Genomic DNA, 144,179 nt, shown 5'->3' with positions numbered 1-144,179 from the left:
CGCAGAAGACCCGGTCGCAGTTGCTTCGTCACTGATGACTGCTCTGCTGACGTCACCGGTCTCTGAAGGGTATGGCGCCGGTCACAGATGACCCCTTCAGCGACCGACGAGATCCATCACTGATGCTATACGCTGACGTGACTAGAGACCTATCAGAGACCGATTGGGCGGTCACAGAAGAGTCCCAAATCGGTCGCAGAAGGTTTTTTTTGTATTTTTTGTTATTTTTATTTTCCCAATTGGGACAAAATGTACCAAACAAATATAACATTAAACACATTTTGTTATATATTTTTCTCCCGCCTCAATTGGTATGAAACATAATTTACAAGCATTTAACATCCAATATTAAACAATTCACAAGCAATTTAATTGATACATACCAAGCAATTCACAAAACGACATAAACATTAAATCTAAAATACTACATAAACATTAAATACAAAATATCTAAAGTACGAATAGGTTGCTGATCAAAATTAGTATGCAACATATCTAAAGTACGAACAGGTCATTTAGACTAAGGTTCTAAATAGCGCGCTATAGCATTTTTGGACCATAAAAGCTATCAACGCTATCAGCGCTGTTTATAGATCTATTGTTACTGTGATGATTAGTTTACCAAGTTAACCGGTAAATAAACTTTTGGCAACTTATTTGTTCGTTGGAACACATTTGTGATTATTCTGTGTACGTACACCCTATTGTGATTATAACGACCTGCTTGCAAACTTTCTCAACTTGCAAGGTTTATTTTACAGGGGAGTATGTTATGTGGACTTTTCTCATTCTACTGATTCATCTATTTTACTTTTTACCTTTTTTTTTTTTTTATAGAAATTCATCTATTTTACTTCATTCAAGGTAGATTGGGGAAAATCGCACGGTGGAGCCGGCTCCGTCACGGAATGACACGTCACGCGTGTCTATTGTGATTCTCGTGTCCCGTGTCATGACCATTCGCATGCCGTGACCATCTTTAGAAAATTTAGCACGGCACGTCATGCAAAAGATCTAATTACAACATACCACAACACGTGGTCACGCGAGTCACGTGTAATTATGACCGTTAGATCTTGATCAAATAGTGAATCTTAAATAAACTAATCTAAATTATGATCAAATGGCCACGCAAGTCACGTTAGGTCACGACACTTTTGAAAACGGCGTGACCATTCGCATGCCGTAACCATTCTTTGACATTTAAATCATGATAGGACATGAAAAATTAACTTGATCACGACACGGCACAACACCAAACCAAAGTCAAGACACGGTATAGCACGAAATCAAAATCACAGCGCGACACGTTTTTTCCAATCTAATTTCAGGTTCTTGATTAAAAAAGTCTTATACTCGGTACCAGTTTCTTTTTTACACTATAAAGCTCAAAATGTATTGGCCTTATAAAGGTTTTAAGTGAGATGAATGCTGTCAATTTTCTTCGGGAAAAAAAAACGTTACAGTGTGAAACATCTTTTTGTTTTTAACTTTGTTTGGTAATGTGCATGCATACTAATATGTACCTATATATTCAATAAGTATTCTAATTTTTTAGCAAAATAAAGTCTTCATTTTGACAACTAAATATGTAACTATACTTATAAGGTGTATAAATCAAAATATATATGACATTATTTCTGTTTTAGCATTGGAAAGGAAAAAGTGGAGGCGAGGATATATATATTCACTGCATTGAAAGCCGATCGAAATTGAAGAGTATCATAACACCTTTAAGAAATTAAAGTCAATTAGCATGCAATCATGGGCAAATCACCTACAAACTTTTAAAAAGCAAGTCAATTAATGTGCAATCATGCATAGGCCAATTACATTGCTCATCTTTTTGCATGCTCTGATCTATCTTCTTCAGCAATAAATGCATCATATTTGTCAACCAATAATTATTGAATGAATTTTGACTTTTGAAAGAATAGAAAGAAAATGATAATAATATATAAGGGTAAGTGATAGGCGTATTTTTATTATGTTTTAATTATAGTTACTTTATAAAATATTTATAGCTAATGATATAAATGGCGGCCATTTTTATTAATACCCAAAAAAAAAGTTAATTTTAAAAATGCCCTGACCGCCAGGCCCACGGGCGGCCCAAAAAACCCAGCAGACCGCCCTCTGCAGAGGCGGGCCAAACCCCTACCAGACCGCCCCCTGCAGGGGCGGGCCACACCTCTAGCAGACCGCCCGGACCAGGAGCGGTTCTCTTTTTTTTGTTTTTTTAGAGAAGAGATCATATTTTTTATTTAAATAATTTTGTGAAGAAAAAGTTTTCTTGTTTAGAGTGTACGCCAAAAAAATAAGACATTTGATATATTTATGAAGTGATATCGTAACTCTTTATAAATTTGATTTGATTTGTCAGTTGGATATCACAAGTCTAAAGATAACACTAATTAATGACTTGACCTTGATTCTTAATAAAAAAATTTATTCAAATATACACAAGGAAATATGGTTAGCCTCAATGATGTCAACTTTTTTTTTTTTTTTTTAGAGAATAATTGAATTATTTGATTATCATCTACATATATCATTTGCTCAGAGATAGATAAATGAACACAATAAATAGTAAATGCATTTTAAAATAATTATATGAATAATTATTGAATAATCTTTTAGGCTTTTGACTAAACAAAATACCGATCGTTATGCGTCTACCGTCGAACGAAAACTTAAACTGAGTTTTTGAGACACTAAATGACTTTTTTTTTAATTCTAATGCTTCGGGTACCCAGGGATGACCCCCGGGGTGATATTTGGATCCGTCTCGTCCCCTCCTTTTCGAAAAGTGGTCATACGCGCAAATCCGACTTTCATAGACAAAGTTATCACTGTTTAAAGTTTTTTCGAAAGCTAAACTTTGGAAATTCATAACTAACTGTAGAAAAATCTAAATAAATTGAAATTTATGTCAATTCTGTGAATTTTTTAATGCTCTACATGCTGGTATAATCACTTTTACAATTTGGTCCCTGTATCAGTCCAGATTTGCTGATTTATCAGAAGAAATCAAATTTGATATACATATACATATATTCAGTGTTTTAAAATGCGGCCGCATGCGCCGCATGGGCAATGTATATATGTATATATGTATAATATATGTATATATAATATAATATATGTATAATATAATGAGGAGGGATCAAGTTACAACAAGCATTTTCTATATTTTGAAAGTCCAAATCGTCGATCCAAACCGTTAGATGTGATCTCTACAATAAAATGTGCTTGGAGACCAAATTTTACATTTTTTTGGAATTTTTTTACTATTTATTAAGATGGGTACAAAAACTAGTCAAATTCAGACCATTGAATATTGTACCCTTTTTAATAAATAGTAAAAAAATTCCAAAAAATGTAAAATTTGGTCTCCAAGCACATTTTATTGTACATATCACATCTAACAGTTTGGATCGACGATTTGGACTTTCAAAATGTAGAAAATGCTTGTTGTAATTTGTTGTAACTCAAAAAATGTTGTAACTTGATCCCTCCTCTAATATAATATATGTATAATACATGTATATGTATATATAATATAATATAATATATGTATATATAATATAATATAATACATGTATATATGTGTATATGTATCTTTTGAATCAAGGCCAAGTCCTTAATTAGTGTTATCTTTAGGCTTGTGATATTCAACTGACAAATCAAATCAAAGTTATAAAGAGTTACGACATCAATTCATAAATATATCAAATGTCTTTTTTTTTTACGTACACTCTAAACAATAAAACTTTTTCTTCACAAAATTATTTAAATCAAAAATATGATCTCTTCTCTAAAAAAAATAAAAAAAAAAGGATCGCCCCTGGCCCGAGCGGACTGCTAGAGGTGTGGCCCGCCCCTGCAGGGGGCGGTCTGGTAAGGGTTTGGCCCGCCTCTGTAGAGGGCAGTCTGCTGGGTTTTTTGGGCCGTACGTGGACCTGGCGGTCAGGGCATTTTTCAATTGCATGTAGGATTATGACTGTTCTTTAGAACTTGACTAGTTGAGAGACCAGCCCTCGTCTCTTGAGCTAAGACTTGCTTACGAACAAGCAAGAACTAAGCTTGGGGGATTTTGATAAGCCTAAATTTTATATACATTTTTGGTAGGATTTGGTCTTTAAAACTATCCCCTTTTATTAGTTTAAAGCCATTTTGTTTAGATATCGCACCAAGTTCGAGATACTGCTATATTTTGATGTGTTTTCAGGTATTAGAAGCGAAGGGGAACAATTTGGAGCAAGTCCAGACGCAATCGAAACCTAGACGGCACGTAGAGGCAAGAATCAGAGGAAAATTTCGACCTGCAATTTTTGGTATTGCGACCTACAATTCCAGAACTACTTGGAGCAGCTCACTGTCACAATTTTGCACCGAAATTGCGACCCGTAATTTCTTCACAGTTTATGATTTATGGGCTGCTAGAGGCCCAGAACGACAGGTATAGATGGGGGCTCTTGGAGAGAGGGAAGGGCGCGGCCATTTTCACACTTCACCACAGCTGGAAACGATCTCAAGAGCTAGGGTTTCATATCTAGGGCGATTTGGAGAAGGAGAAGCTTGAGGGAGAAGATATTTGTGCTTAGATTTGTATTCTCTACTCTATTTTCCTTTTTCTAGACTTTGGTAACGAATTATTTATCTCATTTGTAACTATTTGTGCCCATATGAGAGGCTAATCTCCTGTCTAGGGGCGATGACATGTAAAACTCGAAACTAGGTGCACTCTATCTTACTCGATTTGTGGTTTTTATTGACTATTAGTGATTTACTCTTTTAATGCTTGATTTATACATGGATTGGGTGGTTTAACCTTACTCCGATACATGGATTTAGGGATTTATCCAATGAGTGAAGAATAGGTAATTAGGACGAAGTACTTAACCGAGAAGTCCGAAGTAACCTAAAGGTACGATATTAGCCCGCGAAGTACTTAACCGTGAAATGTACGCTATTAACAATGACTAAAAATCACTTGTGTTAACTCCCTAAACAAAAAGAGTAAATAATAGGTTATTAGGACGAAGTACTTAACCGAGAAGTTCGAAGTAACCTAAAAGTAAGATAATAGCCCGCGAAGTACTCAATCGTGAAGTGTACGCTATTATCACCTTAGACAGGACGCCCACGTATGCTTTAGAAACACCAAAATCCCTGGAACTCCTACACTTGAATCAGACCCAAGACATTTATTATTTGCTCCTTTCAATTTAATTAGATTTAGAAACCAACCCAAACTCCGGTAGTCTAACTTAGTGAATTGGTGAGAACCAATAATTTACGAGTTGTCCCTGTGGATTCGACACCCGAACTACTACTAGACAATGTTGTATGCTTGCAACCAAGTTAGATGTATTAGGGTTCATAATTAGCTATAGAAAAACACGAACACAATTGCCATAATTAATAAGGTAATGCGCAGGTATCTTTGGAGAAAATTGGGCTCGGAGAATAGGGATATGCCACTGCTAAACTGGTATGATGTATGCATGCCAATGTGTTGGGGGGACTGGGGGTGGCCAATCTGCTTGTCATAAATTATGCGTTGTTGTTGAGGTGGCTTTGGAAGCTGTATACGGATCCTGGATCACTATGGACAATGACAGCTCTTACTGTCAGAGGAATTGCGGTTGCACAGCCGGGACCTCTGATTTTCACGTCTGGAGGTTCCAGCTCAACAAACTTAGACCATTATTCCACTGGTCTACGAGGTGGGAAATTGGAGATGAAGCTTCCATCGCCTTTTGGCATGACAACTGGAATGGTCCACCGCTTTACATGACCGGAAGAGGACAACTCAGTACGTACCAGTAGCTGCAGGCTTGTCGTTTTTTAGCATATGCACTCTTGTCGTTTCTGTGTTAATGTACTGTACGTACCAGTAGCTGCAGGCTGCAGCACAACTCATATAGAAATTAAAATAGGTCAATTTGGTTACGAATGCATGCAGTTTAAAACATGGAGTCTATGCATGTTGTATGTAGCTAAAGAATTTTGATTCATTGCTAACGTCGATCCGAACCGTTTATCTTGTTCTTCATATTAATATGTGTTTGGAGACCAAATTTTACATTTTTTGAAATTTTTTTACTATTTTTTTAGATTTATTGAATATCGCTGTTTTTATGGTCTAGATTTGTGTAAAAAACAATGATTTTCAATAAATCTAAAAAAATAGTAAAAAATTTCCAAAAAATGTAAAATTTGATCTCCAAACACATTAATATAGAGAACAAGATGAACGGTTTGGATCGACCGTTAGGATTTTGAAAAATTGAATATTGAGCCGTAGCACGTACGGGAGGCCTCTATGCAACTCATAGCACCGTAACTAAGTCCTATATATATATAATAAGGCTACGCTACTTCGCGAATTAAACGAGCTATTTTAATTCGCGCTCATCTCATATCTCTAGTTTCAAAGTCCAAATAGCTGATCCAAACCGTTAGATATTTAATCTATATTAAAATGTGCTTGGAGACCAAATTTTATATTTTTTGGAATTTTTTTTACTATTTATTAAGATGGTTTGAAAATCGCTGTTTTTATTAAAATTCTACACCATTAAAAAACAGTGATTTTCAAACCATCTTAATAAATAGTAAAAAAATGTAGCGTAGCCTTACTCTATATATATATATATATATAGAGTAAGGCTACGCTACTTCGCGAATTAAACATGTTGTTTTAATTCGCACTCATATCTCTAGTTTCGAAGTCCAAATAGCCGATCCAAACCATTAGATGTTTAATCTATATTAAAATGTGCTTGGAGACCAAATTTTATATTTTTTGGAATTTTTTTACTATTTATTAAGATGGTTTGACAATCGCTGTTTTTTAATGGTGCAAAATTTTAATAAAAACAGCGATTTTCAAACCATCTTAATAAATAGTAAAAAAATTCCAAAAAATGTAAAATTTGGTCTCCAAGCACATTTTAATATAGATTAAATATCTAATGGTTTACATCAGCTATTTGGACTTTGAAACTAGATATATGAGCGCGAATTAAAACAACCCGTTTAATTCGCGAAGTAGCATAGGTTTACATATATATATATAGATAGATAGATAGAGTACGGCTAACGCGCTTCCTCTAGCATATGGGCCGAAATGCTTCCGGTGGAAATTTGAAATTTCAAAATCCAAAAAGTCGATCTGAACCGTTCATCTTCTTCTCCATATTAATATCTGCTTGGAGACCAAATTTTACATTTTTCTGAAATTTTTTACTATTTATTAAGCCACTTTGAAAATCGCTGATCCAATGGTTTTACTGTTTTGTTAAGCCACCGTTGGATCAGCGATTTTCAAAGTGGCTTAATAAATAGTAAAAAAATTCAGAAAAATGTAAAATTTGGTCTCCAAGCAGATATTAATATGAAGAAGGAGATGAACGGTTCAGATCGACTTTTTAGATTTTGAAATTTCAAATTTCCACCGGAAGTATTTCGGCCCATATGCTAGAGGAAGCGCGTTACCCGTACTCTATATATATATATATATATATATATATATAGAGTGGCTAATATGCTTTCGGTAGCATATGGACCGAAGTGCTACCGATCCAAATTCGATTTTTCAAAATCCAAACGGTCGATCTGAACTGTTCATCTTGTTGTCCATATTAATATGTGCTTGGAGACCAAATTTTACATTTTTCTGAATTTTTTTACTATTTATTAAGTATTTTACAAAATTGTTGATCCAACGGTGACTTAACAAAACAGTAAAATCAGCAGTCACCGTTGGATCAACAATTTTGTAAAATACTTAATAAATAGTAAAAAAATTCAGAAAAATGTAAAATTTGGTCTCCAAGCACATATTAATATGGAGAACAAGATGAACGGTCCAGATCGACCGTTTGGATTTTGAAAAATCAAATTTGGACTGGTAGCACTTCGGTCCATATGCTACCAAAAGCATATTAGCCCCTCTCTCTCTCTCTATATATATATATATAAACACAAACTGCATATATAACATTTCGACTGCACCAATGGTTAATTAATTATTTTATTTCAGATCACCCATCAAATGAAAATTATTCTTTGGTCTCTATATAAAAAGGCCCACAATCTATTATGTTTGGTTGTGGCCTAAAGGGTGGAATAAAGAGTTTAGGCCTCGTTATTCCACCAAACGAGCATTAATTGAGCCAGACTAAGATGGCATAAGTCGATCTTTAGGTCGGCCTAAATTAAACCACCTCACATGGTGGTTTAATTTTATTCCACCTTGTGGCCTAACTTTAATGATTATAATAATATTTTATTTGTATATAATTAGTATATTAATATTAATAATTATTATTAGTATATAATTATATAATTAACATCTTATATTGTTAATATATTAAATAATTATTATAATAATATTATATAATTAATATCCTTTTATTAATAATTATTAATTATTATTAATAAATAATTATATAATTATTATGTGATATTGTTAATATATTAAATAATTATTATATAATATTGTAATATATTATAGTTATTATTAATATATTAATATTATGTAATTAGTATCTTATTAACGATATATAACTATATAATTAATATGTTATATTGTTAATATATTAAATAATTATTACAATAATATAATAATATTTTATAGTTATTATTAATATATTAATATTATATAATTAGTATCTTATTATTAATATTTATTATTAATATATAATTATATAATTAATATCCTATATTGTTAATATATTAAATAATTATTATAATAATATTATATAATTAGTATTTTCTTTCATAATTATTATTAATATGTAATTATATAATTAATATGTTATGTTATTAATATATTAAATAATCATTATAATAATATTAGAATATATTATAGTTGTTATTAATATATTAATATTCTATAATTAGTATCTTATTATTAATAATTATTATTAATTTATAATTATATAATTAATAATTAATATTGTTAATATAGTAAATCAATATTATAATAATATTATAATATATTATAGCTGTCATTAATATATTAATATTATATAAATAGTATCTTATTATTAATAATTATTATTAATATATAATTATATAAATAATATTTTATATTGTTAAATAAGATTATATAATTACTATCTTTTTATTAATAATTATTATTAATTTATAATTATATGATTAGTATTTTATTATTAATAATTATTATTAATATATTAATATTATATAATTAGTATTTTATTATAAATAATTAACCAATTTAGGCTTTCAAAACTGTAGTCCTCCACTAACTTCAATCAAACAACGAATACTTTAAACTATGATTTAACTTTAGGCCTCAACCAAACATGAATAATTTAGACCAGCCTAAGTTGGAATAACCAATTTAGGCCTCCTTAGTTTTAGGCCACAACCAAACATGGTAAGTTCCTCTAAAATCTCATTGGATCAGTTTGAATTCGGAAACACACACATATATATATGATATGATATTATTTAACTGTTTGTGTTACAAATTATGTATATGTGAGTCTAATGTTGGATGGAGAATATAACATCACAAAACAAATCTTCTGCCATCTTTTGAACGATTTTAACAAAATATTAATTGATGTTTATCTGTGTTTTATCTCCGTTTATTGCTGTCTTGAAAATTAACCTAATTAATAAGCCATCATGGCAAAAAAAAGGAATTATATATATACGGTGATCAAACAATTGTACCAGATCTTGCCGCTACATGCCTAAGATTGACAGTGCTGGAGATGAACGGTTTCTAGATTTTACTGGAGAGCATTGTAATTAATGCATGAACAACATCACATTCATACCTAGCTATTTCTCTATTACAGGTTGACCAACACCAACCATGCATCCAAGGTTATATTACCAATTTACCAACTAGATATTAATTCATGTGTTATGGATTCTGAATTTAAAGCAGCTTCATCTTCATGTGTGTGCTGGAGATTTGGTTGACACAAAATCCATTTATTAGTTACAAATAACTCTGCTTCGGATATGTTGAAGATTTGATTTGTACCAATTAAAATCATATTTTTCATACAAGATAACATATCTTCTTTTCCTTAGTACATGATATATTCTACCTAGATATTACTCCAGCTTCATAATGTGTGTGCTTGAGATTTAGTTGACAAAATCTAATTATTAGTTACTCTGCTTCGATCGGATATGTTCAAAATCACCTTCTCATGTAGAACTACGGTGTTGTCCAATTATTAATTAATTAGTTACGCCGCTTTGGATATGTTGAAGATTTGATTTAATTTGTACCAAAACCAATTGTCCAATTATTAATCCAATTATTACTTACTCTGCTTCGGATATGTTCAATATATGATTTGTACCAAAATCATGTTCTCTATACATGATAAACATGTATAACATTAAATTAAGATATCTGCTCATCCTTAGTACATGGATAAAAAAAAATAAACATGCTTAACATTAAATATGATGAATCGGATCTGGAAATGAGATCCAATAATGTATTTTGGGCTGACATTTGTTGCTCTGTGGGCTTTACGTACGCAAAGTCCCATCATGGGGTCCAGTAAGGATGATTCCTATCCTGCGCCTCATGATCTTAATTTATTTCTTTATCTTTTGGATTGGAATTTTCGTATAAAGATGTTCATGAATAAGTATATATAAATGCTAAGACAAAACCAACAAATGGTAATGCTAAGTATGAACACAATAACACTAAGCATAAACATGTCACAGCTAATATTTAATGTACCTATATTATATATCTTTGTATCATCACATTCAGAATAACACATCATGATAAGAATTTCAAACAACTGAATGGAAATTATGAAATTTTAGAACAGAATGAATCCTTTTGTATTAATCAGGATCAATATCACGCTCATCCAACCTGTTTAATTGATTCCTATTAATTGAAATCAGAGGACGTGGTTGACTTGTAACGAATAAAGCCAATTTAATTTTATTGGATATATGTTTGCAAATTAATTAGCATTTGATTAATAATAGTACAAATGGAGCATACTTTCATGCAAGTAGCGCATTAATTTTACTGTACTACTACAATATATAGTAGGAGGAGGGATTGGATGACATCGGATGACACCGTGCATTTTCAAAGTTCAAACAGTCGATCCAAACCATTCAACTTGATGGATATGTTAAAATGTGCTTGCAGATCAAATTTTACATTTTTTCTGAATTTTTTTACTATTTGTTAATATGGGTACAAAAATTCAACGGTCTGAATATAGCGATTTTATTAAATACTTAATAAATAGTAAACAAATTCCAAAAAATGTAAAATTTGATCTATAAACACATTAAGATATTCATTATGTTGAATGGTTTGGATCGACTGTTTAGACTTTGAAAACTTTGAAAATGCACGATATCATCCGATGTCACCAAAAAAAGGTGTCATCCGATCCCTCTCATATAGTAGTATATAGTAGTAGTACAGTAAAATTAATGCGCTACTTGCATAAAAGTATGCTCCATTTGTACTATTAATTAATCAAATGCTACTACTATATATAGTAGTAGTACAGTAAAATTAATGCGCTACTCACATGAAAGTATGCTTCATTTGTACTATTAATTATTAATCCTACTATATATAGTAGTAGTACACTAAAATTAATGTGCTACTCACATGAAAGTCTGCTCCATTTGTACTATTAATTAATCAAATGCTAATTAATTTGCAAACATATATCCAACAAAATTAAATTGACTTTATTCGTTACAAGTCAACCACGTCCTCTGATTTCAATTAATAGGAATCAATTAAACAGGTTGGATGAGCGTGATCACTACAGCAGGTCGGATCACTGATAACTAAGGCACCGGTCGCTGAATTTTTTGCTCCATATGACTTTCTCGCTGCTCCCTTGACCTTGTTCAACATGTCTTGCAACCGTTTGTCTGCTATCTTTCTAAAAGTATCCCAGGCCTCATTTTCATTTTCCTCCTCGACATACTGGTAGTGCTTCTGCAATGTATAGTTAAAAATATCGTTGGTTACCTTTAAAAAAAAATAAACAGGTAATTATTAGAGATTTTGTAAAAGAATTTTTTTTCTCACCAAAAAATCTGCCTTGATAGATGTCTAAGTCTTCTCAGGAAAATCAGTGTATCCGAAAAACGGGACCATGACAATTGAGACGTACAATCTGTGAAATAACTTTGTTAATCTTCTCGGTATGTTCTGGTCATGCATCAAAAGTTCTGCAAATTAACAGCGGTCCAATCGCAAGGATAAAAAATGCTTCTATTTTTCATATATGTGGTTACACGTCATCCCTCATTAATGAATGGCAACAACATTTTTTTGTTTATTTAAGATAGTTTGAAGATTTGCGTCATTAATTTATGCCCCGTAAACCCTAATAAATGCACACGTTTGCATGCATGCATGGATTATTGCCTACTATATTAATTGAAGGTAACCCATGTCCCCGACTATATATTATATATAAATTTTGTTTAAAAAAAATACAGAGTTAACTTCTAAGATTATAAATTATAATACATTATTAATTTAATTATATATTTATTTATTATTATAAGAGGCCTCGTATTTTTTTATCATTCATTCAATTTTATTATTTAATACTATTTAATTATTCATATTTTTTTTTCTTGGTCTCTCTTCGAACATATATTTGATTTTCTGTATTAATTTCTATATAACTAATCATATTATTTTCCTATTATATAAATTTTCAGAGTTATAAAAAGTTTAAAACTAATTATTTATTTATATGAAATTAATTTACGTCACCATAGATTTATTTTATAGAATATATCATTGTAAAATTCAACATTAAAATAGATATTATTATTCTTTAATTTTGGACAGAAGATCAAGAGAGGATTCTAATTTCAATAAAATTAAAAGGACATAGAAGCTTCATATAAAACAAGAAAATCCTATGCAGCCTTGAAATTACACAAAATTTGCCTCCATGGTGATGAGGTCTATGAAGCAGATTGTTGTGGGGGAGTATTGTTAGAGCTAATCAAAAGTGATTTTGAGATTGTATATTTAGTATCGATTTTTTTTATTAATACTCTTCCCAAAAAAAAAAAACCCCCACTAATTCTGGACAATTAAAAAAATATCCAGATGGCATTGACAATTGGCGGCACTATTTTTGAAAGCCGCCATTTGTCGTTGCAGCTCCTCACTTTGTTTTATTAACATAATTATATTATTTGTTTGTTTATTTGCTTTTTTATATAGTTTAGTTATTATTTTTAATTGTTATTTTTGTTTTAAATGTTGTTTATTGCATATGTCATTTATTTTTAAAATATTGTTTGTTTGTTGGATCAAAAATTTTAATCTGTCATTTATTTGTGAAATATTGTTTGTTTGAAATGTTGTTTGTATACAAAAAATAACGATATAATCAACAAAATAAATAAATAACCAACAAAATAAATAACCTGAGTATGTCTAGATAAAATAAAAACATCTAATGTCCGATAAAAATAAATAAGTCACATTATCTGATAAAACACCTAACAAACTAAATCAAAACCTACGGGTATGGACTAAATATTATCGTTGGTTTCTTCTTCCTGAATCTATAGGGGCCACAATGACAAATGGCAGTCCCCAAGAATGAGGCCTGCCAATTATCATTGCGGCCCGAGTATTTTTAGAATTTTCCAGAATTAATAATTTTTTTTGTTTATTTTTTTAGAAGAATATTAATAAAAATTTCGGGAGGTACAGAAATTTTTGGATGGTAGCGCCAAAAAATATATGCATTTAATTAATTGGAATTTTTATAAAAAAAAAAATACATACAATGTCAGAAATTGTGAAAATATTGGCAACTTTATCATATTGAGGTTTTACTTGTTAAGACTATTTTTCTAATCTAAATTTTAATAATCATGATCTAAAACACTAAATGAAGTTAGATTACATCGTGTTTCACTCTACATAATGTGTTTCTCAATTAGACCACCAAAAATTATTTTGGGTTTTGTGTATTTGGATTCACCAATAAAAATCAAAACCTAGCATCCTAAATCTTAAGCTTTTAGACCCCGGAAGTATTTCATAATACGATCGAAATTTAAGAAATTATAAAAAAAAAACTTAAATTTAGGCCAATGATTAAACATAATTTACAAAAATAACAAGTAGCGTAATTAAAAATAACTATATGTTGTGCAAGTCGATTGTAACACCCCGGTATACATTTTTAATTATTTTGAACTTATTTGCAATATTTAAAAAAAGTGTAGGTTTAAATGTAAATTGTAAAACTTAAAAAAAAAAAAAAATGGAGAAGGACCAACGTGGCACCATGCCACGAGGCCTTTGCATATGTTGCCACAATTTTTTTTTACTACCGTTAAAAAGTTTCCTTTATATTAGTCATTATCTCTTCAATTGAATTAGCATAAAAAAAAACTATAGTAAAATAAAAGTGAAAGGAGTGAACCGAAGAAACATAGAGAAAAATGAGAGGAAAAGATTTTGATTAGTATCGTGATATGATATTGAGTCCTGTCTGATTGGTGTTCCGACTACGTTGTATTGATTGTGAATTGTCATTGCAATTCGAATTGGATTCTGAATTAATCACTATCAGGTAATCGGACTTTTTTTATAATCTGTGTTTTCGTTTTGTTTGGTTGAATTGAATTTTGAATTGGATGATTGAATTGGGTATTGAATTATGATGCATATTTAACGGGATAGTATGTCTGTGGTTCGAATTTGATTTGTAAAATGATATGATCGTGTGTTCTGAGAATTTGAGAAATGATATGATTGTGTTAAAGGAAATGATATGGATATTGTGTGACTTGTTTTATTGATAACCCAGACCCAGGTGCTATTACCAGTTAAATATGTATTCATAATTTGTTTTGAATTTGTGTGGATTAATCCAGTCTGTTTGAATTGTTGTTTGATTAAGCCAGTTATAGAGAAGCGCGTCGTTAAATAACCGGTTATTGAGCTTTGTAGCTGACTTTGTATTGTTTATGCTTGTTATTTTTGTTGCGACGTAGGTTGACGGGACAATGGATGGATGTCTGGGTGCCTCTCTTGTCTCGACTCCAGGCTTGGCAGCGGGGTCGTGACATCGATATATAATTAAGATGATAGGTTGTGCAAGTCGATATATAATAGGCTGCCCAGGCTCGAAATTTTTAAAAATACCATACTTAAAAAAAAAAATCAAATAACCATATTTTTTGAAAAATTCGAAAAATACCATGGCTGCATCTACACATCTTGTAGATGCGGCCACTTTTCTAGAGGTCACATTTAGAGAATGTGGACCATCAAGATGCAGCCACTTTTCTAGAGGTCACATTTAGAGAATGCGGACCATTAATAGAGGCCGCATCCCTGCAGTAATTTTTTTTTTTTTTTCCTTGTTTCTTTTTTCTTCTCCCAAGATGCAGCCCAATGATCTGATAATATTATTTTTTAAACATAGATGCGGCAGATACAGAGGGTTAGAATTGATTATATATTATTTTATGTTTTAGTTGTTTTTTATCAAAGATCTTAGAAGTTTATTCGCCGATAGTCTTAAATTAATTTTTATTACAAAGAAGTTCAATTAGATATATATTATTTTATTTTGTAATTATTTTTCACCAAAGACCCTAGAAGTTTAATCGCCGATGGTCCTAATTTAATTTTTATTACAAAGAAGTCCAACTAAAATTCGGTGAAAAATAATCACAAAATAAAATAAAATATATCTAATTGAACTTCTTTGTAATTAAAATTAATTTAGAACCATCGAAAATTAAACTTTATCAAAATACATACGATTGAAATTTATCAAAATTATCTGATATAAAATAGACTGTTTAAATTTATCTAGAACTTTCTGATGAAATTTGCAATTGGAGCACAGGCCAATTCCAGGAATTGTGGAGTGAATTATAATTCAAGCCAAAATTTTATTTAAAAGGAAGGGCTTGCATCTATTGAGATAAATTAATAAATTTGACAATATTAAAAAATAACTCTAAACTTTGAAATACAACGATTAAAAATTTATACTTCATACATATCATATATAACATACATAAGTAAAATAATAAAATATGTTACAAGTTTAATTGTATATCGCATGGCTTGGAATTTATAACAATTATATTTAACAACATTAAATTTTATACTCTTTTAATATGCAAGGCTAACAACATTACTATGATTTTTTTCATTTAAAAAAAATCAATTTAATTTGAAAACAATTGTCAAAATCTTTTAAGTTGATCTCAAGTTCTCAAGTACAATAATATAACAAAGGAGGTCATTAATCTTTTAATGAACTTCTGTGTCAGAGGAATAGAGCTCAGACTAAAATGAGCTCACACCAATTCCAAATTATATCAGAATTAGTCAAATATTTCGGCTGCCATTTTGGAGAAGAAAAAAGAGGCAAAAAAATAATAATAAAGGGGTGGCCGCATCTAGGGAATGCGGCCTCTATTAATGGTCCACATTCTCTAGATGCGGTCCCCAGAAAACTGGCCGTATTTAGGAGATGCGGCTGAGTCAAAATTTGAATTTTTCAAAAAATGTGGTTATTTGGTTTTTTTTTTTGAGGTATGGTATATTTAAAAATTTCAGTGCCTGGGCTATTCTGATGAATCATATTTAATAATTAAGAGTATTTTATATAATTAAGATGATTGCAAGTGATTCCTACTCATGTGAGGTGCATTAATGGCATCTTTGTTCTGACTTAATTATGATTAAGCGACCTCAAAAGTGACTTTGACACAATTAATATAATCTTAATTATATTTAATTTTGAGTATGCAAACAAGCAAGCAAGCAGAGGATCTCAAGATCCCAATGCATTTGTCCCTAAAACAAGCAGACAAAAGAACAACACATCCCTCTTGGAGAGACTCAATTTGGGTACATTTTATTGGATTCCTTCTTTACACTGGAGACAATAAATTAAATTAATCTCTAATTGCACATTTGCACTTGCAGGAAGGGCTAGCTGCAGATCGAACTGTAACCTACATATCCTAAAATATCGATCATGTGTATCATTTTTAATTAGGAGACATGTATATCTAATTATCTAGTAAGCATTCAATAAAGATTATATATATTAAGTTGGTATAATAAAAAAAAAATTATTAGATTTCAATTGGGTAAACTAAGTGAAATAATATGATTTCTGAAATTGATATTAGAATATCATAAAAAAAAAAAATTGAACTTTAATTTGGATGGTCTTTTTGTATCCGTTCCTAAATTATAAATTGTATCATATTCGTATAACTTAAAAATATATCAATATCCGCATTCACCAATTAAATTCGGAATAAGAATTGACAATTCATTTGCATCTTAAAATTAAGATTAGTGTATTTTTTTCAGAAAAAAAATATGTCTGTGAGATGTGAATTAAGTTACGTTGGGGTGACGATTTCCAAGGAGATCTAGAGCACACGAATTATGTTGATTTGTTTGTGGAAATGATCGATGTGTCCGTGATTAATTAATACCAACATTTTAATTATTAGAGATTTATCAAGTTGGAACTTGGATACCTATATAATTAATGCTTGTCAGACTTCGCTAATTAATGCACACGATTGCATGCTTGCATGCAAGGCTGGTGTAATGCATGTTCGATATATATATACTACTACTACTGGTTCTATTCTATTCTATTTTATTTTATTTTATTTTATTTTATAGTTGAGAAGCTTTCAATTTTCATCACCTTTATATATATATATCTGTATATATAATAAACACACTTAATTGAGATTTCACCTTAACGATCGAATAACAATTTTTATCTTTTTCGAATTCGCGTTAGTTTCCATTACTTGTCTAAATTTATATATATTGAGTTGGAATCTTTAATTTCCTCATGAGTTCTTCAATTCATTTTCTTTTATCATTTTTCACGGGAAAAAATATTTCTTAATTTTTTTTTTTTCGAAATGGTGGTCAAACCACTTATGTTATTACTTATTAGAAACCAACGTTAATTAAGTTAATGAAGATTCTAATTGTGCCAAACAATAGCACGTACCACTATATATGTGTAATTAAACTACAACGAATTAATTCCATACTTACCTTAATTAATTAGGATCAACGTACAACAATTTAGGAACGTACGTACGTATATCGATCATTAATTAGAGGAACCATAAGTACGTATACATTCCATGAAATGATCCTAATTAATTAAGTACATCCCATAATTAATTAAGTACATTCATGCATGGAATTAATTAATGTACTTCATGGAGTGTACTTCATGGAATGTACTTGTACTTCACTTAAGCATTGCTTACACGTAAGCATAATTAATTTGCATAGTTAAGAATTATTAAAGTTTGAAATTCAGGTATGCGTTAATTAATACTACCTCCTCGGTCTCCCCAGGTCTATGCTTATGCTTGTCTAATCACTAGTGGAAAAGCTGGAATTAGGATCGGTTATTTACGAACATTAGTATCGGATTTTAACCGACTTTGATCAAGGCGATACTAATACTACACTAATCTGGATCAGTTAAACAACCGATCCTAAAAGTTTGAATTAGGATCGGTTGTTTCAAATAACCAATCCTAATAGTACTAATTAGGATCAGTTATTTGAAACAATCGATCCTAATTCGAGTTTCCGCCAAAAAAAAAATTAATTAGGTTCGGTTGTTTCAAAAAACCGATCCTAATAGTACTATTAGGATCGGTTATTTGAAACAACCGATCCTAATGTTTCTTTTCTATTTTTGCAGAACCAACATTAAAAAAAAAAGGAATTAGGATCGGTGGTTTCACAAAACCGATCCTAAGAGTACTATTAGGATCGGTTATTTGAAAGAACCGATCCTAATGTTTTTTTTTTTTTGCAGAACCAACATTGAAAAAAAAAAGAATTAGGATCGGTCGTTTCAAAAAACCGATCCTAATAGTACTTTTAGGATTGGTTATTTGAAACAACCGATCCTAATGCTTTTTTTTTGTAGAACCATTAAAAATATGGAATTAGGTTCGGTTGTTTCAAAAAATCGATCCTAATAGTACTATTAGAATCGGTTATTTGAAACAACCAATCCTAATTCTTTTTTTTTTGCAGAACCAACATTTTGTGAATCCAAATTATAATGCATTACATGTTATAACAAAAAATTTAATTAACAAACATACAAGTGACTGATTGAGCTATTTCTTCAATTAACACACATTTATGCAATTAATGTAAAGCACAACAATAAAAAATAATAATAATTACCTATTTTGCAATCACATCATTTGAGATTAGAAAAGACCCGAAAAAGAAAAACAAAGGAAACAATTAGATGAAAAAATATTTTCTAATGAAAAATACAAAAAAAAAAATTTTTAAAGTATAATAATGAGAAAATTAGATAAAGCTAATACCGTGATAGTTGATCGGCTGGATGATTAAGTAACTTGAGCGAGATGTCTTCAAGACTGTAAAATAATATACAAACACCATTAATTAATTTTTGAAACAATAAAAAAAATTAAAAGACGGAAACAAACTTGAGCCGAGATGTCCTCGGCTTTGAGAGGGAGAGACGGAGACAGAGAGAGAGACACAAAGGAGAGGGAGAGACGGAGACACAGAGAGAGAGAGAGACACTAAGTTGAAAATGAGAGACGCGAAATGAAAATAAGAACCCTAAACAGGTTATATAGGGAGTTATCAGGATCGGTTATTTATTAAACCGATCCTAATAGTATTGAGACTCAAAAATTTTGGCTAAGTACAGAGGCGAAATGAAAATAAATTCGAAAAAAAGAATAGGATTAGGATCGGTTGTTTCAAAAATTTTTTTTTGCAGAATTAGGATTGATTAATTCGAAAAAATAAAATATAAATAAATAAATAAAAATAGAACAAAGTAATCATATCCATTATATGTGGAGAGTGGTGCAACCTTTCCTCCTGGAACAGGTGCCCCAGAAACATTTGAAACAATAAATCCTTGGCACATGGGGCTAAAGCAATCATCTCCATTATTTATGAAGTGATGTTGTAACTCTTTATAACTTTGATTTGATTTGTCAGTTGAATATCACAAGTCTAAAGATAATACTAATTAAGGACTTGGCCTTGATTCTTAATAATTTATTTTATTCAAATATACAAAAGAAAATATAGTTAGATTGCCTCAATAATGTCAACTTCTATTTTTTTAGAGAATAATTGGAGAGCGAGAGTGAGAATAATTTGATTATTGTCGACATATACCATTTGCTCGAAGATAGGAAAACGAACATAATAAATAGTAAATGCATTTTAAAATAATTATATGAATAATTTTGATAATCTCTTAGGCTTTTGACTAAACAAAATACCGATCGTTGTATATACCGTCGAACGAAAACTTAAACTGGATTTTTGAGGCCCTAAACGATGTTTTTTTTAAATTATAATGCTTTAGATACCCGGGGATCATCCCCGAGTGATATTTGTATTTGTCTAGTCCCCCCCTTTCCGAAAAGTAGTCATACGCGCAAATCCGACTTTCCTAGCAAAAGTTATAGTTGTTTAAAGTTTTTTCGACAACTGAACTTTGAAAATTCATAACTAATTGTAAAAAAATTCAAATAAATTGAAATTTGTGTCAATTCCACGTATTTTTGAATGCTCTACATGCTGGTATAATTATTTTTTTAGTTTGGTCCCTGTATTAGTCCAGACTTGCTGATTTACCAGAAGATGTCAAATTTGATGTTTTTAGTGCATTGCACTATACCAGTGGCCTTTGCTTAGTGCTTGGCTGCTGACTTTGGACTTGGTACCATACCAGAGGTCAGTCTAGGGTGGTTTGCGCCGCTATTGCGCGCTATTTAGAACCTTATTTTTTGGCATACAAGAAAACTTTTTCTTCACAAAATTATTTAAATCAAAATATTAAGATCTCTAAAAAAAATAGTATTAAATTATTTACTAAATAGTATTAGGATCGGTTATTATAAATAACCAATCCTAATTCTTTTTTTTGTTGCAGAACTAACATTTTTTTGCAGAATTAGGATCGGTTAATTTGAAAAAACCGATCATAATAGTATTAGGATTGGTTCTTTGTAAAAACTCATCCTAATAGTATTAGGATCGGTTATTATAAAGAACCGATCCTAATTCCTTTTTTTTCTAGAACTAACATTTTTTTTACAGAATTAGGATCGGTTCTTGGTAAAAACCGATCCTAATAGTGCATACATTAGGATCGATTCTTTATATAACCGATCCTAATAGTATTATGATCGGTTTTTTCGAAGAACCGAACCTAATGTATGCACTATTATGATTGGTTCTTTAAAATAACCGATCCTAATACTATTAGGATCGGTTTTTACAAAGAACTGATCCTAATTAGCATAGTATTAGGATCGGTTCACTTAAAAAGCCGATCTGAATAGTTTTCTAGATAGGTATTAGTATCGGTTGTTTCATATAGCCGATCCAGATAGGCCAATACTAATTCCAGTTTTTCCACTAGTGAATCTTAGTCATTATTAAATTAATATATATATATATATATACACACACTTCATTCTGTGAAATTGAGGGACGTTGCAAAGAGAACCTTTCGTTTGATATGTCTATTTCTGCCTAATTAAGTATTTTATTTTCAAGTCGCTCCATCCTCCATATACATTTGTTGAAATTATATAATATATACTTTATTTAATAAGTTATTAAATTTAAAATTCATAGATAGTTTGTTTAATTAGTTTTTTATACATTGGAATTAATTAATGTAACGTTTATTTACCTTCATCTTAGTACGGTGGTTCTAGAACCAGAACTTGACCTGGCAGCTCGATCTCCTATCAAATTAAAGGCGTTTGCTGATTCTCGTCCGGATTCAGACACTCCTTGAAAAATCTGAATTTGACCGAAGAAAGAAACAACAAATTTAATTGTAATTGTAATTGTAATTGTAATTGTTATACAGGTAATTAATTAACTAACGAGCTAGACAAGTGCATTAAATGGTACTCGACCTATATATATTGAAAGAGAATTAAATAATTCTGACGCTGAGCTCCACGTGAGGTTCTTAATTTCTATTATATATATTTAGTGAGACCAATTATATAATTAAGCTAGGGGGACGACGGGACGTGCATGCATGTAAGAATTTCCATAGTTATAGTTATGGCAGACAGGCAGAGTCTGAATGGTACGGCAGCTCTTAATTATGCTGTCTCTCTCAAATCGTTTTAAGTGCACCTTATCGGATCTATATCACCTCGGATCCATTAATCCATTAATCCATTAACCTCAGTAGGATCTTCTTTATTGCTTTCTTAATTTACTGCCTCTCTATGAATAGTCCTAATTACTAATTAATTAATGTTTAATTTATATATATTTATGCAATATTATAACAAATATTATTAAAATTAGACAATTGAAAATTAGTACATGTTTTCATCTCTTAAATAGCATTATATATATCAAATTTGGATTTATTTTGAAGACCTCACAAATAACTTAAAACTTTTAACGATAGAACATTAATAAAATTATCTAAATAATTGAGATTATATCTACAATATTAGTTTTAAATTTGAATATATTTTTTTTAAAATATCAAGTATAGGTTGGCTATTCAATAAATTCAAATATTGCATTAATTGCAAGGATGCATTAAATGCAATTATTATTTAACTGATCAGTTTGGGCTAATATAAAAATTAGCCCCATGTGGGTTATTGGCCAACTAGCTAGGGATCATCACCAAGTACATATACCTTGTACAAACCACATATATACTAGCTAGCTCCATGCATTGACATTATAAGAGCTTTCTTTCACTTCCCTTCTTTCTCCTAATTTCTCGCTCTACCTCAGCTAAAAAGTTGATAAAAATGGCTCTAAGTTTATCTTCTCTTGACATTATAAACCCTCAATACTACTCCCATGGTTCCCTTCTTGAGGAAAACATTCCTGAAATTTTCGATTTCTACTACGAGGCACATCCTCCACAAAATTTGTCACTTCAAGCCGATGATTGTCAAAGCTTTGCCTCGTCGGTGATTAGTTTTGACCAAATTAACCAAATTATGATGCCTACCTATAACTCAAGCCATGAGGAAATGAAAGAGTGCAATTCATGGGTGAATACCTTAGATCAAAGTTATTACCATGTAAACCAATATGGTAATAATTCAATAAATAATGGTGAAATTGGAGAAAGCATGCATTGTGAAGATTCACAATATGTGCTTTCATATCCAATAACAAGCCACATAGATTATGTTCAAGAGAGCCTCAAGCAAGAAAATGTCTCACAAAAGCGTAAATTTGAGGTATTTTTTATTTCATTTTAACTACCTAAGAAAAAGTAAGTTGTTGGAAATGTTTTTTTAATTTGAATTCTAAATTTTTCAGGGGGAAGATATGAAAACGTCAAAGAAGCAGTGTGGAACAAACAGGAAGACAAGTGCAACTACAAGCCCAACCAAAGACACACAAAGCCTTGCTGCTAAGGTATTATATATATTTGGCACTATTGCACATCCGAAACAACTAATTAAATGCTTCTATAGATATTGATTAATTAGATATATAGTAATTAATTAATCTTCCCTTTCGTTCATTAATTAATTATATATAGAACCGGAGGGAGAGGATTAGCGAGCGGCTCAAGGTGCTGCAAGAACTTGTTCCCAATGGAACAAAGGTATGCTTAGAAATTAAGAAGTCCAAGCTTAAACTAATTTATATCATCTAGCGTTGAGTTTCATTAATTTTTTCCAAGACATTTTTTTAATAATTAATTCTTCTTCCAATTTGATAGGTTGATTTAGTCACCATGCTAGAGAAGGCTATTAGTTATGTCAAGTTTCTCCAAGTACAAGTGAAGGTAACAAACCAACTATAACTAAAAATGGTGGTCGACTTTATTCTTCTCAAATCTCAATTTTGTTAATTTTCTCATTAGTTAATAAGTGAAATTAATTTGCATATATCTATAGGTATTGGCAACAGATGAGTTTTGGCCAGCACAAGGAGGAAAAACACCTGATATTTCTCAAGTCAAAGATGCAATTGATGCAATTTTATCTTCTGCTAAAGTTGACAATAACCAAAATAAAATTGAGACATAATATATATATATATATATATAAATATATATATATATAGATAATGAAACCCGGGACATTAACGAAAAAATAATTCTGGGTCTTCTTGATGCAAAAATAAAAAAGAAGGCGTACGTCCTTAATTAATTTTAGTTGGATCATGTCTCTGACAGCGTTGAGGGATGTAATTAATTTTGTTTATTGTTTGATCCTCATGTAATATTAATTTGGAAATGTTGTAATGTAGATTAATGAATATTTACGATTGAACCGAAAATTTTGGAAGGATTTTGAAAGTCTTATCATAATTCTGATGTGACAATTAATTCACCACATCAACAAACATCAGAATCTATCACTTTGCAATGTTTACATTAATTATCACCTTTCGCCTAACAGTGCATATAAGGCATTTGGCACTGTCACTTAATTTTCCGCATTGGAAGTTTCAAATTACAAAACAATGAACTGCACAGAAAATAAAAAAATTCAGAATAAATGGTCGACAAAGTGTCTGTTTACTAAGCAGGACGAACTTTTCTACATACATATCTCTGAAATGTACCGTGTAACATTAATTGTATCTGCGACGAAAATAAACACAAAGCTATGTGTGCATGGATACAGGTACGAATACGGGATACGGCGATACGGTTCAACACAATACGGATATCAATACGGTAATACAATACGTATCAGATATGAGTACAGAACCATATATAAAGTATTGGAGTAACATAAATGCAAAGTGAAATCTGAAAAGAAACCAACCACAACCACAAGTATTTTAATTATAGGGAACACTAAAGAAACATATAGTACTGTTTTGAAATGGTTCACGCGCGCTTCTGATTGCATCAGATCAAATTCGATTTGATGCTTAGTTGTAGTGGTTTGATTTACATCAATATTCGTGTACATTTAATTCGCACAAATCGACAAACTTTCTATGCTCATCTTGATGCAAATTGGTGTACATCAAACCAAATTTGTTATGATGCCCATTGGACCGTATACCTATTCCTTGAATTAAAGCACCACCTCATTAATGCATCCTTTCATTAATTGCAGTGATGTCTTTATATTATTATTTAATTAAGTTTAAAGTCTAGGAAGCCATTAATGCATGCCGTTTTGAACCCTAATTATTAATGCACACGTTTGCATATATATACAAGCACTGTTCCAATTAAGTTGAACTGGATTTAGATGGGACAATATATATATATATATATATATATATATATATATATAGAGGTTGGCTAAGATCAAAGTGGTAGTTTCTGAGCTTTGGTGCTACCAATTCGTTTTTTAATTTTTAAAGTTAAAAACGTCGATCCGAACCGTTCAAGTTGTTCTCCATATTAAATTGTGCTTGGAGACCAAATTTTACATTTTTCTGAATTTTTTTACTATTTATTAAGCCACTTTGAAAACAGCTGATCCAACGGTGGCTTCTGATTTTACTGTTTTGTTAAGCCACCGTTGGATCAGCGATTTTCAAAGTGGCTTAATAAATAGTAAAAAAATTCAGAAAAATATAAAATTTGGTCTCCAAGCACAATTTAATATGGAGAACAACTTGAATGGTTCGAATCGACGTTTTGAACTTTGAAAATTGAAAAACGAATTGGTAGCACCAAAGTTCAGGAACTACCACTTTGATCTTAGCCAACCTCTATATATATATATTGTCCCATAATTAAAATATAAGTATCACTAATTATTTTTTGAGAAAACTAACGAAGGTCTAGTCTTCATTTTTCTTTTTTTCTTTTTTTCTTTTTTTTTTGAAATGCTTGGTAGAATTTACCAAGCTAGTGTTCATTTTTCATTAACCATAATCGGTTACCCCCAATTCATTGTTAATTTCTGTCTGGCGCATAATTAATGTACTGATTGTCTACACTCTACACTGTGTGTTTACTTCATAGATCAATTCATTATTCATTGACGTGCAATTCGTTCAATTTTTAAACATTCGAGTGCATCTTTCCCGTCCAATTATGAATTGCAAGATAATTAGCACCACCTCTCTTATTTTCCTCACAATACCAATCTGGTAAAAGAGGCTAATCCTGCACTGTACTGGTACCACTCCCTGCATCACTCCATAGGCTAATCATGTTATTCGAAGAGAGTTGGTACCTTCAACATTTGGTGCTAAATCAAATGACCCTGATACTAATCACTTAAGAACAAAATTAAGACCTAATTAATGATTTTATGACTACTTATTAGCAGATCCTTAACTAATTAAAGAATTTAGGTGAATTATTTAATACACAAAATTAAGAGGCTATTTGAATTAAGAGAAATTTAAAAGATTAATTGAAGCAAGTGCAATACTTCAATGACATGATAACATGATTTCGCTTGCCCACCAACAAGGGACTGACACGTGTACGCACCAAGTGTACAGACTACCCTATAGAATTAGTAAGAAAATAATGTAATTTGCACCACATAACCTTTTATATTTACTAGGCCATCATAGTAGAATTTAATTAAAAGCTGCTTATTACCTAGCAAAAGGTAAATTGAGCGCCTAGTCAAAAAATCCTACATGCTCAATATATATCTACTGAGTAAAGAAATTCCTGATTCTGCTTTTATTTTTTGATTTTTTTTGTCTACTTTTGTAAAGGAATTCAGTTGTATTAATGTACTAGTACAAATGTTGTATGTACTGGTACGGAATTACGTGTAATTGGTTTGTCATGATTAATGAAAATACTTGTAAACCAAAAAACAAAAAAAAATTGAGCGCCTAGTTCATTAATTAATAAAAGGATTGATTAGCATTAATGGAGATCTTGAAGTGGACCTTGGTTGCATGTGAAGTCCATTAATGGCACCCCTTAGTATGATTAACTTCCAAATTAACTACCCCTTGGTTTATGTTATATTTAATTTGGAAGATGCAAAAACACAGAGAATCTCAAGATCCCAAAGCATCTGCCCTCTTTATAAACCATACACAAAGTACAACACATCCTTCTTACAGATACTCAAATTCAGACACTAGTGGAAAATATGGAATCAGGATCGGTTATAAACACATATCAGTATCGGAATCCAACCGATCCTGATGAAGGCGATACTGATACTATCAGGATCGGTTTTATATTTTTTAAACAACCGATCCAAATAGAAACTATTAGGATCGGTTTTTAATAAAACCGATCTTAATAGTTGTTATCTAGATCGGTTTTTGAGTAATAACCGATCCAAATACGTACTATCAAGATCGGTTTTTATGTAAAACCGATCCTGATAGTTTTTTTGTATTTTTTTTTTATTTAAAAAACACATCTAGATCGGTTTTTTAATAATAACCGATCCAGATACGTACTATCAAGATCGGTTTTTATGTAAAACCGATCCTGATAGTTTTTTTGTATTCTTTTTTTATTTAAAAAAACACATCTAGATTGGTTTTTTAATAATAACCGATCCAGATACATACTATCAAGATCGGTTTTTATGTAAAACCGATCCTGATAGTTTTTTTGTATTTTTTTTATTAAAAAAAACACATCTAGATCGGTTTTTTAATTAATAACCGATCCAGATACGTACTATCAAGATCGGTTTTTATGTAAAACTGATCCTGATAGTTTATTTGAATTTTTTTTTTATTAAAATTTACATATCTAGATCGGTTGTTTAATAATAACCGATCCAGATACGTACTATCAAGATCGGTTTTTATGTAAAACCGATCCTGATAGTTTATTTGAATTTTTTTTTTATTAAAATTTACATATCTAGATCGGTTGTTTAATAATAACCGATCCAGATACGTACTATCAAGATCGGTTTTTATGTAAAACCGATCCTGATAGTTTTTTTGAATTATTTTTTTATTAAAAATTACATATCTAGATCGGTTTTTTAATAATAACCGATCCAGATGTTTGGTTCAATGTAAAAAATAGAATTTTAATTATTTGGCCAGCTTCCATTTATATATATATGCTGGCCCAATTAATATGCTACCGATACAAATCACAGATTGATAAATATATATATGCATACAAATCACAAATAGATATCAAACACATCCTACAAATTAAGTTTACGTATCATAAATTATGTTTACACATACAAATCACGTACAAATCCTAAATTAAATATCATAGACATACACATCCTACAGATTAAGTTTACACATCCTAAATTGTTGTACTTCATGTCTACTGTACCTCTTTCAGGAAAATTTGAACCCACATTTTTCGTAAGTTGCTCAAGCGTTGTACAGTATGTTTGGCGGGAATATCCTACATTTTTTAAAAGATAGAAGAGCATGCACAATTAATTGTGTATTTTATTATATTTGAAGCAACAATGCTTAATTACTTTTTGAAAATATATAAATGCATACCTTTAAGTTCGGAAAAGTATATATGTGTTCGTTTATTATGTCTTGCATGAGCAACATGACATAATATGCACATTCCCAGCCGGCTGGTTGTTGTGGGCACTACATAATAAGTTTGAAAAAATTGAAATGTATGTTAATGAGCATACAAATGGCTTTAAGGTTATATAATCACAATTTTTGTCTTATAATCATATATCTCAATAGAAACTATTACCTTGCAATCGTTATGAATCGTCAAAGAAGTCTCCATTACCCTGTTGAAGACACTGTTGAAATATGAACACATTGAACAATCAATACTTACGAGAGATATTTAAAATGATAAATGATAAAATAATAAAAAAATCTAATGCATTCTAAACAAACGTAAAATTTAGGATGTCACTTACTCCTCGACCGTAGCAGTGATCATTAGCATTTTTTTACTTTTCTTATCGGAATCGTACACGTACAATGCACTTTCTCTTGGCATAAGCACGGTCAATACCCAATGATTGCTGCATGTTAGGTTTGTAGAATGTCATATTATATAATTTTTATATTTTGACATAAATATAATAAAATTAGAATATATATATAACACTAACATGTGGTGATAGGGTATAAATATCAATCTCTTGTCCCGATTTCCGTTGAGTGCTTGCCCTATGTATTGAAGTACACCTCCTCGATCATCACTTAGCATGGTGGCATTCGTCCGCTGGGGGTCCATGAAACCAACCTGCACATCGGGAAATTCCTCCTTGATGTATTTGTGCCAATACCTAAAAAAAAGAAGGCATACAGGTGTTCTCAAATTTGTTTTATTTGAATTGAAGGTACTAAATTCTATAATTATTACGAATATTAACTCACAGCATCCACATCTGAATGATTGGTCCAGTGAGCCACTCCCGTGGTGCAAGCAAGGCCGCATAATCATCTGCATAAACAGATATGGAGTCTGCTGAACAAAAAAGATCAAGTGGCGGATCGATTTTGAATGGACTGCCATCTAGCTCCGCAAATCGATCACGCAGATGCTTGAATGTTCGTCCCAGCTTGTCAAAGTTGATACCATCAAACGCCTTGCAGTGACTCGTTGTTTTCCCACCTAAAGGAAGATGTACCTCTTCGCGTGGTTCCTGCAAAATTTCGTAATAAATTGAAATAAAATCCATAATGAACCATGACTCTGTCATATAGATACAAATTAAGAAGTAAACTTAGCAATAACATACCTCATCTGAACCTGTCAATATCATGGGCATCGGCCATGCATTGAATCCACGACGGATTAAATGGTTCTTCACTTGGGTCGGGTTGGAAAATTTTTGACCATTGTTACAATCACGACAAGGACACGACATGAGTGCACTCCCTTTGCTCGCCATATCTTCCATAGCAACTCTGATAAATTCCTCGACACCTGTCATATATTCATCAGATAGACGTGATGCTTCGTACATCCAACTGCGGTCCATCTGCAATTATAATAAAACACAATTAATTAAGAACAAGGTTGGGGTACTCAATTCTGTTCACAATAGGGCTTACATAGGGCCGGGTTACCATCCTATCCCACTCTTTGAATACTTTGTCTCAGTAGTGACCACATGTTAGTCGTGTTTTAGCATTTAAGAAAATTTCGGCAGCATTTCCCCTTAGTTCCCCGAGTACTCAGGGAACTAAGGGGAAATGCTGCCGAAATTTTCTTAAATGCTAAAACACGACTAACATGTGACCACATCCTAAATGAGACAAATTATTCAAAGAGCAGTCCCAAAATGGGGACTATTCAAAATTAATCCCTAATTGATTAATTTTGAACGGGTATCATGACCTAAAGGCATTAATCATGCGGTTGTGGCTCATAATACAATACTCTAGCTAAATATCTAATATAAATACATCTACGTACGTACTCTAGCTATCAAAATACACATTCATGCATGCACAAAACTAATTAAACATGAGTTATTTGCATGTTGTACTTACAACTTTTTTAGATGCCGTACCGAGTGAGATGAAGATCGCTGCACCAAATCTCTCAACAATAGCCAATCTACAAAATTAATCCGGAAAATCGAAACCTAATTAAGAGATGCACATATAGCATATATCCTACAAGTTGAAATAAAAAAAAATGCTCATATAGCATATATATAGCAAACTCAAAAGCGTGTACATGCAAATCTTGAAATAAGAAGAGGTATTCAAACTTGTAAAGAAAATCTCAACATATAAAGAATATATAGGTCATATATAGCTAATATATTTCCTCATAAATTAGACATATAGCATGTGCATCCAAATATCCGCATTTAAAGGAAAACTTGAAATGATAAGAGGTATTCAAACTTAAAAGCTTGTGGAACCAATAAAAGAGCTAAATCAAAATTTATAAGGTTTAGATTTTGAGCGAGGATCATAACCCACTTGTATAGGCCGGATTTAGGGTTTAGGGTTTAGGGTTTAGGGTTTAGGGTTTAGTGCTCCATTAGTATCAAATTTGAGAAAAGAGATTACCAAAATGTACCTGAGAAAAAGAGCTGAGATAGCTGAGTATTAGCAGGGCGAAATAGCTGTTGCGCTAATTAAGAGAGGCGAGACCTAGGAAGAGAGACGAGTTTCTGACAAAAATCGAACTGAATTCAGCCTTATATGCACTATTAGGATCAGTTGTTAGAAATAAAACCGATCCTGATACTATCAGGATCGGTTCTTATAAAAACTGATCCTAATAGTTGACTATTAGGATCGGTTTTATTTAAGAACTGATCCTGATAGGTTCTGGATAATTTGTAAAATTTATAACATTAACATCTGGATCGGTTTTATGCATTATAACCGATCCAGATATCTTCTGGATCGGTTTTATTCATTATAACCGATCCAGATACCTTCTGGATCGGTTTTATTCATTATAACCGATCCAGATAGTATCTGGATCGGTTATTATCAACAAAACCGATCCTAATAAAAATTTAGCAATTGTTCTTTATGAAAAAAATAATAGATATTTTTTTTAAGAAACTAGAAAGATATAATTTTTTTTAATTCCATAGAATAAACATATGAACCAAGAGGTGTACGGTCGTGATAATACAATCACAATGCAAAGGAATTCGCCAGTCATTTCCATTAAGGACTGGAAGAGGGGACAAGTGGGTGGTTCTTCCCTTTTGGTGCCAGTAGGATTTACCGAGAGAAATATGAAGATACATACTTTAATAAAAAAAAAGTTGTGTAAAAAGTTAGTTGAAGGATCATCAAAGAAAGGGGAAGAGATGGATGAAGGATCTTCGGAGTCAGATGAAGAACCAAATGAATAGTCAGACTGAAAAATGTTGATTATTTGAATTTTGGATGACTGTAGCTCTGAAAAAGGTTGATTCTTTAAATATTTTTACATTCCATTTGTATAACTAATATGTTTATTCAAGGAATAAAAAAATAATTACCTTTCTAATTTATTAAAAAATATGTATTACTATCAGGATCGGTTCTAACCAAAAACCAATCCTAATAGTTGGAACTATTAGGATCAGTTTTTAGTTAGAACCGATCCTGATACTATCAGGATCTGTTTTTAATAAAAACCGATCCAAATGATTAAACTATCAGGATCGGTTTTATTAAAAACCGATTCTGATAGTATCAGGATTAGTTCCCACAAAAAACCGATCCTAATAGTAATAAATTAGGATCAGTTATTATGAAAAATCGATCTAAATAGTTTTTAGGATCGGTTTTGTTAAATAAACCGATCCAGATACTTATTAGGATCGGTTGTCCCATATAACCGATCCAGATAGGCCGATCCTGATTCCAGTTTTTCCACTAGTGAGAAATCTTTTATAGGATTCCTTTCTAAATACGAGACATTAAATTAAATAAAATTGGTCGCTAATTTAATGAATAATTTTATGTTTGACCTAATTAATTAAGAGTCCTTGAAACCTCATTCATTGCCCTCACAAATTAGGAGACATGCCACAAATAATATATTGTGCATTCATGGGGGTCCCCTCCTCGTTCAGTTATTAATCAAGCAAACATGCATGTGTAATTTTTCAAATTGTAATATCGAACACAAAAGTAGGAAAATGCACCGGAAGCATAATGTCAAAATAATATGTGAAGGAATTTTATAAATTCGGATAGTTATAATTCAGGAAGACATACAATCATAAAATTATATCAAAACATACTTAATATCGGGATTATTATACTTGAAAAAGAAAATTACAACAATCTGAAAAGAAAATAATAAATGCAGCAAGAAATATATATATGTACATTTTCTTACACCATGTTTGGATGGAGTTTAATGAAAGAAATGGAATGAAAAGAAAAATTTCCTTCGAATTGTGTTTGATTGACAAAATTATTGTGGAGGTGAAGGGTACAGGAGGGGAAATGAATAACTTTGTATAATTGAAATCAATAGAATCGATTTTCCTCTCAATTTGAAGTGTAACGGATGAAAAGATATTTTGATGTAAATATTATAAGAGAAAAAGACACAAATGTCCAACTTGGCCTATATATCTTACTATATAACTCTCATCAAATTTTATTTGCCACAAACCTAAACAGCAGCCACAACCACCACGTTCTTCATTGAGCAGGGTTAGTTTTTTTTTTTTTTTTTTTTTTTTTTTTTTAATCTACGTTGTTTATCTTTTAAACATCAAGTTTGACGCTTAATATCAATTTCTATATATAACCAAACAACTTAAAACCAAGCAGCAATTTACCGTATTAAGGTGTTGTATAGTAGTTTACCAAGCATCAATTTTGTTTGCTGTACGTAGTCATCCATATTGGTTTCTCAGTTCCTGCTAATTGGGTTCCCTTTAATCTAATAGTTCATGGTGGCATACACAAATAGGCTACGTGGCTGCAACTATGAGGATTGTTGATTGCGATTTATCTGAAATATGGAGATTATTTAGGTTAGTAACTTAAGATCAGATTTGATTTCTATTTATCTGCTTTCAATTAACAGTTCTTGATATATAATTTTCAATGATTATCTATTTATCTTTTTTTTTGTTTAAATTATTTAATTGTATTTTAAGATTGTAAAGGGTGCAATAGTCAAATACACTAAAAACCATTTAAATTAACCTTCTATAATTTTGATTAACCAAACAAGAAATTAATAAAACGCAAAGGAAAGTTAAATTTATTTTACCTCATTAATCATCCAAACACGAAGAGGTTAAATATATTAATCTTCATTTGTATTTCATTTCATTCCATTCCAGTCCTCACCTCCCCTCCCATCCTCTCCTCTCCATCCAAACAAGGTGTTAATATATTTTAAAATCAAAGAAATTTCATAAAATTAAAATGTCAAAATAAATATTATCAAACATCCCACCATCAGAAAGGTCATAAAATACAATTAACGTTGAGCTTATTTTTTTCATAACAGTGAAGCGAAAATTCTGTAGAAAAAAATTACTTCATTTCCAACTACCCGCAAAGAGTGAGGCTATAATACTATGCATAGTGCATATTAGTCTGTACTACAGATCAATATATGAATTTCTGAAGTCTAAATAATTGATCTGAACTATTCAACGTGATATTCATATGAAAATTTATTGCAAACATTTTTTTCTCATTTTTTTTAAGACAGGCAAAAAATCCTTATTTTTGAATGGTCTAGAATATATATAGATCAAGTGATTTTCAGCCTATTTAAATCGAGAGTAAAAAAATATAAAATGTAAAATTTGATCGACAAGTACATTTTTATATGGTAATCACGTTGAACAGTTCCAGTTGATTATTTGGACTTTAAAATTTAGAAACTGATATGTATTATATTTTAATACGCACTATGCATAGTACCACCATAACCTCACTCAAATTGCAATTAAAAACTCATTTTGAGTCATTAACATTTGATTGAAAAAAAGGTAGGTCTAATGCAGAAAAGCAATCCTTTTATAGATCGAAATTATTGAATGAGATCCATACATTTTTTAATTAATGTTGAACGGCACAAAACCCTTTATATCCGTAGATAGTGAGAGTTTTGTTATGCTATCTATGGTATCCAAGCCTTACTCTTATAATAATTTAGTGGATATGTTTGTGAATTGTGTTACAACTTACAAGTACACATGCATCTTGACAGGGCAAGTGTCATGCACATATATAAATATAACTGTTTTGGACTAGCTCTACTGTGGTGTGGGGTGGTGTGGTGTGGACGTGTGGTGCACTGCATGAATTAAAAACTGTACGTCCAGTCAAAAATGATAATTAAGACTTTGATCAGAGATCAGAAAGCATCGAACGAGTCAGATACGTACTCCGACTTTGTAGACGGATGTGTAGCGATCGATCTACTTCTCAAAAGAAACAAGATTGAAAATCAAACTGCATGCTATGACCATATGACGTTGATTCTGTTAAGAGGACCAATTGGCAACTGAAACGTGTCTCAATCCTGTCGGGTCCCTTACAAATTACCAGACATTAATTAATTGCAACAATAATATATATATATATATATATACTCTATAATTATATATTGCGTTCATGGGGGTCCCACTCCCCTCGTCGTTCAATTAAATATCCAGCAAACATGTGAAATTTTTCAAATTGTAATATCGAACATAAATGTATACTTTTTTTTAATTTGAATATACGTGTCCACAAAAAGTACGAACATGCACCGCAAGCATATATAGTATTTTTTTTTTTCTTGTAGGTAATATTAAAGAAAAAGTAATGTGTGAAGTAAGGAATTTTAGTATTTACAAATCTCTGATAGTTTTAATTCAGGAAGAAATACAATCATAGCATCATATCAAAACATATTTAATATTGGGTTCATTGTACTTGCAACAACGAACGATCATATTTGAAAAAAGCAGCAAGAAATATGTACATTGTTTTGTTATATTTTAAAACCGAAGAAATTCCATAAAACTACAACTTCAAAATAAAAATTATCAAACATTCCACCATCAAAAAGGTCATAAAATATAATTAACGTTGAGCTTAATTATTTTCACAACAATGAAGCGAACATTGTGAAGAAGAAGAAGAAGAAGAAATACTTCAAAAAAAAGTACCCGTAAAGAGGGTAAATTATTGAATTTTTTTTTTCATAAATCATAATTAATAAAATGAATTTTACGGAACCAATATGATTGGGTTTTTTTTTTCAAAAACCATAAGGACCGTATGGTCCCTACGGTCTCCAAAATTGCATTTTTTCAGACCGTAGGGACCATACGGTCTTACCTTTTTTTTCTTTTCTTTTTTTTAAAAACAGAAATTTTTTAAATTTTTTATTTTTTGTATTAAAATATTAGAAATATTGAATATATTTCTTTGAAAATAGATGAAATATAATATAATTTGATTTATTAGAAAGACTGCAACAAATAACCCGGATTAATATTTTTCAGGTCGGATTTTTAACGGCTGTAAGAAAAATTAATATATTTCTTTATGTGTTATTGGAAAAAAAAAATGCTTAGATTCTGAGTTATTGATCCCAGTTCAAAAGTCACTTCTAGGTAATTCAGAAAATATTGTGATCCTTCTAGTACATTTAATTTATGAAAAGTTGTATCTAATTTTGAAAAAAAAAACAAAAACTTTAAGTTATTTAAGGATTGTTATTAAAAAAAATTCTCAAAACATATACATTTTTTTATAAATTAAATGTCCTAGAAGGATCACAATATTATCTGGATTATCTAGAAGTGACTTTTGAACCGGGATCAATAACTCAGAATCTAAGCATTTTTATTTTTTTTCCAATAACACATAAAGAAATATATTAATTTTTCTTACAGCCGCGAAAAATCTGATCTGAAAAATATTGATCCAGGTTATTTGTTGCAGTCTTTCTAATAAATCAAATTATATTATATTTCATCTATTTTCAAAGAAATATATTCAATATATTCAATATTTCTAATATTTTAATACAAAAAAATAAAAAAATTTAAAAAATTTAAACATTTTCTATTTTAAAAAAATAATGGTATGACCGTATGGTCCCTACGGTCTAGAAAAATATAATTTTGGAGACCGTAGGGACCATACGGTCCTTATGGTTTTTGAAAAAAAAAAAAAAAACCAATCATATTGGTTCTGTAAAATTCGTTTTATTAATTATGGTTTATGAAAAAAATTCTAAATTATTTATAGATTGGAACTAATACTGCAATTAAAATCATTGGAGTTATAACATTTAATCATTGTTGATCTGCATTGAACGCGCAAACCAGCGTAACTATCACTTTACGTGTGGTGGACGTCCTATCGAGTTAAAAACATGACGGTTTGGTTTCTTATTTGTTATTTTTCTTGATTTTATGTGACGCTCAGAAGCTTTGAATATGGTGGGTGCACAAAATTAGAGCCCATGTACCTGTAAAATCAACCTGCCACAAAAACAACTACGGAGATAAAGTACGGAAGACTAGTCCCAAGATTAAAGCTTGTCAGAATTAATTCCTGTAAATCGGAGAAAGCATCTCACCCTTTAACTCGCTTCAATCTTGTGCTGTCCGAATCGAACCGAGTAAGATTCGTCTAGTGTTTTGAAAAAGACCGGCGGGTTTGAATCCAGTCATATATTTTTATTTTTTTTAAAAAGGCAAAAATTGTCCATTTCATTGCTGAAATATAATAATTACAAAGATCAGTTTTTATCTATTTAGCCTAATGAGTTCATTATCACTCTTTACAAAACAAAATGAGTAACATGCAATAAAACCACCAAAGCTTGCTATTAGCAAGGCAACAAAAATATGCTAAATTTGCTAAAAACTAAGCCACAAAATATTTGGTCTAAGGCTAAGTATAACTAGACGACAAAATTGGTGAAGCATCTTCAGTTTCCACTACGGTAACACGTTGGCAGCAGCAAAACCTTGCTGGCTAAAGACCTCTACATCCGAAAGGAAAGGTACTAGCTCCAGTGGCATGTACTGGTTCAAAGGAATGGCATCTTCTATGATCGGGATCCACTCTCCAACAGCATTCTTGACTTTCTTGCTCATGTTTCCTGCCCAATAAGAACAAAGAGATTTAATTAGTAAAATCAGATGTCTAGCACTTTTAATAGCACAATCATTGAAACAAACCTCATTCCTATGTTTCCACAAACTCCAACTAACTGCACTAAGGATAATTAAGAAACCTGTTCTATCTATGACATCGAGAGAATAAGCAAATGCAAGTATACTATCCCAAGTTGTCCATGATTGCATTATCAATTGAGTTTTTCCTAACCAAAACCAAATTTGTTGAGCTAATGTACAAGTGATAAAGAGATGGTCAATCGATTCATTGTGTAAACAAAACTGACATTTGGGATCTCCAACCCACCCTTTAATGGCTAAATTATCTTTGGTTAAGATGGTATTATGCGAAACTAGCCACATGAATACTCTGATTTTTGGTGGTACCGGCAAGTTCCACCATATCATGGCATTTTTTGGTTGATATCCACCAAAGTTAAGAATTTTATAAATCGAATGAGTTGAAAACTTCCCTGAGACTTCCCATTTCCACTCAATTTTGTCGTGTGAGTAAGTGAAGGAAGTGGAGCTGATTAGATGTAGTAATTCTGTCCATTCCTGAAAATCTATTCCTACTAAAGAAGTTCTAAATTTCACTAATCGCCCTTGAGAGTGTACCACATCAGCTAAGAGTATGTTTGGGTTTGTACATTGAGTAAACAAAGTGTAATAGCTAGTAGCTAGTGTGCAGTTTTGATACCATTGGTCAACCCAGAACCTAATTTGCGAATTTACCCCTGGTTCATAAGATATCCCCATTTCCCCTACATGATTAACTTTCAACATAGCAGTCCAAAAGGCAGAATTTAATGGATGGTGATTGGTCATATACTTATGTATTAGAAGGGTTTTCCAAAGTCCATTGTATTCAAAATTTTTCAATTTCCACCACCATTTGAGTAGAAGGGATATGTTCATTTGTCTTAGATCGAGAATTCCTAAACCACCAACCTGTTTAGCTAAATTTGAGGTGTACCAGTCTATGAGAATATATTTTTTCTTTTTAGAATTACCTTGCCATAAGAAGCGTCTTCTAATCTTATCTATTTGTTTGATTACCGTAAGAGGAATCCTATAGACTGAGAGTGCATATAAAGGAACAGCTGTAAGGACTGAGTTTACTAAGGTTAAACGACCTCCTATGGATAGCAAGCTTCCTTGCCATTGTTGCAGCTTACTTTCTACCTTATTTACTAGAAAAGACCAGTCAACTACTTTCAATTTTTTATAGTGTAAGGGCAGTCCTAGATATTTAATAGGAAAAGTTCCTTCGTGACATCTAAATAAATGTTGAAGAGGTTGTGTATCATCTACATTTAACGAATACAATTCAGTTTTATCGTAATTCATTTTAATCCCAGAGATAGCCTCAAAAGCTAACATAGCCCACCATGCTGCTTCCACATTCTCTTCCTGAGCTTCAAGGAAGAGAATAGTATCGTCGGCATAGTGGCAATTTGTGATTGCTAGATTATCTAAACACGGTGGACCTAAACCTTTAAGTACTTGTGCTTGTCTACCTTTTGTAAATATCCTACTAAGTGTATCTGCAGCTAAGATATATAAAAATGGAGACAACGGATCCCCTTGTCTAACTCCCCTTTTGCAATAAAATATTCAGTTAGTTCCCCATTTATAGTTAGGCAGGATTGAGAACTATACAGCCATTGAGTGATCCATTGTATCCATCTAGTTCCAAAATTCCTACTATGTAACAATTCTATTAAATAATCCCAATGTATCTTATCGTACGCTTTCTCAAAATCTACTTTTATCACTACCCCTGGTTGTTTAAGAGTATGGCATGAGTGTAAAATTTCCTGGCTAAGAACCATGTTATCTAAGATATACCTATTTTTAATAAATGCAGCTTGACTATGATCTATCAGTCTATCCATAATGGGTTCTAGTCTAATGGTAAGTAACTTGGAAAGAATCTTAAAACTACAATTAACTAAACTAATTGGCCTAAATTTCTTAATAAGTGTATCATCTTTTTCCTTAGGTATGAGACAAATGCAAGACTTATTAATTTTGTGTAAGTTAAGGGAATTTTCATAAAAGTAATGACTAAGAAGCATCAAATCAGATTTAACAATGTCCCAAAAGAATTGGTAAAACTTAAAGGTAAAGCCATCGGGACCTGGAGCCCCGTTTGGTTCAGATGCAAAAACAGCATTTTTTAGTTCCTCTTCAGTGAAAGGCCGTTCTAAATCCCATTTGTCTAAAGTTGTTAATTGCTCATCTATGTTCCAGAAATCAGGTCCTAACGAGCCGAATCTATAACCTTTAGATCCTAGTAAGTCTTTATAGTAATCTACTACATGAGTCTTTATGTCTACCATGTTGTTATTAAGAACACCATTAATTTCTAAGCTATTAATTCGATTTTTCTTAGCTCTATGTGTTGCTATAGTGTGAAAAAATTTAGTGTTTGCATCTCCTTCTTCCAACCAATTTTGTTTTGATCGAAGTTTCCAATATTCTTCCTCTTCTTGGAGGATTGCCTCTAATTTATTAGTGAAAAACAGCCACTGCTCTAACTCTTGTGAGGACAGTTCTTTTTGTTCCTTTAAAATTTCTAATTCATGTAATGCTTGGGATATGAGTGTTTTTTCCTTTTTCTTTGCCCCATAAAAATTCTTTGCCCAACCCTTTATTTTTCGTCTAATTTTTTTCAATTTTCGGTTCCAGCTATTAGCAACATCAGGAAGTTTAATAGGCGTTTCATTCCACCACTTTATTAATAATTGGACCAAATCCTCATGAGCTAGCCAACTAGGATCAAATCTAAAAATTGGTGGTGAAGGAGTTGTTGTGTGTGTCTTAACTAAAATAGGGCAATGATCTGACCTAGTACTTGCAAGATCCCTAATTTGACTAGAAGCATATATCTGATCCCAACTAACCGAAGTAAAAATCCTATCTAAAAGAGCAAATCTGGTACCATTAGACCAAGTATATCTCCTATGACTAAGTTTTTGTTCTACAAGTCTATGATCACTAACGAAATCATTAAAATGCCTACTTAGAGCTACATCAAAGTTTGTCCCAGATTTGTCCTCTTTTTTCCTAATCGCATTAAAATCCCCACAAATAAACCAGATATCTATACTATTATCTCTAATAGAAGTCAACTCGTCCCAAAAACTTTGTTTAAGATGCCTAAGAACTGGGCCATAAACTATAGTGAATTGCCATATCTTATTATCTAATTTATTTTCTAATACTACATCTATACAAAAAGTGTGTAGAGAGTAACTAATAATTCTGACTTTATTACTATCACATCCAAACAAAATTCCACCCGACCTTCCTATTGAAGGTAACCATTTCCATATGTCAATTCTAGAAGAGATTCCTTTTAGACATCTATTAGAAAAGTCTTCTTTCTTAGTTTCTTGTACAGCTACTATATCTATTTTATTATCTGCAATTAAATCTCGAAGAATGTGTTTAGTTCTAGTAGAATTTAAACCTCTACAATTCCAATTTATTATATTCATTGATTAACTATCTAAGGACTCAACATCAGAAGTACCTACTTTGCCTAAATCAGATTCGGGAGTATCGACCAGATCTACCAAACTAAGTGTAGCACTATGTTGAGTGTCTCTAGTGACACCAAGTAGCTGTCTTATTACTACTTCAAACTTACATCTATCCATATGTTGTATGCTAGAGACAATAGTTTGACTATCCTCTAAAGAGTTCCCTAATCGGATCTGATACACTTGAAAAAGATTAATTACTTGCTCTACTGTAAGCCTAGAATATGGAAAGCTAGAAATTAAAGTCATACCTGTTGAGCTGCTGCTACCTTCACCTTGCTTGCGTTTCTGCGCCTTTTTCATGACAGAATCAGTGTCGCCTTTCGCATGCATCCTTAGACTTCTCCTCGGTTCTCCAGCCCCGGTATCAGGTGTGCGGGAGCTTGGCACAGTCAGTGGCACAGCGGTGGCTGAATCTGATAGGTCAATGGGTTTGGCAGGGGAGATGCCGGGACCTTTGCTGGCACTTCTCATGTGGGTACCCCTGCCACCAGCACTCTTAGCTGTTTTTTTCATCACTACAACCTTAGGGGTTGTCTTCATCTTCCCCCAGGAATGTTTTTTCTTTGGAGTAGGTTTTTTGGAGGGTTTAGGTGTAACAGGGATAGCTCTCATTGTTGAGGTGATCTCTCTTCTAATCTTATCTAGAATATTCTCATCTTCCTCACTATCATACTCAATATTTGGTGTCGGCAGAGGAGGAAAGCTTATGACTATTGGCACTGTCATTTCTGGAAATGTTTCAATAGCTGGAATTTTCAGACAAGAGGATTTGGGTGTTGAGTTTTCTAAGGTTGGCAAAACTGTGTCTAGATTGTCAGCTCCCCTCCCATTTGGGTTTTGAAGAATCAGGTTAGCTCCTTGAAGGAAAAAACCCCCCTCACCTCCTGTTGCATGAGACCCCTCTCCCTGAAAGAAGCATTAATCCTCCTGTTGCATGAATCCAGTCAGATATGTAGAGGAGGGATCAAGTTACAACAAATTACAACAAGCATTTTCTACATTTTCAAAGTTCAAATCGTCGATCCAAACCGTTAGATGTGATCTCTACTATAAAATGTGCTTAGAGACCAAATTTTACATTTTTTGCAATTGGTTTACTATTTATTAAGATGGGTACAAAAACTAGTCAAATTCAGACTATTAAATTTTGTACCCATCTTAATAAATAGTAAAAAATTTCCAAACAATGTAAAATTTGGTCTCCAAGTAGATTATAATATAGATTAAACATATAACGGTTTGTATTTGTTGTTTGGACATCACAAAAATAAAAAAGGGCGGCAGTACCTCCGGTTAAAATGCTGCCGGCAGCAAATTAGCCGGACCCTATATGTATATGTATATATGTATATGTATAATATATGTAGAGGTAGTCTACGGTGAGTTGCGAAGTAAAACGCGTTTCTACTTCACGCCGTATTTTTATTTTGAATGTCCAAAACGACCGATCTGAACCATTAGATGTTTAATCCATATTGAAATGTGCTTAGAGACCAAATTTTATATTTTTTGGAATTTTTTTACTATTTATTAAGCATTTTTGAAAATTGCTGTTTTGCTGTGAACAGTAAAAAACAGTAAAATTTTCTGGACCATCAGATCAGCGACTTTCAAAATTGCTTAATAAATAGTACAAAAATTCCAAAAAATGTAAAATTTGGTCTCCAAACACATTTCAATATGGAGAACAAGATGAACGGTTCGGATCGACGTTTTGAACTTAAAAATCACAAAATATGAGCGTGAAGTAAAATAGTCGCTTTACTTCGCAACTCACCGTAGCCCACCTCATATATGTATATGTATATATACGTATATGGAGTTAGGCTGGGGTGCTATGGATAGCATAATGGCCTCCCGTGCTACGGCTTAATATTCAAGTTTTCAAAATCCAAACGGTCGATCCGAACCGTTCATCTTGTTCTCCATATTAATATGTGTTCGGAGACCAAATTTTATATTTTTTGAAAAAAATTTTACTATTTTTTTAGATAGGTAGAAAATCAAATATCTTAATGGTGCAGAATTTTTTAGATCAAGTGATTTTCTACCTAGCTAAAAAAATAGTAAAAAATTTTCAAAAAATGTAAAATTTGGTCTCCAAACACATATTAATATGGAGAACAAGATGAACGGTTCGGATCGACCGTTTGGATTTTGAAAACTTGAATATTGAGCCGTAGCACGGGAGGCCACTATGCTATCCATAGCACCCCAGCCTAACTTTATGGATATGTATATGTATATATATGTATATGTATATGTATATGTATATATGTATATGTATATATAATATATGTATATATAATATATGTATATGTATATGTATATGTATATATATTTATATGTATATATAGAGGTGGGCTACGGTGAGTTGCGAAGTAAAACGCATTTCTACTTCACGCCATATTTTTATTTTGAAAGTCCAAATGATCGATCCGAACCGTTAGATGTTTAATCTATATTGAAATGTGCTTGGAGACCAAATTTTACATTTTTTTGGATTTTTTTTGCTATTTATTAATCATTTTTGAAAATTGCTGTTTTGCTGTGAACAGTAAAAAACAGTAAAATTTGCTGAACCATCAAATCAGCGACTTTCAAAATTGCTTAATAAATAGTAAAAAAATTCCAAAAAATGTAAAATTTGGTCTCCAAGCACATTTCAATATGGAGAACAAGATGAATAGTTCGGATCAACGTTTTGAACTTTAAAATCGCAAAATATGAGCGTGAAGTAAAATAGTCGCTTTACTTCGCAACTCACCATAGCCTAGCTCGTATGTATATGTATATGTATATGTATATGTATATGTATATGTATATGTATATGTATATGTATATGTATATGTATATGTATATGTATATGTATATGTATATGTATATGTATATGTATATGTATATGTATATGTATATGTATATGTATATGTATATGTATATGTATATGTATATGTATATGTATATGTATATGTATATGTATATGTATATGTATATGTATATGTATATGTATATGTATATGTATATGTATATGTATATGTATATGTATATGTATATGTATATGTATATGTATATGTATATGTATATGTATATGTATATGTATATGTATATGTATATGTATATGTATATGTATATGTATATGTATATGTATATGTATATGTATATGTATATGTATATGTATATGTATATGTATATGTATATGTATATGTATATGTATATGTATATGTATATGTATATGTATATGTATATGTATATGTATATGTATATGTATATGTATATGTATATGTATATGTATATGTATATGTATATGTATATGTATATGTATATGTATATGTATATGTATATGTATATGTATATGTATATGTATATGTATATGTATATGTATATGTATATGTATATGTATATGTATATGTATATGTATATGTATATGTATATGTATATGTATATGTATATGTATATGTATATGTATATGTATATGTATATGTATATGTATATGTATATGTATATGTATATGTATATGTATATGTATATGTATATGTATATGTATATGTATATGTATATGTATATGTATATGTATATGTATATGTATATGTATATGTATATGTATATGTATATGTATATGTATATGTATATGTATATGTATATGTATATGTATATGTATATGTATATATGTATATATAATATATGTATAACTCATTTTTTTTTATAAACTCATTTTTTTATAATATATGTATAATATATGTATATACAAACATTTATAACTTTGGTTACGAAAGTCGAATTTGCTCGTATGAGCACTTTTCGGAAAGGGGAGAACGAGACGGATCTGATCGTCGCATTGAAAGTATCAGAATTTCAAAAAAACGTCGTTTAGTGCCTCAAAAACTCAGTTTAAGTTTTCGTTCGACGGTAGACGTACAACGATCTGTATTTTGTTTAGTATAATTCAGGTTTTTGTAGTGTAATTATTAATTGTGGAATTTTTTAGTTTGCATGTAGAGTAATTTAGGTTTTTGTATAATTATATTATATGAGTGAGTCTATGGTACTATGCATATTACGATTTGGCACCGTGCTACGGCTCTATATTCGAGTTTTCAAATCCTAACGGTCGATCCGAACCATTCATCTTGTTCTCCATATTAATATGTGTTTGGCGACCAAATTTTACATTTTTTGAAATATTTTTACTATTTTTTTAGATTTATTGAAAATCACTGTTTTTGGATGGTCCAGAATTTTCAGATCAAGTGATTTTATAAATATCTAAAAAAATAGTAAAATTTTTTCAAAATATGTAAAATTTGGTCTCCAAATACATATTAATATGGAGAACAAGATGAACGGTTCAGATTGACCGTTAAGATTTGAAAACTCTAATATAGAGCCGTAGCACGGTAACAACCCGTGATATGCATAGTACCATAGACTCACTCATATTATATTATATAATTATACAAAAACCTTAATTATATATAATTATATGTAATTATATTATAGATACATATACATATATTATACATATATTATAAAAAAAAAACCAAACCATGGATATTTTCTTTCTCCAAACTCTAAAAAAATAAAAAATTCGGGCCGCGGAAAAAATCCACGCCCCGGAATAAAAAATCTAAAAAAAATAAAAAATTCGGGGCACGGATTTTTTCCACGGCCCGGAATAAAAATTCTGGGTCGCGAAAAAAATCCGCGGTATGGGTATTTTAAAAATATCAATTGGACCCTGGTTATTTTTAATAAAATAATTTTTTTTGGGTATTTTTAAAAAAAATCGGAAATATATGAGGGGCCTGAAATATAATCATTTTTTTAAATAAATGGCATCAGCTTCATTTACTTCGGGGTTGAAATAATAATTATATAGCATAATCATAGTACAATGATTTGAGTTACTTCATATTGCGACGTATTGAATGTATTTGGTCTTGGAATCGAATTTTTTTTGTAAATCATAAATAATTAAATGAATTTTACGAAACCAATACGAAGGTTTTTTTTTTAAAAAACCATAAGGACTATGGGGTTCCCACGGTCTCAAAATTCCATTTTCCCCAGACCGTGGGAGCCCCACGGTCTCAAACTTTTTTTTTTCGGTTTTCCCAATCCTTCGCATGCTGCACAATTTTTTCTGCCGCAGAAGATCGACACAATTTTTTCACAATCCCTCCAGACCGTCCGCTCCCCACGGTCTTCTTTTTCCTTTTCCCCAGACCTTGGGAGCCCTACGGTCTCCTTCTCTCTTTTTTAGTAAAAATCTATGTATGTATATATACAAATTTTGAATAAAAATTAATCTGAATATTGATATATAACTTAGAGTATAACTAGCGTGTTCTTAAGTTAATAAAATATTTTTGTGAACTCAATTCTAAAATTTATCATAATGACTTCAAATGACAAATTTGAACCGTTCAAATCCATCTATCTTATGAATAATGTATCTAAATACAAAGTTTCTAAATTTTTGAATAATTTTGTATAGAGTCAAGTGGTAAAGAAATGTTCAAAAAATGAATGCATTAAAATTAATTTATAAAGTTTCTAATTTTGATCACTGACTTTATACTAAATTAATTTGAAAGTTTAAATTTTTTTTGTATGTACACGCATCACTTATAAAATAGATGTGTTTTAACAGTTCAAATTTGTCATTTAAAATTAATTTGATAAATTTTAGGATTGAGTTCACAAAAATATTTTATTAACTTAAGAACACACTAGTTATACTCTAAGTTATATATCAATATTCAGTTTATTTTTTATTCAAAATTTGTATATATATATATATATACATAGATTTTTACTAAAAAAAAAAAAAAAAAAAAAAAAAGGAGACTGTGGGACTCCCAAGGTCTAGGGAAAAGGAAAAAGAAGACCGTGGGGAGTGGACGGTCTGGAGGGATTGTGAAAAAATTGTGTCGATCTTCTGCAGCAGAAAAAAATGTGCAGCATGCGAAAAATTGGGAAAACCGAAAAAAAAAAAGTTTGAGACCGTGGGGCTCCCACGATCTGGGAAAAAGGGAATTTTGAGACCGTGGGAACTCCACGGTCCTTATGGTTTTTAAAAAAAAAAAACAATTATATTGGTTCCATAAAATTCATTTAATTATCTATGGTTTACAAAAAAAAATTTCTTAGAATCTACTCAATCTAGGGTTTATATATGAATGAATAGGTAATGATTGTTATTTCTAGCTAAGCGCCGCCGCAACCTTGATTAGGCCGATGGATTGGTTTATCCATTCCATCTTCCATCCTCCCGTAAGTAAGCAATTAATGAGGGAGACAGGTGCATTAAATGCTAAATAGTAGCCTGTCTAGAATAAACCATCACGAGGTGCATTAAATGCTTGACATCACGTGAGGTGGTTTCCTTGTCAACTTTCAAGTCATCTGCCTGCCTGCCTGTTTCACCTTATCGGATTTATGTCAGATCAAGACAATCCGATCCATTATGGCTTTATTCTAAAGCTGGTAAGAAATGAAATTTGCTTGATTTGTACATTGACATTGTACTAGGTAAAAGGCGGCTCAATGCAGTAACTGATATTTTATGATAAATAAACTTTTATTATTGCAATTCTCTGTTCCCAGCGACAGCGAGCCAATAAAACAATGGGATCCGAACCCGGTAAGGGGAAGCTCATTGAATTACCAACTTGCTGTTTAATTTAATCATCAATTTTTAAAATAAGCCACCAGAGTTTAATGCAATCATTAATTGCAAGTACAATTAATGCACCTCATGCTTAATATAAAATTTAGCCCCAATTCAAGCTGATGACTGAGTTGATTAACAATCAAGGCATCATCATATCAACTACTATATATACTCACCAAGTTAATTAAGACCACATACTTACTCTTCTCTTCTCTTCTCTTCTCTTCTTGCTCCTAATTAACTATAGATATTATCAAATGGCTCTAAGTTTACCTTCTTTTGACATCATAAACCCCCAATTCCACCAAGGTTTCCTTCTTGAAGAAAATTCTCAAGTTTTCGATCCGTACTATGACACAATTCCTCCCGCATTTTTCTCATTTGAATCCAATGATTGTCAGAACTTGGGTTCAGCGATACTTGGTTTCGACCAAACTGATCAGATCCATGTACCTTGCTACAATTCTAGTTCTAGCCATAAGAAAGAAACAGAATGTGAGACGACACTGTTTAGTACATTCCATCAAAATTATAATTATCTCAGCGATATATCTACAATTGGTGGAGTTGGAGATAACATTTACAGCAAGGATGAACAAGTTATCTTCTCGTACCCAATAAAAAACCGAGCAGGTTATATTGAAGACAAAATTCCACGAAAGCGCCACATTGAGGTACGTACTTATTTCTTGATATATATGCTATATATTACTAATTTTCCATTTTCTTAATTACTCCTAATTATATTTGTTTATTTATTTTAATTATGAAATAATTTTCCTTCAATTAGAAAATCTAATTTAATTAGTACTTTTTGCAGGGAAGAGAAGTGGAAATTTCAAAGAAACAATGTGGAATACACAGAAAGAGAAAGACAGACGAAGAAGCAGCGGTTACTAGCCCATCAAAAGACACTCAAAGCCTCACTGCTAAGGTATTAATTAATTGTTTGCTGCCAATCAATTTTGAGCTTATTAATTTGTACATTGGTTAGTTTTTATTTCTTAGTGATTTTAAATTGATTTTAATTTTTCCAACTGTAGAACCGGAGGGAGAGAATTAGTGAGCGCCTCAGAGTGCTGCAAGAACTTATCCCAAATGGAACAAAGGTATGCTTGAATTAATTAATTAATTTGAACTAAAATAATTATATACAAGTGATTCCAATTAATATTTAATTTGTTGGACATAACTAATTAAATTTAATTCTGATGGATGATATTAATTTTGATATATATATATATATATATAGGTTGACTTGGTTACTATGCTAGAGAAGGCTATTAGTTATGTCAAGTTTCTCCAATTACAAGTGAAGGAATTTGAAAGTGCTGAGTTTTGGGCTGGCCAAGGAAGAAATGCACCACATATTTCTCAAGTTGAGGAGGCAATAGATGCAATTTTATCTGCCTGCCGTAACTCTAAACTCTAAACTCTAAACCACCGTCACAAAAACCAAACTCAAATTTAATTACAAGTGTACCAAACGAACTAGAATAAACAAAATATATATTAATTGGAATCATTTTTCTGGCCTTGTAGAGAGATCGATGTAATTAATTATTTTTTTGTCTCTTAACTTTGTAATCTCTCAGGAAAAAATAAATCATTTTGCTATCTATCTTTGAGAGAAATATTAGAACTGTTATTGAAGGTGTGCATTGTTTTTTTTTTGCTGAATTTCTCATGCAACGATAAAAAATTAAAAAAATTAAAAAAAAGTTCTCCCCTGTATTAATTAATTTGGATGTAGATCTCGATCGGCTGACATATATCTTTCACTCTTTTTACTGGATTTTCTCTAGATATTCTGTTAGGCCGATTTTATGGTCTATTTTATTGCACGTAGAAAGCTTATTATGAACGGGTAAAACAAAATTCGTTAGTCAAACCATAGATGAATTACACTGTGATCGGAATCACCACTTTGATGGAGTTCAATTGATTTCAATTTAATGATGTTCAATAGAAATGATTTTCAATTGAAATTTGTTGATCGGAATAAAAGTAAAAAAGAATTGAATTCAAATCTAGTTTGTAATTGAAAATTTTATATAATAGAAGGAAATGATTTCACTTTAATAAAAATGACACTTTTATCCTTGCTTGAGTGTTTCTTTTGTTAAAATAATTTTTAAGCTTAAATTAAATGTGATCACAAGGTCCTTATTTTATCTACTAATTAATAATATTCGAATCATTTTAAGCTCTTCTCACATTTTTGTATTAAAAAATAAAAATCATGTTCATCTCTGGGCTAAACAGTAAGCAGTAGCCCTCAAATTTTAATAAATGCAATACAACAGGCACCTAGAAAGAAATTATAAAAACAATATCTTAGACTTCCTTGCGCTGTTGTCTTCCGTACCAGCAATCTCAGCATAATATTAAAGCAGATCGGAAAGAGAATGAGGTTATTTTACTTGGCGATGGAGGTAATCAATCTAGTAAAATTAAATAACCCCATTTAGTGAAACACTGAAATTTTTAATTATTTCTTACCCAATGTATTGAAGGGCCAACGTTAACAGCCCGTCAAGTAATTAACAATCAATCACCTAATTAACCCATACTAACTCATCGACTTTAATTAGTTATGTCATAAGATTTTCAATTAAGCCCAAAAATATATATCTGACTTAACTCTGCCTCACGCCTTTTTAAGTTTGGACCGTGTTTAATTTTGACAATCCGGCCAGAAACATGCTAATCTAATCTGTCTAATTTATTACAAATTAATGTACATTTCGTTTTATATATTATGGGCTCTCAAACACTGACAACCTCGGTCAGGATTTCTCAGATATATATATATGTATTATGGGCTCTCCAATAATAAGCTTACAAGATTAACAAAATGATCCATAGCTCATGACTCGATCGCACAGGTGTGAATCTAAAGGTTAACCAGGAGATGCTCAGCCTTTGAAATTTAATTTAATTTTTTTAAGAACTTTTTTATATAGTCTGGTCTCTCTCTTAAAATATATTATATGTTTACTTGTAATCTAGTGGTTAGAACTTAGAATTTTATTTTGTGAGTATAGAAACTTGGATTTAAATCCCGCTTACCACATACTATGCATTTTAAATTTTGGTCCATTAGATTTTCTAATTCCATCCCTGATGACTCGTTCAAGATCGGATCGGAAAAAGTTTGTGGTTAATTATTCTAGCATGAACAGAATTCAAGCTAACTCAACTCAGCTCGTTCTTCCTAATTATACTCTATTTGTGCCTATCATGAGATATGAAACTTGTTGCTAGGAAAAAAAACAAAACAAAAATCTTTCCGAATTCGTGATCTATGTTTGACTCATGACGCTAAATCGGCGAAAATATTTGATGTATGCGTAGTTCATTACATGAACAAGCTGGTACGATCGATCAGCCCAACTCATAATTGACACGGTTAAAATCATACTCAAACTTGTTCTGATATGAGCCGACCTCAAATTTACCCTTACCTATGTTTTCGGATACGATACGGGTCAGGTAAACGGGTAAAAGGGTGCCATTGACACCCCTACTTGTGTTGAGGATGCTAATCTGGTTCTTAATTAGGTCTACATAAAATCCAACATCTTCTTTTGGAGAGACAAATTAAATTAAGCTAGCTCAGCATCTGAAGTTAATTATGTTTCGTTTTATTTAAAACATGATAAATTTCAAGTTCTTGTCATGTTCCACTAACTGCTCTAATATATGAAATATAAAAAATGAAAACAAATACTACTACTCATTCGCTACAAAGATAGAAGATGTACATTTGTTCTCTTTTGTATAATTCTCTAATTAATTCTTCTAGCGGTTGTTTAATTATATTTTGAGCTTACTAAATTAATTAATTAAAGCTAAATTATCAAGTACAATTAATCCAGAGTACATCGATCTACAAGGCTAAATGCTACTAGTGTTCATGTACAATTAATCAAGATAATTAAAAAGAAAAGGACAAAGATTATAATTAATGATGAGGGGGTACTTAATTATTACAGTAAAGATAAAAAAGAAAAGGAGAAAGATTAATTATAATGAGGTCGTTTATTCCTTTATTTATTAACTCAAAACTTCCTATCTAGCTATATGCCTAAGTTTCATATTCTCCTTGCATCAAGATGATGCAGTGTTAATTATTTATTCCTTTGTTGGTTGTTTATTATTCCAATTTTTCAAGTTTCGCTCTTCTCAGGGCTACAACTTCTTTCTTTGTTTGAAGATAAAATTGCATCAAGAGCCTCTTTAACTTGAGAAATATCAGGTGCTGTCCCTCCTTGTTCTGGCCAAAACTCATCTGTTGCTAGTACCTATTTGCAAATTTAACATAAACATTTAGTCTAAAAATTAACATCATTTTACCAATTATATATATACATTTCTAACTAAAAAAACTATTCCTAAACTAAATAAGTAAATAATGTTCAATATTATATATCATGCATGCTATATATACCTTGACTTGCAATTGGAGAAATTTCACATAGCTAATGGCCTTTTCTAACATTGTCACCAAGTCAACCTGCAATGAAATGGAGGTATAAGTATCAGCAAAATTGTAAATAATAATTTTTAATAGTGGATTAATTATGAAATTAAGGTAATGGAATTAATAACTTCAATAATTTTTGCTTCCTTCAAACCAGCCTATTAACATAAGATGGAGGAGAATGTACCTTTGTCCCGTTAGGAACAAGCTCTTGAAGAACTTTAAGGCGCTCGCTGATTCGCTCCCTTCGGATCTAAAAATTACATAATTTAAGCATGGATCAATAAACCTGGCATTCTGCATAATGTAAAATGGACAACTGAACAAAAAGTTTATATCAAGAAATGGTAGGGGGGGATAATTAAAAAAGCAAACTGTTTAATTAGGATACCTTGGCAGCATGGCTTTGAGGGTCCTTTGATGGACTAAGAGCCTTTACTTTTGTTGGGCTAAGAGACTTTGCCTTTGTCTTCCTTTCAGTTCCACATTGCTTCTTTGACTTTTGCATTTCCACTCCCTGAAAATTAGAATAATTAATTGAGTTCAAATCAATATGAGTAAATTGTGTAGAATTAACACGAATATATTCTTAGTTCAAGATATATAAGAACCATTAATACCTCGTAAGAACGTTGTCGGGATAATTTCTCTTGCTTGAGGCTTTCTTGAACATAATCGATGTGACTCGAGCTTGGGTAGGGGAACACAAACCGTCCGTTTTCCCCATTCCTCTTTTCTCCAATTTCACCATTGATCAAACTGCACCCATTCATCATGTCAATACCATGTTGATATTTGCTAACATGGTTATTTTGATCCATTGCATCAATCCACAGGTCGCAATCATCCTCCTGGTTGAAATTAAGGAAGGATGAGCTCGAATAAGTGCAACTATTGGGCGTGGAGGCAATATTGACGCCGGCATAAGAATGATCGATCGAACCAGAAAGGAGAGAGGACAATGCCATGTCATCTCTGTTATCTAAAAATGACTCAAAGAAGTGGTCACCATTATAGTTAGACTGTTCAAGAGGTGGGGAATTAAGAGCCATCTTAGCTTTTACAAGTCTAGAGTGAGATAGAAAAGAGATGTGAGGTTTTTATGGGTTTATGTGTGTGATATATAGTTTCAAGAGATGCATGGAGTGATGCCATCATTTGCTGTATATATATATATATATATGAGTGTGCTTCTGGTCCCGGTTTCGCACAAATCCACATGGCCATGGGCAAGTATTATAATAGGTTGATTAGGAGTTTAAAACCCTAGCATTTAATGATTGGTATAATTAAAAGGGGTTGGTGGCTCTGAATGAATAGAAGGCAGACAAACAGTAAAGTGAAGTTGTAGGCTTGGATTCAATTCTAGGCAAGTACTATTGGGTATGAATCTTATATCTTATCGGTTATTTTGAATATAATGCATCATCTATTCTGAATATAAGGAAATTGAATATGAAGTGGTAAGTATATAGTCACAAAAATAGCAAGAGACAAATATATTTCATTATACTAAAAATGAAAATGTTCATATTAATTAATTATTTCATATATAATAAAACCATACAATTAACTTTGACGCAGACCCTGCCAATTGATCCGACCCAATTAAATGGAACCCGACTAGTAACAGTGACAAAAGAGAACAGGAACCTAAAGAGCCGCCGTATCATTCGGAGTTTCCCACGCTCATTTCAGATTCCATATTTCCAACACCTGTCGATCGACACAGCACTCTCTCTCTCTCTCTCTCTCTACAGATTTTCTTCCATCCCCAGTTTCACAAAAGATTGCACAAGTATATATCTTCATCTTGAAACAAATCCCATAACTATACATGCTTAAGATCTAATTAAATGCATGTGTTAAAAAATATTGCTTGAGTGCATGTTTTCATAACCTGAATTGCCACATACATGAAAATAATAAAAATAATATATAATCCTAACATAATAATTATATCAAAACATCTCGTATCATTGTAAATTAAAATTATACTTTATATATACCTTAATTTAGATGCATGTATGTATATTTTTTTTAAAAATAGCGATATATACCACCGATTTCATTGAAATCAAAAACCATAATGTATCTGACCTGATACCTAAAATTGGTATCAAAATCAAATACGGCAAGTCATTACAGCAGTTCAAAACATATGCATGCATGTGTGTATATATATATATATGTTCTCGAACCTCCAGAGAGAGCAACAAAAATCTAGAACAACTGCTTGAAGAAATTCAAGCACAGAGGCAATATTTGCTGCGAGAATAGAAATCATGCTAACACTTCTACTTGTTTCCAGTCTTTTAAGCCTTTACTTTACTTTTCAGTTTTCAATTTTCATTTGTAGCTTATTGCTTTATTTTTTGCTTTGCTTTCTCTTTTCTCATTTAGCTCAAATGTTTTGAGCAAATTGTGTCTTTTTTACAATTGCGTTACAAAAACCTTGTAACAAAAACTATCAATCAAATATGGGCTTGACCCTTATTTTTTCTCAAAAATGTATATATATATATATATATGTTTACATCTTTGTGTTTCTTGAGATTCACCACCTAAATATACATGCGTTAACAGGAGTCAATCACTATATAAACACACAATAGGTTTCTAAATTCTAGGCATAGATTTACAATTTATCTTAAAATAGAAATATATTTTCAATTCTCTACAAAATGGGGGACAGAGAGGAAAATATTACACCCTCACGTGGATGGGGACAGCATGGGGAGATTAAAGAAAGATTATAATTTCCTCGTGAAAGGTTTAATTCTAGACAAGCCACTCTAAAGCAATTAATGCTCTTGTCTACTATATATATATAATCAAGTGAGGTAATCAACCGACCAAATCATCCCTAAACTTTAGTATGGATACCAGATTATGCCACATCACCAGAATCATATATATGTAATGAACTAACAACATGTAAGGTATCTGAGGTATGACAAGAGAGATATACATGTACACCTCTTATATGCTTCGCATATTCCAATTTTTCGCTCAATTAAGCATCTGTTATATATATATATTAAGAAAAATTCCTCACTTCGATCTGATGAGTTATATAAATTATTTTCATGCATGAACTTGACTACTTGTGTAGTTATGTTATGAAAATTACACCCTGTTTTTCCATTTTCAGACTTTTCAGGTCTTAGACAAAAATTTTGGTTATATATATTGGCTAATATATATCAACTGTATTCTCCACATTAAAATGTGCTTCAAAATCAAATTAAATTTTTTGAAAATTTGTTAATAAAAAATTGAAAAATAAAATGATTTTCAAAATTCCAAAAAAAATAGTAAAACAATGTAAAATTCAGTCTCCAAGCACATATTAATTAATATAGAGAACACGTTGAGCACTTCAGATCGTCTAATTGAACTTCAAAATCACAAAAATCCACTTAGGTATAACGAAGTGATCTATGCCATACATATTATATTTATGTATTTATTATGTGTGTGTGCATGTGTGTGTGTGTGTGTGTGAAATTTCTGACAGCACCACCGAGTGAAATAGATAAGAAAATTATGTTAATTTGACAAAATGAAAATTACTTATACCATGCTAATTTAAACGACTACAATATAACTCTTTTTCAATAATATATATAAATATAGTGAATTTTATCTTTTGGTTATGTTATATATTGAAGGATCGGTTTAGCAGATCTCGGTGCAATTTTTTTGGCGATATGCATGCATGCATGAGGTGGCTTAATAATTAGCCACCTTGACACTAACCTAGATCCAAATTAACCCTAACTGTAAATGCTATATTACCGGGAACGACACGACGTGATAAAAAAAATAGATCTGATTAAATTATATCCGATCAAGAGTTTAAGATAAAAGCAGTAGATCGATCGATACCAAGTAATAAAACACATATTGACGGATGGGACCTCAGTTAAAGGCTTAAAGCCAACCATCCAATTAATTCATGCAAACGTGTGCATTAATTTGCACACATTAATGGGGCGCCAATTTTCCAGCCTTGACTAATCTTATATATATAAAATTATTGCAATTAATGGGGGGATGCCTCGGTAACTCTTAACCAAGATATATATATATATATATAATCCATGTTTCTCATTGGGAAATCACCACCTTAATTATCTCTTGCAATTGCATGTCATCATGCATCTCTAACCAATCAAACGGTCCACAATTAATGCTAATTATTTATGCGTCTTGCTCGTGTGCTAGCTTTGTCTCATCATCTCTTCCAATCTTGATTCATGCAGAGATATTTACTTTATAATCAATTTGATGTTAATATAATTATTTAACTCGATCGATTAAGTAGCAAAGAATTTGTTCTGCCCCATGGTTATAAACGGGATCCTATGCAGGGTTTTTAAAGTAGCAATTTGTACTTTTGTAGTCTCTCTAAGAGTATGTGTTGTTGTGGTGCATAAGTGCATTGGGATCATTTCTTCTCTACTTTATTTGGGAAACTGTGTTTTCCCCCATAATCTAATTTTGTATTCTGTTATTTGAAGTGATAAGGTATTTTACTATTTTAAAAGAGTGAGGCTATGTTACTTTGCAAAGCGCGGATAGACCTAATTAAGTTATGGATCTATATCTTTATTTTTAAAATCCAAGTAATTTATCGGAATTGTTTAACATAATCTTCATATAAAAATGTACTAGGAGACCAAATTTATATTTTTATTAGAATGTTTTACTATTTTTTAGGTAGGTAGAAAATCACTACCTAGTTTTGAATGGTTTAGAATTTTAGATTATGTTATTTTCTACTTATTTTAAAAATAGTAAAAAAATTTAAAAATATATAAAATTTAATTAGTCTCCAATACATTTTTATATGAGATCATGTTAATCAATTTGATCGATTGTTTGAATTTAAAAAACAAAACTATGAATTCATAGTACTGTCTTCAAATGATAAATTCAAACCAATCTTCTTAACGAGAGCTTTGTTTTCATTTTTTTTTTACTATCAAGTCATGTAGTAAATAAAAATGAACAAAATAGTGTATTAAAATGCACACAAAATCCTTAAGAAGATTAGTTTAAACGGTTTGAATTTATCGTTTGAAAACGTCGATTCGATAGATTTTAAAGACCGAAAGCATATTGTTCAATGGAGCACTTTGTTTGTAGTGATATAAACCTTATAACCATTGTTCTATACTATCGTATATGGAAAGGTGTGTTAATATTCAATAACAAATTTTAAATATAAAATAACATTTGAGCATGTGCATCTCAATTACAAACTGATTAAAATTATTGATGTAATAATATATCACAGTGTCAACAAAAGTATGATTGGGAAAGTTTACTTATTCAACAATAGATTCCCAGGCCAGGCCTTCCATTTCATTTTCGGTAATTAAAATTAATTGTCCCATATATATCAATTCTAATTAATTTGCAAGGTGTATTACAAAATGCAAAAATAATATATATATTAAAATATTAAATAAATCTCACAGACTCGTTTTAGAACAAAAAAAAAATAGATGATTGGGCATCGATCATTGAAAAAAAAAATAATCAAGTTACTATATATTGTGGCAGAAAAAAAGATCAAAAAATTGCACAATACACATAATCTTGAATATATATCAAGTTTAAAAAATATACGTCCTACATCAATGATTTAAACTTGAAATGTAGGTGGGAGCAGTATAATATTATTTTGGAAGCAAATTGAGGAGATAAATAGTTTATGAGATTATTTTCATCCCACTTGTAAAAACAATTGCAAATACTAACATAACAACTAAACTTTTAATTGCAACGATATAAGATCAAATGTTAATTTAGAAATATTGTAAAATTATAAATTCCTCTAAAAAATCGTGCTAACCTACAATTGACAATTGAAAGGATATAGAATTTGAAATTGGAAAAATTGGTAAAAGAAAAAACAACTTAAATTGTAGAAACAGTAATGATGTGAAATTTATTCATGTTATAAAAAATATTCATGTGGCAAAGAAAAGTATCATCTTTTGCAATTTTATAAATAAAGATGCCTGAGGAAGACAAATGGGCTTATAGAATATGTAATTAATTCGTGTGTTCTTCAGAACTATGATCAAAATATGACATTTAAATATGATGATAATTCTAGTATAATTCAACCTTTATGCTATACTTATTTGATCGATGTCTAGTATAATTCAACCTTTATGCTATACACATTTAAATTATATTGTGTTCTTCATTATTTGTTAGAGTGTTTATCAATTTTGAATTAATTTTTTAAAGTCATATAGTCTTTCATATCAAACAAATTAAAATTTAATAATTGAATTTTAATGATTTTTTTTTATAAATGACCAACAAAATTTCAAATCAACTGAAATGTGATGTACATTAATTTGTATCTAAATTATATTTTTAATTGAGTAATATTTTGTTGAAATCCACAATAGATGTTTGAATCGTAAGAAATTGATCGATAGGGTACGTTGTACAGTTTAATTATCAGATCATCCCTTTAAAATTAAACCCTATTATATATGGACTATGGAATAGTGGATGATAGTATAAATAAGAAATTGTTACTTGAATATTTTTCATAATTAATGATTGCGCTAGGAGATAACAGAAGAGAACATTTTGGGGTGTCACACTAGCTACTCGCTACTCAAGCGCACAGCCGCATGCAAGTGGATTACTCTCTAGAGCTCAAGTTGGGGATTAATAACGGTACCATTAAATTTGTTTTTCGGAGTGAAGCTATGGTAATATGGTAATATGTATAGCACATATTGGTTGGCTCACGCTATAGAGTATAGACTCAAATTTTTTATTTCAAAATCTTAACGATCGATTTGAACCGTTTAATGTGGTCTCTATATGAATATGTACGTGTAAACTAAATCGTATATATATATATATATATATATATTTTTTTTTTGTTATTTTTTTAGATGGGTAGAAAATCATTTGATCTAAAAATTATGGACCATCCAAAAACAGTAATTTTCTAACCATCTAAAAAATTCTAAAAAAAAACATAAAATTTAGTTTACATATTCATATGAAGACGATGTTGAAATGTTCGAATTCACCGTTAGAATTTTGAAAACAAAAATATTGATCCATAGTACCGACCAATTCAAGCAATGCATAGTACCATAGCCTCACTCATAAAATAATATTATATATAGTTCACAATTAATTTCTCTCTTGTCCTAAACAATTTTGATTTATTTTTATCTTTTTTTTAGAAGACTAAATAACAAATTAACAATACATATTATATACGTGTGCATTATTAATAATTAAGTGTTTATTTGAAGGGTTGAAGTTTGAAATATCAAAATATATGTGATCAATTGTCACTTGATCAAAATAATTTGACAATTGTTAATAATTAATTATGTCTTAACTGAAATAGATAAGTATGTATCGATATTACATTACAGGTAAGTGCATGCATGTGTATCTGCACAATAGACAATTAAATGTATATTTCAAGATACCTGAAAATTTTGTGAAAATGTTTATAATTAAGATGATTTAATAGGGATGATCGATGGTTATATATCAGGCCTCTAATTAATTAAGATAAAATTTCTAAATGTGTGTTAATTTTTTAGTTAGTAAAGTGCGGAGTATGGAACCCTTAAGAATAGTGAAAAATGATGCATATATGCATGGTAGATTGGTAGGTTGTAGCTAGTGTTAGTTTGGGAGTTAGCGAGAGGCAGTCGCATTAAATGCACCCCACATGTGCAATGAATTATTAATGCCCATTAGGCAGGCTTCATTAAATGCTAAGCGCTCTTCATAATTAGTCACTGTGCAAAATAAAATGACCACTTGCTATATATATTTGTATATTAATTGGTTCGATATATGTTCTTAATTTCCTCTAACTCTAATCGGTAAAGGTTATATATATATATATATATATATGTTACGTCACGCACTTGGAACTATTCAGAGCCGAAATGGAGCAGTCCAGTTTCTCTCCAATTCATTTGTATTGTGTTTTAAGTTTACCTTATCTTAGATCACTTTTTTTTTCCTTTAATTATGTGAAGATGTTTTTGATCTAGCAGTGAAAACGGATCCGATATGGATCAGATAGTGTTCAAATTAATTATATCTGTATCCGTTTTTATTTTTTAGATATGAATCGAATATTATACAGATAGAGATATGAATACGTATCAAAACAGATATTTATTGAAAAACATATAAAGATTATTAAAAATACCAAAATTTATAATATTTATCTAATTAAAAAGGTATATAACATAAATTTTTATAATATATATTAATCAATATGGTGTGTAGAGAGAGAGATGAACTATGGTGAGTTGCGAAATAAGGATCTTATTTTACTTCACGCTCATATCTCTGTTTTCAAAGACCAAACAGTCGTTCCGAACCACTCAACATGATATCCATATTGAAATGTTCTTGGAGACTAAATTTTACTTTTTTTGGAAAAAAAAATTTCTAATTTTTTAGATAGATAGAAAACCGTTGTTTTTTGGAAGGATTATGGACCATAAAAAACAATGATTTTGAAATGTTCCAAAAAATTAGTAAACAATTTTTAAAATATGAAAAATTTGGTCTCCTAGCATATTTCAATATGGAGATCATGTTGAGTGGTTCGAATTGTCTCTTTGAAGTTTCAAAAATAGAAAATATAAACATAAAGTAAAACAAGACCCTTACTTTTCAACTCACCATAGCCCAACTCTTTCTATATCTATATCTATATCTATATCTATATCTATATATATATATATATATATATAATACAAATAATTAAAATCTAAAACTATCTATGTATCCGTATCTATACATATATTTAGATATCAAATATCTATATTTATTTATTTTAATACAAATTAAATATTGATCGAATATTATTCACTCCATTTTCACCTATGCTTTGATTATTTTCAAGGACTTGACAAATGCAGTAGCTTATATATATATATGCAGTTGTGAATTGGGAACAGTGCCCTTAAAGCACGTACTCCGCTTAAAATGACATTTTAATGACAATTAATTTCTTCTAAATCACTGCAATCAATCACTCCATGTTCATTTTTATTGTTAGTGGTCCTAATCAAAACAGTACTCTTTAATCATGAAATTAAATTTGAAACAAAGAAATTATATGTAGTATGGATACTGATGATGTGCGCAGAAAATGGTGAATTTAATATAGAAGCACATATATATATATATATATATATATATATATATATATATATATATATATGTAATAAACAATGTGCCCATGATAAATGATTAGTGATACAATAATTATTTTTCCAATCTCGTAAGGCACAATTTAAGGATGTTAAAAAATATGAAATAATATGTTCTATGGGGCAGTTCGATCGAGAGAACTTGAATGTGAATATTGGGCCGGTTCGTTTTTGGGCCTTAATAAGGTAGCATCCGAGCATTAATTTGTTCCATGGTAATATATATATGTTTGGATTCTCCGAAACTTTGCACCCCAATTAGCGTCTTTGATGTGTCATGCTCTGATGTTTTGCTCCCCAGCCCTCCATCAATAAGAATTTCATATGATGGCATGCAATGCATCAAGCTATATAAATTAACTAAGGATCGATGTACCATCAGACGGTCTATTATATATATATATTGTACCCCGGCCGCCTTCTCTTGCATTTCTAGCTATATATATATAGCTAGCTAGGGAGACTAATTAAGGACTCGGTCATCACTTAATTAATTTATCATATCTGCATGATTCAAAAAGATACATCTCAATCTCATTATGAAAACAAGGATTTAAATTAATTATAATTAGCACCATGCATCCAGAATTCCAATTACTCAGCCTCTACTTGTAGTTGAAAGGTCAAAACCCTTATTCATGAAATATATATATATATATAGTCAAATCCCATCTTCAAGCATGTACCATCGATCATTCATTTTGCAATTTTTACAGATAATTAATAATTAGTGCTCTTAATTAAGAATCTGGGATCTAGCTAGTTTGTCCTTTCCTAAAGAATTAAAGAAAAGGGATCTAATTAATATATATATAACACTTCAAGCATAAGATCGATGTTACTAGCTAGCTAGCTAGGACTAATTAGAATATTTGGATAATTCATTATAAAGAGACCTGGTAACTATTGTCAAGAGTTTGTTAATTTCCTTTTTCATTTTGCCAAAAGTATTATATATATTATCCATTAACTCTTAATTATCTATTTCTTAATTTTTTTCAACTTTGTATGTATATAGTTGAATTGTTAATTATTAGTTATCTGGTGAACCAAATTGATACTTATTAATCTGTGCAATAATAATCCATTTTTAAAACATTTATATTAATTTTGTTTTGTTAATTGCAATTGTCCTCTCTAAAATATTGGACGCCTACCTAATTGTAACATAACAAAAACGAATTGTAACATAAACAATTAATGCCATGCATGTATTATTAATTAGCTAGTTTTCATAAATTAATATGCCTCTCTTCTATATATATATAGAGAGAGAGAGAAGATAATGTAGTTTACATATATAATTAAGAGCTAGCACCCACAAAAATAAGTAAGAAGATGAATTAAAAAATGGTATTTAATTAAGCGTTGGGACAGAAGATAGTGCACTTTTCATGATATATAGATCCTTTATGAGAACATGCATGCATGGTATCATATGTTTATCCATCAGTGCCAATTAAGAAAGATTCAATTGAATTGAGATCGATTAGCACCTAATTAATTCCATTTAAAGAAATAAACAATTGCTTAATTAATTTCTATAACATTACTAGTCGATCGGCATGCAATTATATATATATATCGTCCATCGCCAGCTCAAGAGATTCAGTGATTAATTGACATTTTATATATATGTACCCCGCCGCAGTTTGACATTTAATTAAGTTATATATAACTAGCTAGCTAGCTAGATAATACTTCATATCATCTGCATTTTATACATATATATATATATGTATGTATGTATCCGCATCCGGTACGGTTTTCCATAATATAATTCCTATCAACCCAAAGGTAATTACAACTTACAAGCACCTCCTATATGTTAAGCATTTTATTTATTTTAGAAAGAAAAAAAAATTATTTTATATGTTTTGTCTTAGTTACCTCCTTACTTTATCCGCTAGCTATGCTCAAATTTACATGCAGGATTGAGAAAATGCAACTCGATGAACTTTAATTCAGGCCACCTATAGATGCTATGTACGTAAAAGCTTTAATAAATAGCTAATCTTGATTAATTAATACTCTTCTAATAATGATTGTGCTGGTCTACAACTCACTGGCGAGCTAGCTATGATGATTAATTTGAGTAAAATAATTTATCTAGAAGCTAAAAAATAGAAACAAATATATATGTATGTATGTATGTATGTATGTATGTATGTATGTATGTATGTATGTATGTATGTATGTATGTATGTATGTATGTATATATATAAGAGGGGAGGGCATTCAATATTTAGTTACTTACTATAGACGATGAAACAAAATGCATCAGTCATGGATAGTTATAAAATTAAGTAAAATAATTAACACAAAATAGTATCTTAATTAGAATATACTAGCTAGCCAATAAGAGACCAAGTTAACTACTTCCCATGCATGCATGCATGGTTGCATTAAAGGCCACAGGTCAAAATCAAGATTTTTTATGACCTATATATTAATATGTCTATGTGCATGTCCAAAGCACATATGCATGGTTTTGATACTCTGACAACTTACAAAGATAAATTAATTAAGAAACCACAATATATATACTATAGTTACTAATTTTAAGAAGAAAAAAAGTCGACAGTGATTACAGGATGACAGCAATATTGTATGGAGAGCAATAATATATTTATAATATTTAAACCTCTACGCATTAATATCTGCTATAGTCTATGGAAACTAAAGAACTGTGCATTAATGCTCAAGTGAAGTTAATATATATCTTGGTGCTTATACAAATCCTCGGATCATGTGATAGGTTGAGATCCAGACAAATATGATGATGTCAAACAGCAATCAATGTCACATTAATCCAGAATATAAATTGATAAATATTAATAATATATATATATATATATATATATATATATATATATTGTTTCTTTAAAACATACAGACGTGAGTAGCTCGTCTTCTGATCTTCAGAACCATTATTTGCCATTCAAAAATTGAAAGTAAAAGGTTTTTGCTTGACCTGAAATCTCTCACTCATGCATCTCTGTCAGATTCGTTTTTTTGCTTTTTGGCATGCATGTTCATAGATATGCCAACTAATTAAGTACTGTTAGCTATTAATTACTTATTTAATGTAAACACTTAATTGTGAAATTAAGCATCATTCCTTAAACTTACTAATAAGTTATTTAAATATGAGACAAATTTGTGTTAACAATATGCATGTATCAATTAAATTTATGGAAAGTATCAAGCACGTCAGAATGAAGTATCTTGGCATGTTCATTAATATGCCTGCCGACAAATTAAGTAGTATTAGCTATTAGTTAGTTGCATATTTTAACGTAACACTTTATTTGTGTAAGCATCATTCCTTATTAGTGGAACTGGTGAACCGCACGAGCTGCTTACCAGCTTGTTTTTATTTTCATCTCAAGGGACATGGGGAAATTAATGTCAATTGTCTACCACATGAAGATCGAGAAAAAGAAAAAGCGTAATGTATAATTATGTATGTCCAGCTGGTCCAAGTAGACTTTTATTTATAAACCATAACCATGGTGCAGGTAGCTGTTAGCCAATAACTCGGCGAATCAGACCAGGATGTTCAGCTCTATCTCTCTCCATTCAATGATTGTCCTCAGAAAGAACAAATCATATCATCCACATCATTCCTTATTAACTGAATAACCAATATATATAGTAAACAGCACGTTTGACCTGCACGGAGCCCTAATAAATTAAATTAATAATGGACTTATACTATTCCTCTACCGAGATCATAGATATAAATTAAACTAGTCACTAGATAGATCATAGATATAAATTAAGAAAGCCTCAAAGTACGCAACTAATTAAACGGAACGATTATTAAAACCAGAGCAATCTCACCCCCACACGTGTTAACTGCATTTTATAAATCCTCGTTGACTCAGCTCAGCTCCTCCATGGATAGCAAGTCCAATTACTGTCCTTTCTTCCCCAGGAAACGATTATTTAAAACTATTGGACAAGACGAGACATTCTCAAAATTATTACGCTCTAAAACGAAACATTGTGGGAATGGGCCGGAAGCCCGGTAAACTGTTAAAAATAAAGGCCAAGGATAAAACTAGCCATAACACTAAATTTTACGAAATAGTACAACATATAAACCCCTACATATCATGTTGCAAGATGAACTTTGGATCAAAAGGATGTACCAAGACCATTGACTTCTAAGGTACAACAAATCTACGAGTACGACCATAAAACCCTACATACCAACTTATCCCCCACCTCTTGACTTCTCATCAACCCTGAATTCTTTTTCTAAGTTAAAAAGTTTAGTATCCAAACAACATCTAGACAGAAACATACAAGAGTTACTGCGAGTCAAGTGCTTTTTATTTTGTGAATAACCACAACTAAAGTTTACACATACAAAGCATGCCCGCCTTCTGATCCAATAGGAAAGTTAACTCCCCTCATTTAGGAAGTATGGTTGTTGTAATTGGTCCCACGGGACCCGCGACCTGGGTTGTAAGCACCATATCCGCGGTTATTGTAATAAGAACCACCTCTGCCACTACCACCGCCACGGTAACCACCTCGAGGCCCACGGCCCCCGCCTCGCATATGCATTGATCGATGGTGCCTTGGGAAATTCCCAAATGTCTGGAAAACAAATGAAAATTTTAGTCTCAAACAGAACAGAAACCTAATTTTGTTGAAAACTGCTTTCTTCTGTTTTGTTTCTGCCAAATTAAGATGTTTTCCTTTGTGTCCTGTAAGTTGTGTAAAAATTTTGCTAAGTATCAAAACACTCATATGGAAGTACTACGTAAAATGAGAAAATCACGTAACACCCTGCATGTGGGTAGTGTCACATTAACCTGGAAATTATGAGGTATGTCCTTTGCACTCCTTTATTCCAATGTACAAAAGAAAGATGTTAAAATATATTCCTCTGGCACTGTTCTATCAGTTAAATAGGAACAAGAAATTAGCAATATAACTCGACTATTTCCGAAGACATCCTAGTAGAATAATTTAAAAGATATTTACACAGTACCTATTTTGTTTTCAAGGATAATATTAAGATATTTCCAATTTTGTTTTGCATACCTCAGTGTCAATTTTTAATTGTTCGGAAAATTTGGGGCGCCCATTGCGAGAGTTCTGATCAAGTGAGGTACAAGAGAGAGAATCAAAGAAGTCATCCTTCACATAAACAGGCTACATCAAAAAAAAAAAAAATGCAGTCAGTTCCACACTATAAAAACACTCAGGACAGTATCATAAAAAAATTTCTTTGTTCACTGTTCTGGGGTCAGATTTGACTTTTTGTCAGGCTTTACCTGATGGATTGATTTCCAACTGATAATAAAACAAAAGAGATATATTCCTTCGTTTTTTTCTCATCTTTGGATTTTCATAAAGCACGAACAGAATACAGGTCATCTGTTATCCACCAATCAAGTGGGGAAGCAGTTAAGACGTTGTTGAAAGGATTGTAGAATCATTAGAAAAACTATGAAGCCAGTACGGATTCAGTACCAGAGATAGAGCTTTGTACCTTATCAGTTTCTGATTCCTCATCATCTAGAACTTCATCACCCTCAAAGTCATCAGATTCACCATGGGCCTTGCTTTTACCAAGATGGCCCCAGACTTCATCCTTGTTGAATTTCTCATTCATCGCAGTAAAATCAAAATCTTCTGTGAACTTTGTCACCTGACGAGAGAACTGCACAACAAATAAAAAGAAGTTGAAATAAATTTTAAACAAATACATTTAAAATGGGGTGCAACCTTAACCCACAATGGCCCCAATGATAACGCATAGGATCAAAATGGAGGCTTTGGTCAGTGTCTCTAGCCTTCTAGCAGAGACACACTGCTTCTATCATTGTACTAGAAAATGGGAACTCAACTCAAAGATAAAGGTGAATTCCAGGTTTTTGCAAAGCTCGAAATGCTAAGCTTCTAAGTTCTAACAAGACCAATGTTCTATACAAAGCAATATATCACAGAGAATACAATCCTACAAACAAACAAGAATAAGCAGTTCTTGCTATAAGCAATCAACTGACCAGAGCTCAGGTATGATCTGACCAAATTTACTTTTAACATGAAAAAATTAATGACTCCAGCCAGATCCAACTCATAGTCAACATTAAATGCTGAGCTTAAGATAATACTACTGTGAGTGTCTGCAGGTACGTGTATGCAAGTTTGTGTGTGCACAAGTGACTGTAAATGTGAGAGGGGACATACAGCACTAGGTCCTCTTCCTCTGCCACGGCCCCTGTAGTTGTTATAATTATGGTGATGGACGTATGATGATGCACCTCCACCAGTCTACAACAGCAATAAGTACAAATTTCAGCATAAACAAATTAACACAAATTAAGCCAAGGAAATAGTTAATTGTAATATAATAGATATTGGAATCCCAAGCATAATTGTACAACTAGTTCTGTTATGGCGACGTATCCTATAGATCAATTTTAATTAATTGTTACTTTCCTTAACTACTCTGCTTATTCCTTAATCAAATACCACTTTGAAAAGGTAAAGAAACTATCAAAAAGTTTATTGGAAGTGCAGCCATGGTCCTAAATGTATGACCAAGCGATTTATATTAGCAAACAAAGCAAGAACCTAAAAGACTTGTTCTTCTCTCCATATATATAATTTTAAAATTGTGTACCTTGTATGGAGCTGTCATAGGAGATGGCAAAAGAGGCTCTTTAGTCTCTGCAGGTACCTGAACCGGTGGCTCTGGCAAAAGTGGCTCATCCTTTTTGCTCTCAACTGGTTCTGACAATATGTGTCCACTTCTATTCATCTCAAACGATTTTGGCTCAGCTTTTTCACTAATCTCAACTGCCTTAATATCTACCTCTCTGGAGCTAGTTTGTACTGGTACAGAAGATGAAGAGGGAACTGTACTAGTAGTAGCATGAATAGCCTGTAAGAGTTGACCAGGTGTCACCAGTGGTACACTCGGTTCAACTGTTGGTAAAGCCTGAGGCACATTTTGAGACAGGAGGGATGCTGGCTTATTTGTGGAGAGAGAAGGGGCACTTGGTTCAAGTGGCATTGACATAGAGATACCAGCACCTAAATTTGGAGAGAAGCCTGAAATAGATGTTGCAGGTGGCTTATTTGGTGCCAGATTTATTGGGTTTGTATCAGTACCAGTAGAAACACCTGCAGGAGTTGGAGCTACATTTGTGGGAAGAGAAACAGATGAAAGGTTTAGGGCACTTGTACTGCCCAGTTGTACAAAGGGAGGCAACTCAGGCAAATTTTGGGGTAGACCCTGGGACCCAGTATTAAGACCTGGGTATTGCAAGGTACTAGGGATAGACACACCAGGTGGGGCACGTATGAGAGATGGTTGTTGCAGCTGTGGTTGTGGTATCTGGTGCTGCTGTAACTGGGGTTGTTGTAACTGTGCTGGCTGCATGTGAGGGAACCCAGTTGTAGGATAGTATCCTTGCCAGTAAACAGGAGGAAGTGTAAGCCCAGATCCGTTAGCAGCTGGCGGTTGAGCTGTTTGTGGGCCCCATGAGGGTAGAGCTGACCCAGGTTGATACAGAGGGAGATTGCTCTGAAATGGGGCTCTTTGCTGGAGCCCAGATCCAAATTGAGTTGCATGGGCTGGGGGCAGATCTGCTGTAAGGGGAGATGTCGCAGGACCACTTGCAAAAGAGGGCATGCTTGCAGTAGTAGGAGGCGGCGGCCTCGTATAATGTGACTGCGATATAATTAGGAAAAAATGTAATTTATAACGGAAAGAATACAACGTCAAAAGAAGAAAAAGTAACTCCTTTACCATTTACAGAAGTATCGTGGCATATTACAAATCACTTTACCATTTAACATCATTTGGAACAAAGCATTACATATACCCATGCAAAACAGGAAATACCATGCAGAATCCTATAAACCACAGGATGTATCACAGTAAATCTCTATAAAAATAACAACAACATTCTTCCGCCTTCTACCATTCCCCCATCTCAAAACTAATCCAAGCTACCCTTCTTCCTCACCATCAATAATTAGACAAAAAAAATTATAGAAAGATAAATATATAGCTAATGCTAACGACTGCACTGTATGGAGTCACTCTGAAAAGTTGGTCATATATATGGTAAAATCTAACTAACAATCTGATATTGTTTCTATTTATGATTTTGTAAGCTTTAGGAAATAATGAAATTATAAGGACAAACCAATGAACTTTTGCCGTGTGGCAAAGAAATACAATTAACAACTAGTGTGATTGACTACAATTGGTTGATAGACCTTCTATGTATATTACATGTGACCTTTCTGTGTGTTTTAAAAGGACAGGAAACGTATTCCATAAAAGGCTGTGATAGTAGGAGAATACATCACAAAGCTCTAAAAATGTTTATAACAAAAAAAAGGAAAATTGAAGACAGTCTAATTTATGAAAAGGAGACATTTTGAAGAAAACTTGCAAAACAAGCCTGGTGGAGTGCAGTAAATTAGCAATAGCATACCACAGACTGAAATTATTTTAGTGATATGAATGAGAAATTCTAATAACAATTGAAAAGATGCTTCTGGTATAACAGAAGTCCTATGTTTCCAGGTACTATTATAAGCCAAGCATCATACATAATAAAAAATTACAATTTGTGCAACGGTACCTGAATAATAGCCGGGTCATTGTGTATGGCTGCGGGTTGAGCAGGTTGAGCAGGCACCGAAGACTTAACTTGCAAATCCTGTCACGAAACAAGAAACAATGATTAGTTGCATAAAACCCCTCTCATACATCGACATTTTCATGCTTTAATATTCACCTTAATATCGCTTCCTCGAAAGAGAATAAACTCGTATATTTTGTCACTAGCAGGGATTTGTTGGCCATCTTTTTTTCTTCCCTCAGTCCCAAAAGAGCGCACTACAAAACAAGATTAAATATTTAGTAATATATCATACATTTGGGGACTATAAGAATATTTCAGGGGAACAACACTAAAAGCCCCACAATGAGCAATACAACTACCCCAAGGAAAGGATCTTTGCACAAATCTAAGGATTAGAAGAACATACTCTACAAACACCAAAACTTGTACTAGGTATTTGACGAAATTCAAAGCGGGTTAACAATATCTGATCCGTACAGTTAGAGTGTCAAAGACAACCTCCCTAGAAAATAGAAGATCTCTATGCCTAGGTTTGCATTGTAGACACTTTGAGGAGACTAATAGAAAAATTAAAACAGGAGAAAAAGGTCGAGTTACCGTTTCTCAGGCCGATGCTGGATTCTTCGGTGTTAATCGTGTACAAAACCCCCTCGTAACGAATCTCGCTCTTAGATGTGAGGCTTATCAAGCTCCCGATATACGAGTCTGCTGTCGCTGCGCCGCCAGATCTACCCGACGCAGCCGTCGATTTCTCCGGGGATGCCGTGACGGCGCTGGAACCCTCCGACGACGCCATCGGAGAAGAGAACAGGAGGAAGAGAGGGAAATTTAGTAGCTTTGTAAAGAGAGAAAAGGAGAGGTAGCAAGGTGTTTTCTTCAGAGAAGGAGAGAGAGAGGTGGAGAGAATTGCGGCTTTAGGTCTTTAAGCAGTCGCTTCGCTTCGCTTCGTACTCGTCTCTCGTCTCTCGTCGCGTTTAATGATAATAGAATAGATATATTCGGACGAGGGAATTGAAATTGTTGCTTACGTCTGGTTTACATCAAAACTGTGTACACCGTTCGGCCAAGTGCTCTTTCAATTCGGATATGTTAAATTAAGTAGCTCAAATTTTGAATTTAGATCTATACCGTCCGATCTGCTTCAGCACGAATATTAAGGAACCCGTGCATTCCAACTGAGACTGAATTGGCACAAATTCTGATCCAACGGTCTGGATCTAAACTCAAATTTTGGGCTACGTTGGTGGATTGGGATTCAAATATGCTTCTTTTCTTAAGAAAAGGAGAACCATTCTATTCTTTCATCCGAACTGTTTAATATCGATCACACGGCTTCAGTTACATCTTATTGGTTTTAATAGATTATATTGATATAAAAGAGAAAAAAAATAAATTGAAGCCGTGTGATCGATTTTAAACGGTTCAGATGGGAGAATAGGAGGGTGCTTCTTTTCTCAAGAAAAGGAGCAGATTTGATTCCAGTGGATCGTAACACGTATCCTCTGCATTAACTCAAAAGAGAATCTTGTAAGTTAATGTATTTCGACCGTCTGATTTTAAATGAAATCAATCCAACCGTCTGATTTTTACACGTGAGCTTTTTAATATTAGTGCAGATCTAATCCGCACAAATTTTAAAGCGAATTGGATAGTTCAGATGCATTAACTTAAAATATTCATTTTTAGTTAAATGCAGAGGATACGAATTGGGTGGATCGGACCCCTGTTGTAAAGAGACTAATCTTGCTTTAAATAGTCATCGCGCTGGAATTTTAATATTTTCGTTATTAAAAAAAAGTTAATTAAAGAAAAAGAGATCAATTAAAATGAAAATCACAAAAGTTAGTACCGAATTGAGTATACCGAAATTTTGATTCGATATGAAAAGTTGAAAACCCGTGATTTTTATTTTTACCCAAAAAAAAATTCTATATATTATAATAATTGAGCAATATTGCGGTAATATACATATTCTGGATCAACTTGTACTATATATATGAGGAGAGTTCAAATGTACCCAAATTTTTATGCACCCAAATGCACCTTATTATTTTTCTCTATTTTTAAAGTCCGAATAGTCAATCTGAACCATTAGATGCGATCTATATATTAAGATGTGCTTGGAGACCAAATTTTACATTTTTTGGAATTTTTTTACTATTTATTAAGCCACTTTGAAAATCGCTAATCCAATGGTCCAGAAAATGTAAAATCAGTGATTTTCAAAGTAGCTTAATAAATAGTAAAAAAATTTCAAAAAATGTAAAATTTGATCTCCAAGCACATCTTAATATATATATCACATCTAACGGTTCGGATTGACTATTTGGACTTTGAAAACGGAGAAAAAAAATTGAAAGATAGAGTGCATTTGGGTGTACAAAAATTTGGGTGCATTTGAACTCTCCTCATAGATATATATCTCTATTTCAAAGTTCAAACAGTCAATTCAAACCATTAAACACAATCTTCATATGAAAATGTAATTAGCGGTCAAATTTACATCCTTTGAAATACTTTTTACTATTTTCTTTAAACAGGTACAAAATTAAATTACTTAATATCATTTTATAACCTGCCAATATATTTGTCGACCTAGTGAAATGCATGCTCATTTTTTTTACCTCGTTAAGGTACATAACTCTTCAATTAAAATATAATTTAACGAATAACGATCACCATTAAATTTCCCTCGACCTTGCGCTAAATCCCTCGCTCTCCTCAAAACATGAAGTCGTTTTCTCTGCAAAACATGGAGTCGTTCTTCTCTCTATTTTGCTCGGCGCCGTCCATCTCCGTTGACGTCACCGCTCTCTCTCTCTCTCTTTTCTCCAATCTCTGTAAGAACGAGGTTAGCTTGCTTCCACGTTCTCTCTTCTTTTACAAGATAGATTCGGCTGCTTTCGTTAGTTTAGTTACATTGTTTGCTGAAAAATTATTTGTTGTTTATTGTACCCAATTTTACGTGTAGGGTTTTCTGCAATTGGGTAAAAAAAATGAGCATCAACAAACCAAATTCCCCGTATACTGTTTGTCAATCTTTTGTTCTAATTTTTTGAAAAATCAATTATTGTCCAAAATGGAAACTTAAAAGGCAAAATCAAATTGTGAAGGAAGACCTAGCCGCTCCCTTTCCCTCTTTCGCTCAGAGAGAAAAAGAGAGAGGTCGAGAAATCTAGCTCCCCTTCCTCTATTTCTCTATTTCTTTTCTTCTTCTTTTTATTTTTTTCTAGATCTCAATCCAATATACTAGTATACTCCTCTCTCATGTCTCTATCTCTTTGAACGGAGAAAAGGACGAGGGAGAGGGGAGGGAGTCGAGTCGAGCAAAGCCAACCGAAGTCGAGAATGTGGTATTGTCATAGCTTGAAGCATATGGTCTCTATCTATCTCAATTGGAGCGAGGTGGTGAATTGATCCGGCCGTAGAAGCATCGCAGTGAGTAGATCCGGCCGTCGGAGTGCGGCGGTGAGTAGATTCGGCCGTCGGAGTGCAACGGTGAGTAGATTCTGTCATTGGAGCACTGCGGAGAGTAGATCAGACCTTCTGAGTGCGGCGGTGAGTGTCAAAGCGTATCGGTGAGTAGATTGGACATTCAGAGTGTGTAACGCCACGCTATTTTAGATATAATATTTAATAAAAACCTTATTTAAAAACTGCATGAACTATCTCTTCTGACGACCATCCGAAATTAACTTCAATTGAAATTTTCAGATGAACAACCGTTAGTGTTATAATCACAGATCACTCATAATTATTAGGATTTGAATGAAATTTAATACCTAAAAAGATAACTTCATGATCTCCAACTTTCATGTAGAAGTCTACCAAAAATTCCGAACATAGGATTGTCAATAAAATTGTAAAGTCAGTAAACATTTCTGTCCGGAAACTGCAGACCTTCATCGACCATTTTTATCTTTTCTCATCACTGGAAACTCCGATTAAGGTGAAACCAGTTGCGTTAGAATCATAACAAAAAAACCTACAACTCTTATGTGGAAAATAATTTCATATTCCGAATCCATAATTCTAGTATTGTCAATCTGTGAAGATGCAAATTTAAAGCAGCAGAAACAGATTTATGTTCTTAGTCCAAATTGATAAAATTAAATTGACTATGGCCCATAAAGGCTCATTTCAGCCCAACCCAAAAGTAGAAGGCAGCCCCAATCTCACATGTATATAACCCCCCCCCCCCCCCTCCAACCCTAGCCTCTAGGGGTGTTCAAACGGTCGGTTCGGTTGGAACCGAAGTTTAAATGTCAAACCAAACTTTTTCTCGGTTTTTAAAAATAAAACCGAATCGAACCAGTTAAACATATCAACCGATTAAGAACTGAACCGAACAAATCGAATTAAATTTCGGTTTATTCGGTTAAACCGAAATAGGACATGAGACTAAAAAAAAAGCACCTAAAGTTCTTGAAAATTTTCAAAAAATAAAGTGCAAAATATGAAAGACAACTGCCCATTGATAACTCTTTACTTACCATCTTGATCTCTTTATTTGATCAATCAAACTTAGTAATCTGTCAAATTCAGAAAAACGAGAGGAAATAGAGAATAGCAGCACGTCAAATTCAGAAAGAACTAAAGGAAAAAGGGAGACAACAATTAGAAAATAAGATCGCATGAGTATTAGAGAGAGAGGAGGAGAGCAATCTGCCATGAGAGAAGGAGAGTGAGATTGAGTAGTGAGCGTTTGTTTTTCAAAACAGAAAAAAAAAATAGAGTGGGGAGCCAAGGTAATTTTAGGTGGGAAAAGGGTTAGAGAGAGAGTTGGTGGGGAACAGCTCAGCACCTGAGTTTGGTTTTCAAAAAGAAGATTGTTGGGTTGAGAAAAAGAGTGGGAACCGTTTGAATATTATATTATAAGTATGGGTTCGGTCGGTTCGGTTCAGATGACTTTAAAAATTTCTCAACCGAACCAATTAAGAAAAATCGAAATAACTCAAAAACTAAACCAAACTGAATTATTTAAACCGAAAAACCGATCCATTTAAACCGAAAAATTTCGGTTCGGTTCAAAACCAAATAAACCGAACCATTTGAACACCCCTACTAGCCTCCACTGCCCCCTCCCCTCTCCCCCAAATCAGATCCGAACCCCTGGTGGATCCAAACCGTCCAGTCAGCTTTCGCGAAGAACTACCATCCGTACGTTCAGAATATGAACTAGACTTCAACACGGAAATTGTAGTGGTCGAAGATACGGACGATTGAGCACTAGATTCACCTCGATCCGAGCTTCCACCACCGAGATATGGCCAAAACCGTGGCTGTTGTTCATACTCAAATCAGAAAACCGAGCTGAACCAGTCAGCCGAGTTCCGCAGGGACCTGCACTCCATACGTCCGGAATCTCAAGGATCCTGCAAGATGGAAGTTGTAGTGCTCACAGATACGGATCCGTTAGCACTGGCCTCACCCCGATCGGAGTCTCCAACACCGAGAACCATCCAAAACAGTCACTGCTGCGCGTATCTTTTCTAAACCGCAAACTCCAAGTAATAAAGTTTCGAACAAAAATCTTAATTTCTTTCTTAGTGATAAATACTTGATTATTAAGTTGTAATCTATAATAGACCAAAAATATATTCCTTTTGATTATAGATACTCATTATTCTCTTAATAAATATTAAATGGATGTGGTCTCAAATTCGTGATACATGTGGAAAACTTGTTGCTAGATTTATCATCCAAATTATTCTGACTTAGTTTATTTATTTATGATTATCAAAGGTATATAATAAGTGAATTAAAATGATCCTTAACATAAAGTGTCAAATTGTTTTGATTGTTTTCATTCTCTTAATTGTTAAATTGGCTTGACTTAATAGTATTATAATATCAAAGCATTAAACAAATTAAATTTAGATGTTAAGACTATAATAATAAATAGGGAACTTAGAAAATAAGAACACGTGAACTCAAACCTTATTAATTAGAGGTATGTTCATTTCTTAGGTTCGATTCTTGTGGAACTAAGAGACGTAGATAACGGTCAAGAATTTACTACGCAAACAGGTGCGGGCTTCCTAGACTTTATAATACTATCTTACTTGTCTATTGTCATTCAACTGTTTATCATTATGGCATTAGTTGGATGTATGCATGTTGTTTCGAACGTTCGTATGATATGAGTAGAACATAAATTGCATGAAAGGATAAGATTCATACATTGATGGATGGACTTGCATAAGTAGGTTGTGTTGAGCATAGCAGGCATTGTGTGATTAAATGATTCTATGTGAAATGAATGGATAAGGAAAGTGAACAGGGGCCGATATGCTTGCATATTGGGATGTATACATTGGGTCTGGTATTCGACTGGACCCCTCGTTAATGTGGCGTTGGTTGGATTTCTCGTCGCGGGTCAAGACCTAGCGTAGGGTGAATTCCCCGTCTAGTAAGACAGCCTCCCACTGTTGGTTGGATTTCCCAGTGAGGTGGCGGCCTTCCAATGTTGGATGGATTTCCCATTGGATAGGCATGTTTGAATGTGAAAGTATATGAAAGTAGAAGTAATGATAAAAGATGCATTGCATTTAGAAAAGACATACGCATTATATTTCTTTTCATGTTTGTGAGAATAAAGTAAAAGTTTTATAAACTCTGGGCTGGAACTAAATCCCGCACTGAGAGAAAGTTCGATCTCTCACCCGTTCCATTTTATATGGGTTCCAGGTAATGAAGAGGAGGCCTACGAACAAGTTCGTGAGTAAAAGAAAACGAAAGGATCCATGTTTAGGATAAATGTCACTTAAGTTTATCTTGTTTTCGTTTGTTTATTTTCCAGTAAATTGGTACACTTCAACATGCATGGTTGTTATCGTATTTGTAACCATGTATGTCGTGACCACCGTTGAACTATCTTAGCTATTGTTGTAAGACTTTTATTTGTGAAATTGATGTAGCATTTATGAATTTTATTGATAATATATTTGATGTGTGTACGCCTTACGTATAAATACGTGACGGGTTGTCTCGGGGTGTGACAGAGTGCAGCAGCTATCAGACGAAAACGAATTCAATCGTGAAGAAGGTTAGAAAAAAAAATTAGAGTGTTTAAGGGTGTAAATAATTAGGATTAGATGTTGAAAGTTATTGGATTTATTAATTGGTACGTTCGTTATGGGAAACTCGAATCCAAAAACCTGACCCGTTATGAAGAGGTACAGATTTGTTATAAAGAGGTGCATTGGTTTTTATATAAACTCTATTCTTCTGTCTCTTCAAACAATAAGATAACGATAACAGTAACTGCCACTGTTTTGGAAAAAGGAAAACATTATGTTAATACTTGAAGGTCTTAGGTCGTGGAAAACACAGGGCTTCTGGCTTCGGCTTGTGATTCCTTGCAGAACCAGTGATACTGGTACACTTATAAGATCCGCTTCTGCACAAAGATTAACGGAGTAATTTGTAAGTTCTATCCGTTAATTAACAAAAGTAGTTTAGATAAATTAATGAGAATAAATTAGGAGTTTAGATTTAGGAATTATAGTTATTTGACTCGTTGTAAATATGTTTTTTATCAATGAAATTGTTAGTTGGCATTTAAAGTCACTAACTTTAAAAAAAAATCAAATTGTGAAGAATGAATAGCAACCAAACTTACGTACGCTTGAGAAATAATGACCAAACGAAAGTGATGTTGTTTAATCAATTTTGCTGTGATGTCGTTTAATCAATTTTTATGATATCAAAAAAATTTAAATTAATGTCTGGGAATGTTCGCGGGTTAGGTAGTGATGAGAAGTGTAATGTTGTAAGAAATATCATCAAAAATTCTAGATGTGAGGTGGTGTTGTTTCAAGAAACGAAGTGTAATCGAATTGACTTTGCTTATGTTGTGCGTTTCTTGCCTTCGTTTTTTTCTCATGAAATTGCGTACAATTTAGCAATCAATTCTACATGAGGTATGATTATTGCTTGGAAGCGCTCCTTTCACTTAGTAGCATCCTGGTCAACTAGGCACACCTTATCGGTTCAACTTAGGCATACGGGTACAAATGAAATTTTCACCATATCAAATGCCTATGGACCAACAGATGATGCCTTGAAGGAGGGATTCATTCAAGAACTCAGACTCTGTGCTGCCCGAAGCAATTACCCGTGGATACTCACGGGAGACTTCAATCTAGTCCGTTGGTTGGTGGATAGATCAAGTGGCACGCATAGTTTTCGTTTAATGGATCTTTTCAATTTATTTATCGCAAACGTGGGAATTAGAGATACCCAACTGCAAAACAGGCTATATACCTGGACGAGTAAGAGACTCGTACCTTCCTTTTCTAAACTCGATCGGGTATTCACTTCTAATGAATGGACCACTGCTTACCCCATTATTACCTTGGAAGCCTTAGAGGTTCTAGTTTCAGACCACACGCCTTTGATAGGCCTAAATTATATACATATTTGATCTGATTTTTATCACGAAATAATATCAAATATCTTGTATTTTGAATATAAAGTGAATAGAATACACCTAGAATCAAGTTACTGTGTTTGCTTGATTTTAACTTGCAGGAAATGAAGAAAACCGAAGAAAAATGCTCAGTGCGGACACATGGTTTGCGATATGACTGCACTAAGTACTTAGATGGATTTCTGGACGCACGCCAATTTTAAAAAGGTATAATAAGCTATACATCAAAATCCGTGCGGATGAACGGATATTGATGAGGACGCATGGATCTCGATGCAGCCGCACTCTGGGCGCACAGGAAAAGTCCAAGCCTAGTGCGGATCTCGATGCAGCCACAGTGCGGATGGTGCAGACGCAGTGCGGATGGTGCAGACGCAGTGCGGATGGTACTGTAGCAGTGCGGACGCACTATAGCAGAACGCATAACTGGAGCCTGAACTTAAAACGGCCATAACTTTTGACTCGTAACTCCGATTAAGGCTTGTGACCACTTTTTGGAAAACTAGAGAGAAGATCTACAACATGAAAAATCAAATTTCTCCCAGTGCGGATGAGATCACCCGAAGTGCGGCCCGGAGCACCCGCACTGGACCCGCAGAAAGTCAAAAATACACATTTTCAACATGGTTTCTATTTTTGGCGCAACCTGGACACGTTTTTACAGTCAAACATGGACAAGGCATTCTGGGAAACAATCCAAATATAGCACCCACTAACTCCACTTCCTAGCCTCTTAATTGGGCATGGTCCTTGGCTATAAAAGAGGGGGTTCATTCTCCATCCATCCTCATCTCTTTCCATCTTCCACACACATCTCCTCCTCTTTCATTCTCTCTCTATACACAATACTTAGCGATAAATTCTGGAGAAAATGAAAGCTTTCAAGCAAGGAGAAGAAGAGTTTCCTGAGCAAGAAGTCGGCAAGATAGAGGTTTTTGATTTGTCAAAGGGTGTAATTTCTTCCTTTATTTCATTTCTTCTTACTTTGCCAATTTTTGTAATGGATCTCTCCATGAGGGAGTAGTTCTCTCTCTAGGGGTTTAGGTCAATGCATGAACTTGTTTAATTGTATCTTATTCGGTTATTTGTCTTTGTTATGATTGTTTTATGGGATTTGATGTTAATTTCTGTGATCTATCATTTGTGTTAATTACATAATTAGTACTTGAAATCGCAGTAGTCCCTCTTTGGTATCTCTTTGTCAAAGGATCCAAAGAAGTTAGGACGAGAGGAGAGTACCAAATTATGAATGCAAATACTCTAGGTTTAGATTATGATTGTAACCAATTTGTAATCTAAGCCGGAACTATAGAAATTAAGGTTAGGAATTTGGTGAAGAACCTAACCGTGAAGGCAAACCCTAATTAGGACATCTCAAATCAAATCGGGTATTGAACCCAAACTTAGGATTAATTAGAACAAACCCCCCGAAATTTACTTTTATTGCACTTTACTTTCCTTTTATTTTCTGAAATATATTACTAAAGTTTAAACTAAGTTTTTATCATACTCCCTGTGGTTCGACACCTCAAATACTACTTTGATAGAATTGTGCACTTGCAATTTAACTCAAACGCGTGTTAAAGGTTTAAAAGGTACATCTTATTGTACTGAAACTTTGTGCATACGCTTTTACGCGCATCAACCTTTGATTCTCATTTGCAAGGGGATTCAACAAGGAAAGAGAGAGGCTAGAATGGAACTCTTCTGGTTCAACTACCAACTGTCGAAAGCCATGGTTCAAGGTTTGTGGGGCCAACAGAGTGGCGGCCATCAAGGGCTGATTCGCAATTTTGATAAGAAGATCCAGATCCTGCATAAAGCGCTATCCTTATGGCAAATGGAGGCTTTTGGGGAACTGGACAGGAAGCTGGATTTCTGTAAGAAAGTGATAAGCTTCTTCGACCGAATTGAGGAAATGAGGGTTTTGCAAGATTGCGAATTTAGGTTGAGAATGAAAATAAAGGAGAAAGCTTTTGAATTGGCGAACAATATTGAACTGAAATGGAAACAAAGGTCCAGATGTAATTGGCTGGCTAATGAAGATCGCAACAGTAAATTTTTCCATGCCTTTGCTTCATCTCGTTTAAGTAGAAATTTGGTCAAAGAACTGGAGGTAAATGGACTACTGGTCTCAGATCCGAACCAGATTCTAGAGGTCTTCACTAACTCCATGAAGGAATTGTTGCGTACTGAGCAACAAGTTCTCCCATTCAAAGCTGAAGCTCTATATCCAATCAACTCGTGTTTGCAGCAATTGGGGGTGGAATTCACCATGGAAGAGGTGGAGACGGCGGTTAAACAACTCGCCAACAACAAGGCGTCGGGCCCAGACGGAATCCTGAACAAATTCATAAAGCTATACTGGGGGGAACTCAAGTATGAAATTTTAGAGATAATGGCCAATTTCTACGAAAATAGACTAGACCTTAAGCAGTTCAATTAAGCAAACATCATCCTGATTCCCAAAGTTGAGGCACCGAGATTCACTTCTGATTTTCGCCCGATCAGCATTCTTAACTTGATTCCTAAATTAATTGCTAAGGTGTTGTCTAATATACTGCGACTGAGATTGCCGGAACTCATTTCCCCTAATCAAACCGCATTCGTTCACGGAAGACAGATATCCGAGAATTTCGTCACAACTAGGGAATTATTAACTCATATCGCGCATTCCGGCAAAGCTACAGTTTTTGTTAAAATTGACTTTCGAAAGGCCTTTGACTGTTTGAACTGGGATTTCCTAGCAAGGGTAATGAAAGCAAGATCGTTCCCAGATCGGTGGATTGCATGGATACAGACCTTATGGCACACTTCATCCTCATCGGTGTGTGTCAATGGACAGAAATCACAACCCTTCTTTCATTATCGCGGCTTGCGGCAGGGCGACCCACTATCGCCAATGCTCTTCAATTTGGCAGTTGACGTCTTCCAGCGCATGATACAGGTTGTCAACTCGGTGATTAACCGACCTCTATCAAATAAGGTAAAGGATGCAGTGGTAGCGTTTCAATATGCAAACGACACGGCGGTGATTGCTCGAGCCGACCCGGACTCGCTCATTACCTTCAAATTAATCCTGAGGCTATTCACATCAATCTTAGGTTTGCAAGTTAATTTTGGAAAAAACATTTTCATCCCTATTAACATCACAAGCACTGATCTTTGTTGGGCTCGAGAGGTACTGGGGTGCAAACAGGCGACATTTCCGGTTCAGTACCTAGGAATGCCGCTAACCTTAAAAAGGCCAACCAAGCAAGCATTCCTGCCTCTGGTGGAGAAAATTGAGCATAGACTGGCGGGTTGGCAATGCAAAATGCTAACAAGGGGTGGAAGACTGGAACTGGTACAGAGTGTATTATCCACCATACCAGTTCACTACATGATTTGTTTCAAATTACCGAAGTGGGTTCTAGCAAGGATTGATAAAGCCAGGAGACTGTTCCTTTGGGGAAGGTCTGGTAATCAGTAAAGAGCGATTTCCCTCTGTAACTGGGGTTTGGTCTGTCAGCCGAAGAAATGGGGGGGGCTTGGAATTTCAGATTTTTAACTGAGGAATGTCTCCTTGCTACTCAGATGGTGGTGGAAAGGATACAGGGAGCCTCAGTCCATATGGCCCAAAATGGTCACCAGATTAAGCTGGCAAGGGAATTTTACAGTGGGTCCAATGCTTTGGTCTAAACAAGCTTCATTCTTTTGGGGAGATCTAATCTCTATTAAGCACCTTTTTAATTGGTCTACCTCGTGGATTATCGGTAATGGTCACTCAATCTCGTTCTGGTATGATCACTGGGGAGATTTACCATTTATCCATTTGGGAAGCAAGTGCTCTAATAGGGCCTGGTCACTTCAAATGGTTTCAGAACTGGTTGAGATTTACACAATTCTGGATGAAAACCGGTCGGATGAGCTCATTTGGAGGTGGTCAGCTGATGGAATTTACTATGCTAAATCTATGTATTAGACTATGGTGGGGGGGCGGTTTGGTCAGATGGGAATTTCATTCAATTTGGCGATTTCTCATTCCACCTTCTGTCAAGTTTTTCTAATTACTGCTCCTAAAAAAATAGGCTGCTAACTAGAGAGATCCTAATGCTCAGGTCCTTTAATTGTATCGATGTCTCATGTCCCATGTGTGATTCGGGTTCCTTGGAGACAACATTGCATTTGTTCTTTCAATGCCGGTATAGCCTACAGATTTGGAGCAAGGTGGAAGGCCAGATCAATTTGAATATACTGGCTCAGGGCGATTCAGTGGTGGAAGTATGGAGAAATTCTTCAAGATTATCAAGGGGCAGTAGCTTGATGAGAAGGAAATGGCAAATGCTATTCAGTTCAGCCTGTTGGATGATTTGGAGACAGAGGAACACTTGGTTATTTGAAAACAAAAAACAACCAACTGATCTAGTGGCGCAATGGATTGTGAGACATGCAACACTTTGGGAGAGATTTTGCGGAAGAAGAATAAGCGGTACTGCACTGAGTACAGTTTAATTAAAAGCTAGATAGTTATACATGAATTAGTGCTTTACTAGTATGTTGTAATGATTTGGGGCAATCAGCGTTAGTGGACTGATGCATTGGTGATATGTAATTCCTGTATAAACCTTATGTTATTTATAAATTCCAAACATGGCAGCCACTGCCTGGTTCCATTCAAAAAAGAAAAGGTGCTAACGGAGACTGCGGATAAATTATCCTTCAATTTAAACTTATTTCCCCCACAATATTTAATTCTTTCATTTGTGCTGTAATAATATTAGAAGATAATTATGGTCATTACATATTGGTTCGTAAATTTTAACCTAATTTAATTTGCATTATGCAATTTTGCAGATCAAACAAAATCAGGACTGGTGGAAGGGTCCAGATCCTTTGAGGCAATGCATCGTTTAAGTTTCAATTCGAACCGTCCGATCAGAAACCAGATTCATACTAATAATTGAGGTATCTCAGGTGATATGAATTATTGTGCTTACCCAAATCGCTTTTGGACTTCAAAAGTGGCATTAATTGCTACGACAGAAATTAAGATGGCTTACGGATACGGATACGGATACGGGCTACCTTCCCAGAATTAATGCCTACATTTAAATTATCCGGCCTACGTTGCCTATAAAAGTTGTAATTGCTTCATTAATTCAATAAAAGTTGCCTATAATAGTTGTAAATTAAATATAGATTGCTTCATTATATCAATATTAAGAAAGAGCAATATGCATATTAAGAATTTATTCACGTGCTTTGTATTCATATCTCTATTTCAATGTTTAAAACTTTAAATGGTCGATTCAAACTATAAAAATAATATTCATATAAAAAATATAATTATATACAATTAAATATTATTTTAAAATATTTTTACTATTTATTAAAATAGATAGAAAATCACCGTTGTTAGATTATTCAAATTTTTAGTGATTTTCTACCTATTTAAAATTTGATCTATCAAGTAAAGTTTTGCCTTCATTAAATAGGAAATACAATCAACTACTGCAATGCAATGCAATGCGACGACATAAATTTAATTTGATTTTGACTCCAATTATTTACTGAATTTCCCACTTCATAGTAGCGTCAATTTGACTTCAATAATTAAAATGCAATTTGTTTCATATATGACCTCCTTATACAAACAAGTAAAGTTAATTAGTGACCTTCACAATGTTGGAACTCATAATAAATTAACTCCAAAGGTATCTTTTCTCTCTTGGATTCCATTCTCCCATATTTTGTATTGTTTTCTCATTTTCTCTCTTCATTCTCCTTATTTGGATTATCGATGGAGAACTTACCATTTGTCAGATCTATTCTTCATATAAACAAGCTCAAAGGACTCTTTGGTAAGTTCATAGAATTATCGAGGTTTGAATAATCATTTAATTCTTCATTAATCGATCTAATTCCTTTTCTTTTACATGATCCGTTACTGTTTTCTCCACTGCCACGCTTGTTAATGCCGATATGGAACTCAAAAAGTTGGAGGAAATCAACTACGTAGGAAAGAAATTAAGAGCAATGTCATCATTGTTAATGTCACTGGCAATTAATATCTTATTGTTGATCCACCTGATACAGAGATAGAGCTTGTATCCAAGAATTATATATTTATTTAAACCGATCTGTGATTTCATGAACTTACCAAAGATAATAAAATAATCAATTGTTCATTTTTAAAATTCTTTTTGTGATCTCTATTTTTGACATTACAGTGCAAATGTTCACTTTATAATTCTTATTTTTATAGTAATCACGATAATCCTTATAAAAAAAATCAAATTTAATGAATGATATATGAAAATTAAATTTATGATAGTTTTGTTTACTCCAATATCTTATAAAAATTATATTTTTCTAATTTTATGTAATCTAATGGCATTACGGGTTATTGTATAATGAACCTAATTAAATAAATACGTGTTATAAAAATAGTATCCCAACTCTAACCTCTAAAGAAAAATAAAAAAATAGTGTTCACATAAATATATAACTAATAGTTAATAGTTCACACAATTTCCACCGAAAGTCATGAATGTAGTATGCAAATATTTCAAAAAAAAAAAATGAATGTGGTGTGCAAATATAAATACATTATTTTCATATAGTTGATATATTGAAATTTGTTAAGTCGTCATTCCAATTTGGTCACGAAAAACACTATTCATGTTCAAATTCATCTATATTTCAATTCAAATTTTTAACACTATGATTGCAATATGTGGACTGGAGACACCATTCAACCTATCAAACATGGCAATTAAAATTCGAATTGAAATACGCTTATATGAAATGTACCAAATCTTTGAGTTTTAAATTCATTCGGTTGTTTCAAATCATTGCGTTTAGATAATTAATTTGAATTTACGTAATTTGCAAAACAGTAAATTACATGAAAAATCCACAAAAAAGGTAAATATCAAACCGCGTTCTTTTCCATATAGTTTGAGATTCAATCAAAATAATTAAATATTCATTCTAGTAAACATTAATTTGAATGGAAAGTTGGAAACTTTAAAAATTGCACACAAACATAAATTATGATTTTGGTAGGTATTTCAAATGAAATGTATAAACTTTATAAAGAATGATCAGCAACGGAAGGGGAGAGAGTGCTTCTCTTATCTTATCTGATGGTTTGATTATTGATATGTTGTTGATGGAAAAGCACATCTCTTTTTATGTTTTGAGGATGGATGGAACTATGGAAGTCATAGACATGAAAAATGAAATAACAAAAAATTATTTTTTTTGTTAATGTATAATTGTATATTAAAAAAGGGCTTCTAAGTTTTGAAAAAATAATAAGTATCAACAAGCTACCTCTAATAATACATCATCTAAAACTTGGACGGTAATTGTAAAGCATATCAGTACTTATATCATCTTAAAAAATATAATCAGGGACTAATTTAATATTATCTTTACAGATTTGTTTAACTAAGAGTATATTATGATGTAGCTTAAGCTTCTCAACTTTAATATCGATTATTTTCGTTGTTGGTTTTGTGAATAAAGCAGAATTAATTTCTTGGAAGTTAACACGGAGATAATGGTCCGCTTCAACATTTAGAACTACTAACGAGTCCGACTATCATCAGATATGCTTCAAATGACAAATTTAAATTGATCTACTTCACAATAATACATTCACATACAAAATTTATATATATTTTTTTTAATTATTTAATATCAAATAAAAAGGTCAAATGTAGAGCTTTTATTCAAGTTAATTTTAATGCATTCATTTTTTATTAGTTTTTAACTGTTTGACTTTATACTAAATTAATTCGAAGTTTTATAAATTTTGTATATAAATGCATCACTTGTGAAATATATCGATGTGAACAGTTTGAGCTAGTTGTTTATAGTCCATCTGATTGGTTTTTGAAGATCAGTGTCACATGCCATTAATGTCATATTAGTTAGACTCACTCTTAACTCCTAGCTCACCTTTTCGAGTTTGACAATACCCTTGACTTTTATCTAGAGTGCTGGACACATGTAACATAAATTCCAAAATTTTTAGTTATCACTTTAAAAGAGTCGGGTGGAGACATTTTCATATCCGTACTCGTTATGATAACGAAATTTTTTTTTTACTCTTATGTATTTTTTTAATACGGTACGGATCGGATAAACAGATAAAAAAAGTGTCATTGATATTTCGATTTGTGTTTCCCATAAAATATTTTTCAAAACAAGAAAAATAATAAGTAATACAACTAATTTGTATTATAAAAATTTAATAAAATACAAAACTTTATTGTATCATGTATTATCTTCATACAAATATATATCTATATATATAATTTTATTTTTAAAAATTATCTTATACGAGATGGATAAGATAACGGAAAAAATTGTTATCTTACCCGTACCCGATAAGTTAACAAAAGAAAAATCTTATCCTTACCCTTATTTTCGGATACGATATGGTTCGGATAAATGGGTAAAAGGGTGCCATTGACACCCCTAGTTGGTATGGACATATGGAGTTTTTGTTTTTAGTTAGATTTGAGATATGAAAGGATTTAAACAAACTTATGTTTTTTAAAGAAATATATAAAAGTGTAATGTGCAATATTCGGATAAAATTGGAGAAAGAAAAAAAAAACACAAACACATTGATAATAATAATAATAATAATTATTATTATTATTATTCTTATTTATATTAATAGCGAGTTTTATGATACATAACAGCAACAACTAAATTTTGAGTCTTGGAATTCAAACGGCTAACTGAGCCGATCAAGTCGAATTACATGTCGAAATCTTATTAAGAAACTGCATTTTATATTTTTATGCAATACTTCTTCACAATTTTTTAAGACAGAAAGAAAATTATTTTATTAGACCATATATATATATGTTTCTAAATACAATGGTTTTCTCCCCTTCAAAAACGAACAATTGAAAGTTCATAAAAAATATAAAAATTGATTTCCGATTAGATTTTGAAATGTAAATCAAATTGATTTTCTAAATTAATAAGGCAATATTCTAAACTATTTTGGATTTTTCTAAATTAATCGGATCCATTTTGGAAATTTATAAATCATTCTAGATTTATAAACTATTTTTAGTCTAAACAATATATCTAATTAACCTGTTTTTAGTTTTGATTGGTACAATTTAACAAATAACAACATGTAAATAATTACAAATTTAAATAATTTAAAATTAAATAAAATGATAAAACTTACTGAAAATTAGTTTTTGCACTTCTTTTTCCTCAATTATTCGTTTGTCAGACTGAGTGAGTGAAAGCAAGAGAGACTAAGATCCGCGGTCGTTTTATAAACGAAATCAGCGCAAATCTGGAAAAAAAAATTCCGATTCAAAACTGGAAAAAAAATTTCCGGTTTCTAATAAAAAAAACTGGAAAAAATTATTCCGGAACAAAACTGGAAAAATGTATTCCAGTTTCTTGATTCGAAACCGGAAAAAAAAATTCCGGACTAAGGCCTAAAACCGGCAAAAAAAAAATCTGGTTTCTAATCAAGAAACCGGAATAAATTTTTCCGATTTGGGTAGTATTCGAAATACAGCTTTGATTATCTCCGGAATGAGATTTATAAATTGGTTGGGTATAATGTTAGTCAAGCAAATCTAGAGATCTAAGCCAGGTTTAATATGTCTACCGATGGCCAACGTGATTATCAATTAGTACCGGTAATAAACCAACAATCGTTCAAAATGATTTTAGGAATTGTGGCGTCTTTTCCACAAAGGTTACCGATTTTGGAGTTATATGTAGAATTGGAACCGAACTATACCGGTTTTAATTCCCAATTGAACCTTAATAGTCAGACACCTTTGCCCAGTCAGATTCTTGAACCTTGATCTCGACCCAGTACCAGTCGGAACCCTGTGGATCTTGACCCAATACCAGTTAGATCCCGACCCAGTACCAGTCAGAACTCTGTGGATGTACCAGTAAGACCCTGACCCAGTACTAGTCGGGTCTGTAGACAGGTATGTGATTATCCGCATGTACCTGTAGATGCAATTGATTCTGACAGTTTGGAGAGTGGAGATGAGATGCTCTCAGATGAGTCATCGGGTTTCGACGATGATATTGGACCGCCCAGCCAGTCACAATCACAATCTCGTCAAACACAATCCAGTCAAGCATAGTACCCAATAACTGGTCGGGAAAATATCACACATCTGGTTGATAATCACTTTTATTAAATGTATGCGAAAGTACTCCGTCTGCCATACTAAAAAATTCGAACAATATTCTAAATCACTTTGAATTTTTCTAAATTATTCTAGACCATTTTGGTATTTTCTAGATTATTCTAGACCATTTTAATTTTTTTTAAATTAATAGGGCAATATTCTCAACTATTTTGGAATTTTATAAATTATTCTAAACCATTTTGGAATGTTCTAAAAAATTCTAAATTATTCAGACAATATTCTAAACTATTTAAAATGAACTAATTAATTATATTATAAATTAAAATTAAAATAAAAAACCTGAATCGAAGAGCCGATCGATCAGACAGTCAGAGCTTCGAAAGGGATCTGAAAAGAAAAGAGGTTCCTAAAAAATTCAAAATAATTTTAGAATTTTCTAAATTAATTGAACAATTTTCTAAATTAATAAGGTAATTTTCTAAACTATTTTGGAATTTTCAAAATTATTCTAGACCATTTTGGTATTTTTTAAATTATTCAAGACCATTTTGGTATTTTCTAAATTATAAAAGTTCTAAATTATTCTAGACCATTTTGATATTTTCTAAATTATTCTAGATCATTTTGAAATTTTCTAAATTATTCTAGACCATTTTGAAATTTTCTAAATTATTCTAGACCATTTTGAAATTTTCTAAATTATTCTAGACCATTTTAGTATTTTTGAAATTATTGTAGACTATTTTGGTATTTTCTAAATTATTCTATACCATTCTGGTATTTTGTAAATCTTTCTAGACCATTTTGGTAATTTTTAAATTATTTTAGACCATTTTGGTATTTTCTAAATTAATAGTGCAATTTTATAAACTATTCTGATATTTTCCAAATTATTCTAGACCATTTTGGTATTTTCTAAATTAATAGGGCAATTTCCTAAAAATTCTAAATTATTTGGACAATATTATAAATCATTTAAAATTAAATAATGAATTATATTATAAATTTAAATTAAAAAAAAATATTACCTTAAAGAGGAAAAAATGGCGTGTGAGGGAGAGGAGCCATGGGGAGGGGAGAAAGGGGACCGGGTTCCCTTATGTAGGGTAATCAAGGGTCCATAATTTTTTTTTCTGGTTTTGGGACTAAAGTCCAGAAATTTTTTTTTCAAAATTGGAGACCGGAAAAAATTTATCCAATTTTAGTCAAAAACTGGAAAAATGTATTTGGTTTTGGAATTGAGTTTTTGGAATAAATTTTTCCGGTTATTGATGTTGAAACCGAATTTTTTTTTTCCGGTTTGGGTACTTTTGAAAATACACCAACAGTTTGGTTATTTTTTTAAATTTTATTTATTTTTTGAATATAAATAAAGAAATCGGTGCTGTTAGTACTGTATTTTCTATTAAATTCCATTTATCATATTCGAATCAGTATGCGTACATGCTTTTGATTTTTGTTTTTTGTTTATGTTTTTGAATAAAATTAGAAGGCAAACTATTTAACTGTTTTAATATTCATAAAAGGTTTCTCATTCAGATTTCAAATCAGTAACTTCTCACACGAAAAGTGCACATAATATTAGCCACTAGATCAAAGACTAATTCTCTAATCTTTTATTTTGTATTTGATGTAGGAATAGAATTCTAACTGAAATATGTAACGCGTTGTTATCCTATAAAATCATGAAATACAAAAAAAATAATATTTGTAGTTGATTTGTTTGTATGTTTTTTATAGAACTTAAAATATAATATTATTACATTACAATTTACACATACACATTAGCTAGGTAGTAAAATAATAATAATAATAATAATTTAAAAAGGATACATTGGAAGCATATTCCCACAACTTGCCGTTGGTTACTTATCCCCACAGGCCACAGCCACAATCCGCTGGCAGTGAGGAAATGGAAATGACCATACAGCCCAAATGGCAATGGCCGTCCGTCCCAAATCCGTAAATGATATCAGTTAAAGAAAAGTTGCAAATTACAGGGCGGCTTTATTCTTCTATTTATATTTATATGGTGAATACAGTCTGTAACGAGGGTTACTTTTGTCTACGTAGGTGATTGCACGATGGTTTTTCGTGCTACTTTATCTGACAATACCAAATGACCAAAATGCCCATTCACCAAATCCGTAAATGATATCAGTTAGCGGTTAGCTGTACTTGTCTTGCAACTATAATTTTACGACTTCAAATTACACCGCTGGCATATTTTTTTTTTATTAAATAATCATAACAAGATCGGTTACTGACATTACTGTCAACCTGCTATTGCTATCTATAAACTTTATTTTTTATTTTTTATATTTAAACAGTCGATTCGATTGAACTGCTTAATCAATTAACATATAAAAATCTTATAAAAAATAAATATTAGTTATTATAAATATAATCATTTCTAACACGTGGTCTGGAGTATTTAAAATGCTTTTGTTTTTCCATACGGACTAATAAGAATGTCCTAAGAATATAAAATTTGAGTTTTACAAGATTTCCTAATGTATATTAATTTGAACAGTTCAAATTAATTCTCAAATAAATAAATAAAATGTAAAAGATTTAATTTTAAATATCTTGACTGATTATTTAGTTTACTTAATATGTAACGTTCACAAATGATGTATGGAAAACGTATCTAATAACTAATTTGTTAATTAATAACTTTCAATCATTGTCCCAGTTTGCAATTAAAATTATTGTCATTTGACTACTAATAAATTGAAATTGCAAAATTCTAATATCCAAAGGAAGATTTATAAATTTGTTAATTTTTGGCTCTTATATGATATATGTTTGGATCACAAGTAAAGTTAAGATACGGCTTAGCTCTTGGAAATAGCCGCTAACTATAAATTTTATATTCAAACATTGAATTGAAATAGTGGAAGTAGCAACTATTTCAAACAACTAGCAATATATCTATCTAAAATTCTAAATATAAAAAAGAGAGTTAGAAGAAAGAAGTTCACTTACCTGAATTAGCTATTCTTTACCAGAAAAGAAAAGACTTAAAGTTTTGAAGGGGCATTTTCGTCTGCAAGAGCCATTTTGAAAAAGCAGACCACAACTCACCGAGGGCGGCCGGGATCATTTATCCGGAAGAAAAATAATGCGTCTGCACCTCACACTCATGAACCATCACACTGATATCCACAGTTGCGGGATCCCAATCTAGTATATATCTTAATTTGGTTGACAAAACCAGGTCCATCTAATCAGGTTAATATACAACCCCTCAAAAGAAAACTATACCAGGAGCATTTGGTATTTACCGTACAGAAAGAAGACATCCGACAAGTGGATCCCACTTTCTCTTTACTACTAGTGCGTTTTATAGCCATACTGTTTGATCAGAGTGCACCTGAAAAATTTATGCAAGAAAAGCCCCCAAAATTTTTTATAGACAACTTCATTTTCATCCAGCCCCCTCGATTCGATTTTCTTACTTTCCCTTTACCCCTAATTTTCTAGGGTTTCTGAATCTTTCTGCAAAATCAATCGAAATTTCATCCAGATCCGCGATTTTGTTGGTATTATCGTGCCAGAATTTAAGCCCGCGCTTCGTTTCTTTTCTACTTTGGTTGATTCCTTTCCTTGATCTGTTTGTTTTTTGGTTGATTACTTTGGGTGGAGGCCTGTTGTCTGTTGTGCGACTTGAGTCCGAGGATACAATTCTCGTCCAATTGCTTGAATCGAGATGTTTTTGTTTTCTGGTGGCTAATGGCTTTCTCGTGGTGCTAAGTTAGGTTTAGGGTTTTGAATATTTCTTCTACTTTGTATGAATTCTTGACTATGTTTACGCCACAGAGAAAGGGTTGGGTCGGTTTCCTCTCCCCAAATGGAAACCCTAACTCTAGCTCGAAAGGGAAGGCCATGGCTGCAACCCAAGAGTCGCTTCCGCCGCCCCCCAGGGATTCTCTTGCTGAAAATGGTGGTATGGATGTAGCCGGAGTAAGCGGGGGAGTAAAAGGGGGAATAAGTGGTGGAATAAGCGGGGATATGGAGTCATGGAGACTGTTTAGAGACGCTGGTCTGATGGACGAATCGGTGCTAGCAAAAAAGGATAGAGAGGCGCTTGCACAGAGAATAACCGACCTAGAGAAAGAGGTTTGTTTAACAACTCCACCATTACTCTACAACCAACTTTCTTTTCTTCATACAAACTTTAAATTTGTCCAGAGTTCAAAAGACCAAGATACCCTTTTTCATTTCCATTCAATTGCATTTGCTTACAAATAATGGCACTTCAGTAATCAGTAGAAATATTTAACGCAAAACTTCGTCAACTCTATACAGTTACTGAGAAATTATGTGGTTTATTTTGCATTTTGTCTCTTTTGTTCGTCACATCTCAGGTTGTATGCTCAGAAATATCTAGGATACCCTTTCTAACCCCATACTTCAACCTTTTGTTTACAAGAAGGGAAAAAAGTAACAATAAATGGATGATAAGAGTTTAAGTGTTTGTCCAAATTTCGAATATATTTACATGATATGATGCAATTTTCCTGGAAATTGGCCCTATCTGCAGTTGCACGAGTACCAATACAACATGGGCCTGCTATTGATTGAGAAGAAAGAGTGGGCCAACAAGTATGAAGAGATAAGACAAGCACTTATCGAGTTGCAAGAAGCTCTGAAGCATGAAAAGGAGTTGCATCAGCTCGATTCGTCAGAATTTGAGAAACGAGAGGAGAGTTTGCGGAAGGCACTTGGAGTGGAGAAGCAATGCATGGCTGATGTAAAGTGACATTTATTCTCTATTCATACATCCTTTACTGAAGAAGCCTACCTTTTTGGTAGCTCTACATTATTTTATAGAAAAAATTGGTTGCACTTGCAGTTGGAGAAAGCTCTGAGAGAAATGAGATCCGAGATGGCAGAAGTGAAATTTATGGCAGAGAAGAAGCTTTTTGATGCGCGTGCACTGGAGGCTAACCTGGAGGAGAAATCACTGGAGATAGAGGCGAAGCTACACTCGGCTAATGCTAGGCTGGCAGAAGCTAGCCGCAAGAACTCCCAGGCTGACCACAAGCTTGAAGAAATCCAGGAGCGTGAACGCAAGTTTGACAAGGACAAACTCTCCTATGATTCCAAGTATGCTCTGGTTTTTAACTTTGCTGGACTTGTTTACATTATTCAACTCATCAAATGTTGTTAAGGAACAGTGTGGGGGTAAAGAGATTTATTACATTTAATATTTGCTGAATTCGAAACACAACTTTTGGTGATTCTGCTGCGCTGGTAAGCAGAAATTAATCAACCTTTTTGTCAAATGGTTGGATGCTGGCGCTGTTTCACGTGGGTAACTGCTCATGAACAGTACATTAATTGATAATTATTGTTGGCAGTTTAGGCTCGCACATCATTTATGTTTGGTTCATTTTTTAATGGCTGTAAAATTGGCGCAGCCGAAAAGCACGAGAAAAGCAGCTGGCGGAGCAAGGGGAGCACTTGCGAGAGTGGGAAGTGAAGCTTCAAGAGAGCCAGAACAGGCTCGTCTTGGCACAGAGATCTATAAATGAGAGAGATGAGAGGGCTAATGAGAAAGAGCGTCTCCTAAAAATAAAGCAAGAAGAGCTTGATGAGGCCAAAAGGAACATTGAGGCAACCAGGAATTCCCTTAAGAGCAAAGAGGATGATATCAATCTCCGCCTTGTTGCCTTGACAAATAGAGAAAAGGTGTAATTTTTTGTTCTTCAGGCTTTCCCGTGGTGCCCCTAATCTGCTGCATTTTAACACCTTTTGTCTTTGAAATTTGATACAGGATGTAGAACCAAGGATTGCAAGCTTAGATCGCAAGGAGAAGGAGTTGGTTGAGAGGGAGGAGAACCTTAGAGCTAGAGAGAAGGTATGTTTACTCTAGGATTTGCACAAGGGCTGGAAGTTTCTGTTGGAATTTGCGTAGTTCCTCGGCAAGTTATGTATAACTCTAGAATTGCAATTTTGGAAGGATGGGTTTTAACAAGGAATTCCAGAACCGTATTCTCAAAATCTAATGTTATTTTCCAGTGATTAGTCTATTTCCATTGGCAGTCTATCACCAACATGGTCGTATATATTCTTGTTCTGCGCATATAAACATGTGATTTTACCCACTAAATTTTTTCCAGGAGGGTCTCCAGAAGCTTCTAGAACAACATAATGCGAAACTAGAATTGAAGCGACAAGAATTTGAATCAGAACTGGAGAAAAGGAGGGAATCTTTTGATCTCGATCTTAAAGACAAGCTAAAATCTGTCGAGAAGAGGGAAAAGGAGATTACACGTCGAGAGGACCAAATCTCAAAGAGAGAACAGACCCTAGAGACCCGAGCACAAAAATTGAAGGAGAAAGAGACAGAACTCCAATCTGGCTCAAAAGCATTGAAGAAACAAGAACAAGATATTAAAAACAAAGAAGACAAACTGTCTGAAGAGAAAATTGCTCTTGATCAAGAGAAAATTGAGTTGAACAATTCAAAGGCTGAACTAGAGAGTTTGAAGGCCACAATAGAGGCAGAGAAACAAGATGTTATTAAAGAGAGAGAAGAATTGAAGCTTACTGAGAAGGAGAGAGAACAACATGACCAACTGAAGACTCGGTTGAAGCAAGAGATTGAGGATTACCGGGCCCGTACGGACTCAGTTCAGAAAGAAATGGAGGATTTGGCTCAACAGAAGCAAAGGTTTGAAACTGAGTGGGAGATATTGGATGAGAAAAGAGCTACTGCAGAAGCAGAGTTGAAGAGAGTCTATGAGGAGAAAGCAAGGTTTGAGAGGTGGGTTGAGGCTGAGGAGAGAAGGATAAAGAATATGGAAACTGAAGTACAGGAAAGATGCAAGAAGGAAGCAGAGGAAGTTGATTTGAGAAAAGCAGCTCTTGCAAGTGAGATTGAACATGAGAGGGAGGAGATGAAGGAGCTCCTTAAGAGGGAGCGGGCTGACAGTGAGAGAAGCCTCCAGTTGCGCCGTCATGAGTTGGAGATGGAAGTGGAGAGAAGGATTTCTCAGAGAGAGGAGGAGTTGCAGGAAGTGGAGGAAGAATTACGCAGGAAGGTTGAGTTCCAGGATAACCAGATGAAGCATGCAATCGAGACAAACGAATCAAAAATTCAGAAGATAATCACGGAGAGAGAGCAACTTGGCAGGGAGAGGGAGGCTCTTTTGGAGGAGAAGGAGAGACTAGAGAGAGAAAAAACAGAGGTCAAGAGAGATATAGAGAGCCTAAGTGACCTCAGCAAGGGGTTGAGGGAAAGGAGAGAGGAGTATACCAAAGAGAGAGACCGCTTCCTCTCTTTAGTTGATAAATGCAAGGCATGCCATAATTGTGGTGCCACTGTTATTGTGGAAGCAGAGATACTTGGGATCCAACAAGGGGTCAATGATGACTTGCCAAGTTTGGAATATCTGAAGCCTCATAATCTAGAAACTTCTCCTACCTGCACTACAATCAATGCAAACCCTAATGCCACCTCAGTTGGACGCATGTCGTCTTGGGTACAGAAATGTGGCCGCATATTTTCTCTCTCACCCACAAAGAAAGCAGGTGAGCTTGGACAAACTTCATCAGAGAAGCCTGAGTCTTTTGGTGCTAGACTAGAGAGGGAGAATTTAGAGAGAGAAGAGTATGAGTGCACACCAGTGTACCAAGGGTTAGGGTCGGTTAACAATTTGGCAGGAGATGGACCTGAACCATCATTTGGTGTTGCTGATAATTCCACCGATATTGTCCATTCTCAGGCGGATAATATACCAGATCAAAATGGACAAGAGGTGGCTTCAGTACCACCTGAGCCAAAGAAAAAAGGTCGTGGTAGGGGGAGGCCTGTCAGGCGAAACAAGACCATTAAGGTTGCAGTGGAGGATGCAAAGGCAATAATTGGTAATGCCTCAAAAGAGGGGAATGGTGGTATAAATGTGGATTTGAATGAGCTTGGGGATTGTGCTGCTAGTCAAGACGATTCAGTACATACTGGTCGGAAAAGGGGCTTTGCACAGTTATCCAGTGAACTAGAGGGGGAAGGAAGTGAGACGGTTTCAGAGAGTATATCTGTTGGAGCTGGAGGGGCCCGACGTAAGCGACGTCAGACTGCAACTGCCGATGTGTCCATGCCAGGAGAGAAACGATACAACTTGAGACGCAAAGTGTAAGTTTTTTTATTCATCAGCTGGAGTGTTTGCTGATGTTTTGGACCAGCTAATTATTATTTTTTCCATAAATTGTTGGCATTTTTGCTTTCTTATTTACTTTTTTCTTTCCTTATAGTAATAAGAGCGATAGAGCCCAGGTGCCAGTGCCTCCAAGCAAAGCGGAGAAGGCACGGATTGAGCAAGGAGAAGAAGGAACCTCAAACCCAATTACTGATCAAGTAATGGAGCAGAGATCTTCTGCTGGTGGCGGTGTAGTTGAAGTTCACAAGTTCTCTCACACTGTCATCCGGGTTAGCCATACAAAAGTTCCATTTCTTTTGATGTTTTCTAATTTTGCTATTTTCTATTGTAGTATCACTATTTTGGTACCAATGCATAATAATGGAGCCAGACACAAGTTCCATTTCTTTTGATCTTTTTTGTTATTGTTACGTATTTAAAAGGATCTCATGTTCATGTCTAAGTTTGTTTACCCTATTTATGTCAGTAAAGCATAAAAGCAGAGTATCAATGGGTTGAATATATTATAAAATCTCGTAGATGTAAATTGTTCAGAAGTGTCAAACTGGAGAGATTAATCTATTTATTAATTGGCATCAGGTTGATGCAGAAGTGATGGCCCCATTAGAAAGTAACAACAACAATAACGAGATTGAACAAGAAGACGACATGATGGACGCCACGGGTGGGGTCTCTGCTGACTTTCCTGATGGAGTTGAACCTTCAACCCCAGCTGGCAGTGCCGCTGACGAGGAAGACGAAGAAGATGAAGAAGACGAGGAGAGGCAGAATGCATCGATTGGAAAAAAGCTTTGGAATTTCCTCACTACTTAGGGGGTTAGTGTAACATCAACAACTGTAGCATGTCTCTGTCTATTTTTGGGCTGTGTTTATCAGGCCCACTTGTGAATCTATCCAGGATTTCTCCCGTCAGTGCTTTTATGCTTAGCTACTGTGTGCATCTCTTTTGATTCTTTCCTTGTAGGTTTGATGTGCTAGTATTGGTACCACTTTTTCTGTTTCTTTCCTTGGATTTGTTTTTTCTTTTCTTTTATTTTTTTTGTTTTCTTTTAAACGTAGATGGACTTGTAGTAGCCTAGTAGGGAAAGTTTAGTTGGTGCTGAAAAGCATCTCTGGACCCTAGTTAGTGACTTGACTTCCATGGGTGTATAATTAATTGGGTTGTCTGACTCTTTTGCATATCATTTGTTTTCATGATTGTTTTGGATTCTGATTTTAGAAACCTCATTTAGATGTTGTTGAAACATGAGCTGATAACCTTTGTATGATGTTTGCTAATGTAGAATAATTGATCTATTATCTGGCTTGTGGATTGTTTTTTATGTTTGAATTGAGATTTAAATCTCTTTTAACACGTTGATTTGATTTTACAGCATTGCAAGATCCATGAAAAATTAAAGAATCTGAATCACACAGTATCAATTGGGTTGGCCTGGTTTCCTGTGCTTGTACAAATAAGCTGCCATTAAATGATAGATGTTCTTGAATAAAATAAAATTACAAAAAAAAAAAAAAATTCCCCTCAGAATGAGTTGCTAGTTGTCCTTTTTTATTAATTCAAATCTATGGTATAGTTATCCTGAATTATCGTTACTGTCATTAGTGTTATGTAACCAAACTAGTGTAATTTGAAAGATCTGTAATTTTTTTATTTTACATAAGTGAAGAAATTGTGCAAAATTATGTATACTGTAATTTGCACAACAATTGACAATAATATTTCATGCAAAGCTGTCTTTTTATTTGTCCAAGATAGAAGAAAGAATGCCAATTAATAAAATGAGCTTTTAGTAGTTACTAACTTGAACGACTATATTGAGAAGAAACCATAAATTGATTACAAATAAATCTCTAATATTTTAAAAGTGGCAAGTAATGTTTTAATATACCGATTCTAATACAAAATTGTTGTATTCACTAGCAAAATAATTTTAAAGTTTACATATTATATTAATAAGTAATGGTATTCTAGCAATATGCTCATGAAATATGTATGAATAAAGGGTCATGCAAAAAACTACACTAGTGCTAGTGTCTTTAAGAAACATATGCAATTTTTTTATTTTTTTTATTTGCAGCATTAAACAGATAATTGAAATAAACATACTTCAAGAGAGAACAACTTAATTGAGCTTGTATGAGATAGTTGATTTTTATCGATTGCTATAATTATGATGTAACATAATAATTACATGTAAATCGGGTGATTTTAAGTACTGTTTCCTTCATTCTTTGAACATTTATTGTGGTTGGAAATCTTTGTGTAAAATGAACACATGAAGACATGTATGATGTTTATCAATTAAGACATCAAGAACGTTCGTAGCCAAACTGTAACGTTTCGTCACGTTCAGGAAAAAAAAAAATTGAGTAATTATTAATCATGATTATAAAGTTTTTCATAATATAATAAAGATTATGTGTCTTTTTGTAACATATTATATTTATATTGTTAGCACTAGTATGTTTCTTTTAAAAAAAATGTTTCTAAACCAATATCAATTATTATTATAAAAAAAAAAAAAAATAGTAGAAGAGAGATTTATGCAACTCAATTAAGGGAATTAATCGGCTTGATTTCATTGCAATATTGCCCTGTCTAAAGGATGAACAATTGACGCATATGATTTGATTAATTATCATTATATCAATACAATAGCTAACAACAAAATAGGAAAGTATATATATGTATGCATTAATCAATTAGGCACATGATTCGGAAACTTCTTTTCCCATTTCTCAATTCCATACAACTAGCTACTATCTTAAATATATATAATTACTTTAGTAATTAAACTTGAATTCTAATGTCTCACGCATGGAAGCTGGATGGAGAATTGATTTCATTCCATTTTAACCTAATTACTACTTTTTTTGAGAAGCAGTCCAAATTTATATTTTAAACTCTGGACAAAGGAAAGACTCATTCCTCCTCCTCCTCCTCCTCCTCCTCCTCCTTCTTCTTCATTTCTTCACAGCCGCCGACCCAAGAAAATCCAAAGAAATCTTACTCTGGCAAATTTGATTGAAGTTCCCTCTATGGTCTAAAAATTCATGCTTTAAGGTAATCCAAAATCATGATACTTTAATTATAATTGTTGTATAAATTTTATCAATTTGGACATGATAAATAGATATTAATTAGAGTAGATTATAGTTCTTAGATTGTAGGAATTTATGATTTGTATGTCTGTAATATAATCTGAAATATTTTTCATTTAATAATAATTTCTTTATTATAATAATATCTAGAATTATTCTCTTTAATTTAATATTTACTTCTAATTATATAGTTTGACACATAATTTATTATAACGTGTTCCTTTTATCAAGTTATCAAGATCTGATTTCAAAATCAATCGGATTATAATGTATATTTTTGTATTTGATAACTCTAAGTAGAATTTTGTCTTGAATAAATTTAAGAACTTCCTTATTTAAAAATAAATCCAGTAAATAGTTTATACTAAGTTGTCAAATTATAAAGTTATATTACTACATTAGAATCCCAAATTTACTATATATTGAATTAGTGAATACATTAACTGAAAATAAAAATTAGGAATAATAAACATGTTAATATAAATATAAGAAGTATTAAGAAATGATAAGAATACCAGAGCAAGTAAACATTTCTAAATAGATCAGATATGTTTATTCATTAGGTTGGACGTTTGAAGATTTAAGAGACGTAAGAGACGGCCAATAATTTATTCAGATATCAGGTGCGAGTTTTCTATACTTTATAAAACTATTTTACTTCCCTATTGTCATTTAACTGTTCATTATTATTGCATTTAGTTGGATTTATGCATGTTGTTTTCGAACCATTCGTATGACTTGAGTAGACAGAAATAATTTGCATGAAATGATAGGATTCATATATTGACCAATGGTCTTGCATGAATAGGACGTGTTGAGCATGGCATGAACTGTGTGATTGAATAAATGTGTTTTGGAAAATGAATGAATATGATAATTGAACAGGGGCCAATATGCTTGCATATTGAGATGTATACATTGGGTCTAGTGTTCGACTGGACCCCTCGTTAACGTGACTGTAGGCGAAAGCGGTCCTATTACGGGTCTAACCCTAGCGTCTGGCGGGAGTTCTATGGTTAGGGCGACAGCCCCTAGCGTCAGGCGGGAGTTCCGCGGTTAGGTTGGCAGTTTCTTTCGGTGTCGGGCAGGAGTTCCGCGGTCGAAGAAACAAGAAAATTAAGTGGTTTCTTCTAGCATTGGGCGGGAGTTCCGCGGTCGGAAAAACGAGGAATATAAGAAAAGAAAATGAAAGAATGATTAAGTACATATAATAGTAGTAGATGCATTGCTTTAGTGAATACATATGCATTTTATTTTTTATCATATTTGTAAATATAAGTAAAGGTTTTATAAGCTCTGGGCTGGAACTAAATCCCACACTGAGAGAAAGTTTGATCTCTCATCCATTCCACTTTTATGTAGATTTCAGGTAACGAAGAGGAAGGAGTTCGAGCAAGGACAAGAGTGAGACTAAGCGAGAAGACATATTATTGATAAATTGTCACATGTTGTTTAATTTTTGTTTCCATGATTCTATATTGATACATTGAGCAGGCATGGCAATGTCTGTGTTACTAGCCATGTCCGCCATGATCACTTGTGAAAACTCTTTTGCTTATGAAATAAAATGTGGCTTTATTATATTGTTATTGATAATGTATGTGATGTGAATACGCCTTATATAGAAATACGTGGCGGATTGTCTCGGGGTGTGACACAAACCTTTCTTTTGTTTGAACAAAAAAAAATATTTATATATTTATCTATCAGTTTTTTTTACTTATGTGAGGGTATCAAACTATAAATTGAATATTTTGAAAATCTGATAACTAAAAAAAATAAAGCTTAAATATAAAATCCAATATTACAGCATGATCCATATTATCCGCATATTGTATCTATGAAATATTATGAAATTTAATATATGTTTTACTGTATATCAAGTAACTTGAAATTTTAACACCCCAAACTAACGGTGCTTTTTGATGCATCATCAAATAAAAATTACATAAAATTTGATTGTTAGACTATCTGTCCATAACATATCTATAAATCTATAAATCTTAAAATTTCTCAACAGTTATTTAATTTGTATATTTTGTTAAGGCTAAAATAAAATGCTTAGCCTTGTAAAGAAGTTATGTTACATTTTGTTAATATGGAAGAATGGCTATTGGATTCAAATTATAAAGAGGTATAAATCAAATCCTTCAATTTATCATCTATTAACCAACTTTAAAAAAAAAACAATTTGGGAAATATTTTATAAGAAATTGAAGTACCTCTTTTTTATTTATGCCAATGGAATTTTTGTGCTTGCTAATTTAGCTTCTAGTGTATTTTACTCATTAGGACAAATGTCATGTACTTTTTTTAATTAATTAAATAAGTTTCCGAAATTAATTTTATCTTGTAATTAAGACTGAATCCTCTGTAGTTTAGCTTTGATTAATATTCAACAAGTAACCAAAATGTCACTTTCTCTTACAAAATTTAGGATGCCATACGGTAAAACCGTAAAAGTTTATTGGTATACAAATTAAAGGAGAATCTACAATTAGTTCTTCACGCGTGTTGAATCTTTATTCTTAAAACTTGGCTTTTGTCTGGCCATGTTTACTAATTAGAAAGCTAAAATGTTGCATAACCAACAAGATTTAATTGAGAATATAGGCATTTTCTAATGATACACAAGAACTTGATCTTGATTGAAAGAAAGACAAAAGAACTTGTCCCAGTAGGTTTTTGTTCAAGTGCTTCTCAAATATCGAAGAAGGAGAACTGTTGGGTGATAAACAACTGTGTCCCCAAAACGTCCCAAAAAATTAAGTTACAAATTTTGATTATTTTTATAGAAGTGATGAGATGGAATTCACATTGTATTCCGTTAATATTCTAAACATAAAACTAAACTGATTGACTTGATCGGAACAAATAAAAAATTTAGTGGCTACTGAAAAACAAATCAAACTTATTAAGTGATCAATTCATAACAAAGAGAAAATTTTAGTGACCTCGATCTAAACAAAGTTACACAGACTATTTATATAAAATAGATATATACACAAATTCAGCACAAGTGAAGCTGTGCTATCGGCTATGAGGCAAAACCTTTTTCACAATCTTCTAAATAAAAAAATTACATCAAAATAAGCATCATTTTAAGTTGGTCATTTTCTTTCTTTCTTTTCAACGACCTTTTTGACTATCTTCTAAATTAAAATCATATCAAACTAAACACTACTCTAAGTTAAGTCAGTCGTTTTGTACAAGACGGTTATCATTAATATCAAGTATTCATATGCCGAGTGCAGCACAAATTTGCAAGTGTTTTCATTAATTGATTTCCCTAAAGACATAAAAGTAAGTAAACCAATAGAAACAATAACAAAAAAAGTATAATAAAACAAATCCAAATTAAAATGACAATAAATAAATTAACAAGAAAATTGGGTTTGTCTATTGGTTTCTTGTGCTTGCACAAACAAGCTGACCATTAAATGATAGATGTTCTTGAATAACATAAAATACCAAGAAAACCCATAAATTGATTCTCTCTAATATCTTAAAATATGCATATGTTTATTTGTATGTGAGAAATGTGATCAACAGTAGGGGTGTCAACGGGTACGGTACGGGTTGGGTGGAGGTATAAAAGGTATATTATATATACTAAAAGTTAGTAGTATTAATTTGGTACATCACCTCACTTCGGTAGGTGTCAATGCGGCCCTAGGTCTACACTATGGTGGACACGAGTCTCATGGCCTAAAGTTGAAAGAGACGAGTTTTGGGAGAAGCATTCTCTTCGAGATGGAAACGGAGAAAGACGCAGGATCTCATCCTACATGATAGATGTTCTTGAGTAACATAAAATATCAAGAAAAACCATAAATTGATTCTCTAATATCTTAAAAGTCGGCAATAATATTTTGCAATACTAATTCTAAGTTTGATGACTATATTTACTTAACAAAGAATTCTAAAATGTGTATATTATATTAATATGTGGTGGTAGTTTACTAATGAAATATGCATGAATAAATTTCAGTCATGCAAAAGTTACATTAGTGTCCATAATGTGTGCATTAACTTTTGTAAACAAAAAATATCGTTTCAAAAAGATATGCATATTTTTTTTCATGTGTAATGCGATAATTGAAATAAACATACTTCAAGAGAGAAGTGCTTTATTGAGCTTGTATGAGATAGTTGATTTTATGGATTGCTATAGTTATGATGCATCATAAATTCATAATCATTACAAGTAAATTGGTGAATTTAAACTAAAAAAAAAAAAAAATTGGGTGAATTTATGTACTTTTTGCGTGCGCTTTTGATGTTTGTATTTATAATTCTTGGAACATTTATTGATGTTGGCAATCTCTGTGTGCCGAAATTTTTTATTTCTACCATAATAAAAAAATAAACTAAAATACTCTAATTTTGAGAGATTTCCAAAATCACCCAAGCTTTCAAGTCAATCTGCAGCCTCCGTCAAATCTAAAAAACTCAAAACTTTGATTGATTCGTTTGATTTAATAATATTTTTTAATAATTTTCAGAAATAAAGAGAACACAATAATTTTTATATTTACTAGAAGTGACTTTTGAACTGGAATCAATAATTCAGATACAAAGTATTTTTATTTTTTTTCAGTAACACACCAAGAAATAGTATAATTTTTTTACAATCGGAAAAAATCATGTCTGAAAAATATTTCGTAGTCCTTCTAATACATCTAAATTAGAAGATGTTTTATCTATTTTATTTAATTTTCTTTCTAACATAATTAAATGATTAATTATTCCTTTTATTTCTGAAAAATTATTAAACAATTCTTATTAAACCAAACGAATCTAATAAAATTCCGTTGTTTTGTTGGGGTCCGCAGGGGTATTTGGCGGTCCTCCGTTTTTGAAGTCACGGATTAATTTGGAGGTCTGAGTGTTTTTAGAAATCTCTCAAAATTATGATTTTTTTGGTTTAAGTTTATTGGGAATATGGTATAAAAAAAAATTTCGGCTTCGTGTGAATGAACCCTTCTTTTCGTTTAGACAATCTTTTTTATTGTTTATTTATTTGTTTATTTATCAATTTTCTTATTTACGTGAAGGTATCAATTGAAAATGCTTTATTTTAAAAATCTTGATAATTTTCAAAAATAAAGCTTAAATATAAAATCCAATATTATAGCATGATCTATATTATCCACATATTATATCTATGAAAATATTGTGGAATTTCATATATAATTCACTGTAAATCAAGTAACTTGAAACTTTAACACTCCAAATTAACGGTGCTTGATTCATCATCAAATAAAATTGCATGAAATTTGATTGTTAGACTATCTATATATACGTCCTTAACATATCTATAAATTATTATTTGAATTCTTTTGAAAATTTTATTGTCAAGATTTTGAAAATAAGCATTGCCAATTGATCCATCCTTATATTTATTTATTAATTTTGGAAAGATACATTTGGTGGGGATGTTATCTTAAGATTTTAAAGAAGATTTTAAGATTTGAGAGACGAAGTTGATACGCAAGGGTTTCAGTCAGATCCCTGGATATGAATAAGATATGATATTTTAATATTCTTAAACATGAGAATTGCTCAAGTCATTACCTGCTGCCCTGTCTTGTGCTTGCTTCAAGTTCAAGGCACTACCCATTGAATTCATTGGGCCATAGCACAGGCTTAATTATGGGCTTTTAATCTCCTTGTTACTTTGATTGATATTTCTCTTATGAAAACTTTAGCCCATCAAAGAGCTTCTCTATGATTTTAATTTGCACGTTTCTAAATAACAGCAATATCTACAAATTATATAGATATACACAAATGCAGCACAAATCAAACTGTGCCATCATCTATGAGGCAAAACCTTTTTGACAGTCTTCTAAATTTAAAAAATTACATCAAAATAACAAAACAAAAAAAAAAAAACTATTCTAAGTTAGTCTCCATGCCCCCCCTCCCTCTCGCCATCAAGTTTCTGGAGAGATCTGTACAATACTGCTATTCACATCGAGATCAAGAGCCCAAGTGAACGCGCAGTTTGGTCGTATGTTCCTTGATTTCCCTAAAGACAATAAAACCATCTTAATTAGTAAATAAACCAACAGAAACAATAACAAAAAATATAATAAATAAAGTCCAAATTAAATGGACAATAAATAAAATAAGAAGAACATTTGGATGCGCCATAAATTGTCATTACTCATGACCTCACTTGTGTATTATTTAAAACCTGAAGTTCAGCCAAGCAAGGTCTGTTGAATTTTAGATCTATTCAGATGTGATATATCATGTATGCCCTTCCAAATCTCATAATTTTTTACGCTCATTTCAACAAAATCAAGAGCCCAGCAAAATAACGCTATTTGTTTTCCGTTTTAATCAGCTTGGTGCGTTACATTTTAACCCTTTTGAGTTGGCAGCAGGGGAACTAAAAGTATTTAAAAAAATTATGAGCATTCATTTATGGGGCATTGGGGTTTGTAGTACTAATACAGAAGTGAGATTGAGGCAACTTTTGGAACTGAAAGTAGTGGGCACCAGAACTGTACCTAAAATAAAGATACAAAAGTTTGGTAACATACCTGCACCGAGCAACTTTGCAGTTTAGATCCTGGCAAGAGGAGCAATGAAGTTGCATCAAATACCACACTTTTTTGCAGATCGAGCAGCCACCACTTTGGCGGACTTTGCATAGAACTGCGTGCTTGAACAGCAGCTTCATCTTTCTGCATTCTTTGTTTTCGCACCTAGGACTGATGCATTGAGAGGCATGCAACAGTGTTTGTAATGCCAGCTGTTTCCACAAAAAGATGAAACAGTTGTCAGGCACAGGAACTGCTCAGATGTCAGAATCTAACCATAGCTTATTGGTAGGTCTAATAATTGAATGGAAGCCCAAATTTAAATTGCATTAAACACAGATTTAACCCGACAAACTGGTATATGCCAGGGAATATACAGACAGGTTCAGGCCCTCTCTATGTACAAAGTTGGGCCATCACCATTTCAGATAGAACCATTAACTCAACCCCGCTAACTTCAAAAGCATGCATCTGTCCAATGATTTTGACTTTAGGCCTTGATCGGTTGCTATGTAAAATTAATTTACACCAATAAACTCATACATAAACGGAACATAACTGGAAATGTTTCAATCATAGTAGAAAGACGTGTGACTTGTGTGACTAACTATATATTAACCGCGAAAGAAAAGTCAAGGTTTGTAGCTTATATCATTCTGCGTTTTCTCCTGGATAAGGAAAAGCTAGCATATATATATATATATATATATATATATATATCTATGATATAAGACGCGAACTACTTCACAGAAATAAGTCAATTGCACTGCCTTTGTCTACCGAACAATCAATCTTTTCTTTTTTACTGGACCCATCCAATTGAAGAGCTTGTTCCTATATCGAGAACTTGATTTGTAGAACCATCCTTCCCCGGCCATGATTTTATCAATGATGACAGAACATGTTCTATTAGGTTGCAAGTAATCTGGCCAGCCAGATATGAAATGCACAACCAATATTTGCTTAAACATCCATAAATCCTAATCTACTAATGGAGAGTGGAGCCAAACCCAATTTAGACTGGTATGTAGTGTACAAAATTAAAAAGAAAAGGAAAAAGAAAGAGAACTACCTGCTTAAATGCCATTTTGGTATTCCCCTTTGCATTTCCAATGTGAGTTTCTGTGACTTTATCAGTCACATTTTCACATAACCTGACTAGCTCATGATCATGCGCAAACTCCCAGACACCCCGCCCATAGCAAGAGGTGCACATGTGATAGCCTGGGCATCTTGGGCACCGCCACGAAATCTCATCAGGCTCCAGCTCAGTATGGCAGGTGGAACATGACCGGGTGTGAAGATGATGAAGTATCATCATGGTGGAATGCTTGGCGCGCCTCAGTGTATCAAACTGGTACATTTTTTTCTGGCACAGATTGAGAAGGTCTATTCTACTGTCAAAAAACTCACATTCTTTGCACGGGTCTGGATCGTCAGTGGCAGGAAGTGCTAGTTCATGTACCTGAGAGAATTTTTTTTATCAAACATTGATATGAGTGGAATATCTCGTGATTTCTCATTGTTGTGTATGGATATTTAAGTTTTACGGGTACAAATGAAAATTTGCTTAGCTACCTTTTCAAATACATGCTTAATTTTTGAACTAGTAGGATGTTTTTCCTTTGGTGAAAGTTCTTCTTCCTCACTGTAGCACCTGAAAATTGACCAATATGGGCCCACAGGTTAGATACAATGGATTTGACAGAAAAATAGAAATGATGAAGAAAAAAAATTCTCTAAAAACTGATATATATTTCTGAGCCATATACATCTGTTATATACACAATTGTAACCTAGCTTTTCTAAAAGGAACAATATTTACAAAGATAATTTAATTGAATAAACTTCCAAAGTAGTGCAGAGAGGAGACGCCCTAAATAGGAAGAAATCCTTAGAGGATTGATAGGATTCTTGACAGATTTTGGTAGGATTATTCACAGATATTGATAGGATTCTTAACAGGATTTACAAAAAAGAAATAGAGAACAGGTAAAGAACTGCATAATGAGTGCCCGATAAAATGGATTTACCAAAAAACAGAGAGAATGGGTTAAAAAGATGAATAAAGAAAATTGATTTTCCCTAGCCCCTTGGGACTTCAAGAATCCCTGGCACAACCATATTATCAAAATACATTTGCATAGGCTTAAGGGTTTGAACTTACTGATCACAGAGAAGAAAATTCTTGCAGCTGGTGCAGACCCATCTTGTACCAGAGACGATTGCGCGTCGGCAATGCTTGCAGGTGGGTTGCAAGTAAATTAATATGAAGTCTTCTTTGATTGATCTCATCCTCTCTCCAAGCTGTCATACACAAGATAATGTCAAGTGAACTTAATGTTTCGTAACAAAAAAAAAAAAAATTTCAATGAAGAGGTCCAATACTTATTTATGTATACCTGGATTGTACGGAAATACCAAAATAATCCCATTTAGAACATAATAATATCTGAAAAAAATACTGCATCAATAACCTCAGTATCGTTGATTTACACCCTCTATGTATTCGCCTACCCCAAATCAAATGACCATTACTTTCTACACCAATCGAGGAAGAAGTGTGGGCATATTTAGAAAAAATGGCGGAATGGAAGAGCAATACATATATGAATTTTACTTCAATAACCCATGTTTTGTATGATATGTATCACATATATTTTTCTCCAGGGGCGAAGAAATTTAAATATCTCCTAGAACATAAACACTGTATTATAACAAAATGCCCAGTTGCATCAAATGCATACCTTGTGTAAGAACATGATATCGTCAGGTCTGCCATCCATCAAACCTCGCTTTGCTGCACGCATGGCTCGTCCTTTAGGTTCGGTTTCTTTTTTATCAGGGCCACTTTTTTCTTTATTTGAGAGAATAAACTCAGCCTCTCCTGGCCAGAAATCATTTTCACAATACGGAAGGTGTGCAGCTGAGACACTAGTTTTCCAATTGTTTGTAGGTATAAGGTAGTAGTCATACAGGTTGGTACGCTCCACCACCACTTTCTCCTTTAAAGCCTTGGCTATCATAGCTTGATACCTAAAATTTTGAAAATTTTCATGTTAAAATCAATTCATTACATCAAAAACTTCGCAAGCTAAGAAGTCAGGCCAAACCATTCTATACCAAACTGAATGGTCAAAAGGACAAACAGAGATTGATTATTTAATAGAAAATTGCTGACCAACTGAAGATTGAATATGACCAATATCAAATCTCTCTAAATTGCGAACTTCAAATTTTCTCTACCTCCCCCCTCCCCAGGTTAGCACCTTTTGTTTTCTTTGATCTCGGTTCCCTTATTCGCTTTAAGCAACCAAGTACTTTGATCATTATTGCCTTCAGTAATGGACATACCAGCTCCTTAGTTTTTCAGCTTTAGGCATCTTCTGACACGCAGGATGACAATATAGAATATAGTCATCATGTTTTGTGGGAGGACATGCCCAAAGTGAGCAGCTCGCAAATCCCCTTTTCTTGCAGTAGTCTAAGTACGCGATCTACATTAAAAAAGGAAAACAAAAATCAAGATCACACTATCGTATTTGGAAGAATTTACTCAAGAAATAAACAATGGAATCTTTTCTTTCTATATAGCCCAAAGGCTAAAAACTTTTCTGGCAAATGATTCATGTCCTCAAATGCACCATGGCTCTGGTAGGCTTTCGGGGCTTTAAAACAATTATCTACAAGGAAAGTTGAACTAATAATCATTATCCTAAGAATGAACTATTATTTGTTCAGGGAACAATGCAAATTTTAAATATTTAATATATTGGGGGCAACAAATACTGATTTCTGAAAGGATTTTGGGCAAAACTGTATAATAAGTTTTCTAACACAAGTGAAAATACTAGGAATAATTGATTTTAATACAAAACTTGTTATTATTTAATGAAGACCAGAAACCAAGTCAAATTGCATATCAGGTGTTCCAAAATGACCTTGCATTTATTATATTTCATTTTATGCGCTAACTTATATATTTAAAGACATAGTTTTTTCATAATTTGGACTTAAACATCTCCAAAGGCCGTTAATTGAACTGGCTTGTTACAAAATAAAATTCATTACAGAATTACATTTTGATACACATCTGGATTTGGAAACAATTTTAATGTGTAAAAGAATAATATGATCGTAGACAAATTTCAATGTTTACCAGAATGCCGTGATACACGAACGTTCGAAGAGCTTCGCCAGTCGAAGATTTGATTTCAGGCTGAAAATATTTAATCGAATCAATATAGGAGATGTATGCGTGCCGTTGGTTTGGCAGAGGACACTGAGATCCATACTCTTGCACATACATAGCAAAGAGGCAGACATCGGCACCTTCTATCTTTTGGAATAACACTATAGCCTGTTTTTGTAATGAGAACAATCTAGTTAGAAAAGGTACAGGAAAATCGCATTATCTTTTTGTTTGCACGAAGTGCTATATATTAGGAAATGTTTAAATTTTCTCTTCCTATTTATTCAAAAGAGAAAGCATATAAATCATTAGCAAATTGCAGAAGTGTCATTGGCTGGTTTCTACCAGTGCCATACTTTTTCCAAAGAAAAAAGCGAACAAAATGGTTGAATAAAATAAAAATACCTTAGATTTGTAAGGGAATTCTGAAGGATAATTTTCGTCCTTGAGAAATTCTTTAAAATTTCTATTCACATTAGCCACACGATCTACGGCAGAAACCACTCTTACACAGAGGCCTTCCACTCCTGGTACCTGAAATTTTACCAAAATCTTTGCTTCTTAAAAAGAAAAATCATTCAATCATATACAACCAGCATATGAGATAACACGTCATGCAACCTTTAACTGTCAGAGCTATTCTCTCAGTCTTCTTACTCATTCTTTTTTTCCAAAAGAGAGAAAATGGTTGTAATTTATGCAGATGGTGTATCACCCTCACTCCTATATTTCTCATGTTTACTTTTAAGGATCATATTGGAGGAACTTATAAAGATGGTGTATCACCCTTATCCCGTTGCAGTTACTAAGTGTTTCAAATGTCCCTTCTTGGTCCCTAAATTTATCAACTTGTAACATTATATCATTCATATTTGTTCAATAAATGGATGAAAATCCATTCCATCATGGATCCACACTAATTTGCTACAACTTGATATTCTAGGGACCAAAAGGGAACTTATATGTGCAAGTGACCAAAATGGGGAAATAAAATAATAAAACACTGACCTCTTCAACCACCTTTCCCAAGTTAGTAGCCCTTTCTTCTCTCTCAATCTCAAGACGAGTAAAGAGCCATTTCTCTATGTGGTCGCTCAGCATAGTTCGAGGCAAGTCACAAGCCCCAAACACTTTAATTGGAGCTAGGGATTTACAGATTCCATTTTCCATTTCTGTCGAGAAGCAGGTCACACACACGTATTCTACATTAGACTGATTCCTTTTTCCATTAAATAAGGCACAAATTTGATGCTGCCATGCCTCGCACTTGGAGCATTGTACCCACTGGCAAAACATAGAAGAATTAGAGATTAAGACATCATTCCATGAAATGGATTGCCATAATAGCAGTATGGTGCCCAATTGGTGCTGAATTGGTCAGGCTCTATAGCAGAATGTATTGGCGTTAAACAAAATTCAACATTTTTGGGACATTCGTCATCTTCTATTTTTAAAAAACCTATTTTTTTACTTAAACTTTCTCAAAATACACGAATTAAATTATATTCTGCCAAATATCAGATGATGTTTTAAGCACAATTTTGAACGGTGCCAAACCAGTTCATGCTGAACAAGACAAGCTTGGTACTGATAAGAACCAGATGGATAGTGTATCACTACTATTCAGCACCAAAAGCATAATTAATCAGTCTAAACCAGAAACATAATACACACAGGCCTGCTTCTGCAATGATACCTTATAAAATTACTGAACCCAAAGGATCACCAAAACAGATACTTTCTTATATAAAACTACTTGATGCCAAAACAAACCATAGACTAGTAGGCCAGAACAAATCCAAATGCCAGACACTAAAACTGGAAAACTATGACATGACTTGAAAGCCACCTAACCTGAGCACAACCTGACAAACTAGTAAAACAACAGGACCCAATCTACCTAAATGACCTAGAAACCCATCTGGTCCAATATGATTAGTCATTTTGTTGCCTCCATCGCCCACTCACACAACAAGAAAAAGGAAAACATATTGTCATGTCAGCGACTACACAGTTTTTAGCATAACTAAAAAGGCTTCTCAAAACATGCAATCAGAATATATCACATATACCATCAATATTTAAAAGAAGAGGAACAAAAAAAAAAAAATCCATACCCATTCAGACTCGGCATCAGTTTCAGCGTAATTCGACCGCTTCTCAAAGAACGCCTTAGAAACATCCCCTAATGGAAGTTTGATGAGCTCTCCGCCTACATTATAACACTTGCTACAGAGGGAAATGGGAACAGAACTTGGCAACTTTTTGTCCTTGTCTTCAGTTTCATTGGTGCAATAGTAGACACCGTGCGAGGCTATGAGCACACTGCACTTGCCACAGTATCGTGGTGGCGGTGCAAAAAGGAGCTCCTCCAACCCACATAGACTACATGTATTCTGATTTTCTGCTTCATCTAGTGGCTGAGTTTGTTCATTTATTACCTGTGTTTGTGAAGCCGAAAAATATTTAATCCATTACAGCAAAAGGGTACAAGTCAGAGAAAAATGGTATACGGGCAGAAAGGACACAAAATGGCATAATTACTATGCCAAATTTAAACCAGTTAAGGACTGTCTTATCTTGCTGCAAGCTGACAATACCAGCACTGACCGGCACAATATCAAGCAGGCATGGTTTTCTTCACAAAAGCTCTTGATTTAAGTCATAAAATGAACATCTAGCTGTCTCATTCCCTTCCCTCCCCTCCCCCTCCCCGTATCTGTTTGCTTAGTGTTTTCGTATTGAAATTTGTTTTTTAAATTTCAAATTGAAATATTAACACTTTCGTGTGCACCCCAAAGGCATTTTGGTACCAAGTGAAGATGGAGAATCTATGGACATGACAGTGTCTGTGCTATGGTTTTCTTTATTGAGTCATAATTTTTTGGCTTTTAGTTTTGTATTTCCAGGACTGCCAGTTTCTTCTTTCTCTCTTTTCTTTCAGTGCTTTTCCTATATTTTGGAATCTTTTTATTTCTTTAATATAACCCCCGGTATGCTTACTTCAAATGTTTCTTATGGCTAAAGTAGCAATAACAGCAAAAAAGGGACCTTATTCATGAAAAATATAACAAGTTGCAAAAGTTTATATAAAAAAACCCAACTAACCTTCTTTTCACAGAACCTAAGACTGCTCAAATGGATGTTTATCTCCTCCAGTGTAAATGTATCAAGTAAAGAAGCACCTCTATATCTTTTAGTAGTCTCCTCTATGGTCTCATTGGCACAAGACTCTACATGTACCACCAGCCCGACCTTTGTTCTGTCCTCCAATATATTATTAAGAGGATCACGATCTTCCAAATGTTCCACAGGTTCAGACCCATCCTCCTCATTGTCAGACTCATTGACAACAACATGTGTGACAGTTTTCACCCTAGCCTCCTTTGCCAACGCTTTATCTGCTGTGGATTTCACACCAGTTTTCTTTACCGAGTTATTTACAGATAAGTCCAGTTCCACACATGTTACAGATTCAGCCCTAAATTCCTTCTCAGACTTTACAGGGCAGCACAATTCCATCTCTGTTACAGATTCAGCCCTCAATTCCTCAGATTTTTCATCGGATACAAGATTAGCCTCATTCTCTTTCTTCCGATCAGTGCTAACATCAGGTTGATCAGTCCTGACCCGCTTCGGACCTGGCTCGTCAGATGCAAGCGAGTCATGCTTTTCTGATTCTTCATTATCAATTTTAGCACCTCTCACACTTTCTTTAACAGGCCCACAGAGCACGCATCTCGGATCATGACATAACTTGAAGTGCCTGATCACTTTTTGGGTAATTAGGCAACTCCTTGTGCAATTTGCATTGTCACAGAGGACAGCATGGTCAAGAGTCTTTTTCAATTTACTACACATTGGGAGCCCACAACCCTCTTTCTTTCGGCATACCATTGCATGATGGTACATCAGTAAAAGCTGTTGATTTTTTTTCAGCTGAATTGCTCTTGCTTTCTGTTGGTCAACTAACTGGTCAACTCGGAGCCTGTGAGCTTGTTGATGGTGATATGAAGAGTTTATCATGGGGCTTGCATGATCATGTGAGGTTAATACCTGGCTAGACATCTCAGTTGAATTTCCTACCATGACAATTATTACAATTTACTTAGTCGCTACAGGTTTACAATATATAGATAAAAAATGGCTGATACATATTCTAACCATTTAAAATTAATAATGTAATCATAGTCAGCGTTGGTGCAAATATGGTACTGGTCTAACAATACCACCACTACACTATTTTATGAGGAGAGAGAAAGTGAGATACCTCGTAGATTCAGCTCTTGTCCAGTACTGGTAAGAGAAGGGCTGGAAGTGACCTGAGGAACAGTATCACTATAGAGTCCCTCAGGCAAGAATCCTACCTCTTTGATGGCATTACTCATCACCACCATGTTGTTTCTATGGCGCATGATTCCATCGGCTTCAACAATAGAAGAAGTAGAGACCCCACTATCCTGATAGAGTGCCACATTCCCTACAAGAGTGAATAGTTTAATTTTGTTATTACAAACAAACAAATTTAGAGCCATATCACTTTGGGTTTTGTGTACCTGTACCTCGCTGATCAGTTCACTATCTCACCCCAAACGGACAAAGGAAAAGGAAGGTAGTTTAGGAAGATTTTTAACAAAATAAGGGATACTTCGGACATACCATAATTTAAACAGACTAATGTTTGCCCTTGCCAAGAGGATAAGATTATTCAATACCCATCGTAAAAGTTAAACCTGGAAATGATGAGGCAACAAAAAGATTGGCTTTTAGTGTCGCCCCCCCCCCCCCACATTGGATATAGCAAGAGAGCAGGAGTACGTCACATTTCCGTGTTCTAGAAATGTTGAGGCGTGTAGTTGATATTCTAAAGCTTTGAATGGGCATATGAAATTACTCCATTTAAAAAAAAAATACCATTTAATTGGCTATTGGCTGCTTCACTTCGGAATTCCCTGAAATTATTGGGTACAGAAGAGGAAGACGAAGCAGCAGTAGCAAATGGAGGTGTAACCATAGATGAATTTTGTCCAGAGGCATAACCATGATGGTGAGTCATAAAAGTAGGCCCACCATATAGAGACGGGAGCCTCATTTGTGTATTGCCAGGATCCAAGTATTGCATCTGATGTACAACAAAAATAAAATAAAAAATCGTTATAAGTTAAAATTGTCAATTAGTTAGCATGTTATGTGGAATGATGGCTGGTATGGCTGGGTTGATACCAATTGCTGGTACTGAACATGTTGTTACACAAGAACTTAGTCGTACATCAGATTTCACGGGGGAATATCTGAAAATTTGCACGAACAAGAAATTTGAAAAAAGCAGAATCGGGGCATGCATTCTAGGTTTTACACCGCAATAAAACAACGGAAAACAAACTCGGAATATGAACAAGATGCTGGCATTGCATCTGATGTACAACAAAAAAAAAAAAAAAATCGTTAAAACATAAGTTAAAATTGTCAACTATTTAGCATGTAATATGGAATGATGGCTGGTATGGCTGGGTAGGTACCAATTGCTGGTACTGAAAATGCTGTCACACACACAAGAACTTAGTCGTACATAAAATTTCACGAGGGGATATGTGAAAATTTGCACGAACAAGAAATTGGAAAAAAGTAGAATCGGGGCATGCATTCTAGGTTTTACACGGAATAAAAACAACGGAAAAGAAACTGGGAATATGAACAAGATGGGAGATAAAATTGTTGAGAAGGGCATAGAAACCCTAACCCTGGCTTTCTTCGTCTTCGATTTTAGGGTTTGTAGTCTGTACGCTCCGAGAGAAACCCTCGTTCTTCGTCTTCGGACGTGAACAGAAAACTTGAACAATTATTGAAATTCCCCCAACGGAAATGATCCGATTTGGAGAATTTCACGTATACCCCTTAAATAGTTCGAAACTACGTATTACCCCCCTCTAAACTGGAAATTTTTTATCTATACAAATTATTAAATTCATACGTACGGAAGAAAATAGAAAGAATACTTGAATTCCAACAAATCTAGAGAGATCTGGCTCAATGAGTCCGATTCAAATATATGGATCGGTCTCAATGATCCAGATCTATAGATATATTTTATTTTAAAAATAAAAATAGATGTTGATGGGAAAATTTGAAATTTAGATGTCACAGAAAATCAGATAAAAAATGGATCGATCTCAATGATGAAGATCTAAGTTGGATTTTTTTTTTTAATAAAAAAAAAATTTAGAAAGGTCGGCCTCTATCAAATTTTAAAAATAAATTAGATCTGACTCATTGAATTAGATCCACTTAGTATCAGATGAAATGTGGCACACAAATTTCTCATTTTTCATCATTAATATATATATGTATGAATCTGGACCATTGAGAGTTTGAGACCGATCCATATATTTGGATCAGATTCATTGAATCAGATATTTCTATATTTATTGAAAATCACGTACTCTTTCTGTTTTCGTACGTGTGACTTTAATAATTTCTATAAATAAAAAATCTCCCTCTAAACTTTATAATATCAAATTTACCCTTCTAAACTTAAATATTCACAATTTTGCCCATTTTGTTGCATTTTCTATTAAAACTCATTTCAAAATTATAAAATATGATTTACTCACCCATTTGTACGAATTACCGCTATATCTTATAAGATTATGCACTTTGAAAAAGAAAAAATATATAATTTTTTTGTGATTTTTTTCCTCACAAGTCACAACAGAAAGAATACAAGTGCGAGTGGGAGCGGGAGCAAAATAAATTTAAAGTTGAGCCTCTCAAAGAGCTCCCCCAAATACATTACTTGTATGAGAAAATATTTGCTTCTTTATTTGAACCTTAAAATGTAAAATAGTGAGAAGAGAAGAGAACCAGGGACTTGTGTATTTTCAGACTGAACGGCAAATTATTTGATTGACCGAATTGAAGTTTAGAAGGATAAATATGATATTATGAAGTTTAGAGGGGATATCTAATTTTGAATTTTTTTGAGGGGTTTAGAGGGGAAAATTTTCCACAAAAACTCCTTCGCATTTGTGAAAATTAACATAATTCTCTATAACAGTATTTATTGACAAATTTAAATTGTTCTTCATTATAATGTAATCGCCCTGCAAGTGCAACTGCAGGGTTTATTGGGCTATCTAGAGGCTAGTGACCAAATAAACCCAGTGCTGACTGATAGCCCAACAAGGTGGGGTCCGGATCCCCTAAAGTAACCCAACTTTTGGGTTTTGGATCGCAACCATCCGATTCGAATCCGTCGGTCGAGATCGCCTTGGAATTCAAACTCCGATTGTTTTCCTCCTACCAAAAATGCAAATGGACAATGATTTCACAATACTCGATCCATTTCGTTTTCCTCCTACCAAATTTGCTTTTTCATAGCACGGCTGACGGCTTTAGCCTTTAGCCTTTAGCTTCGATAAAAAAATTAAAAACAAATTTAAAGTAAAAGTAAAGTTAAATAAACAGTTCAAATGTTGGGCCTTAATGGGCTGGTCGACTTTTAACGGCTTCCATTTAAATCTCGATATTGACCATAATTTAATTTGGGTCTTTAAGTGAACCCACATTTTAAGGCCTTTATTTAACGGGCCTGACCTGTTACATCAAAATGGATACCGATAATTATTTTTGGAGACAGTGCGGGTGCGGCACATAAAAATAAAAAATAAAAAATAAAAAATAAAATATATGAGACGTAGACGTACTTCACTTGTGAATTGTGATAATGATTGCGGCGTTAATACCGAGGGAGAATGTAATATAATTTAGATTTACGTGCCCCTTTTGTACCCAACACTACAGCAACAGCCAACAGCATCTGATCCTAAATTCTAAAGTGGATGTTGATTTTGCTTTTAAATTTAACCCCTCTTTATAATAAAAATAACAAAAAGAAGCGCAGAGCCTGGGTCCGATCTGATCTGATGGTACATGACATGACCAGAGCCCAGAGGTGAAATCCCGAGGTGATAAAAAGGAAAACAAAACAAAACAAAACAAAACAAATCAAAAGAGATTATTAGCGCAGGCAGAGCCGCAGCAGACAACATTAGGTTAGGTTAGAATGTTACATGCCTTTCGATCAGTTACTTTTAATCAATTATTTTGTTTACCATTTTTATAAAAGAGATAAATCATTTTTTTTTCATTTACCATGTTTTTAAAGAGGTAAATCATTTCCAAATTTATCAGTTACGCATGTTAAACTTGCCAAACTAGCGTCTTGGCTCTTCAGACTATTCTCACATTTAATACATGCATCAAGTACAGATAATGGTTTTGCAGACTAAATCTCCGAATCTGATCAATTTCGAAATTTCCACAAAACTGATTATTTGTTTTATTTTCAAAGATGATAAAAAAAATTCACCACCATATCGTACATTTCAAATTATTAAAATAAACTACTAATTTTGAAATCATTTTTAGTACAAATATAGAATGAAAGTTAATTGATTGAAAGATTTTGCTGGATAAAAATAAATCTTTTAAGGGGTAGAAAGAATTACTTTAAAATAAAAAAAAACACTCCCAAATTTTATTCAGTTTACGTATCCTACCACTCAAATTCTACTTCTAGGCTTTATATATTCTACAAAAAAATAGCAAAAAAAAAAAACAGAGAAAAAAAACAACAAAAAGAAATCGACAACTAAACTGATTTGGTTAGATTTTATCTTGTCGTCATCCATTCTCAACTAGTTTCAATTTTCCACTGTGATTGTTGCTGAAAGGAAGCTCAAAAGAAACATATAAGCCTTGGCAATTTGAGGGGAGATTGAAATTTTTTCCGATTTTTTTTATTTATATAAAAAAATTAAATTTAAAAAACTAACGCACGCGATTTCGAAAAGTACCCAAACCGTAAAATTTTTTCCGGTAATTCAGTCTAAAACCGGAATTTTTTTTTTCTGGTTTTGAAATTCCAAAACCTTTTCAGAAAAAAAAAAAAGAAAAACCGGAAAAAAAATTTACAGATTCATTTTTTTTTTATTTTTCAGTTTTTTTTATTTAAATAGAAATATTTATAATTTATTTATTTTTTGTATTGAAGTATTAGAAATATTAAATCTTTTTTTTTGAAAATAGATGAAATACTATATAATTTGATTTATTAGAAAAACTGCTACAAATAACCCAGATCAACATTTTTCATGTCGGATTATTTACGGCTGTAAGAAAAATTAAGAAATATATGAATCATTGGAAAAAAATAAAAATGCTTGAATTCTGAGTTATTGATCCCGGTATAAAAGTCACTACTAGGTAATACCAAAAATATTGTGATCATTCTAGTATATTTAATTTCTAAAAAGTTCTATCTATTCTTGAAAAAAACCAAAAAAATAATATATTTAATGATTGTTATTAAAAAGAATTCTCAAAATAGATACAACTTTTTATAAATTAAATGTATTAGAAGGTTCACAATATTTTCTGTATTATCTAGAAGTGACTTTTAAACTGGGATCAATAACTTAGAATCCAAGCATTTTTATTTTTTTCCAATGGCTCATAAAGAAATATATTAATTTTTCTTACTGCCATAAAAAATCTGACATGAAAAATGTTGAGCCGAGTTATTTGTACCGATTTTTTATTTATATCCAAAAAAATATATAAATTTAAAAAACAAACCAAACCTCTTGTTAAATTTGAAAACTACCCAAACCGGAAAATATTTTTCCGGTTTCAACACCAATTTCCGGTAAATGGATATTAAAATCGGAATAATTTTTGCCGGTTTTAGGAATTTTTTTTTTTAGGAAAAAAATTTTTCCGAAAATTTTTTTTAGGAACTTTTTTTTTCATTTTTCAGTTTTTATAATTTATTTATTTTTTGTATTGAAGTATTACAAATATTTAATATATATTTTTTAAAATAGATGGAATACTATATAATTTGATTTATTCAAAAGACTGCTACAAATAATCCGGATCAACATTTTTTATGCCGGATTTTTTACGGCCGTAAAAAAATTAATATAATATAATATATGTATATGTAATATAATATAATATAACATAATATAATATAATATAATATAACATAATATAATATAATATAATATAATATATGTATATGTATATGTATATATAATATAATATATGTATATGTATATATATATAATATAATATATATGTTACAATGTGCTTGCATATCAAATTTTATATTTTTTTGAATTTTTTTACTATTTATTCAGTATTTAACAAAATCGCTATATTCAGACCATTGAATTTTTGTAACCATCTTAATAAATAGTAAAAAATTTAGAAAAATGTAAAATTTGATCTACAAGCACATTTTTAAAATATCCATCATGTTGAACGGTTTGGATCGACTGTTTGGACTTTGAAAACTTTGAAAATATCGATCGTTGAATGCCTACCGTTGAACGAAAACTTAAACTGAATTTTTGAGGCACTAAACGAGGGTTCCAATGCCTCATTTTCTTTATACCTCATCATACCTCATATTTATATCTTTATTTTCTTCATATTCAAACTCTAAATTGTCGATCCGAACCGTTCAACATGATATCCATACTAAAATATGGTTAGGGATGAAATTTTATAATTTTTAAAAAAAATTTCCTATTTTTTAAGATGGGTAGAAAATAACTGTTTTTTGAACGATTCAAAAACAGTGATTTTGTACCTATCTTAAAAAATAGCAAAAAAATTTCAAAAAAATATAAAATTTCATCTCCATGCATATTTTAGTATAAATATTTTGTTGAACGGTTCGGATCGACAATTTGGACTTTGAAAATCAAAATATAAAATATGAGATATAATAAGGTATGAAAAAAATGAGGCATCAGAATTTAAAAAAAACGTCGTTTAGTGCCTCAAAAATTCAGTTTAAGTTATCGTTCAACGGTAGGCATTCCACGATCGGTATTTTCAAATTATTTTTAAATCCGGCATGAAAAATGTTGATCCGGATTTTTTGTAGTAGTCTTTCGAATAAATTAAATTATATAGCATTCCATCTATTTTAAAAAAATATATATTAAATATTTGTAATACTTCAATACAAAAAATAAATAAATTATAAAAAATGAAAAATGAAAAAAAGAATCTGAAAAAAAAATTTCCTAAAAAAAAAATTTTCCAAAAAAAAAAAATCCTAAAACCGGAAAATTATTCCGATTTTAATATTCATTAACCGGAAATTGGAGTTGAAACCGAATTTTTTTTTCTGGTTTGGGTAGTTTTCAAATTTAACGAGAGGTTTGGTTAGTTTTTTAAATTTATATTTTTTTGGATATAAATAAAAAATCGGTTATTTGTAGGAGTCTTTCTAATAAATCAAATTATATAGTGTTCCATCTATTTTCAAAGAAATATATTAAATATTTCTAACACTTCAATACAAAAAATAAATAAATTATAAATATTTCTATTTAAATAAAAATGCTGAAAAATGAAAAAAAAATTGAATCCGCAAAAAGAAATTCCATTTTTTTTTAAATCCTAAAACCGGAAAAAAAAATTCTGGTTTCTAATCAAGAAACCGAAATTTTTTTTTGCCGGTTTGGGTCCTTTTCAAATACCATCAGTTTGGTTATTTTAAAAAAAAATTGGATATAAATAAAAAAAAATCGTTGTTTTTAGTAAATTATTGGATTTTTGGAACTCTGATGGAATTTGATACAAGAAGAGTATGTGTAGCAGTGAGAAAAGAAAATAGGATAGAGAAGTGATAGAAATATAAGGATTATTCTAATTATTATTTGCCATTATAATTATTAAATGAGAAAAGGTATCGTTCCCCGGAGTCTAATCCACGGAAAATCCCTGCCGACTTTTTTTGCGCGGTTTTAACTGCATTTTATATTTTAGGTCCAAGTAGAAGCGTGAAGCCCAAACAAAATTCTATGCAAATCATTGCAATTGCAATTACACGCGTCCCTACATCTCTAAATCTTGCGAGACACGTGGCAGTCAACTCTCCCTTACCAGTAGCTTCTTCATATTTATAATTTTTTTTCCCATTCTATTTCTTTCTTTTGTTTGATTTCTACAAATCAAATCTCACTCTAGTTGTATTATTCAAATCAATATCAGTTTTGCAATTGAAAAAATAATAATAATTAATGTCTGGTGCACAAGATTTAGAGATGTTATGTAATAAGGTTTAAAAAATTCAAAATAATTGAAAGTAGCATCTAGATGTAGAATAAAAAAATTGTAAAAAAAATTGAATTTTTTCTTGTGATTTACATTATTCTGCGAAACTATCTATAGAGTCATATGATAAGATTTATAGAATTCAAAAAAAATTATAGTTGAATTTTTTTTACCGGTTTACAGTATTCAATGAAACTGTCTATAAAGTTATGTGATAAGGTTTATAGAATTCACAATAATTGAAAGTAGCGTCTAGATGCAAATGTAAACAAAAAAAAATTGAATTTTTTTACCATTTACAGTATTCGATGAAATTGTCTACAGAGTTATGTGATCATGTTTACAAAATTCAAAATAATTGAAAGTATCATTTAGATGTAAATTTCAAAAAAATAAAATTTGAAAAATAAAATAAAATTTTGAAAAAAAATTAAAATTTGAATTTTTTTGTTTACCGGTTTACAGAATTAAATGAAACTATTTACAGAGTTATGTGATATGGCTTACAAAATTCAAAATAATTAAAAGTAGTATCTAGAAGGAGATTTGAAAAAAAAAATGGAAATTTTTTTTTTTTTTTTTTTTACATTTTTAAAAAATAAAATTTTGAATTAAAATTTGAATTTTTTGTTTACCGGTTTACAGGATTCAACGAAACTATCTACAGAGTTATGTGATAAGGTTTACATAATTTAAAATAATTGAAAGTAACATCTAGAAGGATATTTGAAAAAAAAAGTTGAAAAAAGGTTCTGGAAAACAAAATTTTGAAAAGAAAATTTGAAAAAAAAAAACTCGAATTTTTTTTACATATTTCTGTTTACAAAATTTTAAAGTAGTCATGGTTTAGTTTTTAGTTTTGAAAAACTGTTAGAGATCTTCTAGATGTGGTCCTGGTCAAAGGTCTAAAAATGGTCACAATCAAAGCAGTTAAAGTGGTTAAAGTGGTGATTAAAGTGGTAGTTAAAGTGGAAGTTATTGGGAACCACACAAAAATGAAAGTTTTATGTTGATAGGATTCGTTGAATTAGTTTACATGATTTAGTATTGAAGTTTACAGTATTTTGTATTGGAGTTTACAAAATTAGTTAAAAATATCCGAGAATTTTTGGTGGATTGAAGTTGGAGGACTGTTAGTTGCTTCCTTATTAAATTTTGAATCTCAAAAATATAAGTACAAAATAAAATCTTGGCGACTTGTGGGGCAAAAAAATAATGACACTGAAATCCACTTTCTTAAAAAACTGATAATAATAAAACTTAGGGAAAATTTATAGTGTACCCATCAAAACTTTTAAAATTGCTAATTTTCTCATGAAGGCATTAAAATATCCTAATTATCCATTCAAACTGAATATCTTTTATTTTATTCCCAATTATTAGATGATCTATATATACAGGTAACTTACTACATCAAGATTTGTGCGAAAATTTAAATATTGCAGCTTAATTCCTTTTTTATATTTCCCCTTATAGCAGTAGGGATTAGGGAATCAAAGTTTTCATTTAGTGGTGTCAAGTATTTGAGCTACACTTAGCTCCGCACACTGAAATTTTAACAACACAAGATATTCAATAATATTTGCAGAAAGTGATACAATATTGGTGGAAAGTTTAACTTGCAACAACATTTTATTTATTTATTTATTTAAACGCCATAGAGCATTTACGTGGAAATTGCATCCTGCACACTGGTCCGGATTAACTTAATTTTTTAGATTAGGGGATCCAAAATTTGAGTTAGTTTAGTTTAGTTTAGTTTAGCGGATCCAAAATCTCCTCGACATCGATCCGGTAATGACATGTTGCGTATAGATGCTAAGTTTTGACTCGACTTCTTACTTCCAACCTATTTCATAGTTAAATGGATTGAATATTGGTTTAGATTTTTTTTTTTAAATTTAGTTTGAAATTTAGTACTAATTGAGATTTATCATTGACTAAAATTAAGTTGCATAAATAAATTAAATAATAATTAATCATGTTATACTGATCAGGTTTTGGTTAATTCTTTACCCGTTCAAGTCGAATCCAGATCAAATAATTTCAATCAGAATCGAATCGAAATGGACTAAAAGAAAATAATATTAATATCAGTTCAATAGTTCAGGCCTCTTCAAGTTCTCCTTTTTTTTTTTTAAAAAAAACAAGATTTCCTACTACGTGAACTATGTAAACCACTGTGTCGCGTGGGTGATCACAGCTGAAATGAAAGTGAAATGACCTGAGACTGAGAAAAAGTAAACATGCATCGTATATTCCTGCTCACACGAAATCCTATGGAGACGGTAGAAGCTTTATTTCTGCCTACTATATGATTTAGGAAATTGTTGTTCGTATTTTTTTTGTATTTTTTAGTCTAGTACGGCATCTAATTTTGATCAAGTGGTCCAAACTTTTAAATATTCTTGCGGAGATTTTTTAAAGAAACTATGTTACTTTTTTATATTCTTTTTCGATCTTAAAAATAAAATAAATTATTTATGTACTATATAAATTTAAGATCTAAATTCTAAACTGATGCAAGTTATTTATATCTACTGTACTACACAACAAATAAATACTGTTTACCACTTTTTCTACACGTAATAAATGTAGGTACTAATACTATCAGCGATAAATTTAAATTCAATAATTATGCTATTTGGAAAATATAAAAGGGATGAGAGATATTTTCGGTGGTGGGTAAGATTTGCAATCTCAGCCAAGCCAAGCCAACCATGCTTTAATTAAATTGATGATTAGAAAGAAAACCATCAAGGAAAAAGACATCATTGCGCCGTTTAACGATTAAACAGGGAAGGGAAGGGAAGAAAGCAATAATTAAGGTTGCGGGTCCCACCTTCCAGAAGAAAAGGCGAATTAAGTAGCGTGCAAGAGACAACCTTTGTTTTGTTTTGTTTTGTTGACAATGATATATAGCTAGGTAAGGTTGAACCATTTAAACTTCGTAACTGTTGGCCATTACCAATTTTAAACTCCATCTTTATCATTCTCATTTGTTTATATCTTTTCAGATACTGCTATGGCGGACCAAATTTATCCCCACAAAATTTGAATATTCCATTCTCACCCAATGGTTGAATGTTGATGTGTATTTTTAAGAAGGATATCTAAAATCTAAATCTTGAAATCCTACCCAGCTTCACAGTGTCACTACCATGAGTGCAAGTTGGAGCCTGATAACAAGGGTGACTTGACTTTCCCCTTTCTTAAAAAAGAAAAAAAGAAAAAAAGAAAAAAAGAAAAAAAAAAAAAAAGAAAAAAAAAAAAAGGTTCATTCGTCTTTATTCCCTATGGCCCAACAAAATTTGAATTTATTAAACATGCTGGGCCTCAGTTTGGAACAGGTCCATTTTGGTTTGTCTGCTTGTAGGCCAATTTTGTCTCTAATTTGCCCCAACCAACACCTGAAAATTTTAACATTTGATTGAGACTGGTCATCACTAATTCCCAACAACAGCTGAAAAATTTCAAAACGATTTCTGATTTTTTTAGTTTCAAATTAATTAATCACATATATATATATATATATATATATATATAATTAACTGTCAACTAGCTTGAGCGGAGTTTCTTACCATTCCTTGAAAACTTGGATTTATCAAGTATAAGTATAACCCCCTTTTATTAAATACAAGATAATATTCTTTGATAATGACAACAAATAACTCTTTTTCATTTTCAATTTTAATGAAAATTTCGGTAGATTCGTCTACTAGTCTTAACAATTGTAACCTTCATTTTTTTTGGGCTTATCTTCAATTTTAAAAATAATACACCAATATTTTTATTTAAAAATTTGACACTACGCGTGATCTCTAAAACTGAACACATGCATTTAGTATTTGTAGCTGATCAAATGCATCCGGTTTAGCACAAAAAGTTGTCCAAGTATGAGATGGATGCATGAAAGGTCTGGATATATACATTCAGGTCCGCTTTTCATATGATAGGTTTAACCCTGTATTATTATAATTAATAGAATTGATTTTTTTTTCAATTTGAGATATAACAGATGGAAATAAATTTTATTGTAAATATATTTTTTTAAAAAAATAACACAAATGTCTAACAATATATCTTACCAATATAATTCTCATACAAGTTTTTTGTCACAAATATACAACAACTACCGAATTTCTCATTAACTTTCTAAATTTTAATCAACCAAACAAAAAATAAGACAGAAAAAAAGTTAAATTTATTTTCTCTCATTAATCATCCAAATACGAAGAAGTTAAATATGTTAATCTTTCTTTCTATTTCATTCCATTCCATTCTATTTTTCACCCTTCTTTCCTCTGCTCTCCATCCAAGCAAGGTGTTAGAAAAAAAAAATCATGCCTTCAAGCACATGCATTCATTAAGGCTCTAAAAAAATATTTTTTTAAGTAAAAATTGAAGGTAAAACTACTTAACTGCTTAATATTCATGTGAAATTTTTCATTCATATTTCAAACTTAGAGCTCCCTACGATGGGCTTTGCAGTCGTCTTTTACGATGATTGATCAACACAAAAAAAATCTTGCCATGCAGTGGGGACTAAGCAGGGGCGGACCCAGTATAGAATCAGGGGGGCAGCTGCTCCTCCTAGATTTTGAGTTTTAGTGGTGATTTATCGATACTAATCGATTTTGCCTCTCCTTGGAAATTTTTTTGTCTTCCCCTTTGGATGTTTGATTTGTAATTCGGGTTAAAATTTAGTGTTAAAATCAAAATAAATTTCTTGAATTATGATTCGTAATTAGAATTATAAGTTAAAACATCAGAAATTATAAGTCAGAGCATTGGAAAATATAAATCAAAGCATTGATTTTTTATCGAATATCTAATTAGTTAATGGGTTTAAATTCGATAAGTTATTTAAACCTGATTCGATATTTTTTTGTCCCTATGATGAAAATCCTGAGCCCACCCCTAGAGCTAAGCCCCACTATGACTTGAAATTTTTCATACTGTCATTCAACAAATTTAAAATTATTACTGTAAGTCCTTCCTTATAAAATAAAATTACATGACAGTCCCTATCTTAATTTTCTTGTTCCGCCCAATTAGTCTCTTACCCTGATTGGTATACACACAAAAGACGTCAACTTCAAGCAGTGAATTAATTGTTTTTGGCTTGTAGTCACCTTTAATTGAAATTTAGTACTTGAAAGAATTTTGGAGAGATTTCAAGAAGATTCTGTAGTCTGTACTATATCCTATCCTCATACAAATATGAGACGCTAAAATTACACAAAACCAGTTTAGGAAAAGAGAAGGAAACACTTCTTTTTATTCTGTCTTTTCCAGTTAAAATTATATTAAATATCTGATACTGTATGCTTTGATAGACTGAGCTGACGGCAGGAATTAGTTGAGGCAATAACAAGAAATTAATATGCAAAAGGAGATCATCTACAATCGTTTCTTTTTTTACCATGACACGCTAGCTGTAAGGCAAACAAGAAAAGGAAAAGGAGAAGATAAAGAAAAGAAACACACAAGAGAATAAATGGATGAACTGAATACTGATTCTCACTTTCTATTTTTTCTAATTAAATAGCAACGATAGTAAGAGCAAACTTTTCAAATTTATTACCAACTATACCCCCAATGAACTTATATTACAATTCTTGTACTGAAAGCAAATATCTGGTCTCTGATCTCTCCAATGAAAACCCCAACAAAAAAAAGACATCTGAAACAATCAAGCTACTAATTGTTAAACTGCACTCTCAACAAAGCACTCAAGATTTATAAGCACACATTGAACCTATCCTTACACAAGTTAATTAATACCCATTACCAACTAAAGAGACCAGCTTCATTAATTTCTTTTTATTTCTGATTTCTGGTACAATAAACCTTAAAAGAGTGTAACCAGCCAAGCTCAATCAGACTAGACTCTAAGAAGATATATACTGAGCTCAGGCCCTCCATTTCCATCAGGGTTCAACATGTAAAATGCCTCACTGTCTTTGGACCCCGCAACCCTCTCAAACTTCGCTCTCATGTACATCACATCCCCTTCACTATCTGCTCCAATGCTTGTTTTACTGCCACTCTCGCAACAGTCTCCTTTTTCTACTGGCAAAACACCTGCCCCCACAGACACTGGCTCCACTGCTCGCAGCAGACGCCAGTCTGCGGGCCCGCACTCTCTACGTGTCGCATAACCACACTTCTTGCCATTGCAGTATGCTCGCCATGTCGGTTCCTCTAGTAGTTTCCTTGTAGAGCTGGTGGCAGAAGATGTCAACAAAGCAGATTTTCTCTTTTCCTGACATGGTGTCCTATGGCACTCCAGGGCGATCCGAACCAGGCCTGATGACATCTCCCGCACAAGTGTACTTGTCGGCATGTCAAGCTCGACAAGCAGTGCGGGAGCCGACTTGGGGCCCATCTGGAATGCCAGGTGGACACGGCCCCTGCGTCGACCGAATATTGTCCCAGTTACGCAGGGACCAAGGCCTCCTTGTCGGTTCTTGCGGTGGTTATTCATAACTGTCAAAACAGCCGACCGGAGCCTTGATACAGCATTGCTGGCTACGGACGAAGCAGATTTTTTCTTGGAGGAGGAGTGATTTGGATAGGCTGGGGTTGCGATTGATAGATCATCTTCGAATGAAGAGGAGGCAGAGAATGCGAGGATTTCAGCATCTTCCTCTTCCTCTTCATTGTCATGGTGATTTAAGTTGGCATTATTTATGTGATCTTTTTTGGGTTTGTTGGGGTCTCCTTTCTTGAGCATCATCCATTGGAAATGGCTTCTCTTGGCAGAAAGTGGAGATGAATTGCTAAAGGTTTTTGCTATGATGGTTCTCATGCCTCTCAAATTTTGAGCTTTGTATGGGCTAGCTAATTAATGAGAGAGGAGAGAAGATGTTGTTTGATGAGAGAGAGAGAGAGAGAGAGAGAGGTGTCTGAGGTGTAACTAATAAGAGAGAGAAAGCAGGTGGCTAAAGATAAAGATGTGTGGGATCATGAAATGCACACTTTAAGCAGAGAAGCATTGCTTTTGTCAGCCCACTGTTGAGCGTTGTAGACAAAACTTCGCTAAAAATAAGAGAGAATTTTTGTTTTGTCTAATAATTAAAGAGATACTGGTGACCAACCAACCATAACACTGTTGCAAAGCGACTTGCTCACGGATAATTACAATAATGGAAAAAAATAAATCTCAACAATGATTATCAAATTAAATGAAATTTGCTGATGGAAGTTGAATACATGTTGGCTGCATGCTTTGAACCACAATTATATAAGACAAGTGATGATGAACTCAGAAGCCTTGTTATTCGAAGAAACTCGAAAAGATCAAATCGGTATATATATAATTTTTAAACCAAGATTATTACTCAATCAGTTAGAGACGATTAGTTATTTTAACAAACAGATCGAGAGTGCTCCAATCCAATAGTTTGGCTAGCTGAAAAAACTTGAATTGTGTTATTAATGAGCAATAAATTAATAATTAAAGATATATTGATGACTACGCAGGCATGCATGCAACTATTTATCAACTGCATCCCTATCTGGTATTTCTTACCAGTTACCAGTACAACTGGAGGCATTAATTCTTAACTAGTTTCCCATGGGTTGGGTAAAGAGACTACGACAAGTACGTTGGCGTAAAAGATTGATTAATTAATTATTTAGATTTAATTTTACATGTGGGTTTAAAATTGGTAAAGGCGATAGAATAGGTTTAGCAAGACACCTATCTGAGATTCTGACCTGACTCGGCAAGACAACCCCCAAGTTTACTTGAAACCAAGTAAACGTTATATGCATTTCCTAATATGCGCATATATATTTGGTTAAAAAATAAGATGCTTCCCTACAAATTTACACTTTTAATATTCATTCATGGATGGTGTCATGACTCACTCGGCAATCGGCATCATTGCATGATGCATATGCTGTCCGCCTTTTATTATTTTGTGCAAAGTTAAGTTTTGTTAAATAAGATTGTTTAATCGACCAAATGATAACGAACGGCTGCCTACTAACGGGCGCGTGTAAGTTTAGAAGGAAATATTTTGGCAGAACAATCACAAATTAATGTTATTTTTTTTAGGTACACTTTTGATCCCAATAATTGCTGTGCAGCTTTGCAATAGTTTTTGTGGTAATTTAGCAGCCTCAAAACGAAAGAACAATGATTAACTAATAAAAATAGTCCTCTTCGAGATGTGGACCATGGCACGTAATATAACAATTTTCAAATAAATTTCCAAAGGAAACATTTCAATGATTATTTTGCCAGAATTATTATTTTTTTCCCATGCATGCACACTCCATTCCTTTGGGGTATGATCACCTTGGTTTGTTTGCACATGGCAGAAATTGGGATCATGATTTGTTTCCGGTGACAAATAATCACGGGAGGACCCAATCTCTCTCAACCTATTATTATTCAGTAACAATTTTCTAAGCTAATCTTCAGTCAATAAAACCTCATAAAAATTTGTCAAATAAAGCTTTCAACACAAGTATGCTTAATCCAACTAAATTCTTCTAGGTCAACCATTCAACAAGAGGTCTAAAATTCTATTGCAACACCACATGCTACCTTGTCAGAGATTCGGTTAAAAGCTTCCCAAAAACTGACTACAAATCTCTTGGTTATAATTTAATATGAGCTGAACCAAAAAACTATATAACAGACTACTCCCAAAAGATCCTAAAATTACTGCATCTAGTACCTTTATCATGCTGCCAAGAATATAAAAAAATCACCCCCTCACTGCTGCTTTTTTGTTGTTGTTTCAAGTTTGTATTTTGTTTAAAAATTTCACCTTCGATGATGGTGGTGATGACGCCTTTGATCATACAACTCCCTACCCCTATCCCTTTCCCTGTCTCTGCCATGATACACTGGCAAATCAGAACTGCCAGAACTATACTGGTGCGCATAAGAGTTCGAGCTAAGTGGGCTATGATTTAATGACCCATCATACCTTCCCCTGTCTGATAAAGACCTACCTAGAGTCGGACTCTGAGAACTCGACCCGTTATATTGATCATAGGGTTTATACCTTGGGGGATAAATTGGGGTAGGAGCTTGAGGTGGGTTGACTGACCAGAGAAATGGGTCTGCATTTTCAGGTATTGCGGCATTTATACCAGGAAAGTCAACTGTCATTATTTTCTCAGGTAAAGCGTGTTCGCTCTGATCTGGGAGCTCTCCCTCTTCATAGTCATCCTTTTTGGCACTGTTGATGTCTTTTTCCTCCTTGTCAGTGAAGATCATTATTCCAGAAGGTTTATTTTTGTCTTCTACAATTTCTGGTGAAGAGAGGGAGAGAGAGGGAGGGAGGGAGGGAGAGAGAGAGAGAGAGAGTTATATAATTTGACAGGATTTGTGTCAAATTTTGATCCTAACAACATTAAACTGAAAAGAAAAAAATAATAAGAACTATGCGAAAAGAAAAGGAATATTATAGTTACCAAGATATCCAGGAGGGTATCCCATTTGACGCATTCGACTTAACCAAGGAGGTGGGTCAAATTCCTACGTGAAAATGTCATGTAAATCAGAAAAGATTAATTACAAAAAATAATAAATATTTGCAAGAATGTCCTCCCAGACTACTGCCATGCATGTTTAACTATTAATTGAACTAATGCCTGCAGAGTTATTAACAAATAACAACACCTACAGAAAGGATATATTTGAAGAAAAAAAAAAATTAATGCACACCTGATGCATGCAGAAATAGCATTTTTGATGAATTAGTATGCAAATGGAGAAATTTACTAGGGTCATATGTGAAACCAGGGGTGGAGGGACAGTCAACCAATGGGGGTCAATTGACCCCCATTTTTTCTTCAAAGGCTCTGCACTTATACATGATTTTCTATATAGTTTAGAGTAAAATGTTATGGATACTGTAAAATTGACCCCCATTCGTATTATGAAAAATTTATATGATTGACTCCCATTTAAGTTTTACCCCCATAATCTAAAGTCTGGCTCCGCTCCAGTGAAACCTACAACAAAGAAAAGATACAAGTAGATCACTTACCCCAATACCTAGACATTCTCTAGACTCAGGCCCAAGGATACCAGGTTTTAAATCATCATACTTCCCTGGCTTTGCTTGGTAATACCGGTTTTGTGACTTCTGTCCATGATTAGCATTCGAGATGTTCTTTTTTGCACTGTGCTGCTGTCGCGCACTATTAATTGCAGCCATATCACGGGGCTTGGGGCAATCCTTCAACGCATGACCGTATGAGCCACAATTGAAACAGCGTGCATCGTCCAGTGCTGACCTGTTGTAAAAATATTAGAAAAAAAAAATTGAGAATAACTTTTGTTAATATAAGAAACATATCTCCAAGTACCCTCACCCATCACATAAAAAGAAAGAAATAAAACTATTATCAATTTGACCTTTGTTTTCACAGTATGTGTGAAAGGAGGGGCATCTTTTGGCAAGTCAGAAAGACAGAAAGCAGTTCTACAAGAGCTTTCTCATTTGATATGGGGTGCCTGGAGCTATTGAGACTTAACCAAAGAATAGGAAATGTTTTACAGAAGGTGATTTGACCTACCCTTGATTCCATAGTTAGTTTACTCGTTATCACTGTGGAGGTATTTTATATAGGGTTTTTATATAAATGAAGAGGTATTTCAGGAAACTGAGACAATAAGTATTAAACCTTTCAAAGGTGGCAGAACCATTAAGAGAAGATGAGCCGAGTGTGAATTCACGGTCATATAGGGGAACTGAGCTTTCGTCTTTTACGTTATCAGTTCTCGCTTGATTATCAATCCAAAATGACTTCATGTTCCATAAAATAAATAAACGGAAGTAAACGAAACATCAGACACAGAAACATGTAACAAAGGAAAAATATACCAAAAAACATAAGGCAAGTTATAGGGATATGAGTATCACCCATCTAGCATTGTTATTTTGCTTTGTCTTGAAATTTCAGGTTTTCACCAAAATTACAGTTGTACTACTTACTGCCAGAGAAATAGTAAAGCTATACGGCTATACCATACATTGGAAGGGAAAGAATATCCAAGTTGTAAACGTGGCATTATGTGTAAGTTAACAACTAAACTGAGCTATCAACTTTCTAGATCATTTTTTTAATGATTCTTATTCATAGAAGCTACAAGCTAAATTAGAGTAGCAAATTTCACGGTTGCAAACCTCATTTCAAGAAGTCTAATAGCATAGAAGCACTGATCTTATAAGATATAGTACATATATAGCCAGCATAGATGTGCAGTTTTCTTGAATTAATAACAAGGGTCAAAAATTGGAGACTACAAATGTAAAAATCACCTAATGATAAACAAAAAGCATACCATAGAAGAAATTTTAGATGCGCTTGAGCCGACGTGCAATGCTGGATAGTATATCTCTTCCCCACTTTCCAATGTTTCCTCTTTTGTCTCCTGTCACATTCAAATAATCAACTGCACATTACAAAACACAGAAAGGGTAAAACTGGAAACTGAACTTGGTAATCATTAAATAAGGTTTTCTGATACATGCCAACAGCCATAGAATGCAGGTCCCAAAAGGAGCACAGGCTTCTAGCAATGTTGGCAGCATTATTATAACGACTGCTAAACATTTGTACAAATAGGATCTACAACTCCAGATATTTCTCTTTTCTGCACCTGAATTTTGAAATCTAAATGAAACTTTGCAGATGCATTTAACAAAATGAAGAATATTTAGGTAATTTCCACCTATTCCTAAGTTAAATTGATTTTTTTTTTTTCATTTTTTTTCACAATTTTCAGAATGAATTTACTACAAGATTGTTTTTAAAGGTATAACAGAATAATATATAAAGGCAGCATACCTTAACCAATCATTACTTGATAGAAAAGAATATACGGCTACAGAAGACGTTGAATTTAGTTCTAGATCTGGACCAACACGGTCCTGTAGGGGAATTATTGAAACCTTTGAATTCAGAATATGGTAAAGTAGCTCGCGCTGGGGTACGAAACCCTATTTAGTTATTTCTTTCTTCGATTTACAGAAGCCAATATAAGAAATAATCTATCTGGTGAAATTATTTCCTGTCCTAGCTGGTTGGCCACTATAAATGCAAGCTTAATGTATATTTTTGACACTATCATCCTGAGACAACTTATTCTGTTTAATTAGTGAGCCCGATAGTAAATGTGTAGCAAATGGAAATTTAATTGTACCATAGAGGAAGAAGCAGAGGGATGCTTAGATTGCCACTTACACCACTGTTGCATTAATTCCATTAGCTTCGTCTTGCTTTCCCTGGTATCAATAAGAAATCAGGACTTAGTGTTTAGATCTTTTGTAACGGGTCATATTAACTGAATATCTGACCAAAATACACGCACACACAGAATTGGTCGGTCACTCAGTGAAGAATAGACACAGGCATACCTTGTCAACGAGCGGAAAACAAGACGCACCGAGGGTTCATTTTGAGTGGATTGAACACGAGCCCTCTTAACACCTCTAGTAGCTACAAGCTGAGCAGTCTCATGAACAACAGATTGATTGGACACAATTACATCATCTCCTAAATCCATGTCTTGCTCATTGGGGTCATCTCCTGGTTCGATCTCATTGAAACCTACTTGTTGAATCCCATCTCGCTCCTCCTTGTTTTGGAGCTGAGATACATCCTCCTCAGAGCTTGAATCTAGGTTTATTATATCTTGACCCCCCATTTTGGTTTACTCCGCTGAGAGACGGACGAGCGGGGGAAGCAAGAACGCTTCGCTTGATTCCTCCGACTCACAGTAGGAGGAGGAGTAGGAGTAGGAGTTGCCGGTTATTGCTTTCGTTTGCTTCTTTCGTTTCTGATTGAATACTGAATACTGAATACTGATTCTTCGTATTTGTGAAACCTTTCCCGATTCGGTGGATGTAAATGTAACGAATGAATGAATAATCCGAAGAGAGAGAGAGAGAGAGATTTGGGGGTAATCCCAATCTGGATCGGATACGGATCGGACTAGGGTTCGGTTTTTAACTCAACTGGAAAAAAATTGGTTTAAATGGGTTGGTTTTTCCGTTTATATGGATCGGTTCAATTGAAATTTTGAATAATTTTTATTTAAATAGATCGGTTTGGTTTAGACTTCTCAAAACTGACTAATTGAAACCGACTGGTTTATATTTATTCGACTCTAATTTTAATGGTGTTATAATGATTTGATTAAATTAAAGAGAAAAGGTAACGTCCCCCGACGTTCAGTCCCCGGATAATCCCCGCTTAATAAATCCTTCCCGTTTTAGCGTCGTTCGGACGCGCTTTCAACCTCCGATAACGGAAGAAGTACAATTTGCGCACGCGGTTTCAACTTCCATAACCGGCAGCGACGCGGTCCCCACTAATTCCGCCGACATTTTCCCTATTTAAGGCATTCCTCTTGTATCGCTTTCCTTTTTTTTGAAAATTGAATTGTTTTTTTGAACCTTCCTGATTTGATTTTGAACCTTCCTGATCTGATTTTTCCTTTCCTTTCTTTGTTTCAATCGATTATTTAGTGCCAGAATCGAGGAGCATCAGCATTGACGAACATCATCGATTTTTTGAGAGCTACATTTTCTTCGTTATATACTGGTATTGATGTAATTTTTCAATTTCGTATAATTTTGAAACTTCCTTCCTTTTCTGATCTGATTTTTTTCCTTTTCTTCTTTGTTTCAATCAAGTATTGAATCTCAGAAATCGAAGAGTAGCGTTTTCTATAGTTCTTTGAATTAATCATTGACGAACAGCATTGAAGTTTTGAAAATTACAGGTCATTTTTCTCATTTAATATTGCTTTGTAGATCATTGTTGTTTGCAGGATTCAATTTTTTTGTTAATAGGATTGATTACATTAGATTGTCATTTTTATGTTTCAATTACATATTCAGTGTGGTAGTTTTCTAGTAGAACGGAATTAATAAATTAGCTTACATTGTGATTTGTATGTGTACTGTATACATAAACTGAAGTTTGAAACTTTATTATGCATTGGTTGATGAAGTATTAATTTGATAAATTGTGATTATTTGGTAATAGGATTAATTGTTTCCATATGATATGTATTATGTTATGTTTATAGAATTATATGTTGTATTTATAGAATTTAACATATGTCCTTGTAGGTTTGTTTGTGTTTGTGTAAAGGCAGGTTGATATAATGGATGCTGACCCGAATGAAGAATGTGTGGATGATACAGTTTCCCGATCATCTATTCATGAATGGGATCTGAACAAGGATCCTTCTGAATTTTCTCATGAGAAGCCTATTGAGAAGGGGAATCTTGGTGAAAATCAGAATTGGGCTGAGAATGAGGGGGAACAAGTTGTTAGTGTTGGCCATCAGTTAGAAAGCGAACCTGATCCTGATGAGATCCGATTCATCCCTCCACCTGCAATAGGTGATAAGTTTGACTCTGTTGCAGAAGCTTACTTATACTGGCAAATGTATGGGTACCAAACTGGTTTTGGAGTAAACAAGAGAACCTTTCACAAGAATGGTGATATTTTTGTAGATTATAAATTTGCATGCAATAAATTCAAGGATGTAAATGAATGTATTCCTGATACTGCCCATTTTCCTAAGAGACGGAGACCTTTAGTACATACAAAATGCCTTGTGTATATCAGGATAATGTATTCCACTATTACTGATAGATGGGAAGTGAGTGACATGGAGCTAACTCATAACCATGATCTCAATCCGGAGTCATCTTTCCTTATCCCTTGTTATCGGTTTATTCCACTGAGATATAAGTCAATGATGGAATATAATGCAGACCAAGGAATGAAAGCAGCTGATAATATAGATATTGTAACACAGATAGCTGGTGGTTATTTGAAGTGTACCTTTACACGAAAAGATGCTAAAAACCACTTAGATCAGTACAAGAGAAGTAAATTGAGGTCATTAGGTGGACATGATGCTGAGTTACTCTCTGACTATTTTGATGAAAGGAAGAAGTATGATTTGGATTTCTGGTACACATACAAGCATAGCAAGGAAGGGCATTTATGTAATATTTTCTGGGCTGATGGTCGTGGCCGTGCTGCCTACAGATATTTTCATGATGTTGTTGTCATGGATGCGACCTACCTTACAAATAGGTAATATTTTTGTATTACTTTACATATTTTATGTATGTAACATGGTTCATATTCTTAATTCAGGTTATTCTTTTGTGCAGAATTATGAAGTTGATCTGACAGATTAATTTTACTGATTTATCTTACTGTTATAACTTATAGGTATCATATGCCACTTGTACTTTTTGTTGGTGTGAACCATCATTGGCAATTAGTGATTTTTGCTTGTGCTCTTCTCTCAAGAGAAACTGAGGCCGACTATAAATGGTGTATGAAGAAGTTTCTAGCTTGTATGAAAGGTGTTAAGCCAGGTGGCATTTTGACAGATCAGTGCCCGAGTATTGCATCAGGGATTAGTCATGTTTTTGGTGATGAGACAGTGCATAGGTATTGTGCATGGCACATTTTACGCAAATTGCCTGAAAAATTGGGTGGTGCTGATAACAAGGATGGTATAATTCTGCTTGTTAAAGATGTTGTATACAATGCGAAAACACCTATACAATTTGAAGAATCTTGGTTAACATTAATGTCAGAAATTGGTTACGAAAATGCACCGTGGTTTATAAGTATGTTTGCACAGAGGCATAAATGGGTTCCAATTTATTTAAATGACTGATTCTGGGCTGGAATGAATACTACCCAACGTGTGGAGGGTATGAATCATTTTCTTGACAAATATCTCAGAGCTAAGGCTACTCTAGCTGAATTTGTTGGTAGTTTTGATAGTGCTTTGAACAGAATATGGCAGAAAGAAAATGACAAGGATTTTGAATCAAAGACAAAAACAACTGCCATGTACTCAGAGTTACTTTTCGAGAAGCAGTTTGCCAAGGTGTATACTCTTACCATATTCTACAGGTTTCAACATGAGTTGAGAACCTCTGTTAATATGACTTGTGTATTTAAATTGGAACTACCTGACTCTACGAACATTTATGAAGTTGAAGATATTAGGGGTCATATTTTTGAGGTGCGTTACAACAAGGAGTATAAAGAATTTTCTTGCATTTGCAAATTGTTTGAGGCTTCTGGTATAGTTTGTTCACATGCTTTGATGGTTTTAAAGCATGAAAAACAAAATTGTATTAATGATAAGTACATACTTGATCGTTGGAGGAAAGACAAGAATCGATTAGGTTTGATTTTGGCTGGATGTGACACTACTAACAGTGTTGAGAATAACAGGTATTTTTCCCTTATTTTTTACTGATTTTGTATGTTATTTTTTTATATGGAATTAATATATTGTGGTTACCAGTTATTATGAGACATTTATTTTCATTTGTTTACTTTATATTGTTTGTAGGAGGTATGATTTGACAAGGTCAATTAATCCAATAATTGATGACCTGATAAGCTTTGGGTGTGCCAGTGATGAGCAGCAGAATATTGTTTTCAATGGGTTGGAAGCTTTTAGAAACCTATTAAGAGGTTTTTCTTTTTGTTTTTAATCAATACTATTTTATTTTAGTAATGTGAAGATTTGGTAAAGTTGTTTCTGTGTTTTAGTGTATTTTTTTTATAATTTTTTACAATTAATATCAGGAAATATTGTTTCTGGGTCTGGAGATGAAGAGGTTGTGAATGCAACTAACAGGAATAATAATGTTGGCTCTCAAAGAAGTGTTTGTAGATTGAAGGGTAGTTCCACTAATCCAAAGAAAATGTCCGGACGTAAAGTAAAAGGTAATATATTACTGAATTTGCACAACTAATATCAAGCAATTTTCATATTTTTGTGAAATAGTTTGTAGTTTCAACTAATATAAATTACAGAATCACTTGGGTATGTATGCTTAATTAGCACTGGTGTTTTTTCTTATATTAGTTGAGCAATTGATTGATGAAAAAAATACGGAAGCTATGGTTACTACAACAGGTAGTGCTAGTGGCATTATAGAAGAACATTGTTCAACACTTCAAAGGAAAAAACCTACAGGAAGAGGAAAGGGTAATACAATAATAACTTTCTTCTATTTAATTCATTTGTTTATATTCTTTACCTAACTTGTGCCAAAATTTTTGTAGGTAAGGCTGTTAATAATTCTACAGGCAAAATATCAAGTATGTATAACAGTCACTTGTAATATATTTGTACCCTTAGATAATTTTTTCTTAAAGAATGATATTTATGATGCTATTTTCCATATGATATAATAGGTGACACATTAAATTGTGATTGGGATGCCATTTTTCGAACAGTAGCCATGTTGACTACACGTACAGCAGGAGGTAACTCCTCCATGTTATTTGCATTTTTTTGTAAAGTTGTTTTTGTTTATTTTTTTAAAATTATTTTGTTTTGTTGATCTTAACAGTCGATGAAGCTGTTAAAAAACGGAAGTCCAAAGCAACGCAGAATGAGAACCAATATTCCTCAAGTAGTGAGAATGAAGTTTTGAATTCTGCACCAACCAAAAAAATTCTTCCTCCACTTGCATCTATTTCAAAGGGTCGGCCACGGCAATCAGCTTATAAGAATCCCATGGACAAGAAGAAGTAAAGCCATTATTTTTTTGGTTAAAATAACATCAATTCTTTAAAACATGTTATTGTATTTGGAGTTTATCTTAGCAAATAAGATATGTACTATTGCAGAATTTATATCTTATGTTTATAGAATTTAATAAATGTTCTCATAGATTTTTATATGTTTATTTGTTTTTTATTTATTTACCACGTTACATATATATAATTCTAGGAATTATATGTTATGGTAAATGAATTTTATAAAATCACTACATTTGGAAAGTAATGACCAAATAAAAAAATAATGACCAAATAGAAATATATATTTGTAGGAATTATATTTTATTGTAATAAAAAGATGTAAAATGAGTATATTGAAAAATAAGGACGAAGTAAAAAAATATAATTTCAAATATAATATGTATGCTCAACGGATAATTTTTGTATCTTAACAGGATTCATCACATTAACTTACATTTTTTTAATATAATAAATATTTAAATTAATATTTCAAGTATAATAAGTAAGTTCAACGGATAATTGTAGGATTATATGTAAGTGTTCACAGGATTAGGATAATATGTTTATAGAATTTAACACATGTTATTATAGTTTTTTGTATGTGCATCACAACTATTCAAAATCAATGATATATACTCATTAACTTACAGTTTTTTAACATATTAAATATTAAAAATAAAATTTCAAGTATAATATCTAAGTTCAACGGATAATTGTAGGATTTTGTGTGAATGTTCACAGGATTATATCTAAATGTTTACAGGATTAAGACAATTTGTTTATAGAATTTAACACATGTTATTATAGTTTTTTTATATGTGAATTTCAACTATTCCAAATCCACGATGTAGATCCTGTGACCATCTATATCTAGATCCTGTGACCATCTATATTTTGGTGTTTTGACACAATTCATGGACAGATTCTAGTTGTTTATAGGATTACATAGTTTTGTTTACAGGATTACCTTGTCATAGTTATAGGATTATATCGTTTTGTTTACAGGATTACTTTCATATAGTTACAGTATTGGGTTACTATTGTGATTACAGTTTGGACACTTGCAGAATAATTTTTAAAGAGTATGCAAGTAGTGATTTGTATGATGTAAAATTGTTGTAATTTTTTTTTTCTTTCAGTGTTATGTTGTATATGTTTCGAAAAATGATGAATTTAAATTGCTAATAGAATAATTCATATATGTTTATAGGATTTAGTATATATGTTTACATGATTTAGTATAGATGTTTATAGGATTTAGTATATATGTTTACATGATTTAGTATAGATGTTTATAGGATTTAGTATATATGTTTACATGATTTAGTACTGTTGAATCAATTTAAATTGCTAATAGAATAATTCATATATGTTTACAGACTTTACTGATAATGTTTATAGAATTTTTACTATTTTACATTATATCGTTTAAGTTATCAACTTTTTTGTAGAAACGTAAATTTAATTTAATTTAATTTATTTTAAAAAAAAATTATTTTGAAAAATGAAATTTTTTTATAATTTTTTTTTATAATTTTTTTCTTAATTTTTTAATTCACATAAATTGTTCACTAATTATAAAATCTGGTCCCGGTTAAAAAATTATAAAATCTGGTCCCGGTTACAACTTCTAGAAGGTGGTCCCCATTATAACTGCTAGCTGTACTTTGATTGTACTTTCTTAGTTGACCACGCGGTTTGGACTGATTTCACGCGTTTTGCTTTGGAAGCACGCGGTTTCATATGTGTAACATCAATTGAAGTTGTTTACAGAATTATTTACATAACATTACCGAAGCTGATAAACTTGTTTACAGGATTAGTTTTAAAGGTCTGGGGATTTTTGGGGGACTGAGGTCCGGGGACTATTAGCTGCTTCCTAAATTAAATAGAACTTCAATTGTTGTGTATGACAATGTATTTTTTTTTGTTAATAATAGTGTCATTAGGTTTACTTCGGTTTGTGAACCGAACCAATCGAAATTTATTTTAGTTTGTTCGGTCCAGTTCAGTTCTATTTTTGATAGGTTTAATCAGTTCGGTTCTGTTCTATTTTTTAAAATCGGAAAAAAGTTTGATTTAGTTATTTTACTTCGATTTGAACTGCACCTTTTGAACACTCCTAGATTGATAAACCGCTTTTATTTTTTAAATAGGAATACAAATACATATATCTGTATTTTATAATGATAAATAATATAAACTCTTTGTAATATATATTTATTATTCAGATATAAATAATTAAAATTTAAAATTATATTTGTATTTGTATTTATATTTATATTTATATTTATACAAATATTTAAATATTTAAATATTCATATTTAATTTTTAAATACAGATCCGAATATCTAGAGATATTAATATCTGGTCTGTTTTCTCTTTCGGTGAAGAGGAGAGAGGAGAGAGGAGAGAGGAGAGAGATAGAGAGAAAGGTTGGATTTCAGGACTCTAAAATATGGGTTGGGATTTCAGCTGATTTGGACTCTAAAGTTGGAGAAATTAATTCTGTGATCGGAAAGGGAAAAGACTCCAAACTTGGAGAAATTAATTCTGTGATCGAAAAGGGGTAACCCCGCATAAAACAAGAAATAGAATCAGATTTCGTGTCGCGTTTCTGATCGGAAGCGGAGGCGACGAAGGAAAAGAGAGGAGTTCGCGCGACTTTTTTCCTTCAAAATCCCGCTGGGAAATCCACGCCAAAACAAAGGAATTTGGCGAGAATTGTACGGAACTGAGTGAAGAGATGCAAAAAGCCTTCCTTCTTCTTCCCGTTTGCTTCTTCTTCCTTTTTCATTTGCCGTTTTGCTCCGACTAGGTGTGTTTTTAGTTCTCCTCCACTCTTCTTCCTATCCATTGTCAATATCTCTTTTTCTGATTCTTTTCTCTTACAAACTCAAACTTTAGAAGCTAGGTTTTGATGACATTATTTGTAAATTAAAAGAAATTTGAGGGTAACTATAAAATTGTTGAGAATGAATTCGTTCTCAGATTATTATCTAGCCAATCATAAAATTTCAATCTAAAATCATGTATATTCCATTCTTTTATTTTCTATTCTATTGAATTCTTACTTATTTTGTTTTCATCACAGTGTAAAAGATTTCCAATCAGCATGTAGAGTGTTTGACTGTTTGTCCCTCCGACCAGTCCAGGAAAAAACATTTCTTTTCCTTTCCATTTAATTTAACTGGGTTACGATTTAGAGAAATAAATTTATATTTTTTTAGAAGAGTGAGACTATGGTAATATGTATATTATTATGGAAAAAAAACATTTCATGCTTTCGAATAGTTTGGAATTTTAGATCAAATGTCTTTCTACCAATTTAAAAAAAATAGTAAAAATGTTCTCAAAAATGTCAAATTTGATCTCAACTACATTTTCATACGGAAATTGTGTTTAACGATTTAGATCGACTGTTTGAAATTTAAAGATAGATATAAATCTATAATATGGATCGATGTGTAATATGTATACAGAAGTATATTTGTATCTTTCATGTAATGTTAATAAATTTATTGAATATTAGATAAACTTTTGACACTATCCCTAGTTTTCAATAGTTGTACAATTCCTCATTTACATCTTGGCAATAAATCTACTTTTATTTTCAAATAGAAAAGTATGATAAAAAAACAGGAGTCTGGTAATTATATTATGATTTTGTTGTATACTTTTCTAAATTTGGGAATGAGAAAGCAAAGAGTCAAGTTATACTCACTAC

At 32.6% G+C, this 144,179-nt stretch overlaps 10 protein-coding genes across 11 annotated transcripts; 5 read left to right on the top strand and 5 right to left on the bottom strand.

Annotated features, from left to right (window-relative positions):
• The first annotated feature begins 22,902 nt into the window (after nt 1-22,902).
• On the top strand, nt 22,903-24,144 carry LOC144544291 (putative transcription factor bHLH086). Its single transcript, XM_078292747.1, has 5 exons — nt 22,903-23,343; nt 23,426-23,524; nt 23,652-23,717; nt 23,835-23,900; nt 24,013-24,144. Exons 1-5 carry the CDS (start codon nt 22,903-22,905, stop codon nt 24,142-24,144), a joined length of 804 nt encoding a protein of 267 aa, XP_078148873.1.
• Nucleotides 24,145-37,377: 13,233 nt separating this feature from the next.
• On the bottom strand, nt 37,378-41,897 carry LOC144544290 (uncharacterized). Its single transcript, XM_078292746.1, has 2 exons — nt 41,360-41,897; nt 37,378-37,541 (listed from the first exon to the last, which is right to left on the bottom strand). Exons 1-2 carry the CDS (start codon nt 41,835-41,837, stop codon nt 37,378-37,380), a joined length of 642 nt encoding a protein of 213 aa, XP_078148872.1. The 5' UTR covers nt 41,838-41,897.
• A 6,144-nt stretch (nt 41,898-48,041) lies between these two features.
• LOC144544289 (putative transcription factor bHLH086) lies at nt 48,042-49,216 on the top strand. The gene is made up of 4 exons (XM_078292744.1): nt 48,042-48,458; nt 48,605-48,718; nt 48,828-48,893; nt 49,037-49,216. The coding sequence occupies exons 1-4, from the start codon at nt 48,042-48,044 to the stop codon at nt 49,214-49,216; spliced, it is 777 nt and encodes a 258-aa protein (XP_078148870.1).
• Nucleotides 49,217-65,574: 16,358 nt separating this feature from the next.
• Nucleotides 65,575-71,091, bottom strand: LOC144544263 (protein decapping 5-like). The gene is made up of 8 exons (XM_078292721.1): nt 70,746-71,091; nt 70,302-70,402; nt 70,146-70,223; nt 68,168-69,220; nt 67,732-67,815; nt 67,031-67,201; nt 66,580-66,690; nt 65,575-66,129 (listed from the first exon to the last, which is right to left on the bottom strand). Exons 1-8 carry the CDS (start codon nt 70,942-70,944, stop codon nt 65,944-65,946), a joined length of 1,983 nt encoding a protein of 660 aa, XP_078148847.1. The 5' UTR covers nt 70,945-71,091; the 3' UTR covers nt 65,575-65,943.
• A 9,187-nt stretch (nt 71,092-80,278) lies between these two features.
• LOC144544288 (uncharacterized) lies at nt 80,279-81,028 on the top strand. The gene has a single exon (XM_078292743.1). It carries the CDS (start codon nt 80,279-80,281, stop codon nt 81,026-81,028), a length of 750 nt encoding a protein of 249 aa, XP_078148869.1.
• An 11,138-nt stretch (nt 81,029-92,166) lies between these two features.
• LOC144544161 (nuclear matrix constituent protein 1a-like) lies at nt 92,167-98,197 on the top strand. Its single transcript, XM_078292572.1, has 8 exons — nt 92,167-92,852; nt 93,277-93,486; nt 93,589-93,842; nt 94,157-94,427; nt 94,513-94,596; nt 94,859-96,873; nt 96,993-97,167; nt 97,478-98,197. Exons 1-8 carry the CDS (start codon nt 92,538-92,540, stop codon nt 97,709-97,711), a joined length of 3,558 nt encoding a protein of 1,185 aa, XP_078148698.1. The 5' UTR covers nt 92,167-92,537; the 3' UTR covers nt 97,712-98,197.
• Nucleotides 98,198-105,709: 7,512 nt separating this feature from the next.
• LOC144544264 (putative histone acetyltransferase HAC-like 3) lies at nt 105,710-116,615 on the bottom strand. 2 transcript variants are annotated; one of them, XM_078292723.1, is made up of 15 exons: nt 116,487-116,615; nt 115,661-115,868; nt 115,017-115,226; nt 113,855-114,828; nt 112,864-113,187; nt 111,755-112,030; nt 111,152-111,280; nt 110,714-110,914; nt 109,909-110,051; nt 109,302-109,590; nt 108,722-108,861; nt 108,133-108,211; nt 107,627-108,019; nt 106,555-106,766; nt 105,710-106,034 (listed from the first exon to the last, which is right to left on the bottom strand). In XM_078292723.1, exons 2-15 carry the CDS (start codon nt 115,866-115,868, stop codon nt 105,986-105,988), a joined length of 3,627 nt encoding a protein of 1,208 aa, XP_078148849.1. In that variant the 5' UTR covers nt 116,487-116,615; the 3' UTR covers nt 105,710-105,985. The 2 variants fall into 2 exon arrangements, with proteins under 2 accessions (XP_078148849.1, XP_078148850.1); XM_078292724.1 differs by lacking the exon at nt 116,487-116,615 and adding an exon at nt 115,406-115,479 and having other exon boundaries at nt 115,661-115,734.
• Nucleotides 116,616-128,438: 11,823 nt separating this feature from the next.
• Nucleotides 128,439-129,940, bottom strand: LOC144544577 (protein MIZU-KUSSEI 1-like). Its single transcript, XM_078293107.1, has one exon. It carries the CDS (start codon nt 129,693-129,695, stop codon nt 128,769-128,771), a length of 927 nt encoding a protein of 308 aa, XP_078149233.1. The 5' UTR covers nt 129,696-129,940; the 3' UTR covers nt 128,439-128,768.
• A 1,427-nt stretch (nt 129,941-131,367) lies between these two features.
• LOC144544480 (uncharacterized) lies at nt 131,368-135,689 on the bottom strand. The gene is made up of 7 exons (XM_078292991.1): nt 135,277-135,689; nt 135,063-135,144; nt 134,202-134,291; nt 133,541-133,662; nt 132,901-133,150; nt 132,323-132,386; nt 131,368-132,160 (listed from the first exon to the last, which is right to left on the bottom strand). Exons 1-7 carry the CDS (start codon nt 135,564-135,566, stop codon nt 131,667-131,669), a joined length of 1,392 nt encoding a protein of 463 aa, XP_078149117.1. The 5' UTR covers nt 135,567-135,689; the 3' UTR covers nt 131,368-131,666.
• Nucleotides 135,690-137,033: 1,344 nt separating this feature from the next.
• LOC144544286 (protein FAR1-RELATED SEQUENCE 6-like) lies at nt 137,034-140,465 on the top strand. The gene is made up of 8 exons (XM_078292742.1): nt 137,034-137,980; nt 138,122-138,544; nt 138,647-139,147; nt 139,269-139,393; nt 139,508-139,648; nt 139,991-140,026; nt 140,123-140,194; nt 140,281-140,465. The coding sequence occupies exons 1-8, from the start codon at nt 137,034-137,036 to the stop codon at nt 140,463-140,465; spliced, it is 2,430 nt and encodes an 809-aa protein (XP_078148868.1).
• Nucleotides 140,466-144,179: the final 3,714 nt, after the last annotated feature.

Source organism: Carex rostrata, chromosome 26 (genome assembly GCF_964058835.1).
Source record: "Carex rostrata chromosome 26, lpCarRost1.2, whole genome shotgun sequence".
Classification (NCBI taxonomy): Eukaryota; Viridiplantae; Streptophyta; class Magnoliopsida; order Poales; family Cyperaceae; genus Carex; species Carex rostrata.
This window is presented reverse-complemented; position numbering and strand designations above follow the sequence as displayed.

Bases quoted from the DNA above. Each gene is read 5' to 3' on its own strand.
- LOC144544291 (XM_078292747.1), top strand. From the start codon at position 22,903: ATGGCTCTAAGTTTATCTTCTCTTGACATTATAAACCCTCAATACTAC. The intron at 23,525-23,651 runs GTATTATATATA...AATTATATATAG, and splicing joins CACAAAGCCTTGCTGCTAAG to AACCGGAGGGAGAGGATTAG. The intron at 23,901-24,012 runs GTAACAAACCAA...ATATATCTATAG, and splicing joins TTCTCCAAGTACAAGTGAAG to GTATTGGCAACAGATGAGTT.
- LOC144544290 (XM_078292746.1), bottom strand. From the start codon at position 41,837: ATGACAGTGCCAATAGTCATAAGCTTTCCTCCTCTGCCGACACCAAAT. The intron at 37,542-41,359 runs GTATGACTTTAA...CTTATTGGGCAG, and splicing joins AGGTAGCAGCAGCTCAACAG to GAAACATGAGCAAGAAAGTC.
- LOC144544289 (XM_078292744.1), top strand. From the start codon at position 48,042: ATGGCTCTAAGTTTACCTTCTTTTGACATCATAAACCCCCAATTCCAC. The intron at 48,459-48,604 runs GTACGTACTTAT...TACTTTTTGCAG, and splicing joins CACGAAAGCGCCACATTGAG to GGAAGAGAAGTGGAAATTTC. The intron at 48,894-49,036 runs GTATGCTTGAAT...ATATATATATAG, and splicing joins TTATCCCAAATGGAACAAAG to GTTGACTTGGTTACTATGCT.
- LOC144544263 (XM_078292721.1), bottom strand. From the start codon at position 70,944: ATGGCGTCGTCGGAGGGTTCCAGCGCCGTCACGGCATCCCCGGAGAAA. The intron at 70,224-70,301 runs GTGAATATTAAA...GTTTCGTGACAG, and splicing joins TTCGAGGAAGCGATATTAAG to GATTTGCAAGTTAAGTCTTC. The intron at 67,202-67,731 runs GTATGTCCCCTC...TTTGTTGTGCAG, and splicing joins GAGGAAGAGGACCTAGTGCT to TTCTCTCGTCAGGTGACAAA.
- LOC144544288 (XM_078292743.1), top strand. From the start codon at position 80,279: ATGGAACTCTTCTGGTTCAACTACCAACTGTCGAAAGCCATGGTTCAA.
- LOC144544161 (XM_078292572.1), top strand. From the start codon at position 92,538: ATGTTTACGCCACAGAGAAAGGGTTGGGTCGGTTTCCTCTCCCCAAAT. The intron at 94,428-94,512 runs GTGTAATTTTTT...AATTTGATACAG, and splicing joins CCTTGACAAATAGAGAAAAG to GATGTAGAACCAAGGATTGC. The intron at 97,168-97,477 runs GTTAGCCATACA...AATTGGCATCAG, and splicing joins TCTCTCACACTGTCATCCGG to GTTGATGCAGAAGTGATGGC.
- LOC144544264 (XM_078292723.1), bottom strand. From the start codon at position 115,868: ATGCAATACTTGGATCCTGGCAATACACAAATGAGGCTCCCGTCTCTA. The intron at 113,188-113,854 runs GTTAGTTGGGTT...TCACAAACACAG, and splicing joins TTAGGTTCTGTGAAAAGAAG to GTAATAAATGAACAAACTCA. The intron at 111,281-111,754 runs GTCAGTGTTTTA...GTAAAATTTCAG, and splicing joins TGGGAAAGGTGGTTGAAGAG to GTACCAGGAGTGGAAGGCCT.
- LOC144544577 (XM_078293107.1), bottom strand. From the start codon at position 129,695: ATGAGAACCATCATAGCAAAAACCTTTAGCAATTCATCTCCACTTTCT.
- LOC144544480 (XM_078292991.1), bottom strand. From the start codon at position 135,566: ATGGGGGGTCAAGATATAATAAACCTAGATTCAAGCTCTGAGGAGGAT. The intron at 135,145-135,276 runs GTATGCCTGTGT...TATTGATACCAG, and splicing joins GTTTTCCGCTCGTTGACAAG to GGAAAGCAAGACGAAGCTAA. The intron at 132,387-132,900 runs GTAAGTGATCTA...ATTTTCACGTAG, and splicing joins GAGAATGTCTAGGTATTGGG to GAATTTGACCCACCTCCTTG.
- LOC144544286 (XM_078292742.1), top strand. From the start codon at position 137,034: ATGGATGCTGACCCGAATGAAGAATGTGTGGATGATACAGTTTCCCGA. The intron at 138,545-138,646 runs GCATAAATGGGT...CAAATATCTCAG, and splicing joins ATAAGTATGTTTGCACAGAG to AGCTAAGGCTACTCTAGCTG. The intron at 140,027-140,122 runs GTATGTATAACA...ATGATATAATAG, and splicing joins TTCTACAGGCAAAATATCAA to GTGACACATTAAATTGTGAT.